Source organism: Urocampus carinirostris, chromosome 10 (assembly GCF_059441175.1).
Source record: "Urocampus carinirostris isolate Australia breed hairy pipefish chromosome 10, RoL_Ucar_1.0, whole genome shotgun sequence".
Classification (NCBI taxonomy): domain Eukaryota; kingdom Metazoa; phylum Chordata; class Actinopteri; order Syngnathiformes; family Syngnathidae; genus Urocampus; species Urocampus carinirostris.
Window position 1 is genome coordinate 26767443 of NC_142358.1, and position 109177 is coordinate 26876619.

Sequence of the window (109177 nt, forward strand, 5' to 3'; positions counted from 1 at the left end):
GTTTGCTGCACTGAAAGTAAAGGGGCTGAATAATTTTGAACACCCACTTTTTTGTTTTTATATTTGTTAAGAAAGTTTGAAATATCTAATAAAGTGTGTTCCACTTCATGATTGTGTCCCACTTATAGTTGATGCTTCACAAGGAATTACAGTTTTATATATTTATGTTTGAGGTCTGAAATGTGGCAAAAGGTCACAAAGAAAAAGGGGGCCAAATAGCTTTGCAAGCCACTGTAAGTCAGGGTTCGCCAAACTATTGTCCACCAACAGATTTAATCAGAATATTTGAATGAAACATTGGAGAACTGTAGGGCATCTAAGCCCATCAAAGCAGCCACTACTCTATATTTATACGTTTTTTTGCCGCAGACCCAAAGGACAGATCAAGTCAAGTCACAATTATTTGTGACGCCCTTAATCACAAAATGTCTCAAAGGACTGCACAGGATACAATCACACCATCCCCTGATCTTAAACCAACATGAGGGAAAGGAAAGACTCAAAACCTCAGCACGAGGACAAAAAAAACTCATTTTTACCCCCTAGACCCTTCCCCTTTTTCTTTTCAAAGACTTTCTTCTTTTCTTTCTCTATTGTATTATCAGACTACGTACGCATTTGTTTCGTCAGGACCACATCCCCCTTTTTAATTTTCCTTTCACCCTTTTGGTTGTACTTTTTTTCGGTTGCAACCACAGATTAAATGAACTCAAATTCTATTTTCTGGATTAACAACCCGTGTTTCAGAACGGACTTCAAGAACGGACCGAACATTAGCATTTCCTCTCCGTTCACAGAAGAAAGAAGAAAGAAATCCTGGCTTTGGGATGGGTGGAATGTCTGCTAATTGGGCAACTGCTTCGAACAAGTCTCTCTAAAGCCAAATCTATTGAAATTAAAGAATAACTCCTTACAGATCAGTGGAATGTTTAATAAAAGCTTTTCTAGTGAAAACACAATTTGGCCCAACCTCAACCAGACCCTAGCTGCTGCGGACCCCAAATAAACTGAGTTTGCGAACCCCAGTGTGAACTCCTTCCCAGTGTCAGAAGTTGTGAATGACCACATGCTTCCTGAGCTGGCCGCAGATGACCTCGTCGACGTAGAGGAGTCTGGCCTTGACCTCGATGTTCTCTTGCAGCTCCAGCTGGCATCGAACAAGCGACCTTTGCTGCTCTTCCGACTGTTCCACCGTCTCGTGCAGCCTTGACCGAGGGAATAAGCATTAAAGTGGGCTTCTATCGTATTTGCATCAGCACGGTTAAAGACCTACGTGGTGATCTGATTGCTTAGCTGGCCGACTTCCGCAAGGAGCTGCGACTGGGCCCGATCGTGACATTTCTCTTTCAGGGGCCTCTGCTGACGCGTATCCAGCCTGGCCTGAGCCAAACTCAAAAAGTGCTGGTTCTCCGTGACGGCCACGAGGAGTTCCTCTCGGTTCTTCTTCTGGCTTGCTATCTCTGCTAAAACCTAGCATGGAACAGCATGCTGGGATGAGCATGGAACATCAAACAAATTGAGCACTTTTGAGTTTAAAACGTGGCACGTGCCTTGCCTGTCATCATGGCCCGTGAGCCGTAGTTTAACCCCCATTTTTGACATAGGTAATAGAGTCCAAAATTCTAGAGGTCCTATTTACTTTATACACAAAACAGTAATAATGTTCTGCATTCTGAATGGCTAGACAGTCACCCCGCCACTTTTGTGCCTGTGTCTGCCTGTGCATCAATAACGTTGTGGTCTAAGTTGTAGATTTTCGTAAAACAGCATGACCATGATCCTTCTTCATTCCCAGTTTCTCTATAAGTCATTGTGTCATCAAAACACTGACTGAAAAAAGGCAGAGAAAAATGCTTTCTATTGCCGATAAAGTTGGACCTCTCAACATTCTAAAAAAAGGTAAAAGCCTTTTACGGCACTTTTTTATTTTTCTAATAACGTCTATATGTTGGGGACAAAATATTATATGAAGTACAAAAAAGTGGAATATAGCAGCAACATAGCAGATTATTTTAAAAATCATAATTGGACAATACAGAAGTTATTTGTACAAAACATTTTTAAAGTACAGTACTTGTATTTGTTAAATAAATGTTTGAGCCTGCAAAAGGGTTTCTTTTGTTTTAAAATATAATAGAGGAATACAGATTTTCACGTCACGTGTCCTTTGTGGAACGCAACCCCTGTGAGAAATAAAAGATTACAGTACATTTATTAAGTGTTCTTTCTCATTTAACTTCACATTTTGGGGATTTTATTTTTCAAAATTGCAAATTTTTCACATTATTTTATGAATACTACAAAATACAAGTATGAATATTTAGAGTATGTAACATATTACTGTACTGAGTGCCTACAGATTCAGAGTGAGGCACAGAACTCTCTTGCCTCAAGGCAGAGGCTGATAGTGAAACAAATGTTTGTGATCTGGTGCACACCTCAGCCTAAGACAAAATATTTAGTGACAGTATTAGCAAGATTACGGTAAATTAAGCCATTCAGTAGTTGTTTTTTATCATTGCAGGGACGTTTTTTTTTCATAATAGAGAATTACCCATCTATTTTTGCTCATATACTTTATCTATAAGTGAAGCTAAGACAATGAAACTATTCTTTCTTTGCTACAGTTTTGTCATGAACCGGAACAGGATCAGGACCCAAATGTGTGAGATTTCTCACACAAGCCTTTTATTTTACGGGAAATGGGGAGTCATGCACGTTGGGAAGCAGTCTGGCGTGAAATGACAGGAAGCCAGAGGCCGACGAGATCTATACCAATGGCCAGAGCAGATATCGGGCAGATGGGGCTGATACCAGACAGAACGGGACAGACAGGATTGACATAAAAACAGGATATCGAAATTGAACAGGACAAACTAAACGGGAACGAAAACTGGAGATAATAATAAACAGGACAAAAATAGGGAACAATACAGGACAGGAACAACACAGGACAGGAAACGCAGGCAGGAAACCGGACAGAGTCAAAACTGCCAGTCAAACTGCCAGTCAAATAATGAATAAAATGAAGGTTAATTTATACGTATGTCGGACACGAACCTTAGGGCCCGGTCACACAGCCGTTTGCGTCTGTATCGCGGGTAAAATTTTGCGATTTTTTTTTTTGCCCGTGGTTGCCTGCGATGGAAAATGCGCAAAATTGGCCAACCCGCTGTTTATCGCTGGTATGCCCGCAAAACAGACGCCGGCGACTTTTCCGCTTCCTCATCGCGTCATTTCCGCGTGTGGACCACGGGTATAAAAGCTGCCGAACCGGTGGTAATGCACACCGTATATAAATCACTTTTGAGCAGGTAACATGTTTATTTCGCCCTTTTTTATTCAAATCGCTCGTATTGAAACTATTATGCACTCTACCATAAAGCTTATTTCAGCATAATAAGCTTTATGGTAGAGTGCATAACAGTTCTCAAAAGTGATTTATATACGGTGTGCATTACCGTTCGATTACGTTCACAACAAAAACAAAGACGGAATGGTTTAAGTTGTATTACATTCCCAACAAATGCAAGACGAAGTGGATTTGGTTATATGTTCGCCATTACATTCCCTAAAAGTGAGATAAAACGAGGTAGAAGTGGTTGTAGTAGCGAGGGGATGCAAATCTCGGCAGGGATGCATTTCTCGGCATAACACCGGGCTGTAGAAATCATAACCGCTCAAGACACAGTCCCGTGAAGATCAAGATTTCAAGCTATGGCACCGAAGAAGCCAATACGTTATTATTGTAATAGTTTTTCATTTTTATTTTATTATCTTGTTATGAAATAAAAAGAAATGTCAAGAAATAAAAATGGATTAAGACGAGGTCACTACGGTGACGGGGATCCATGTCCACCCCTTGACGTCTCGAGCACAACTGACGTGTGCTCGGCAAATCGCGCTGTATATACGCGGAGAAAGGCGTTTGACCGTCACACGCGTAACACGCTAATTTCACGTAATAACACCGCGATACAGGCGCAGAACATGCTATGACCGTGCTCCACCCACGATTACCCGATGAAATTTCGCGTCCTACTCACGTGTAACCACGCCCTGGCCGCGGCCATAGCACGTCGTTCCGCGTCATTTCCGCGTCATTGCCTCGTGTGTACCACGTGTGCCGCCCGCGGTTAACACGTGGTCTAAAGTTTTGAGCAGCGCAAAACTTTTTCGCGCGGCCATCCGCGTGTGAATTTCCGACCGCGAGTAAAGCACTGCTGTATCTCGTCTATATGGCGATCTCAAAGCGTCCAACAGCGTCTGCTTCACAGGCAGAAATCACAGGCAGAAATTTCTGGCCGTGATTCAGCCTCGATACAGACGCAAACGGCTGTGTGACCGGGGGCCCTTACCGAATGTCACTGCATCATGGGTAACGTCCAGTAGTACTTCTGTCTTATTATCAACTTGACATCGTTTTACATTCTTGCGATAAAAATAAACACAATTCAATCTTACCTTACTGAGTTGGTCCTCCATCTGGGATTTGATCGCTTTGAGCTGTTTGACACTGAAGTCAAAGGCTGCCGATGTGGTCTGGAACTGCTTTTGCAAATCGGAGGTGGTCTGCGCAAGCAGAGACTCCACCAGGGCCCTCAGGGACATTGAGTTCCTCTTCTGCTGCTCCGCTTTTGCAATGATGAAGTCGGAGTGGTTCACCCACTGCACAGGTGTCACGTGCAAACTAAGGGAAAATGACATGTAGACAGTCTAATATGTCTCAAAGACGAAACTTAGCCAACAGTAGGGAATTTTAGTAAAAAACTCCCTCTGCTGGCTAAGTCTATTATGGATAAAACAAGGTTAGAAGAAAGTTGAAGTAGAACTCTAGTATAAGACCAAAAAAACGTGAATAAAATACGTGATTTTCATCGAGACAATTTTGTGTTTTTGAGTGTAGAGCAAATAAGGCCAGCACAAAATTGACTCCCAAGTAACTCAGAACTTTGGAGTGGATGCAACGACTGTGTCCCCGTTTGGACAGTTCCTGAACGTACCAATTCACCATGTACCATAATGAAATCTGACAACATGAAGTTAACATTAAAACATCCAAGGCTACGTATTGATAAAATAATGTTCTCAATACTAATACTATATCAGAGATCTAAGACCACGCCCATAGAGGCATGATCTGGTCAAGCGTCCCTGGTCCCTATAAAAAGAGGAACTGATCGATAGTTGGTTCTCTTTTTTCTACTGCTGCCTATGACGGTCTTGAATTTAGCACGTGGGCCATAGGTTGTGACCAACTGGAGCATGAGAGCAAATCTCTCCGCAACAACAATTAAGACGACAGTTTCAACTTTAACACCCTCTTTGCTGCTTCTTGGGAATGAGTGTTTTTTTCTGAACACGAGGATCTCCTCAAATCGACGAGCATTATAGCGGGAAATTTTCTCTTTGTGCTAGTAACTTCCAGACTTTCAGCGGTCGAAAACTCTCATAATCTCTACAGTTACCATTAAATGATGCTGCCAGATGAGGACCTGTAAGGTGTCCATTTCTCAAATTAGTGACTTTCATGCATTTTTTCCTTAGTTGTGCAGGATAGCCTTAGATTTTGTTTTCTACTCTGTTTGTGCTGTTCTGTGAAGGGAGTAGTATACACCGTTGTAGGAGATCCGTGTTATTTTCTTGGCAATTTCTCACCTGGAATAGCCTTCATTTCTTAGAAGAATAGACAGTGGAGTTTCACATAAAATGTCTCTATCTAGCAATTCTGAATGTTTAACCACACTGTAAAATGTGATGCTCCAGATGCTCTACCTCAAAGGGTGGTCAGTTATATAGCTTCTCCAACCAGCTAAACTGTTTTAAGTTAGGAGTTGAAAGAGAGTAGACGTGGTCGAGGACAAAAGAGGTCGAAAGCCGGGACGGAAGCTTTTCAGTCTCAGATTTGGATCAGGATCAAAAATGGGCCAAAGCCGGGGAACAGACAGGAGCAAAAAAACAGGTTGGAGTCAGGGTCGAAAAAAAGGCTTGCCTAGTGTAAACTGAGGTTCGCAGATGGACTGACCAAAGGTGACAGACAGGAGTGGTTTTAAATAGGGACAGGGAGCCAATCAGAGTCCGAGGCAGGACCACGTTTTCCCCTTTTTAGTTTTCCTTAACAACCCGGCACCAAAAGAGAAGGCACAGGTGATTCGCATCAGTAATCAGGACAGTATATATGTCATGCATGTTTTGTTACACCTTCCACGTGTGAATATTTGTTATTCGACAGTACTGTTTATCACTCCTGAACCGATGCTAACTTGTTTGACTTTCTGTGTTAGCATAACTAACTAGAAACTTTGACCAGTGTTTTTTTTTATGATTGCTATCAAAAACTTGAAAGCTTTAACTCTGAAGTTTACTGTTCTTTGGTGTTACAGCTTAGAGATGATATCTTTCCATCGGTCTTCATACTGGGCTTCCCGACTGAATCAATACGTGTAATGCTTTAACTGTTAAAGCACTCCACGTATTGATTCATACACAATCCATTATTATTTAAAGAACCTAGAAGGGGAAATGACCAAGAATGTATCCATTCACCTGTCTGGAAGGGGATCCTCACACACAGTTTGCTGCGTGTTGCTGAGTGAATGGGGCGTCATTGAGGCACAGGAGGAATCAACGTTCTGCGCCGCAAATTTTTCCTTGAGATCTTGCCCGATTTGGAATTTTACTGACTGGTTCAATCTGAAAGAGAGATGAGTTGATGCCAGAAATGGACACTTATGCATTCTTTTGGTCTCAAACTTACCGCACTTGCTCTGCCATTTGCTTCACCACACGCTGCATGAGGGCCATGATACCCTTAGCCAGGTCAGCCTCCTTCTGCAACTCCGTGCTCACTTCGTTGTGGACCTGCTTCGGTGGTTTATTTCTGCACCCCACACAACAAGAGCGGATTGTAGTTAACACACCGATACCATATTTTTATTTTTATAAAAAAACTAGGGCGCGTAGAATTAAAACTACAGTAAGGGTTAGGGTTGCGCTAAAAATAAATAGCTACCGTGACATTGAGGAGACATTGATGAGTTCAAATGTATCACTGATCACAAATGCAAAAATTGGATGCAAGGGGAATCAAACCCAGATCGCAGCGGGGAAAGTGCAGGCACTGTGGGGTCTAAAAAAGACCACTGACGTGTGGGAGAGCTATAAGTTGGCTAACGGTAGAAAATGCACCAGGCAAGAGACTTGTTTTTTAACCTGCTGCAGCCGGGGAGATAAGCAGAGAGAGGACAAGCTACTCGCTCGTCCACGCTCTCTAACTCACTCTCGGTCATCCCTGTCTGCCTCTGTGTTTTATTGAGATCACAAGACATAGAAAAGTACTGGTATATTGAGACAAAAGACCACCTCCCTGGAAAAGTACCAACACCTTTAAACAAAGACAGGAAGACTAAGAGACGCCAAAAGGAGCATCAAACTGATTAGAAATACACACCTTGAGCAAATACGTTTCAGCCTACTTTACACGTACAAAAAGGATTTTGGTTTTATGTTAGTCCCAGTTAAATAAACTGTAATGGAAAATAATTATTGTTGTTGTTTTTTTGTTTCTTTTAAATATTCAATTGATAAATGCTCAAAGAGATTAAATCTAAGAGAAGTAAAATAAATATTGAGGTGGGGGAAAAAAAAAACCCACAATAGTCGTTTTACAATCAAATCTTGCATGCCTGAATCAAACTTGAATTGTGAGCCTCCAAAAAGAACCCCAGCCCCCCCGCCAAGGCACACTTATGATGCCATCAATTTGAATAGCATGGCCTCGTTTTTTTTCTACCATGTGGCCCGTAAAGTAAAATGAGATAGATTCCCCCGCTCTACAAAAATTGTTTCCCAGCTTTTGTCAAACTTTCTGTATTTATCTTCTGTATTTTACCTCACCTCTCTTCTATACAGCGAAGAGTGACGCTGATCGGCTCCTTGCATGACTCATTGGCTTTGCTCACTCTGTTCTGCAGGGCGACCAGCTTTTCAGTCTCTAAAATGTTCTCCTCTAACTTCATCTCCAGCTCCTTCTTCATAAACTGAATGTCTCGCACTCGATGATCTGCGGGGCACCAAAGGTTTGTGAAGAAATCAGCGAGGTCTCGCCAGGATTATGCCTCACGGCTTACCGAGCCTTTCGCTGTCATCGTCCTCCAAACGCTTGCAGGACTTGGTGCAGTCCTGGATGAGTCTCGTGCATTCTCCCCGGAAGAGTTTGGAATGGTTGCGTATGACGTCGATGTTCTCCAGGGTGGATCCACCCACCAGATATGTGTTTTTTCCCCTCGTAGACATCTTTCGCCAACTACTTCGGCAAAAAAAACAAACAAAAAAACGCTTTGTGTAAAATACAAATAACATCAATCCATTTTCTGAAACACTTATCTCCACTACGTTCAAAGCCCATCCCAGCCATCTTCAGTGAGTGGGCAGGAGATACCCTGGACTGGATGCCAGCCAATCACAGGATCATTTAGAGTCACCGATTAACGTGCCATGCATGTTTTTGGAATGTGAGAGGAAACTGGAGCGCACAAAAGAAACCCACCCAGGCACGGGGAAACCGTGCAAACTACACACAGTAGAGGTAGGGTTCGTGGTTGGTTGTTTGGTTGGTTGGCTGGTTGGTTCCCTTAACCACTAGTGTCGTAGGAGCACCATTTCCTGTGCTGTGTCCTGGGAAAGTACAGCCTGGTGTCGCCCATCCCTCTCCAGGCCAACATATGTTTCCACCTGGTCTCAAACCTGGGACATTTCGCATGTTAGGCGAATTTACTAACTACTGATTGAGCCCAAAAGAAATCCAGCCTGACCCTACCCAGTACCCGACACCTACCGAGCCTGACCAATTGACTTGGTTTGCAGGACCGAGCCCAAAGCAAACCTAAATTTTCGTATTTTATTTGTGAGGACTCGGGAGGAGCAGGGTGTTTTTGTCCGACTGTCGCGCAGCTAAGAGATACGGGCTCCGCGAGAGAGGGGACAAAATCTATCGCGCGGATACTCTACTGTGCAAAACTTAAATCACAACATGAGTTCATCCTTAAAACAAAGAAGCAGGAACAAAGAACAATGACGGGTGGATAATTTCAAAACCTAATGATTGGCATTTTAGGCCCGACCAGACCTTTAAGCTATTATTATTGTGCTTAAGATCTTACCTCTACCGCACAAGGAGGCTGACAGCTGAAATCGAACCTGGGACCTCAGAACACGAGGTAGACATTCTAACAAGTATTTCATGATGACGTCAAAATTATTTTTTTTATTCCACTTTATATTAAAGCTTTGAGAGAGAATGCTTTTTAATTTTCTTAGACTATATTCTAGAAAAATATATATATTTTTTTGATCGACAGACAGAATTCTTATTTTATTAAGTGCAATTATTAATTTAACCAAAGAACCATTTAGAAAAATTCGTATAGCATTACATCAGGGGGTCTGCAACCTGCGGCTCTAGAGCCACATGCGGCTATTTAGCACTCCTATAGTGACTCCTTTGTCAGAACTAGATGGGATTATGTGTTTTTTTTCTCTTTAATTTGTAGTTTTATGTAAGAGGACAATTACAACCTAAAATTCATCTTTGGTTTGCTATGGCTCTTTCAACATTTTGGGTTGCCAGCCCCTGCACTTTACCATACAGTAGACAAATAATACACACTGTCCCTTTAAAATTATTTTGTTACAACAATATACTTTACTCAATTCCCTTTACATGGATGAACTGTATGAACTGCACAAAACAACAACTAATTATAAACAAACTAACAGAACAAAGCTCTAATTAAACATGCATTGTGTAGTATTTGACCATTAAATGACAGTGTATCGTCTAATGTGAACAAAAAAACAGTGCCAAATGAGCATGGCGTAGCAGCAAGATGGCAGACAAACATGGCAGTGACTATGAAAAAGAAATACACATTTCTCGATGTGGTACATTTATAAAAATGTAACATTGGTATGATAATTCATATATGTTTGCCTAGTATTCAAATAGATGTTTTTTTTCTTCCTAAATGAAGAGTTTTTTCTACCCTTAGGAGCCACTTCATACTACACACTGTCCCTTTAATGAACACATTGCATTCAACTGAGTCATCAGAGCAACGCCACAAGATGTATAGCAACGCCTCAGCAACAGATTACTTAACAGTGTTAAAAGAACGGGTAACCTTGAACGTATCAAAATAATATTATAAGCTGGCTTGGGTAGGGTTACTTTAACTGGGTGACTTTCAATTACTTTTGGATTACTCCAATACCAAATATGTTAATAAAAGACAAAAGAAACTAAATATGAATAAAATGATGACTCACAACACGTGGTAAGCTTTCTCTCCTGGCTTTGATCTCTTTGATCTCCGGAAAAACTAACAGAAATTGCGACAGAAACAAAATGAAAATAAATCCAAACAGCTTGCCAACATCATTTTTGCCGTTCCATGTACTCCGTTACTCCCCAAGCCTACAAAAAATTTAGTAATTTTGTTCATATTTAGTTTATTTTGTCTTTTATTAGCATATTTGGTATTGGAGTAATCCAAAAGTAATTGAAAGTAATCCAGTTAAAGTAACCCTACCCAACCCTGATTATAAGGAGATACTTTTAAGTTAATACCTGAAAATATGAATACTAGTTAAAAAAATGCTTACATGCAATATCTAGATTGTATTGTATGAGATATTTATTGTACTTACACACATTTACATGAAAACAACCGTAAGGGAAATACAGGCAATTGTTGAGAAGTCATTAATAGAGAAAAGGAGCTCAGTTTTTTTTACTGTTTACTGCTTAATTTTTTTGCATTGGTAGCATGAATTGTTTACAAATAGCATTTTTTTTATTAATATCTCAATGGCATTTCTACTTAATCCTTTGAGAGTTGGCTTTTTCTATTCTTATCGAGGGTGCTGAACGCAACTTCGGCGATCTATTGATTGGAATTAAACATTGTTTAATTGAAACGTGAGTTAACACAAAATATTACAGATTATTTCTTAAGTTTTTCATACCTTTTTTGTTCTTGACCGTAGGAAAAACAACTTGTGTGGTTCTAGGCGACACCTCGGAAATCAACGTGTGGTTACTATAGCAACGGCTAACAAATGTCCACGTGTGATGTGACATTAATACTAATGTCATGTATGAAACCCAACATATTGTTTTGCTTTCATTCCGAAAAGAAAAAAAACGTAGAATTACTGCATAAATACTAGTACAGTAATACTCCAATAGCAAAATACTGCTACAGAAATATGACACCAGAAATACGACAAAAATACAATTTATAAAAATACTCAAGAAGTAATACAAAAATACTACAATCAATATACTACAAAAATACTACAGAACCACAACTTAGGAAATACTTCAAAAATACTTCTAATAAATACTACCAAAAACACTAGTTAAACTGTAATACAAAAATTCGACTACAGAACTATTACGACAGAAATACTGTAAACATACTCTGTAAGAACACAAAAATATTAGATATACTAAAAAAAATGTACTATGGAAATATTTCTACAGAAATACTACAAAAACACCTCTAGTCATACTGTAATACAAAAATACTACTGCAATAAAAACTACAGTAAGACAAAAATATTACATACACTTTAAAAAAATCTACTACAGAAATATTACAGATATTACTAAAACTACAGAAATCCTATAAAATACTACTGTGGAAATACTATTAAATACTACTGCAAAAATAGAACTACAGTAATACTACAAAAATACAGCAGATACGCTACAAAAAATACTACAAACATGCTTCTACAAATAAACATGACTTGACTTCTTTGGAAATACTTCTAAAGAAATACTACAAAAATACCACTACAGTTAAACGGCAATACAATTACCACAGAAATATTATGACAGAAATACTGGAAAAATATTAAGACGGAAATATTATGACAGAATTACTGGAAAAATACTAAAACAGAAATATTATGACAGAAATACTGGAAAAATAGAACACAGTAATACTTCAAAAATAGTAGATATACTACAAAACTTCTACAATGGAAATAATACAAATACTACAATAATACTATAGTTATACTACAAAAATTGTACTATGAAAATACTACAGAAATACTACAAACATACTACTCTGGAAATGCTACAATACTACCGCAATAACGCAACAAAAATAAAACTACTTCCCGTGCAATGCTGAGGTCCTGCTCATCTCTGAAGAACGAGATGTCACTCACACCAAAAAAAAAAAAAAAAAAAAAAAAAACGGCGCCCAGATGATGAAGGTGCAGAATCTGAGTCAGATCAGGAAGCTTTGTCCTGCTACTGGTAACCACATAAACCAGTACTTTCTATTTCATATGGGGGGAGCAAACCCCTGCCCAAAACAAAAACAATGGCTTTGTTACTGGCTCCACCAGGCTGAACTTTCCCAAGACACACCACAAGAAGTGGAACGCCGACAACCCGGTCGGTTAAGGGATGAACCGTAATCTATGATAAGAATCATTATAATACCAATATCAACAAACAAGACTCAAAACGTGGTGAGATTGTGTTTATTTTAATAATTGCACTTTCAAAGCGAAACATGTTTGGTCACACAGTTACAGCACATTACTTCGTTGCTAATAATGAAATATTAGCAACGCGGTTACAGTATATAAAAAAAAATAATATTCTGCATGAGGAACAGCATCATGTAAACTATTTCAAATTGTTCATATGTACTTTTAAGACAAGGGGGCAGTGACATGCAGTCAGGGGAGGCAGCTGAGAATGTGCCTCACCTATCATTATGGAAATGTTGAAAAAATATATATATTAAATGGTTACATTTACTCTGTCATGATTACCGATCCGGGACACCTGAGTCTGCTCCGTTGGCGCCAACAGCCGCGGACGCTGATTGGCTGCTTCCTCTTTTTTAAACCCCCGCCTTCCTGACTACACTCGTCGGATCGTTTGTGAACCTACGCTACACGCTAGGCAAACTTTTGTGACTCCTGGCTCTATCCTGCCCTGTTCTCCGTCTGATTCCCGTTGCCGACCTTGTTCTGAACCCGTTTACGTTTTTGCTCCTCCGGCCTGGCCATCGACTTGTTTTTTCCTCGCTCTCGACTTTGCGCTCGACATAAAAGTGCTACTTCCGCGTTCCCAGCGATCTGCTACCCGTGACCGACGATCCAAGTCTTATCCTCCTTCTAAATAAAACTGAGTAATACGAACGCAATTGGGTCCCGTCTCCGTTCCTGGTTCGTGACATTATTCAGTGTTACCATTTTTGTTCGTTTTTATTTAAGTACACATTTTTCGGATTATTATTTTCAGGGTTGCTGAATTTTTATTGCGACAATCTTAGCATACCTGCCAACCTCAGCCACTCGCTCCCCTTAATTAATGATTGCAATTCCCCTTTTTAAACCGTAATAAACCTTAGTAAAACAATGCGGTACCCATTTACTCACACCAAAACATGAGTAAGTAGAATACCAAAATCGTATGAGCAATCAATGATGACGTTGTCTGCTACCGGTGACTGAGACGATCAGGATTAGAGCAAAATGAGATCGATCCCTTACAAAAATTGTTATGAACAATTTAAAATAGTCAAAAAATGTATAAAATATGGGGAAAACGTATAAGTCTACAGATATGCATTTAAAACATATTACTGTACTGAGCATCTGCAGAGTGAGGCCCGCAATTCTTTTGCCTCAAGGGAGAGGGCGATAGTGAGAACGAGGCAATCGAATTATTCATAGTATTAGCAAGTCAAACCATCTAGTATTTTTTTTTCTCATTGTGTGTAAATTGTTCATAAAGGATAATTGTTTTTGAAGCTTTTTCAAAAAGAGCGGCACGTAGACTCCATTTATAAGCAGGGTTGGGTAGGGTTACTTTAACTTGATTACTTTCAATTAATTTTGGATTACTCCAATACCAAATATGCAAATAAATGACAAAAGAAACTGAATATGAATAAAATTACTAAATTTTGTTTCTGTCGCATTTTATGTTAGTTTTGCCGGAGAACTAAGCCAGGAGAGAAAGCTTACCGTGTGTTGTGAGTCATAATTTTATCCATATTTAGTTTCTTTTGTCTTTTATTAGCATATTTGGTATTGGAGTAATCCAAAAGTAATCAAGTTGGAGTAACCCTACCCAACCCTGTTTCTAAGATACATATGACAAGAAACTGTTAAGGTATTGCTTTCTTGCTGTGCCGATCAAAAGATAAAATGTACGTTAATTCATAAATCGGACTGTGCCTCAGCAGACAAGAACATCACTGCACGTCACTGCAAGGTGGGGTACTACTTTGCTAAACTAGCGTAATAACACATAAGCACACCTCGAAAGGCACTTGCTGATATAAAAACCGACTAACAGTACACTTAGCAAAAATCGTGCAGTATATTATATTCTCTACATATTCTGATAACATTTTATTGAGTTGTGCAATTGGACTTTAATGCAAAAAAATAAAAAAATAAAATAAAAGCTTTAGCTCCCCTTGTTGCAAAATGCTGCGAAATAATCCAACAGGAACGTGTGAAGTCAAATGGCATAAAAACACTTCCGGCACACTCTTAGCCATCTAGTTCAACATGAACCCGTTTCAAATACAGACGCTCCCCTACTTATGACCATTCGACTTACGAAAAACGGTAGATACGAAAAAAAAACATTTCAGGATGTCAAAAATATCCATACATTGCTATAACTTTAGTATTTAGGATTGTGTGCACCTTTTTATGAGTACAGACAGTCCTGTAGTGCTTCTGTCTACCCCCAAAAAGAAATCAGGCTTCCTTTTCCTAGTTCGTGTGTAAACATACAGTACTATACTGTATCTCCAGCGCACTAAGAACTTTGGCAATTTTATTGTTTATTATCTCGTGCATCTATTCAATATGGTTGGTGTAAAGTGTAAAGAAGAGGCAAGCCATTTCATTTGAAATAAAAGTGGAATAAGAAAGCTTGATGCGGTTGAGAAAATGGTCGGAACGCTTTTTTGGGCCACTTTTTACCACCGAGGAGGACCTTTTGAAGCGCATCTTCCAAAAGTAAGTTAACTTAAATTTATCAATCTTTATAGAGCATATTGAGCATATGAAATGCTTATTTTTTTACGACAAACCATTACAGGTTACGCATACAAGCCTTAAACATACTTATAAAAACCTTCAACATACAAAATACAGCACTAAATCAACTTACAAACAAATTCAACTTACGAACGCAAGTAGGGCAGCGTCTGTATTCTAACGAGGTGAAAATGGTCGAAAAGTGTATAGATACGCTTTGACATTGCCTGCGCGTTCTATTGACAATTCAGTGAACGATTTATAAAACACTGCGTGGACAAAAGGAGTGTAATGCAAAAAAAAAATAGAAATTCACTGTGCAGGTGAAAATAATCAGCCATTTTAGATAAAAACTCCAGCATTCAAATAAAACTCAGTAGTACTAGTAGACCAGTGGTCGGCAACCTTCTTCTGTACAACGGTCTGGTTAAATGTATGACTATATTTTTGGGGGCCGGCCCAACAATAATCAATAGTAATAATGACAATTATAATAATAAGCCCAAATCCACTCGGGAATCACTAGACCACTAGGGATTTGGATGACATAGGAAAAGGCATTTTGACTTACAGTATTATCATACTATTTTTACTCAACAGGGTTCCTACAGCTTAAGGCAAGTTCAATTCAAGACTTTTTAAGACTTTTTGAATGGCCTTTTGAAATCAAATTTAGGACCGAGTCGACAAAAAAACCCACAATTGAAACCCACAAAGCAAAAAAACACAAATATTTCTTGCAAACAATACATCTTGCCTCGTACACATTACCTGGCAGCCATTTTTCATTGAATGTACCCTTTCCAGGCATGGTCCAAAGTAAACGAGTCAGTCCGAAATTGCTATGTGCATTGTGGGTAAAACATGCGTCTGCTTTGAAAAACCCGACTGAAACGACATCACCGTTTTGATAGTTTGCAGCAAAGGTTAATTAAAAAAGAGAATCTTACTAAATATTTTTAGTTCAAACATATTTCAATCTTATTAATGTGTTCGCAATTTTTAAAACTTTCGAAAATCAGATTTAAGACATTTTAACTCTAATTAAGGCCTTATTTTTGGAAAAATGATTTGCCTTTTAAGACTTTTCAAGGGTCGCTGGGAACCCTGCTCACAGTACCACATCGCACCATTTTAGACTAGCTTAGTACCCACCTGTTTTCACAATGGAAGCCCTTGAGGAGCCTCATTTTTGACAAAAGTTACTCAAAGAATTTTGAAACAAACGATGATTAACTTAACATCTGTTGCACTTTTCCCATCCTTAACCAACCCATCGTGGCATTGCACAATCATGAGTTAATCATATCATCTCTCAATCGCTGATGCTAGTTGTAGCCCTGTCAAGTGGATCAGTGGAGTGACAAAACAGTAGAAATAAGCGTTCAAACTGCTCGGTCCATATAAAAACAGGTTAAAAGTTAAGATTGGTTCCGGGTAACCAGACCACTTGATCATTACTCAGTCAGGAATGTTTTCCGTCGCTACAATGAGATTCAAAGTGTTGATCTTCTCATGCAGTAAGCCCTCCTCGATGACCACCTTAGACTCGCGGATCTGCAAGAAAGATACCTGTCACATCTTAAAGGGACAGAGTGTCATATTTGCCCGCTAGATGTCGCTGTATCGCGTTATGCGACTAAAAAAGACGCTACAAAGCACAAGGAGCGTAACAAATTAACGTTTTTCTTCTCGTTTCTTAAAGAAGACAAAGCAAGGTTAAAAAGGATAGAAAAAAAAGAGAAAATGGAATGTAAGGGGGAAAAGGGAAGAAATTAAATATGAGAAAAGGAAAAAAACAACAAAAGAATAAAGAAAAAAAAGGGTGGGAACAGGAATCCAAAAAGAAGAAAAGGGAAAAGTGTCACGGTTGCCATGGCACCCAATTGGCCCCGCCCGTGTGGCGCTAGCTGCGTCTCATTGACGGATTATTAAGCTCAGTGCTCTTACTCTTCCTTTATCAGCCCGTCAACGAACTTCTGCCCCGCAAGACATGGATTTCGACTCGGTCCTGTTCCTGCTGGTATTTCCTGTCCAGTATTGTTCCCGTTTATTTTTGGCCTGTTTAATTTCCGTTTCTAGTTTTTTTTCAGTCTTTTTTTGTCCTGTTTGTTATTTTCTCCAATTTTCATTCCCGTCTGGTTTCTCCTGTTTATTTTCGATATTGTGATTCATTATTTATCCTGTCTGTCCCATCCTGTCCGGTATCGACCCCATCTGTCCGATATCAACTCAGGCAATCGGACTCGATCTCGTCGGTCTCTGGCTTCCTGTCTTTCCACGCCAGACCGGCTGCCTAATGTGCATGACTCCCCATTTCCCATAAAATAAAAGGCTTGTGTGAGAATGGCACACGATTGGGTCCTAATCCTGTTCTGGATTCTGACAAAAAGACAAAAAAGGAAAAAAACAAAAGAAAAAGAAAAAGGCGAAAAGAGAAAAACGAAAGAAAAAATAAGGAACATTTTTTTAAAAACTATGAAAAAAGGGAAGAAAACAACGGGGAAAAGAAATGAGGAAAAAGAGGAGAAAAAAAGCATGAAAAACATTCCAAAAATTAAAAAAAAATTAAAAATTGTGGTTTTTGGGGTACCTATAAAAACAAGATGGCGAACAAAGATGTCAGCTCCTTTTAATGAAGTAGTCTCAAACTAGTGGCCCAGGGGCCAATTGCAGCCTGCGAGTTGACAGATTGAGGCTCCTGCTTTAATGTGAAAGTTTGAAGGAGCTGTGTATCATTATGTGGTAAAATAAATAATTGATGAAAAATAAATACATCCATCCATCCATTATCTGCACCGCTTATCCTCAGTAGGGTCGCGGGGGTGCTGGAGCCCATCATGAAAAATATTTATTGAAAAAAAAAACAAAAAAAAAAACCATGATATTAGCATCCATGTTTTAATAATACTTGTATGTCAAGACATTAGCATTTATTTTACACAAGATGAGCTGATTGTCTGCTATCTTACTGCCAAGAGTTCCTTAAAAACGTTTTTCTTGTTCTTCTTTCTTTTTCTAATTTGTTCTTTTCCTCTTTTATTTCCCTTTTTTTTGTTTCCTTCATTTTTCCCCTTTCTCTTCTTTTTCTATTTTTTTCACTCTTTTTCCCTTTAATTTTTTATTTTTTCCTTCTGTCTCATTGAAAGGCCGGGAAAGAAAATAGGTGGAAAATAGTGCTTTTTGGTCACTGAGTTTCCATAGTTTGAATTCATCCATGGGCTCTGTAGCACTCTTTTAGGTTGCACTATCGAATACAGCAACATTTAGTGGTCAGATATTAACACTGTCCTTTTCATGTAAGTGTAAATTATGGATTCATTTATTGATGATTGATTGATTTTAATATTCATCTTTTGTTTTGTTTTTAGATCTTACTTTGTGTCACATGTTTTGTTAAAAGTGCAACAGTGCGACATCATGTCCTAGAGTTTTTTTGGAAACCTGAATCGACTCAACACTCATCTGGACCCTAGTTTCGAAGCCCCCAAGTAAAATGAGTTTGAGACCCCTGCTTTAAGGTGAGCTTCAGGTTATCTCAAGTAAATACAGATTTGTGGACCTTGGATTATTTTTAAAGCAGCATATTTATATACTTTTTTAATTCCATTAAAAGGCGCTAAATAATGCACACTGTCCCTTTAAGGCCAAATAAAAATCACTTGGGACACTGAACCCCTAATGCCCACGATAAGCAGGTAATAGCCATGCATGGCTGACAGCGCTATCGGTGTGTGAGTGAATGGGCAAGCGTGAAGCACATTGTAAGGCTATTAGAGAGGACTTCAGTGACTTGAAAAGCGCTATAGAAATTCAGACTATTTACGTGGCGGGTGGTACGTTCATGCTGTAGAGAAAGTGCGACCCCTAGTGTTCAGAGTGAGAACTGTTTAATTCACATTATGGGATAAAAGGATTTCCCTGACCGTTCAGGACGCAAAGATTCAACGACATGTGCTTGTAAAGTTTAAAAACAGCAATTTGGTTTGAATTAAATGTCAAATATTTTGGAAACAACTGAAATGAATCAGATGCCAGAACTTTTTCTCAACAAAGGCAATTAAATAATTGTATTCATGTCCATAGCTTGGCTTTAAGGGTCTTAAATAAATACACATAATTGATTATTACGTTCACATTGGATGCTGCGGTTCGGTTTTTTGTTTATAACACATTTTTAACACAAATGGCGAGTTTGAGACCACTGCCTCAAAGGGAGGTGACATCTTTGTTTGCCGTCTTGTTTTCACAGGTACCACAAAAACTACAAAGTTTTTTTTTTTTTTAATTTTTGAACGTTTTATATCACACAACGGAGTTCGCAGTGGATCACAAAGTAGGAATTACTCGCTAAAAAGACCCCCCGACACCGCAAATTTTTACTATTTTGCAACAGAAAAGTAATTATACTGGTACAGCTACACGACTCTCAAAGATATTTTGAATATTGTGTTCTTTATTTTCCATCATGTAAATAAAAAACATCAATATAATATATTCTGGATTCACAACAAATCAACTAAAATATCACGAGTGTTTAATGTCTAAATATTCATAAAAATGGTGAAAACCCAAATAAACCATCTCCAATTATCACAACTTTAGGAAAAAGTACAATATTGGGCTGTAAGACACAATCAGCATATAAAGGCTAACAATATTTCAGTTGTTTTGTCCTGAAAACAGAATGTATTTTTTATTGCATTATAGAAAATAAAGAGTTTTATCACAATATTCTCCATTTCGGAGACAGTCCTATACTCTGAAAGACCTCGTCAGACATTATTGACCTTGGTGAATTGTTTATTATTAGAAAAAAAGGAAGACAGCGGGGCAGGAGTTCAGGAGTTGGAAATAGATGAATATGGGAGAGAGTGAGAGAACTTGAAAGAGAAAAAGGAAAGAGTGAGAGAAAAGAGTGAAAGAGAGAGAGAGATCCCTTGATTTTATAAGTTAAGGGGGACCAGAACCACCCGCGTAAAGTGAAAATTGGCAAAATAGAGTCGCACCTTCATGACGTCATTACTGACTTTAAGAGTTTACGACTGTAACAATACACCAACTTAAGATCTACAAACACACGCCACATAATTGCAATTAAATGGATGGTTTTGTCTTCATTATACAAAGGTAAAACAAAATTGGAGGGATTCTCTTTTTAGAGTAAGAAAGCAATTTAGAGAGCGGCTGGCTAGCTGCACGCTAGCATCGGCTGTCCTCGATTTGAGTCGGGTGTCCGTAATGATTAAAATGTAAGAGTCCCAAATGAAGGAGTACACTACGAGTGGTAGTTCCAGATCATTTATTTCATAATTAAGGAATCTAGCGTTGCTGACATGCAGGCTCCGCATGGGTTGCTTGTAAGGGTTGTTAGCTTAGCCGGACCTGCAGCCTCATTGCCGATATCTCTCCCGCCAGGTTCGCTTCAGTCAATTTCCGGATGCGATAAAAATCCAGGCAGCACCCATTGATGATTAGAATCCTTTGCGCTTTTCTGACCTTCCTCCGCGTCTAATTTAACTCATTAATTTATTTTCCATGTAACGAGCGACTAAAGCTACGAGCCGTGGCGTTTGTTTTAGTGGCCAATTGTGGAAGGGCTGTTTGATTGACTGGCAGTTACACCAGCCTATCAAAGTCGTGCACAAACATCTTGCCTCGCCTTTATTGGATGGTGCCATTAAAGCCTGCTTCTGATTTGCCGGCTCTGCTCAACAATTCCTGTTGGCCAAACACTCCATCACTCAAATAAGAAACTAGAACTATGAATCCTTGGGAAAAAAACGCAGTGTTTTGCAGTTACACTATAGCACTACATCAAACCGCGATATCGATTAGATTTCGGGTAATGTTGCAGCCCTAGTCTCTGTATTTTGTTACAGTTATATACTCTTAAGTCGATAATCACTTCATCTCGAAGTCAATTTAACCCTTTGGGGACTCTACTTCGCAGATTTTCACTCTCCGTGGGTGGTTCTTGTCCTGAATTGACCGCGAAAACCGAAAACTTAAATAACTTGCAAAGTACTCACCTTAAATGGTTCACTGATGCCAATAATGCATTGCATAGTATGACAGTAGTAAGCCAGCATGCAGTCTCCTCCTCTAACTGGGATCTCATCTTTACTCATGTACACCTAAAAAACAAATCCCCCCGTTGTGAAACCTCCGTTTACGTTGTAAAACTCTTAAGCTGAGTATTTACTACCTTAATAGCGTCTTCATCGATGGACACTTGGTCATCTTTGACCCATGCATATGTGATGTAATCTGACAGGCTAGCAAATCCGACCTGAATTTCACAAAGATGTGACACTAGCGCCCAATTTTGGGGTGAAAGGAGGACAATGTGTAAAACTGACCGTGTACAATCCAATCCAGTCCCAAGTACTGGAAGGGAACGGCTGCATCGGGCTGTAAAGAAGTGTGGCATCCATGTCAGCGCTCCATTCGCCTTCCGCCTGCAGGTGCACCAGTGGAGTCCTGTACATTTTCTTCAGCTAAGCCAAAAAAGTGGACGGAATGACTGTCATTACAGGCACTAATTTCGGTCATAGTAGCCATGGTGGACAGCATCAGCATGAAAAAGCATTAGGGCTGCAACAATTAATTGACGTTGTTGACAAAATTCGATAATTGAAACCCCACATGAATTTTATTGTTGACTATTGTTGCCAGGCATGTTATTCCACATAGCATAAGACATCTACATGATTATTATCTCTGCTGATCGTCATTTATGCGCAATGGCATCTCAGTCTCGATGAGGGACATCAGAGAAATGACAGCGAAAACAATAAGTACGTGTAGCAAAACTTTTAAAGTTTGGGAGCATTTTGGCTTGCGTACGAATAAAGAGACTACTTGCAAGCAGACCATGCGTATCATGGCATTACCTCGGTGATGCATGAACATATAGGAAAAGCACGTCAGACAGTTAAACAAAACAGAGTCTGACTCACCTCGGTAAGATTCGAGTAAAATACGTTTTGGGGTTTTTTTTGGTATTTTTTATTTGTCGGAAATGGATAGAGGTCAATTTATGTATATATGTCTTTACTGACCGAGCACTGTGCCTAATTAGTTTTAGATCGGCGATTTTATTTCATTTTTGTGCAAAACCCGCATGTTCAATAAAAGATGTATTTTTCACTGTACCTATTTTTCTTGTGTTTATCATCATTTGCCACATAATTAAATCAACTTCATGCTAAACGTAAGAAAAAGAAACAATTATCTGATAAATTAGAATGATCCTGTTCTGAAGGCCATCTATTTTCATCAAATCTCCTAATTTATAAAAATTAGATCCACCCTAAAGGGTGTGGGTGTTAAAGAACACGAACAGAATTGGCAGATATGGATAATGAGGCAATGATGTGAGGTATAATAGTCAAAATGAAGAACTGGCACCCTATGCAATCTCCATAGCAGGTGCCCAATATTGAAGACAGAATGACCTTTTTAGATAGTCACTGTTGGAAATGGACCTGGATTTGTATAAAATACCCACATTTTACAGTATGTCCAGTTTCAATCAGTAAAAATGAACACATTACTACTCCAGAACTAGAGAAACACACCTTCAAAGTGAAGATGCCGGTGACAGGTTTGTGGTCACTGATGCTGTACTCCATGTTGCTGGTGTACAAGTCTTGTCTGATCTCCATCGGGTATTGCTCAGACGATTCTAGCGACTCGTCATCCGGTCCGTCGCCGTCTTGCTTCCCAGGCAGGGGGTCTTTGGGTCTGAGGCGCCACAGAATTCTGTCCGTCCACGCAGGTTTGCGCTTCTTACTGCTGATTGAGGGTAGTAGAGGGAAGAGACCAAGTGAGCTATTTGTCGCTTACAATATCCCTCATCGCTTGTTTCAATCTCAAAAAACTAGTAAGTAAGTAAATAATGTAGATCAGGGGTCGGGAACGCTGGGGTTCTTTCGTAAGTACATCAGCCTCAGAGATAAAATTCCCTTTTGTTGATGCATTTAGCAGCAGGGGTGCTGTAGTGCTTTTCTGCCTTTAAGCTTCGTAAGAAGAAAAGTCATTAGGACTTTTTACATGTTTCTCAGCCAAAGATATGCATCAAAGTACACATACAAGTGTGACGTCTACCATTACCTGGATATATTTTTTTTATATGGTTTGCGCAAGTTATGAAAAATATGAGGGAAGATAAACGATGCCCTTGAGGTCTTTTAAGACGAATGCTTGTAGATTTCACAAATTTGTCACATAGCTGAAGGTAAATACATCCGAATCCTTCTCAATTGCTGTATTTAGTGACATTCTTGTGAAAGAAGTCTGCTTGCACCTTGAAACCATTATTCATGGGAAAAAATAACGGTCAAAATGAACCTCAACGATCTTAAATAACTTGGTAGGGAGAGAAATTTAAGTTGGTATATATGTTGATATAGGACACTGCCTCTGGCATTATTGTTATTTAATGTTTAATGAAATAATCGCCACACAGTGAAATCAAATGGACTGAATAATTGGCTTTTGTCTGGATATTTTAATTTCGTCTTAAAATATGTGGTCTAGCGTTTAATGAAGAAAAAAAAGTATATATTTTGCTTTCATGGCAGGTAAAATGATTCCCGACCCCTGGTGTAACTCATCCACACATCAAATGCAAAGCGGGGTTTAGTAGTTTAGTAGCTCAAATCTGTCTTATCCTTTTTAGTCAAACAAAAAGCTATTTTTCTGTAGTTTGAAAGGCAATAGGTGAAGTACGGGGCAGCACGGCGGCGCAGTGGTTGGCACGTGTGCGGCACAGTTCTGAGGTCATGAGATCGAACCTCCTGTGTGGAGTTTGCATGTTCTCTTCGTGCTTGCGTGGGTTTCCTCCGGGCACTCCGGTTTCCTCCCACATTCCCAAAAAACATGCATTTCAGGTTAATTGGCCAGTCCAAATTGTCCCTAGGTGTGAATGAGCGAGCGAATTGTCTGTCCCTGTGTGCCCTGCGACTGGCTGGCAACCGGTTCAGTGTCCCCCTGCCCACTGCCCAAAGACAGCTGGGATGGACTCCAGCACCCCCGCAACCCTACTGAGGATAAACGGTGCAGATAATGGATGGATGGATGGATAAGTGAAGTACAAACATCTACCATTCACTGGAAAAACACAAAACTGCTCTGCCTGTCACCTGCATACTGTAGATGCCTAAACAAAGATACATTAATCTAGTAGATAAAGAGGTTTGCCTGGATTAAGTAACATTGGGTGATTTCCCATGGAACGCCGTGCAGCACAGCGGTGGGAAATCATTGTCTCGAAATCACGGCTTTGTCCCTTCAAAGTACAGAGATTGCATTTACATGAGCACGACATAATCAAAATGAAAGGTTATTAATCTCTGTACGGATGACAGCCTCATTCAATTGATCTCTGCTCCAAAAGCTGTAAAAAAAACATGCTTCCTTATGCATACAAAGCTGTCAAGTTACGGTGGTCCCACATAGAATTCTTCTCTGCAAAAACTGAAATAGCTCCTTATCACAAAGTGACAGGCTTATTATTTTGAGGGACCCGATATCATATACTTGACATTTTAAGAGTCACGGTTTTGCTTTTATCACAACTGTTCGTCCAACAAAGCAGACAATATGCCGTTAGTGAGTACAGTACTCCAAAACACGCGATAATGTGGACAAATGCAAAAAAATTGCCGAAAAGCATCTCTGCATCAATGGACGTTGTTTGTTGCTAGCTGTCTGTTTATCTCCATAATTCCCGTTTACAAATAAACGGACTAGTAAAATTAGTAAAACAGACTAGTAAACCAACCTGACTTGTGTTTCACATCTTCTACCGCCCGCTTCAGACTATACGAGCTTGTAAATGCTAAAAAGGACTCGCCTTCTTTACCTCCGAATAACTTTGGCCAAGAGTGACCAATTCAAATGATGATTGACACATGGGTTAGGAAATTAAACGGTATACTTCGACGGGGGGAAATCGAGTCGGCGGCTACTTACCGTCGTTGCGAGACCTGTGGCAACTCAATATTTATTCATATATAAGTCGCACCGTGTTATAAGGCGCATGGTCCACTATTGAAAAAAATCGAAGGCTTTGAGGTGCGCCTTAAAGTCCAAAAAATATGTTACATTAAATAGATGCATTATAAAATTTATGTTGGTACCGTGAACAAATACGGTGTGAAGATAAGTGCCTTTTTATTTGTTATCTATGGCACTGATGGTCCAGTGGTAAGGATTCGGCGCTTTCATTGCCGTAACCTAGGTTTGTTTTCTCTTGCATCCAACCGCAAAGTTAGAGATGGGAAAACATGAAACCAAATTTTTATAAAAAATAGGGGTCTGCATTAGAATAAATACGGTAGATACATTTTTCTAATAAAAGACTTTATTAGGGTGTTTTTTTAATGACATTATTTCAAGGTGGATTCTTTCAGTTTGACTGCAGAAAATAAAAAAGCAGATGTTTCTTCGATTCAGGTACGGATCAGAAAAGCAACTTAACAATCATAAATCTGTTTTCCTCAATGAGTTATTGAACAAAACGGCTTGTCATACAAAACAAGAATTATTTGAAGCTTATCCGTTTAGTGGAGAAAATATTTGACGGATTAATGGATTAATAAAACAGTTGTTTATTGCTGCCTTGATTATGTTAGCCTTCGGCTGACCGAATTTTAAATGTCAACATGTATTGTGTAATTCTCACACATGTTTACTTGGTAAATTGTGAGGCAGGGAGTGAAAACAGTAGTTAAGAAATTGATATTTTTAAAGTCATCTTAAATAAGATTGTTTTGTTTTGGGATACGTTTAGGAGTGTTTAAAAGAAGGTTGACATTTTTAAGAAGTCCTGTGAAAATTTGACAGACCCCAGATGGGGTTTGAGGATAAACATTCAGCTTTTGTTAAAAAAAAAATCAAAGATGTATTTCTCAAATTTGAGTCTTAAGTGAGATATTCTTGTTAGTGCTGTCAGAGTTAAAGCTTTAAATCTGGAGATAAAGCTGCTTTAACAGTGGAGTCGACTCAAGAGTTAACTATTCTCTTAAGGCAGATTATGAGCTTTATCTTTTTAAAGGGACAGTGTGTATTATTTAGCGCTTCCAACAGGTAAAAGACGTGATTCGATACAAAATAAATATATTGATTAGAAAAAATAAGTCAAATTGTCAGCCATCTTGCTGCTGCAGGTGCCCGAAAAAACAAACACCTCACAAAAGGCTGGGAGAAAAAAATGAGAAGAAAATGGCGTGGTAGGTCACCTGAGCCTCCGTATTTTGTCATCTTCTTTGTGCTTTGTAGCACTTGTTTTCAGCTGAACCACACAATACAGCGACATCTAATGGTCAAATATTACACAGTGTCCCTTTAAGTGAAATCAGAAATTGAGAAGGGGATTCAATTTCTACATGCGTAAGCTAATTTGCACATGAACGTACTCCAAAGGGTAAAGTTAACACACTTTCAATCATTAAAAGTTAGCCCACATGGCACAGTTAATTTCTTATCTCTATGTTAGTAAGAAGTTAGAATACATTATATATATTAAAGACTGAAATCAAGTTTTGTCACATCATGATGTTAAGTGAGATTTAAATCCCCACCAAAGTACAATTGTGATGTACTTTTGCCTGTGTGGACTTAAATGCATCAAACGCTTACTTAAATGCAAACCATGTCCTGTAGAGCCTGTGAAGGCAACAGAAGGAGCAGATCACATGTGAAAATTAATATCATAAAAGCGCTTTGTTTCACTAAGATGAATGTGTCCCTACCTGCTATCGTACGTGTCTGTGTGGACGTCAAACTTATACGTGGGCTGAAAGTCAAGGGGCCCTTCCTCAAACTCTTGCAGCAACTTCTCCTTTTGCTTCATCATGGTCAGCTGGAAAAAATAAATAAATAAATAAATAAATAAAAAAGACCTCCCAAGCTGAAACCAAAAATAAACCATGACTGTTATTATTCATGTTAGTTAGGTCAAAACGGGACAAATGACTAAGCAGACCTAGTAGACTTGTCCCACCTGGTCTTTGCTCCACAGCAAGCTGTACTTTTCATTGTCGATGCATGTTCGGACAAAATGCAATCCGTGGTCCTGGATTCGGAAGTTGAGATCTCCAAACCAGAAAACTAGCCTTGGAGACACAAGACAAGAGATTAAAAAAGTATAAAGAACCTAGCGTGGCATATTATAGGACTTCAGGGATGTAACAGTGAAAAAGATCGCCTTGTGACTTAGTCACACAAATTGAACTCTTCATTTAAGTATTAAAATAAGTAAAGGGTTGTGTCAAATCTCCTTAGTTCCTGGACACACAAACGCAGGGGTCCATTAAAAAATGATCGAAATACGAAGATAATATATAAAATAGTACCGTAAATAAAGTAATATTAATAAAAACATTTAAAAAAAGTGGGCGCCAACTTTTTCCTCTTTATCTCTTTGTACATCCTCCCTATATTTTCCTTGGACATCCCTAACAAAAAATACTACTACAGCTATACAACAAAATAATACTAGAATGCAAAAATACTACTATAGAAATCCTACCAAAAACTATAACTACAGTAATTACTACAAAACCCGCCTAAGAACAGAGAGTCTGGATCCGGCCCCAGAACAGAAATGAGCTTGACGTCACTGCTCTAGAGCGACTTATAGTCCAGAAAATGAAATACTACAAAATAATACTAGAATACAAAAATACTACAAAAGAAATACTACAAAAATCCAACTACAGTACTATTACAAAAATACAAAAGAAATACTACTATGGCAAGATGACAGAAATACTACAATTATACTACTATTGAAATGTGTTGATAACACTACTACGGGAATACTTCTAGAGAAGTATTACCAAATACCACTACATAAATGCTACAGTACAAAAATACCCCTATTACAATACTACAGTACAAAAATACTACCAGAGAATAATTGAAACAGAAATACTACAAAAATATTACCACAGTAGTACTGGGAAGAGAGTTTGGTTTGAATTGACATTCCTCTAATTATCGCCCTTCTGAGAAGATAGAGTTTGGTTCCGGCCCCAGAACAGAAATGAGCTTGACATCACTGCTCTAGAGCGACTTATAGTCCAGAAAATGAAATACTACAAAATAATACTGAAATGCAAAAAAAAAAATACAATAGAAATACTACAAAATTCCTACTATAGTGATATTACAAATATACAAAAGAAATACTACTATGGCAAGATGACAGAAATACTACAATCATACTACTATGGAAATATGTTGAAAATACTACTATGGGTATACTTCTACAGAAGTATAACCAAATACCACTACATAAATACTATGGTACAAAAATACCACTATTATAATACTACAGTACAAAAACACAACCAGAGAGAAATTGCAACAGAAATACTACAAAAATATTACCACAGTAGTAATACAAAAAATAGATAATGGAAAAACTACAAGAATACTCCTGCAAAAATACTACAAAAACATTCACAGTAAAACTATAATAGAAAAATACTACAACAGATATATTATGACAGATATACTACAAAACACAAGACACAAATAAAACAAAATACAACTACAGTAAAATGGCAAAAATACTAGATTTACTACAAATATCCTACTATAGAAATACTAAAAATAACTACAGAAATACTAGAAAAACACTGATTATTTGTAAATACTAAGAAAAATACGACTGTAGAAATACCAGAGATATAATTAGGAAACTTTATTTTTGTGCTAGTAACTTTCAGCGGTCGAAAACTCGCATAACCTACGCCCCCCCTCCTCCTTTTATTTCTATCATTAATTATCTGTGTTAATAGATTAGGTGTGTTATTTCCATTGGCCTGGTTCATTGATTCCATTTTCATGGGATTTATCATTCATATCAGAACTCAAAGAGCTCAAGTAATAACACGATTTAATTTGTTAACAGAGTAGGAAATTCTAACACCTTTCAGAGAAATAAAACGATTTATGGTGGAGCACAGGCAACACCTAGAGGCAAACTTGGTTACTGATTGCAGTGAAGAATAATTAGTTTAAATCCTAACGAGTTTCAAAATTAAAGCTAGAGAAATCCCTACATAATAATAAACAAATGTTTCTACTTTGCGGCTTTTGGCTACTGCGGGACTTTTTGGGCATGGAAGCCCCGCGAAACACAAGTTTGTATTACAAATTCTGACTTCACAATTTGATAGTGTTGACATTTGGAAAAAAACTCACCTGTGGTCGAGAATCTTCTCGGCCTTTTCACAGTTGAAAGTCTGCGTCTCCGTAATGTACTCAAATTCGACCACCCGCTCTGCAGCATTTTTCATGTGTGCAGCCAAGTGACAGTTGAGGAAACAGATCATGTGACCGTACAGAGACAGACGGATGGACACACCCCCTTTGTTACCCTAAACACAGGAAAAAACAGTTCCATCACAAAAGCAAAAGAAATCCAACAGAATCAAAATATCCCTACATAAATACACAGAGAGAGACTGTGCAGATTAGCGTGTGATCTGTAATCTCTATTTTCAATTTAGAATAATCAAAACTGTGCATTCACACTATTCACATTCCCCTGTTTGTGAATAAACGCGTTGTGTTTGGAAAAGATCTCTCGTCATTCGAGATTGTACGTTACTAATGTAGGCTGAATGATAAAACATGAGACAAAAAAAAAAAAAAGCAAAAATTTTGAATTGACATTCCTCTAATTATCGCCCTTCTGAGAAGATAGAGTCTGGATCCGGCCCCAGAACAGTAATGAGCCTGAGATCACTGCTCTAGAGCGACTTATAGTCCAGAAAATGAAATACTACAAAATAATACTAGAATGCAAAAATTCTGCACTAGAAAAATCCAACTACAATAATATTACAAATATACTAAAGAAATACTACTAAGGAACGACAACAGAAACACTACAAATACATTACTAAAAAATATGTTAAAAATACTACTATGGAAATACTTCTACGGAAATATTACAAAAATACCACTCCAGTAATACTATAGTACAAAAAAAACACTACAATAATACTATACTACTAAAATACTGCTACAGAAATACTGCAACAGAAATAGTACAAAAATATTACGACAGTAATACTACAAAAATATAGTATGGAAATACTACAAATATACTACTGCAGAAATACAACAAAAATATCATTACTATAACACTATAATACCAAAAATACTACTGAAGATATATTACCACAGAAATATTACAAAATACAACTATAGTAATACAGCAAAAATACCCGATTTACTACAAAAATCCTACTATGGAAATACTACAAAAATACTACAGAAATATTAGAAAAACACTACTTGTAAATAAAAAAAATACTACTGTAGAAATACTAGAGGTATTCTAAAAGAATTATAATATGGAAATTCCACAAATCAACCAAAATTTACAACTACAGTAATACTACAAAATCTGCTTGAGAACAGAGGGTCTGGATCCAGCCACAGAACAAAAATAAGCTTGACATCACTGCTATAGAATGACTTTTAGTCCAGAAATCAGAGCGCTCGTCTTGGGATCAAGAGATCGCAGTTCAAATCCCGGCTCCTCCGTGTTACATGTCGAAGTGTCCTTGGGTAAGACACTGAATCCCTAATACCCCCAATAAGCAGGTTAGCGCCTTACATGGCTGCACGGCCGCTATTGGGATGTGAAGCACAATGTAAAGCGCATTGGGAAGTCTTGACTTGAAAAGCGCTATATAAATGCAGATCATTTCATTTCATTTACAAAATAATACTAGAATGCAAAAATGCTACATTAGAAATACTACGAAAATCCAACTACAGTAAAATTAAAAAAATACAAAAGAAATACTACTATGGAAAGACAGCAGAAACACTACAAATACACTACTAAATAAATAAGTTAAAAATACAACTATGGAAATACTTCTACAGAAATACCCCTACATTAATACTATAGTACAAAAATACCACTATATTAATATCATATTACAAAAATATTGCTACAAAAATACTTAAAATTATTACAACAGAAATATTACTACAGTAATACTACAAAAGAATCTACTATAGAAATACTACAAAAATACTACTGCAGAAACAACAAAAATATCACTACAATACCACTATAATACAGAAAATACTACTACAGATATATTACAACAGAAATACTACAAAATTACTACTACAGAAAATTTACCACAGAAATATTACAAAATACAACTACAATAATACAGCAAAAATATTAGATTTACTGCAAAAATCCTACTATGTAAATACTATAAAAATAATACTGAAATACTAGAAAAACACTACAGGTTCCTTGTAAATACTAAAGTAAAATACTACTGAAGAAACACTACAGGTAATCTAAAAAAAATTATAATATGGAAATACCACAAAAAATACCAAAATCTACAACTACAGTAATACTACAAAACCGCCTGAGAACAGAAGGTCTGGATCCGGCCCAGATCAGAAATGAGGTCGACATCACTGCTCTCAAGTGACTTATATTCCAGAAAATTGGGTATATTTTATACGTTTATTCTGTTTTTAATATTGGACACCTGCAAAGGGGATTGCATAGGATGCTATTTTGTTATTTGACTTTTATGAACTTTTTACATAAGTGTCACTCTTGGCCAATCACGTTCCTGTTCTTTGATTAACACGCCCTTTGTGGTGGATCCGTTTTTGTAACTTAGGATCTTTTAAATAATGGAGTTCAGGGGAGGGTTTTTAGAACAGGTTGAAATTGTTCATCTGAGGTTTAGGCTCTGTTTCCTGTTCTCCTTACATGTTTAGAATATATTACTGTCTTCTCTCCTTATTTTGAGTGTCTACTAAACAATAAACCTTTGTGTGTGTTTTTGCTTCTTTATAATAATTCAATAATAATTCAAAAATAGCTATTTTTAGTACCTACGTTTTACAGTATCAATATTTTAGCAAGGGACAAAAGTCATATGTGTGATTTTGTCATGATTTGCCAATTGCCCTCACCTGCGCTCACTCGTTTAGCCCCAGCTGCCACTCGTTCCCCAATTAGTTCTCTTCCTATTTAAACAAGTCATTCTCATTCACTCCTTGTTAGTCCGTCTGCAAACCTAGCGCATGCAAGGCAAGCACTTTTGACTCTGGCTCCCATTTTTATCCCGACCTGTTTACTGTATTGATCCCCGATCTAAGCTCCGATCTCCTGTCCTGGCTCCCCGTATCCTGATTCTGTTTCCTGTATTGATCCAAGCTCCGTTCTCCTGTCCCGGCTACCCGTATCCTGATTCTGTTTCCTGTATCGATCCCTGATCCAAGCTCCGTTCTTCTGTCCAGGCTACCCGTATCCTGATTCTGTTTCCTGTATCAATCCCTTCCCACTCGTCTGGCTACCCGACTTGTTCCGATCTCCGATCACGCTCTGTCTCCCGTCTCGGCTGCCCGACTTGTTCCGATCTCCGACCACGCTTTGTTCGCGAGGGGTTCCCGCTTACTGGCCAGCAAGCCCAGATCGCTGTCTTTTCCCTCTCGCCCGGACTTTCCCAATCCCTTAATAAAGCATTAAACATTACGCATTTGGGTCCCCTGCTTGTACCGGTCGTGACAGATTTTCCTTTAAAGTAAAAGGAAGTACATTTTACCCAATAGCCAAAGATGCCAGTACGTGTGTATGTGGCCTGGATGTCTCGGATAAAAGGGAGATGCTCCAGTTTGCAGAAGATGAGAAGTAACAGACCTTGCATTCTGATTGAGGACACCTAAAAGGCAGTAACATGGAGATGTTGCAGGACAGAATAACTTGAAAATATTAATCATGCATAGTAGTTTGGTTGTTGGGTACCTTCACATAATTTCTTGGTGCTAGGACGGTCATAAGTCCACGGCTCCAAGGGTCATCGAAGATTACTTCCGACATGAATCTCAACGGCCCAGAATACACCTCCTGCAGGCTTTTGTCGACATCCATTTTGATTTATTTTAATCATCCTCACAATTGTGCTTGTTAGATAAACCTACATAATGGGTTTCCATACCCGATGACGTAGAGATCCGCTTCCTTGGAAGAATCTGAATGCAGAAGTGAGACGATGTCATCTGGTGGCTCGGCAGTTGATACATTCCAAGTCACTATGTGAAGCCTGGGAACGATATTAAAAGGAGAAAGGGGGATTAAAGATAGAAGCAGGTAGAATCTTAATGTGATATTAGAATAATTTGCATATTCTGCAACTGTGCACTCAGTCAAAACGACATTGTGGATTATTTAGCGCCTTCTAGTGGGAAAAAAATATTTTTTAAAAATATATATTAAGAGCAATCATAAGAAAAAATACATGAAATATCAAACAAACATGCACTTTTTTCAAAGTGACCGCTAGATATTGATCGTGGGTTAAGGGATCCAACCGACCAACCAACAGATAATGCTAAATTGTGTTGTGCAACTTAAAACGAGTGCTACAATGCACAAGGAAGACTACAAAGTACAGAGAATCATTTTTTTATCCATTCTTTCACAAGGTTTATGGGAATACAGTAATCCTTAGTTTTTTGCCGGGGTTACGTTCCAAATAGAACCCCTGATGGGCAAAATTAAGTAGACATTTTTTTTCCATACGATTCTTACAAGTTTTAGCAAGCTGAGAGAGCTTGCTGAGATGGTTGATGAAAATTTTCTGAGATGCTTTGGACAAATGGAAAAAACAAATGAAGACCGTTTGACTAACAGAGTACGTAGTGCAGAAGTGGTGGGAAACAGAATGACAGAAAGGCCCAAATATGATTGAATGGATGGGATAAAACGTGCTCTGGAAGCGAGTATGGTTAAGGATGCAGGAGCATTTGCAAGGGATACGTGTGAATGGCGAAGGATAGTTGAGAAAGACTGATATCGACACATATGATGTAGAGGGGGTAAACCAGTCTATGCTGTCGGGCCTCTCTGCTGATGGAGGGTTGTATGGCACAGCAACTCACTCTTTGTTGTGCTGTGGGCTTAATGTTCGGTGTCAGGTTGGGAGGAGCGAACGGTAATGAATGTTTGGTAAACGTGAGTGTGTTCTTGTCTCAAGCCAAAAAACATGAAGAGGCATATGGCTTCGGTATATAGATAGATAAACTCTTATTAATCTCTGAAACTAAAAGGACCAACCCTTTTTACAGACTGAACAATTTGTTGAACAAATAAAAGTACTGCAGTGGCTCAGGAGGTAGCGCGCTCGTCTTGGGATCAAGAGATTGCAGTTCGAATCCCTGCTCCTCCGTGTTACATGTCGAAGTGTCCTTGGGTAAGACACTGAATCCCTAATACCCCCAATAAGCAGGTTAGCGCCTTACATGGCTGCACGGCCGCTATTGGGAAATGTGAAGCACATTGTAAAGCGCTTTGGGAAGTCTTAGCGCTATATAAAAAAAATGCAGATCATTTCATACTGCATATACGTTTTTGTCAGCTAAGCACAATACAGTGACATCTAGTGGTCAAACATTACACAGTGTCCTTTTGATCAAGAACACTGGCATAAAATTAAATACAGTTTATACAAAATATGACATGAACTCATGGCAAAAATTGAATGAATACAGAGTGTAGTAATCGCTTGTTGGATCTTTGCCTCCAAGGATTGTGGCCTCGTGACTGACATCACACACTGTAGCGGGGTTTGTGAGTTGTGGCACATAGAAGATCTGGTCCATAGACCACATCCGTGTTGACTGTCATGTGCAGAAAATTAGTGAGTGTGCACCACTAAGTGTGAATTCCAAAGGCCTTCCTTCAGATCAGTATTTCTCTACTGGTGGGTCAAGAACCAAAAATGGGTCGCGGGCCTTTGCCTTGCCAAAAAAGAAATGCTGAGAAATCAAGAACAAATGAGGGTCAATTACACTCCTTAACAGCAGATGGAGATAAAGCCCTGCAAATAGGACTTGACACCTGCAATTTCACACTTCAAAAATGACGGGTAAAGTTTGTTTACACATCTTAAGCATGGTTAAATCCAGATACTGCAATCTGTTAATTGTGGTTAATTAGGACCACAACCCCCGGTGATTCTTCAAAAACCCACCAAGTCCCCTCCCCTCTCCCCATTTTGACATGCCCCAGCTTTCAGCAATACTCAACTGGAGATAATGGATTACGGCGGCAAGGCTGTTGTTCATTTAAGGCGGAAAAAACGGGAAAAAAGAGCCGCCATGCATGAAACATATTTGCCCTTTCAACCTCTGCTCTCATCCTAAGGCTTTTAGGGATAATGGATCACGCCCACACAAGTTCAGTTTAATTTTTGTTGGACAGCAGGCGTTAGCTTTTTCATTACATTTCAAGCATTTTTGTTTTCATTACAGATAAATTGAGTCATTTTGTTTTCTAGTTTGCTGCGACTGGCTAGCAACCAGTTCAGGGTGTCCCCTGCCCACTGCCCGGAGATGGCTGGGATGGGCTCCAGCACCCCCGCGACCCTACTGAGGATAAGCGGTGCAGATAATGGATGGATGGATGGATGTTTTTTGGTTTGTTTTAAAATGTGAATATAGTCTAGTATTTCTGGTTTAACTGCATTTCATGCAATACATTTGAGAAATGGAAGTTTTCTCTTGATTTGGGTCACGGTTTGTTATTATTGTGGGACGTTGGGTCATCAAGTGAGACCAGATGAGAAACACTGCTCTAGATAATGATGTGGTAGTTAGTTATAAGTGTTTTAGTCTGCAAAGTGAAAAAGTGCTACAAGGTAGATTTGCCATCAAAACGACAGTGCGGCATTCATGACATTGTAAGTGCAGGATTAGATCACCAGCTTGATGTCGGCTGGAAAATTGCCACATGCAAGAACAAGCAGTGAAAGCAACCATTGTATTACAAACCCAATTGCCACAAATGCAAACGTGAAGGAACGGAAAAGACCAAATTACACACCAGTCAACCCTGAGTAACTAAAATGTACAAAAGTCAAGCAAAAAAATAAATGGATTGATATCCAAAAATCTTCATTGGGGTGGTTTAAACGAAAATATATGTCCATCCTTTAAAAGTGGTGTATGTCACTTCAAAACGATTCTACTAGCCTACGCCATCTTCTGCCTGAAATCATCATTGCTCCTGTTGCGCGTGCAAGTATGTGAAATTCTTGGATGCGCTCAAACAAGCTTTTCCGTTTTCATCTTTTTGGGGTTTGGGTTGGCATTCGGACTGTATTTGAAAGAGTCCTTTTCTTACTTTCACCAATTTCATCCTACAATTAAAGAAAACCACAACAATGTGCGTGATGTCAATCTTTTTAAGGTCACCTCACACTATGCACCCCATATTTACAGTAGTTTTACTACCATATGGCACTCCTTGTTAAAAGGCGCAGTCTCCACATCTGATTCGATTTCTGTGTTTAACACATACACAGGGCGCACCACAAAATAGGGCGTGGGTGCCCTCTGCTGTGGCCACCTGACAACTTCACAGACAGAGATACAAGTGTGCGAATTTAAAAATACAGCAAGATTAAAACTGAGTTTGGTTGTGGTTCATTTAAGTATTCTTTACAAAGTAAAACAGACAGATCAAACAAAATAAAAAAAATAAAAATAAATAAAGAGCACCATAGCGATACGCACGACGGGGTCTGAAAAGTCTTCTTTCATTATTGCTCGATGATCCACTGTTCGAGTCTTTCCTTCACCTCGGGCCACCTCGCATTACCTCCGTGGAAGCTCAGCTGTGTTTTCGTTATTTGTCGAGTTGGTTTTTCAGCTTCCTCCACTTGCGAGCCTTTGATTCATTAACGGTCAATTCTCTTGCGCCGGCTCGGTTTCCATGGTCTTCCGCATAGTGTAGAAATCAACACACCATGGCAGAGGAAAACATGGAAAATGTTCAATGGGGGGAAAGTGAGGTTTTGAATTTAATTCAAATTTAGGGGGAAAACTCCGGTAGCACAATAGCTATCAAATTGCTGGATACACTACGGCGTTAGAATCAATGAATACTTCCGCAAACTATGCATTGCTGGTGACGTCGCGAGTCTTCTTCCGCGCAGTCAGGATATCAAACAAGAGACGCTTTAGAGTCACGGGGAGATGCATAGAAGTCGCATTTAGTTGGAAATGTGAACGATATAACAAAAACATAGGTATTCGCCCAAAAATCTGAACTGAGCATTCAGCTCTGAAGTGAGAACCTAGCCTCATGAACCCGCCCACACGACACCCTTTAGCGGTGACGCCCACATTTTACCCTCTAGCACAGGGGTGTCAAACAGGCGGCCCACGAGCCGGATCAGGCACGTCGCTAAGGGATTGAATGCGGCCCGCGAGACAACTCTGAGCGAAGCGCAAGAGAAAAACGAGCTTCAGGTTGAAATATGTCCACTTGATGTTGCCAAAGGCAGGTGCCTCTCACAAACGCTGTACTTGTATTTCTTTATCCCTCTCTTTCTTTCTCTCTCTCTCTCTCATCCTCCTTTTTCTCTCACTCTGTCTGTCTCTTTTACTCTCTCTGTCTCTCTTTTTCTCTTTCTTTGTTCCTCTTTGTCTCTTTCTCTGTGTCTTTTTACCTTATTTTGCTCTCTCTTCCTTTTTTCCTTTTTTCTATTTTCTCACTTTCTCTCTCTCTCTTGCTTTCCCCTTATCTCTTTCTCTTACAGTGTTTTTCATATGATAAAAACTGCTTATAATTTATTTTTTATCATGTTAATTATTTCTGTTTGTTCAGATTAGTTTATATTATTTTTTCACTGTCGTACACCTTCAAAAAAGTTTGCCCAGTCTGTTATTTAGACTAGTATCGTGCACACTTGTTCCCTAGTTTGCGATGTCGCACTGTTGTTTGTTATTTTGAAAAGTATGCACTGTCTAACCTCATGTTTACACATCATTACAAACAATAGGGCGAAATATTAACCCGAATATTTTTTATGTGCAAAGTTGCCTTACTGTTTATAGATTTTTCAGTACTAATTTGCAATTATTACCAACATGCAGAATTTTGTTCGGACAGTCTTTCTCCATTGCATAAAAAAACATTTTAAAAAAAATGCAAAAAGAACTGTGAGGGGGAGAACTGATGTCGATTACTCACAACAAAACAGTTAAAGCAGAGAGTCTGAGACATGTTGAGAAACTCATGTAACGACTCCCGCAAGACTGAACACGTTAAAGGTGGGGTGCATAGTTTGATGTGTCCTCAAAAGGTTGAGAGTATAACACTTTCCCTATTAAGAATGTGGTAATAATGCCCTATCTGCTTTTATCTTACTTTTATCATCGGTTTTCCAGCCACAAAGCATATCAGGCTGGACGAAAGGAGGCGGGCGGGGTTGGTTCGGGTAGTGGGGAGTGGTTGTTTTTATTCATTCAAGGATGAAAATGGTGAAAGTAAGAAAAGGACTGTTTCAAATACAGTCCAAATTTCAACCCAAATCCCCAGTTGAAAAAAAATTAGTTTATTTGAGTGTGTCTAAGAGACAAGTACATGCACGACAGACAGGCAGCTTGACAGTGGCTGCAATGAGGATTTCAGACAGAAGATGGCGTCAGTAAGTGGAATATTTTTGAAGTTACTGACGCCATCTTTAAGTAACAGCGCATGCCTAAAGAAACAGATGTTACATCATCAAGTTGTCTCTTAAAGGCACAGCAATTTTAAAAGTGGTAATCATTCACAGTGGGCAAAACATTATATGATAAATGAAAATGAAATTCTATATTTCTATCTATCAATCTACCTTGGTCATATCCCTCGAGAGGGGTGACCGACAGCAAGACAAACACATAATAATAATAATAATAATTTCCTTTGTATTGTCATTCTTTGTAACAATGTACACAGAACGAAATGTCGATACACCTGACCCGTTGTAGCGAGCCGATGCAGCCGCAGCCAACAGAGGGCGCCGCCATTTTACCAATGTTATAAGTCTTAGGTATGACTCGGCCGAGGCGCGAACCAGCGACCTCCCATACAACAACAAAGAAAATAAAAAAGGGAAAAAAAAGGAAAAACACACACAAACATTTTTGGACCATGGCCAACCCAAATGCCCAAACACCCAAACAAGTTGGGCACCTCGGAACCCAAGTTGGTCATGCTTTCGTCCCTCCAGATGAAACGGGACACCAAATCAAATTCAATACTTAATATTATGGCATTGGAAATATTTTGAAAAAAAAAATCATATGAAATAGGGATGCAGCAAAAATTGATAAAATTGCTTAAAATTGATTGTTAAATGCGGTGGCACCTAATTACCTGATCGATTCATCCTGTTGCGCAGTTTAAGCCACTGAGCACGTTAATCAAAATACAGTGGTACCTCGGTCCTCAACCATAATGCGTTCCTGGTTGTTGGTTGAGGACCGATTTGGTTGAGTATCGAAAAAAGAATTCCCATAGGAAACAATGGGAAGTATTTTAATCCGTACCAACCATAAAAAAAATACCTAAACTATTAAGAATTCGTGTATCTAAACAACATTAAAGACCATAAATGTGTATATAATATATAATAAACATAAAAAAGAAGAAATATAAACCATTTTGTATCGGTTACATGCCTTTGAACAGTGGTGTGATGGCATACAGGAATGGGTGTAGGTAACCTACTGCTTAGCCTTCCTCTCCTCTTTTAATAAGAAACATATCCATTGTCAGATGCTTCTTCCTCTTTTGCACTAGTTTTCTAATGTGCGACATGACATTGCTTGTCAATCCCATTGCCACATCAGCTTTCTTTATCGCTTCCTTATGTTTTGTAAAAGTCGAAATTGTTGCCTTTGCAATGCCATAGTGCAAGGGGAGATCGGACATTCAAAAACCATTTTCACACTTAGCGATTATTTCCTTTTTCAGTCCAATAGTTTGCCTCACTGCTTTTCTCTTATCATTCCCTTTATCGCCATTGTTCTTGGGACCCATGTTCAAAAGCGACGCAAAAGCACAAACCAGGAAAAAATAACTTAAAATGACGTACCCCTTCACTCATTGACGGTCCGGAAAGAAGTGGAGCTAAAAGCTAGGCTAACTAGTTCGGCTCCACTCATTACGCGCCACAGCTCATTCGGTTTGACTATTTTCGGCTATTTTGACTCGGCTATTTTGGGTTCGCCACCGAATTTCGCGTCGAGCATTGAAATATTTTGTACGCATTTTTTGGTCGAACACCGATTTGGTTGAGGACCGGGGTACCACTTAAAGCGCGTTGGATCTCGTGAAGTTGTAAAGTTGTAGTACGACTTTGGTCGGGCAGAGTACGCCAGAAGACCTTTTCTATAAAATATCTTGATTTTTTCTTTTTTTAAAATTATTATTGAACATTGCATCCTTACAAACCAAATGGTTGGAAACCCAATTCCAACCCTTAATGCCGAGCGCCAAGCAGGAAGGCAATGAGTACCAATGTTGTAAGTCTTAGGTATGACTCGGCTTGAACCAGCGACCTCCCAGTCTCGGAGCAGGCGCCCTACCATCTAGGCTACCGAGCTGGTGTCTCAACACAAGGGACATCTTTTTAAACATATGGTAGATTATTTACACATTGGGAATGTTAATCAAAGGTTTAACAAAAAATTAAATATAATGATCTGCATTTATATAGCGCTTTTCAAGTCAATGACTTCCCAAAGCGCTTTACAATGTGCTCCACATTTCCCAATAGCAGCCTTGGAGCCATGTAAGGCGCTAACCTGCTTATTGGAGGTATTAGGGGTTCGTGTCTTACCCAAGGACACTTCGAGCCGGGATTCGAACTGGGATCCCTTGATCCCAAGAAGAGCGCTCTACCTCCTGAGCCATTGCCGCCCCAAAAAACAGAAATTTGTATACAACAGTTTTAAAATTTGCATAAAAATGTTATTTAATGGACTTTCTTCCTTTTTGGTTTGTGTGATGAGGCTTAATGTAATATGATGTTTGAATGAGGTGGGAGGAATATAGTATCTTACATATTTTATGGATGTATCGCAAACATTTGTATGTATTTTTGTTTATTGTTAAATTATTTGTCAAACATTGTTTTATATTACAGAATATTCTGTTGTGTTGCACTCTTTATTTCCTATCCCTCAAAAAACGTATGTGAATCTCGGAGGAAATCCAATTCATCGATTATCAAAATAATTGTAAATTGCAGCCCTAATATTAAATACGCCAAACGTCTAAAAATGAACAGCAATTAAATCAGTATATTCTTTTGTAGAGTCAAATAAACAAGAAAAGGCATTCCAGAAGTTAGGGAAATAGCTCATGAGTCAACAGCGACATTGTAAGCCAATGATTCTTAATCTCACTGTTGAAACCGGGCAGTATTAAAACTGTTTATGGATTGAATTAACATTTAAAGTTCAAGTCCGTCAGTAAGCTTTTTCATCAAATCCGCATTTCGCCAGACAAAGTTGGGTTACCTAATCCTGGAATAGATTTGAAGGCGCGTGGGAACATTTTGTTTTATTAATAAGATGTGTTTTATTAGGAATAACACACAACAAAGCAGTATTGTAAAAAACACGGTCTACCGTACTGCAAAATGGACAAAAAGAAAATGTGACTGTTGAAAAGTTTTTAAACTAAAAGGACTAGATGTCATTAAGTGTAGTGCAAGGGTCTCCAAGGAGGTGCTCGTAGGCCTCAGGTAGTCTCCGAGACCACCGAAATTCGGGCCAGGCTCGCGCTTAAAATATCAATCATTAAGTTCGTCCGGTCGGACTTTTCTCTTGTGTTTTTATTTCTCTCTTTGTGGAGGATCGACAAAACATGCACTTACTTTTACTAAAGTAATCATGTAGATAAAGGAAATGCTTACCAGACTGTCAGTTGAACTAAAAATTACTAAATCCTCCATGGTGTTGAGGGTAAAAGACGCGCGGCTTCCTCTTTCCACCTCCCTCACGGCAGACGTCATTTCTGCTTCTTGCCAATAGCTTACAAGATTTACAAACGTTTTTTCTGCATTTCGGCTAAATCTTTCACTATTTGCAGCTTGTAATCTGCAGGATAGGATTTTATTTTCAGTGCCATTTTGTTTAGTTTCACTTTCTTTTGCTGCACTTTGGCTGCAAACCGTTCAGGTGCTTAACTTGCAGTGCACACTTGATTCAAGCGACTCGCCCCCAGGTAAACCCCAAGCTGAGTAGTTCAGCCAAAACGCAAAGTTTGGTGCTGAAGTACACACAACCGGAGTAAATATTAGTGTTTACTTTGGCGGCAAATAAAAGCCGCGGGTTTATTTCGGGCTCCTTTATCAAATCAAATTAATCCGTCGGGTTTTGGAAGGTTCGGGTTTATATACCTGCAACTCGGGTCGGGTCGGGCTGAATTTTTTAGGCCCCATCTTACTTCTACTTTGAATGAATGAATGAAAACTTTATTCGAACATCAAAATAAAAAACAGAACAAAAACAATAACTCAACAACAAAATAACGTTGCATATGCTTATATCACCTACCCCTTTATCTTACCCACCAAATATACAAATGATATAACAACAAATGTAATATTAATAATAACAGTTTTGATATAAGAATAGCAACAATCACACAAAGTTAACAAGACGCACTATTCCCAATCTCCCGCACCACTCATACCCCACCCTCCTCATGTCTGTATTCCGCCAGTAATGTTCCTTTTTATCTAAACCTGAACAAGTGAATAGTTGGACACCGTTTGATCTCGTCTTGCAATCCGTTCCAAAGCTTGACTCCACACACAGACGCACACATACTTTTCCTAGTGGTTCTCACATTTGCCTGCAGAAGGCTATCGGCGGCGTGTCTCCCTTAGCACACCTAAAGCAGGTTTCAGCAGCGCGGTTTTATGCTCTCCAGTTTTCACCATTCAAAATAGCGACTATCACATAGTTATATAGCGATTACGAGTATAGTATTTGCTAATGTGCTAAAAAAGGCGAATGAGTGCTGATTTGCAAAAAAATTGAGCATTCCGATGTAGAAAAAAAAAACCAAACTAGCCCAAACATGGCGGATTAAATAAACGAGCCTGAAATAATTCTGAAGATTTGATTTGCCGCCAAAATAAACACGAAGCTTTGATTTGCCGTGCATACTTCAGCGCCGAACTGTGGTATTCGGCTGAACTACGCAGCTTGGGGTTGACTTGGGGCCGAGTCCCTCAAATCAAGTCTGCGATTGCAAGTGCACTGCCTCAATGAACAGTTTGGCGCCGAAGTGCGAATCTTGCCGACATGCAGCGAACGGAATTGAAACTGAACAAAATGGCACTGAAAAGAAAATCAAATGCCGCAGATTACAAGCTACACATAGTGAAAGGTTTGCCCAAAAAGCAGAAAGTAAGTTTGTAAAGCTTGTTAGTTGTTGGCAAGGAGCGGAAATGCCGTCTGACATGAGGGAGGTGGAAAGAGGAAGCGGCGCATCTTCTACCCCAACACAGAGGATGAAAATTTCTTCTGATTTAGTCATTTGGAGATAAACTGATAGTTTGATAAGAATTTTCTATATCTGAATAATAGCTTGAGTAAAAGTAAATGTATGCTTTGCAGATACTCCACGAACAGGAAGGGAACGGCAAGAGAGAAGCATAATATTTCACATTTTAAGCCCAAGCCCAAGATCTTACCTCTAAGCCAAAGTAACACACCACTTTTGACCGCGAGTAACAATAACGCTGTTACGTAACGGCGTTAAAGATAACAGCCAGGGTTGGGTAGCGTTACTTTAACTTAATTACTTTCAATTACTTTTGGATTACTCCAATACCAAATATGCTAATAAAAGACAAAATAAACTAAATATGAATAAAATGACTAAATTTTGTGCAGGCTTGGGGAGTAACGGAATATATGGAAGGGCAAAAACAATGTTGACAAGCTGTTTGGGTTTATTTTCATTTTGTTTCTGTCGCATTTTATGTTAGTTTTGCCGGAGATCAAAGCCAGGAGAGAAAACTTACCACTTGTTGTGAGTCATAATTGTATTCATATTTAGTTTCTTTTGTCTTTTATTAGCATATTTGGTATCGGAGTAATCCAAAAGTAATTGAAAGTAATCAAGTTAAAGTAACCCTACCCAACCCTGATAACAGCGTTATTCCAAACACTGATTATTACATACCTGTCAACGTGTACGGTTTTGCCGTACAAAGTATGTGTACTATGCATTTTAAGACATGTACGACGTACAAGAAAATCTATACGAAAAAACGCAAATTTGTTAATTATGGGTACCATCCAGTAAACACCGACTATCACGAAACGCCAAATCAATCAAGTCAAACGAGTTCGCCGCGGTAGCCTCTATCTCGGTATCGTTTTTTTTCGTTGCAAACGAAGCGAGCGGTCTAATGCTACTGTGCACATGCGTCTGCTGCGTGGGGATTTCCCATCATGCATCATTCCAGAAAAAAAATGGTGTAAGATTATTTTGTATTTTGTAAGGGACAATACGACAGTTTGTACGGGCATGGAGCCGTGGAGGTTGACAGGTATGCTACTATACAGTAATTCAGTTACTAACTCGGTTACTTTTTCGAAGAAGTAGTGAGTAACTATAACTCATTACTTTTTTTTTTGCAGTAACGTTCCCAAAAGCGGTTAATTAAATCAAGGCAGGAACTAAAATGCATTGTACCTGAAATGATCTCCCGCGTTGTCTCCTCTTTGCAGCCCCCCATTCGGCTCCATTTTCAACAAGTTATGTTTTGAAGCTCAGTAGCACACCGACTGTAAACCACATAAGCAGCAAGCACAATTGTAAAGTACAGTAATTATAAAATATGTCAAACAATAACCAAATAGACAATTGAGGAACACTTCTCCTATAAACTCATGTTACAATCACGTAAACAGAAAGTAAAGCGGGCTGGATATTGAAAAGAATACAGTAGCAGCGAAAAGGGATGAAAATGTCTCCCTTTATTTCAGTCTACGTCCCACAACAGTGTAAGTATTCTTGAGCAAGTGATTATATGTGTTTTAAACATTTAATAATGCAATAAAAAACGCGTGGAAAATGCTTCTAAATACCTGATTCGGTTAGTAGTGTGGTGTTTTCGGAGTGAGCCATCGACCTTGCATTTACTGTACAGTATTTGCATCTAGTGTGGATGGGACCGCCCCTCAATACGGAAGTAGGGATGCAGCCTTCAAAATAAAACATTAGTGTCCCTTCTTTATTTTTTATTTTTTGCTTTATTCATCCCTGTCAACCTGTACGTTTTGCCGTACAAAGTACATATATTGTGTATTTTAAGACGTGTACGACGTACAAGAAAATCTGTACGGAAAAACGCAAATGTGTCTATTATGGGTACCATCCGGTATACACAAACTATCACGAAACGGCAATTTAATCAAGTCAAACGAGTTCGCCGCGGTAGCCTCCATCTTGGTATCGAAGCGAGCGTTTTGATGCTACTGTGCGCACGCGTCTGCCGCCTGGGGATTTCCCATCATGCATCATTCAACATTTGGATTTCATGTGGTAGTTGTGTAGTGAAAGGAAGTCCGTCTCTTTTTCGAGAACCGGCTTTTTCGGCTCAACTCATTAAAGAGAGCCGGCTCTCAAACGGCTCACTTGCTTTGATGCATTATATTACAATCATTATGTTGTATAAATAAGATAAGCAAAAAAGGAAGTATAAAAGGAGAAAATGAAAAAAGACGGGTTTGTGGTTATCCCTTTCATCAGTATATTACCAACATTAATTTATGCAGAAAACAAATTAATAATTTCAATAAGAAAATGTATTATTCCACTAAGTTATATTTGCATGTATTTTTTCCTTCTTCAGTGAACATCCAAGATACTTAATTTTTGAACTTTTGTTTATAATAAACCTCATTCATGTCGAGCAACTCAGTATCTCACAACAAAATGTTAATTAGCAATATATGTGATATAACGAAACATATGTACAACATAACATGTTACACTACATAAATAAACACGTTTAGAAAAAAAAAGACATGGTGTAAGATTTATTTTGTATTTTGTAAGGGGAAATATGAAAGTTTGTAAGAGAATGGAGCCCTGTAGCTTGACAGGTATAAATTATTGAACTTTCGCATACAGTCTTCATGACCTTACAAACATCTTACCACAGTGTTACATAAACAGCAAATTCAAACTGCACAAAAAAATCATAATACCAATGAAGAAAAAGTTTGAGCACATCACCCCGATTTTAGCTAACCTGCATTGGCTCCCTGTTAGCTTAAGATGTGATTTTGAGGTTCTGTTGGTAGTATACAAAATCATGCAGGGACTTGCTCCCTCATATCTTTCAGATTTAATTCCACCCGTTGTTCTGGTCCGGAGCCTTTGCTCTAGAAATGCTGGTCTACTAGAGCCAAGAGCCAAGAAGAGATCTGCAGGTTCGAGAGCCTTCTCCATTTGGGCCTTGGTGCTGTGGAATGCTCTGCCCCCTGAGATTCTATCTGCAACCTCAGTAAATCTAGGTTTAAAACACACTTCTATTCTATAGCGAATGAATGACCTACAGTATGCACCTTATATTACACAAATAAATAGTTAAAAATCATGCATTGTGATTTCTGGATTTTTCTTTTTAGTTTATCTCTCTCAGAGTGGACATGCTCCTATGAGGAAAATTTCAGACCCCTCCATGATTTCTAAGTGGGAGAAATAGCAAAATAGCAGGGTGTTCACTTATCTTCTTCACTATAAAAATGTGTTTGTTTGAGAAATCTGACATTTAGTAGTTATCTCAAATTGGTTGTGAAACACTCACAATTAAAGAAAAATGACATATTAGGATCCTGTTTTAAACACTTAATTTGGTATTTAGTTTTTTAGTATTGCTGTACTTGCATCTTTTAATATTGTATTAATTTTGTGGTATTGTTATAGTATTACTGTAGTTTTATTTTTGTAGTATTTTTGTGGTAGACACACAAAAAGCCTTTAGTATTTTACTTGTATTTTTCATGGTATATTTATGTAGTATAGCAGTAGTATTTTGTAGTATTGCTGTAGATGACATTTTGTATTATTGCAACGTAATATTAATGTAGTAGTATTTTGTTAATATTTCTGTCGTAATATTTCTGTAGTAGTATTTTTGTATTATGGCATTATTATGGCACAGACAATTTCTCATCTTGAAATTGATTTAAAAAAAAAAAAATTCTGACTATATTAATAAATATTGTAATTGTTTACGGCACTGTTTTTCATCCAGTGGGTCAGAACCAAGAAGTGGGTCAAGGATCCATTTTTAGTGGGTCGCAGGCCTTTGCCTTGGCAAAAAAAAATGCTAAGGGAAAAAAACACACACCTTAACAGTAAATAGAATTAATGCCCTGCACAATCTCTTCTCCCTCTTCAGTGAAACAGCGCTTTTGAGGGGGACCACATCTCACTCTATTGTGATTTTGTTAGTCGTATTCCCTTTTTTTGCCAATAATAATGGGTCCCAAGAAAGTTAGTGATAAGGGGGAGGAAAATTGAAAACAGTGACAAGAATATGATTGTGAAATACAAAAATGGTGTTCAAGTGTCTCCCATTGAAGAGGTGCTGGAAGGCACAGTAAATGGGTTTAAAAAAAATGTATTTATTTTACCTCAATATTCAGCTTTATCAACTATATAGTTCAATACTTTTCAATTTTCAGGTACAAACTTTATCAATATTCTACATTTATTTTTGAAGGCTATTTTGAAATAATATTAAAGGGTTTTAGAGGCTTTTTTTGCGGTGTAGGGTGTATTCAAACATTTATGGTACTTAAAGCCATTTTGGTTTTGCTAGTCAGTTTGTTTAAAAAAGAGTGATATTATATTATCTCTTCTTTAAATGCACAATCCTTTGATTTTATTTTCTTGTTTAGGTCGCAGCCTGTTATAAAAAGGGAAGTAAGACCAGTTGAGAACCACTAATTTTGGGTAACTGAACTACTGATTTGTCTCGAAACGCGGGAAACGGCGCCATCAAGTGGCCAGGTGATACACGGCAATAAATTCACTGATAAAAGTGTGAAAAACAATTAAGTCTTTTTCTTTTGTCAGGTAACAGTTTTAAGTATTTTTTAAGTATATTGTTCTTATTATTATCTGCATAAAATTTCAATATTATTGCTACAGTAGCATAAATACCCATCCCTTAACATGAAAATAGCACAAGTAACATAAATACATCTTAACAGACATGTTTTATAACTTTAGATTTTATCGAATATTTTTTTAATCTTTGTTTTTTTTCTCCACCCCCTTGGAGTTGCACACAATAAACAGTCAAGCTGGAAAGAAATGATGAAAATATAGCAAAACAAGAAATGTTATAGCATGCTATTTACCCAACCTTTTTACATCTTTTGCATTCCGTCTAGAAAAAAAAAAATATTTGCTAGCTATCAAGCACAACTTTACTTTACATTACAATATTATTATCGTTGATATAATCATTTTTTTGCATTTGGATTCTATTTAAACCAAGTTCGATATTTACTTTTTCCATAATTTTCTGAAAATATTCCTGTTCCCCAAAAAATATCTTATATAGCTGATGTTATATTTTACTAGTTATTTTTTGTTGTGTTCGGTACAGCCTTTTGAGACTTTTTGTGATAAAGGGAAATACAAATAAATATGACTTGACTTTTATTAATATAAAATATTTTTTATGTAGGCAAATTAATATAGCATTTAGTTGTTCTTTTTAAAGCAAATGTAAACAATGTCAAGTAAGGATCCTAAGTAGTCAAATTGCAAATCTGGTCCGCAAAAAATCTCGACGGACGTATAAAAAGAGTATATGCTGAAGAATAATTCAGTGCGTGGCAAAGACTGTATTACAATACTGTAGCAAGGTGAAGTGGCACTGCAAATAAGTATAACATTCCACACTGCTTACCGACTTAAAGTTCAAATCAACTAAAATTTTAATGGATTAAAAAAAAAACAATATTGTAAATGGACAACTGATGGTTTAAAAAGTAGGTACGATTATCAGAGAAAGCGTTTTTTCCCGCAAGAAGGGCAAAAAAAAAGATTTAAATTTACTGATAAAAGTCAGATAATATCATGTATTTAATTGTTTGCATATATTCACTAACCAATGTCTATGCTTGTAAAGCCATTTTCAGGTCGTTTTGTGGTTTATGACAGTCCAAACATTGCCACGTTTTTTTTAAGTGTACATGGGATCAAAAGATTTCATGACTCACAATGATGAAAATCATCTAAATTATTGAAAAACAAAACAAAAAAACTCTTAATTATCATGTTTGTAATTTTGGGGGAGAACTATTGGTTTCGCAAAAGTAAATGACAACAAGAGGCGAATAACAACCCAAATAAGTGTACAATTAATGTACACTGGTAGACACTGACCAGATAATTTAAAAATATAAACATGGGATCGTAAAGAGATACCAAATCCTTTGAATATTGTTATCATACGAGCACCTGCAACAATAACATTATAATTGAATAAAACTATTTTAAGACTATTTTCGAGATTGTTTTTGACACAACGGCAGTCAGCGCAGCTATCCATTCTGCAGTATGAGATGAAAATATGGAACTCAATTTCCGGGACAGAGTGAAACCCATCAACTCTTCATGCAGTTCCTAAAAGGATTGCCTTTAAAGTCCGAATAATAATATGCCATTTAAAAAAAAAAAAAAAGGAGAAATCCAGGAAAGAAATGTTCTTTGCGATAGTAACTCATTCAGTCCCATGAAGTATATATTTTCAGAAGCACTGTCTCGGAGTGCCTAAATTTAAAAATGTGTTTCTCGTTTTGAAACCATAATAAAGGGTTTGGCTCAGTAAGTATCAAGCCTGTGGGAATGATTTTAGTATATTGAATACCATTAGATAGCGGTAACGGCCTTAATCAGATCTGTGTCCACACATTGAGAAAGCCCCCACTTCCTTTTTCTGGCGAATGAGTGTGTTTAGACGGCTCAGCGCAGCGGTTAAGCATACTAAAGCAGTGTGGTGAGCTTCGCAAAGCATTGACAAATGGGCAATGGAGCTTCAGGAGCTTTTTTTTCTTTAAAAAAAAAAGATGACCAAGTTCCATCGTTTGGTCAAAGAGGGGTGATGTTTCGCGAGTGCTTGAGGGGATGCGATCGCCATGGTGACCAAAATAAAAAATCGGGCACTTAAAAGTTCTTGCATAGTTCCTGCATAGGTTCAATGTTTTTGTTCACAAGCAAAGGTTCCTTTGTGTTTATGGAAAGCATTTTATAGATTAGGGTCCTTACACGTTTTTAATGGCTAAATTATTTAAGGACTTTCAAAGCCAAATTTTTCAATTTCTCCAATACACTGTCCAATTAAAATCAAAATCAAAAAAAGGATTGTATCGTTAATAATAATTATTGATTCATTAGCATGATCATTATTATTTATCCAATTAACACCAATGATGCATACCGGCCAACACTACCGTTTTTTGCCCCTTAAATTGCCTGCCACTACAAAAAAAAATTAAAGAAAGCACAGGGCGTCATTTTTAAGCAGATGCAGGTTTTTTTTCCAAGTGGTCTTTCGCGTCTAGCTGCAGAGAAACATGGCAACAATTTCAAGCATTTACCAGCACTTCACCCAATATTCAAGCAGTTTTCAAACCTTTAAAACACAACGTTAAGATTCAAGCGTTTTCAAGGATTTCAAGCACCCGTACAAACTCTGTTAGGTATCGAAGTTATAAGAAATGCAAAAAAAAAAAAAAAAAAAAAAAAATTGTGAATGGTTTGCTTGAAATGCATCCTTTCCCCAAAAAACATTTTTCTCTCAGAAGTTTTTTGGGAAACGAGTATTTTTAAGAAACCTAGCAATGTTAAACTCACGTTTACTACACACTATATTTTAATATGTCTTATGCCTATAGAGCTACAGAACTACATTTTCTGAATGCCTTTAAAAAGGAGTCAAAAATGGTAGAAATTGTCCGGAACCCGCTTTTCCCCATATGAGAGAAACGTCCAGTATCGAATGAGTTAAAAGACAAAATAAAGTCAGGCAACTTGATCCTTTATACACAAAGCAACAATAAAAGGGCATCATTTGCAATTGGGACGTGACAATTCACTGATGAAGAAGCCCCAAAAAAATGAGGCATCGTGTCAATCACAACTCTTCGATTTCCTTAAATACAAAACAGTCATAAGTAAACCCAATTGCTTCAGAACATATTAAGATGATCTTAAGGAACCCTAGTATTCTTGGATGAGTCTTGGTCCCGTGTGTAGAGGGGTACGAGTGGCTTGAGACCACCAACTGAAAAACAGATTCAAATAATTAAAAAAAAACTTTTTTTAAAACATGGAATGTTTTTTTTATTTTGGACTAAGAAGAAAACCAAAATGTTTACCGATTCATTCTTCGATGATCATGCCTTTGACTTGACCTGATATCCTCATCTGTGGATTGAAAAAGAGTCCAGTATATCAACCATCTCAAGCAAAGTCAAGTCGCTTTTATTTGTATATCCCTTAATCACAAAATGTCTTAAAGGACTGCACAAGGTACAATTACGTCATCCCCTGATCTTAAACCGACATGCCAGCAAGGAAAAACTCAAACACCAGGGAAGGGTCTCACAAGGGGTAATATCCCTTCCAGGATGACCAGGGTGCAAAAGATTTTGCATTGGGTAGCAGTACACAAAACATGGTGAACATCAATAAAAGAAAACATAGGTAATATCGTCACTTAAACTGGTGCAAAATTCAAATCCAGGATCAATTTTTTACCGAGTGGAGCCATGCAGATTGAATAGAATAAAGTAAATTGACTTTATTGTTGTACTTGAGCAGTGGTTCTCAACCAGTCTGACTTGACAACCTGCAATCTCAACCTGATTACAGGACGCGACTCAAATCAAGAAAATGGTTTCACTTTTCAAATGTATTGTAAGAAAAGTAGCTTAAAGTCTATATTGCAGGATATTTTCGTGTTTAAAAAAAAAAGAGCAAAATAATACAATGACAAACAAGTAATATTATTTCTCTGCAATTCTCAATTAGCTGCATCCATCAATTATCTGCATCGCATATCCTCAGTAGAGTCGCGGGGGGTGCTGGAGCCCATCCCAGCTATCTATGTGCAGTGGTCAGGGGACATCCTGAACTGGTTGCCAACCAGTCGCAGGGCACACCGATACACTTCACTCGCTCGCTCATTCACACCTAGGGACAACTTGGACCGGCCAATCAACCTGACATGCATGTTTTTTGACTGTGGATTGTAGAAACCCACGCAGGCACGGGGAGAACATGCAAACTCCACACAGGGAGGCTGCGGTCGCTGGACTTGAACCCTGAACCTCTGCACCGTGGGGCTGCGGGCTAACCACCCAGCCCGCTGTGCCGCCAATAAGCTGCTTTTTTAATGAAATCCAAAACACTAGTAGCTTCGACATGAAAAAGTACAACTACTGAGATATACATTTTAAAATAATTCAAGTTTAAGCAAAGAAACCCGACTCATTGGAATCAACAGTGCACTATGAAAAGAAAAAAAATATCCTTATAGCAGTTTTTACCCGCAGAATCAAACAAGAAGTGCGGTTAAAAATGATTCCCATAATTAGCTTTTTCTTCTGATTTGTTTGTCAATTAACAAAACACTGAAAAATATTACGCAGCACTGAATCCACATCAGGAGTAACACTAAGCAGTTTGGGGGAATTCCTGAGAGAAAACGGACATTTTTTTTGCTGTTTTTTCTGCGGTTTTGATCGCATCATGCTGCAGAAAACACACTGCGTTTTTGGTTCCCGTTTGTCTTCAGTATAAAAAAATCGATATCCCAAAAATTAACCGACATAGCTGCGTTTGGCCATCATCGACATGGGCAAAAAAATGTTTACCGACCTCTTTGGTGGTGTGAAATGGCAGGAAATTTGCAGGGCATTGCCGCCATTTACCAGCTCAGTAGCCTAGATGGTAAGGCGCCCGCTTTGAGACTGGGAGGTTCGGGTTCGCGCCCCGGCCGAGTCATTCCTAAGACTTAAAAAGTGGTCGGCGGCGCCCTTTGTTGGCTGCGGCTGCATCGGCTCGCTACAACGGGTCAGGTGCAATCGACATTTCGTTCTGTGTACATTGTTACACAGAATGACAATACAAGGAAATTATTATTATTATTATTATTATTTACTGTTAAAAAGTGGATTTGACTGTTATTTTTGGTCTTTTCTTAGCGTTACAGACGCTCCCCTCCTTACGACCATCCGACTTACGGAAAACGGTAGATACGAACATTTTTTTTCGGGATGTCGAAAAATATCCGGACATTACTGTAAGTTAGATTTTGTATTGTGTGCACCTTTTTCCGAGTACAGGACAATACTGTAGTGCTTCTTTCCGCCGCTACCGGCGTGTGGCGTCGCTGTGAGAGCTCACCCAGCATCCACCCCGAAGAAGAAATCCGCTTCCTCTTCCTAGTTCGTGTGTAAACATTCTATACTGTGTCTCCAGCGCGCTAAGAACTTTGACATTTTTATTGTTTAATATCTAAAGCATCCATTCAATACGGTTGGTGTAAAGAAGAGGACAGCCATTTCATTTGAAATTAAAGTTGAATAAGAAAGCTTGATGCTTACTTTTGAATCTCATCTTCTACACTTAACTTCATAGAGCATATTATTTTATGAAATATTGATTTTTTTTAGTACAAAACTATACCGGTTACTTATACAAACCTTAAGCATACTTATATAAACATTAAACATACAAAATATAGCACTGAAGCAACTTACGAACAAATTCAACTTACAAACGATGGTCCGGAACCTATCCAAGTTTTATCGTCTGTATTTTACCAAGGCAAAGACCCGCGACCCACCAGTTGAGAAACACTGTACTAGAGTACATTTTTTGAGTAAATAAAGCAATACTTTGTACTTTGCGGTGACTTTGTTCGATTTGCCCCAATGCAACTTATTGGAAAAGAGTAGAACTGTGGAACTGAGAAGCGGTAATAATAAGCAATAATCACCCTTGTCTCGTCTCTACACCAATCAGAAGTTAATATTAGTTAACTACACCCTTCCTGTAACTACAGGAGGTACTGCTGTATTGGTTCTGCGACCCTCTTTATATCAACATCACAAACCTAAAAAAAGATCAAAGTTGAAAAATTGTATAAAATGTAAATCAAATCACAATACAGTAGTTTGATTTTTTTTTCTAACCTATATTTATTTTAATTCAAACTAAATAGGAGTTTTTCCACCAAATTCTATCAAACGAGTTTTGTTGTGTTGTCCAAAAAAGGACCTCTTTTAAATGTATAGGGTATAAGACTCAGCTCAGCCAACACAGCTGTTAGTTTTGTGATTGGAAGATCGGGGATGCAAAAGTGAAATTTAAAGTAAAATATTTGCGTATAACACCCACTTGTGTATAACGCGCACCCCTATTTGTCGATGAAAAATCGGGATGAAATTGTGTTCAACTTTTTCTCAGCTCAAACTAAGCATTGCAATTGACAAACGTAGAAGAATATGAGCGGCCATGATTAAAAATAATTTATTGACAATGTAAACTATGAATCCAACATACAATTTCCAAAGTGTTTATCTAGTCCTTCCAAGTCGAAATCCTTATCAGATACAACAAAGAGTTGTTTTCCTCGTCGTACTCTTTTAAGTTCATTTAAATATTTCACGATGACTTTCTGTTTCTACCATTCTAACATTGGTCTTTGGTTCCGCGAGTAAAAATTGTGTGATAGTGAGATCAAATCTGATGCATGTTACACACAGTACGAACTACACCGATTTTATTTTTAAACTCCCGATACACTTTTTGAAATCTCACAATACCCGCCAGGCCGCAACTCAAAAAAAAACGTCTCCATGGATCTATACAATTAACGCAAGTTCCCTTTCTTGACTTCAAATCGATTAATTCCTTCTAGAGGTAAGAGATTTTCATACCTAAAATTGAAACCCATTTGTTTGCAGGATAGTCTAAATCAGTTCAAGTTCAGAATTTCAGAGAATTAGGAGAGACCCTGGTTGGTAGACAGTCTTCGGCGGCCCAGGGGGAATGGTCAACCGGAGGAAAAGTTTAAATTTATCGATCGGGTGCATTTTCGAGAAAAATAAAGAAGCTAGATCTAAGACATTTTCTTTTATTAAATGTTCTAAGTGGCAAATTTATTATCATTAATGTGGGACCCATGACAAAATTCATTTCTAGTACAATGTCCCAAAAAGTGTGATAAGATAAAAGTGACTGCCTTTTTGTATGTGATTTACACCACTTTTACTCTGTAGGTTATAATAAGGTGCTCTCACTGCTGCAACCCTGGTTTAATTCCTGTTGCATTTCAAACAGCAAAGTTTGAGCTGAGAGTTCATAACATTTTCTGCGCGTAATACACAAGAGTGCGTTATATCTAAAAAATATCACATTTATTAATGATAAAAGTTTATGAAACTCTGGTGGCACCAAATAAACCCTGGAGGCCCACGGGAATCTACCTATGGTATGGAAATCACTGCAAGTTGAAGGCTTTTTATGTTAATTATTTGCATTTATATCATTGTTTGTAAAGTTTCCATATGGATATTTCTGTTTTTTGATGAATATTCGACAGGTATGATTCAGTCACCTCATCTAGCTCTTTCTTTGTGTCCTCCTCCATTTTTCGGATGTCATCCATGGAGAGATCAATCCATTTGTCAATCAAGCAGAATAGATGTCTGTGGAAGTGGGTGAAAATGCGCCTCTCCATCTGCACAAATCATCGAGTGAATGAAAGGGGGACACGGAGAATACACAAACCAATATGGGTAGTTTGTGAATCCAAACCCTAGATGGTAGTAGAAGCTCCAAACCTTTTGAATGAGGCCCTCCATTTTTGTCTGAAGGCCAAACCACTTGAACTTCACCGAAACGAGTTTATAGGCACACATATGTGGACACTTGGGGTTGCTTTGAAGTTCTTTCTGTAAAAATGAATGCAGAAGGTGGTCTTACAATAATTACACAGATATGCTATCAATATTTTAATGGACCAAGCATACCTGCCATTCAGATCCCAGGGGGCCTCTTCCTGTTTTTTCAGATTTGAATATGGCTGGATCCTGGTCTGGTTTGTAATCCTTAGCAAGGGGGTATTAAAAGAAGGAGTTAAGGTCTTACTGTAAAAATGTCCTTAATTCAGAAATAATTGTTAATAAACTGAAATACTGCAATACTTTTTGTGTTTTTAAGTTCCTTATTATGGCAAAAACTCAAATATCCCATCTTGAAGTATTGAAATATCATGAAAAAGTATATGAGTAGGCTATAAGTCATAATTATCATTATTACATAATAAAATGCATATGATGTTTCAGTTTATTTGTAAATATATACACAATGCGTGTATGTATGAATATTTGTTTTTAATATCACATGACAGACAATAAAGAACTTTATCACAATATTGTCATTTTCTGGGACAGCCTTGCATATGCAAGGTCTTCTTTCTAATTGGATGGAAATGAAATACGGGATGTTTAAATTTACCTTGTCACTTATGGCTTTTCTGTCAGCAATGTCAATGTGAACGACTTCAGCTTGGTCCCATTCACTTTGTTCTAGTCCATGGACCTACAACAGGGGATTTCAAAATAAAACCCCTTTGTTTTTCATGGAAAAGCAGAAAAAAAAAAATTCAAAATTGGCAGGCTTTTCATCATGGCACGGAAGTAATGGCCCCTGTGGCCCTTTTTCCTAATTATAGCAAGAAGTAACATGTTTTGTGTTTAAAGTTATAAGCCATCTGTATTGGTGTGTAGAAGAACGATTGCGTGGGTCACATCTGCTTTTAATTACAAGATTTATTACACATTAATAACCTTAATGTTTTGGGGCAATGGCTTAAACCTCAGGGGCCATGTGGTGGAAAAAAAAACCTCTCAGGGTGAGTGAGTTACAAAGAAAAAGAAACAAAGAAAGACAAACTGAAAAAAAGAGTGGAGAGAGAAAAAGGGACATGGGAAGAGAAAGAAGATAAATAAGATGGGGCGGCAGTAGCTCAGGAGGAGAGCGATCGTTTTCGGATTAAGGGATCCTAGTTCGAATCCCGGCTTGTCCGTGTTACATGCCGAAGTGTCCTTGGGTAAGACACTGAACCCCCAATACCCCCAAAAAGCAGGTTAGTGCCTTACATGGCTGCACAGATCATAGCCGCTATTGGGAAATGTGAAGCACAATGTAAAGCGCTTTGGGAAGTCATTGACTTGAAAAGCGCTATATAAATGCAGATCATTTCATTTCAAGATAAAGAAAGACCGAGACAGAGAGAAAGACTCAGAGAAAGAAAATAGTCATAAAAAAGACACAGAAAAAGAGAGTAGAGGGGAGTGAACAATAGTGAAAGACAGAGAGACAAAGAAAGACACACAAAGAGAGAGAGACACAGAGACAGAGAGAGAGATACAGAGAGAGACACAGAAAGAGAGAGACACACAGAGAAAGAGACACACAGAGAGAGAGGAGAGAAAAGAGAGAGCGAGAGAAAGAATGAGAAAAACGGAGAAACATACAGCTACAGTTGCTTTGGGAGTGGCGCCTGGCTTTTGTGACATCAAGTGGACCTATACATAACTACAGCTCAGATTTTTCTTGCGCTATTCTTGGCGTTGTCTCAGGCCGGATTAAAACCCTATCCGGGCCTAATCCGGCCCGCTGGCCGATTGTATGACACCCTTGCCTCAAACCATTAAAAAAAAGGAATACGATTTTAAGTGCCCTTGCATTATCTAACTTACAAGACAAACATTTTAACATCGAAACGAGCAGTCACTTGAACGCAGAACAAAAGTTATCAGGCAAAAAAAAAAAAAACTACAACCGACACGACCCCCCCAAAAAAAGACCAAAAAATAAACACATTACATTGTCCGTTTCTCCCATGTCCGGCTTGTGCCACGTTTCAACCTTAATTTCAAAGTTTTCTTTCATGTAGACATTCTGGAAACAAACAACATCATAAGGTAAGTACACACAAATGCAATCTGTGTAAAACACAGTTAAACTTAACCCATTCAATGCCATAACATATATATGTTTTCAGAAGCATTGTCTGTAAGTGCCAAAACGTAAAAATGTTGTTTTTTTATTTTAAAAAAATATTATAAAGATTTTGGCGCTGGTCATCAGTAAGTATCAAGCCTGGGAATGATTTGCAAGTGTTGCTGTGGTTTGAGCTATACTGGTCATGATGTCTGGTTCTGACTCCCTCTTCTGATATGAAGGCTTCAAGATATTTAAATTTGGTGACAAGTTCTACCCCTCTGTGGTTAATGGTGACGTTTATAGTGATACTTTAAGGACTGTTGGTCATTACTTTTGGTTTTTTTCTGTGCTGATTTCCATCCCATACTGGCTTGATCTCTTTAGTTCCTGTTTGTCTCCTGCCAATCCGGCAATATCGTCAGCAAAACGGAGGTTAGTGATGTTTTGTCCCCCAATACTTGCGTACAAATGCGAAAAAAAAGCATCAAAGTGAAAGTGTGCATCCTTTCACAAAATGTTCTTGTTTTCTTGGAAACAATGATCAACTATTTTCTGAACTTTGTTAAAATCTAGAAACATACATTTTTCTTATGAAAGATGAGGGTTCAGACTTTCTTTTGACATTTACAATGCCTATACAGCTACCAAATTTTCTCTAGGCCTTCAAAAAGGAGTCAAAATTGCAAAAAAATCGCTGGCAACAACCCTTCCAATTTGAGAGAAACGTCTGGCATTGAATGATTTAAGAACATATATTTTGCCGTTAACGGAAAAACTTTTCCTTACCTTAAGAACTTTATCAGTGTTGTCCACGAGTGATGGAGACAGTGAAGAGATTTTCAATGAATACTTATTGCTTTAATAACTCAGACACATATCATTTGTAGTTGTTGTAATTCAATGGTACGCACTTGTTTTGCAGTAGGGATAGGCATTCCAAGCCTTTTCATGAATCTCGAGAGATCCTTTTGGAGCAAGCAAACGCACGAAGCGTGGAACTTTACTGTCGACAAAAAAAAAAAAAAAGGGTCCTTCCCATTCACATGCAGGAAAAGCAGTATAAAAAACTTGCACTTTGACATATGGTTTAAACACTGGTATATAATAAAGTAAAATCTAAGACAGGGGTGGCCAAACCTTTTAATTTGCAGGCTGCTATCGTTAAAAAAATGTTGACAGAAAGAAATGAAAATGTTTGACTTTTTGTATATGCTGAAACAGAATCTTCAATCTGATACCTTGGTAAATACATGAAGAAAAGATGATGAAAGCCTATACAATTTTTCTCATTAGCAATTACATGCACAAGGTATATTTCATTGTATGTTTTTTTTATGGAGACCATTTCATCGAATTTGTGTTGAAACACTCAAGATGTTTTTACAGACGCCCTACTTACAAACGAGTTAGGTTCCGGACGATCGTTCGTAAGTTGCTTCACTTGCTATATTTTGTATGTTTAAGGTTTAAATAAGTATGTTTAAAGCTTGATTAGGTAACTTGTATTGTACCAAAAAATAAACATTTGATCAAATAATATGCTCTATAAAGTTAAGTTTAACTTACTTTTAGAAGACGAGATTCAAAAGTAAGGTGACTTGCACCTTTTTGCTCAGGATTCAAGACTATGAAATATAGCACTGCTTTATAGTGCTGAGCAACATCTATACCAATGCTGATTAAAATGTTCTTTCCAGTTATCAAAACTTAGGAGATCATTTTGTGAATAGCAGACATAGCAACTGAGTTTACAAATTGAAATATTGATTATATATATATATATATATATATATATATATATATATATATATATATACAATATCTGTCTTTTATTTTTGTTTGCTCCTGGTGGAAAAACAAATCTTTAGGAAGTGAATTGGAAAAGTCACCTATTCAGATGGTAGATCTTGTGGGTAAACTGTCCCTTCTCTCCATCTTCCTCATAGGGCTCATTAGCCACAACTTCAACACCCTCTCCTCCACCGGTCTCATCTTTACTAGCTTCGGCAACAGTGTACAGCTGGCCCACTTGATACTGCAAAAAAGAGAATTTCATTGATTGTTTCCTATGTTGAAATAGTGAAGCTGCCTTTGTGACCAAAATTCCCTCCATCTGTGTGAATTGGACACAAAAGTCACAAACACCATGAAATACCATCAACAGCGTTTGCTAACGTAAATGAAAAAGAAATATTCACAAAAACAGCAACTAATGCGTGACATATTGCCAGTTTAGCAATTAAAGTTGTACATTTTTCAGGGTTTGTACACTGTTTAAGGACAAGCACTTAGTAGGACTTTCAAAGACAATTTTCCAATTTCTCCAGTACAATTAAAAGAAAAAATCTGGTGTGTTTTTTTGCAGCGCCACAAGAAGGTATGCGATTTACATATGTATTTTTTTTTATCTTGCGTGTGCATTTAACAAGACATATCATTTTTAGATCTTGAGTAAATCGCAAATCTCCCCTCATATAGGTGTTGGGTAAAAATGCCAGTAATATGTGGCTAACATTTTCAGTTGCAGGAAGTTTTCCCATTACTATTTACCAATGCAAAAACCAGCAAAGAGGAGCACGAACTATAGAAGCTGGTGTCTAAAAACGTGATTAGAGTTAGAATAGGTTGTTGCTTTCATTGAAAAAATAAACATCCAGAAAAGGTGGCAACCTTTGCCTTACACATGTCCCTAATATTTTGAAGGGGAGGCACAGACAAACCTCATTGGATATATATATACATTTTTTCCCCTTATTATTATTATTATTATTATTATTAACTATTTTTATTTTATTTATTTTTGAGTAAAATGGGAAAAACAAATTCTGCTGTAAACATTTTTAGTGTTTACATTCATTTAAAGTTACAGTCTCTTTAGTTTTAAGTGTACAATAGGTGTTCACGGATCACCAAAAGGGGACAGTCTTGCAGTAGATGTACCAGTGTTCAGCGGTAAATAGCGCGATAAATTAACCATTTTACCACAATGAGAAGCAGAATGTTCAAAGCAGGACATTTAAACTCCAAAACAAACAACACTTTTTCAATTGTTAGAAGTTGAGGTTTCATTCAGCACGACCTGCTCAAATCCGAGAGAAGTTCTTACAAATCAAATCCTGGTTGAACTATTTCCTTTGGTACAAAATGACCAAGCTCCTTATTGGCACATTGATAAACCTAACTAAGGGTATCTGGATCCAACATTTATATCTGATTAGTCCCAGAATCCCCTTTATCATCATTGTGTTGCTACAACAAAATTAAAGTTGGAAGTTGGAAAGTTGGAAGTTGGAAAAGTATAAAATATTTAAAAAATGATAACACATATGTAAATATAAATACTATACCCAAACTAGGACATTGAAACCGGTGTATTGCACTTGAAATTGTGTATCAAAACTGTTGTTTAGTGCGTTGATAGCTTTAAGGAAGAAGCTATCCCTCAGTCTGTTCGTTCAGGCCTTGTGAGATCTGAACCGTCGGCCCGATGGTTAAGTTTGGTAAAAGCGGTTGGTTACTGGGATGAAACAAGTCTTTCAGGATGTGTTTATCTCTACTGAAGTAGCAAGAGCTGGCCATCTATCAATATTGTATCTTAATCAAATATCTTCTTAATTCCAGTCAAGTTTAATCATCTAAGTGTCTTGATTGAGCATGGAGAGACTGTGATCACAACAACTGTTTTTTTCTGAAGTAATTAGCTTTTAGCATTCTCCATGGATAAGCCAAAGTTTAAAAGAGCAGGGACCAAATTAAGGTGCTCATATGAACCTATATTAACAAACAAAACAATTTAATCTAAAAGTTTGTAGTGCTTATTCCGATTAACCCAAAAGTTGAAAATAACAAAAACAACAAAAGCAAACAACAGCATAAATACATATTGCTTATACGTGATCAGATCGGATCCGAATCGGACACTACTAGGCGCTGCAATATCGGTATTGTATCGAATGCAGAAACAGTTGTACCCTAAACCAAACAGAACATATTAATGCATCAAGTTTCCAAATGAAAGGACATAGTCTGCACATTCTGAGTTTATTTCCTAACACACCCATAATTGGAGCAAGAGGAAATGGGTTCAAGTAAGGGCTTCAAAGTTTTTGGTTCCATTTTGTTAATGAATTTCCACGATAAAATTGTAGCAACAACAAAAAACACTTATCCTCATCTATTCCGGAATACCATCAAAACGTGATTCCCTTTTTAGATGACACATATCTAACCAGAATACTCTTTGCGTGAGTGAAGAGATGTAGTAAGGTTGACTTGGAACATGGGAATGTCGCTAACCATGTATAACCAGAATGTTTGCTTCTGTGCCTATAGGATATGATCCGAGGCTCTGTGAAATTTCAGGGCAACCACATTACAATTAACTGGAATCAGCAAACAGGTTGACCTTGTTATTGTTGGTCTGAACATGGTTGGCTAACGTGCTTCGTGTGTCCATTTCGTCATTTAAACAGTTTTTGGGACCTATGAAACTAAAGGTGTGGAAAACCTTCATCTGAAGCCTTCCAAAAAAAAAAAAAGTGATTTTATCGTCCAAAAATTAAGATGGACACCCCTAGTCGCCAATTGGATCACAATTGCTTGCCCAATTTCGTTGTCACAATATGTTAACCCATTTTGTAACAATGACAATAAAGGTATATTCTATTCTATTCTATTCTATTCTGAGTTGGTTTCTGTAAAAACAAATATGATTTTCCTTCAAATCATTTTTGGAAAAGTCTTACCTCCTCCACTGAAATGGGTAAGACGATTCGGCTAGGAGAGAAACACAAAAATAAGACATTAAAACTATGCAATACAAAAGGATCATTTGCTTAACACTTGTATCACTCTTTAACTCCCACAGGCCAGATTTTTCTTTATGAGAAGCCACCTGAATTTGTTAAACTAAAACTAACTGCTTAATAGAAAAACTGACCTCAGAGCAGACTAGAAATCTGACCTATAACACAGAGGAAACTGCAGAGAGCAGCAAGAAAAAGAATGAACATTTGATGACTTGTTAGAATCCCAAAGTTGCATGGACAGAACTTTGCTGATGGCCTCAAATCCATCAGAAGTACAGAGCTATTTTATCATCTATATTATAAAAATATATTTTTGAAATAAATTACATGTGTACATTTCATAACTTGACACCGTCTTTATTCAGAATGTTTTTTGTCAGATTTATTTCGTATTTCAGTCTGATGTACTGCCATGTCTATCGAATTATTACTATCATGTGAGCAGGATCTGCAAAATCAGTTAAGGTCATTCAAGCCTGAAAAGAAAGCCCTCAATGTTTTTATCTTCCGGTTTGTTGACGAGCACGATATGGGTTTAAATGGCCAAAATATTGATTAGAATTTCCAAACATTACAAATTCTAACCAATCTGTAGAGAGTAGTTCATACAATGGTCTCCTGATTGGGTGATGGTAGTATACTAGTACAGTAACAACATAATAATGATTACACATTTTAAAATAAGTTCAAAACAAATGACTAATGTTCACCACTCAACCGCCGTGAGAGTAAAAGGGTGGGAAGTATTTTCATTTGATGCATTAATATTTTTTTGAGCTTCATGACATAATGTCCAAATCGCCCAAAGACCTCCAATATTCAAAAAGAGGGGGTAGATGTTTTCAACTTTAAATGCAGATATCTATGGGCTGGCTTGGAGACATTTGACGAAGGAGTTGTACTTTTTTGTTTTAAATTATTGTACAGGTGATTTAAATATTAAGTGGACAGTGTGTAATATTTATAACTCCTATTTGTACAAAACATTTATTTTGATACTTGGCAAAAATACATAAACTAAAGTTTATTTTTCATTAAAAATTTTAAAAAATTATAGGTCAAGGAATTTGTGTTTATTTTACACAGTCGAATCTGCACTTGGGTCCCCGCCATGTTTGTCCGACATCCAGCCGCCACGCTGTACTCTGTGGCACTGGCCCTTGCTCGCACCAGACAGCACAGTGCCATCTAGTGGTCAAATATTACAAACTGGGGCTTTCAAAAAACTTCGTTTTATTTCAAATTTAGGAAAACGTGAAAATTCGTCAGTCAGTATTGTCAAACATATTTTACTTTAGGCAGCTAGGGTCTGGGTGGTGTTGGGCCAAATTGGGTTTTCCACAAGTCAAGCAAAGCTCTGATAAAACATCCCACTATTCTTAATTGTCTTTAAAAATGGTCTACACTAAATAAGATCCAAAAATAAAAAACATTACCAATTACTGTTTAAAAGAATTAATCTGCTAGTAATAACAAAATCGATAATTTGCGTGGGTTGCACTTCCATTAAATGGTCATATTAATGTATGGAGTTTGCATGTTCTCCCCGTGCTTGCGTGAGTTTCCTCCCACATTCCAAAAAACATGCATGTCAGGGTAATTGGCCATGTCCGAATTGTCCCTAGGTGTGAATGAGCGATTGAGTTGTCTGTCCCTGTGTGCCCTGCAACCAGTTGAGGGTGTCCCCTGCCCACTGCCCGAGGATAGCTAGGAGGGGCTCAACCTCAACCCAACCTTTTACAAGTTTTTGGGGGTGGTATCCTTAGTCTTAAATTGGCAGGCACTCATTTGTTCTTCATGTTATGTAAATAAATACAAATTTCGTGAGCGACGGGTTTTTAACAAAAAAAAATGCATGTTTATATGATAGTCCATGAATTTTTGCTTATTTTTCAAATCAATATATGTTTTTAATGAATTATGTTTTTATACTACTAGGAGGTGTTTAATAATACACAATGTCCCTTTAAAATACATGGTAAGATCGATGAAAAATCAGGTTTTATTGTTCCCCTACCAGGTTAGAAACAAATAGTCATTTCCTACAAATGCCCAAACTCCCTGCTCAAATTGACAACCTTATCCCCCTTTGTACCCAAAACTAGTAAGAACAGTCATAAACTATCCAACAAAGTGATGAATATTTCCTAATCTTCCGTTCATAGCCTGAAAAGACACTCTCAGCATATTGTTGCCCAATGTTTGCCCGGGTCGAGTAACATTCTCATTCTGTCCCACTCCTGACCACCAGGCTTGGCAGGTTTTCTGACAAAACCCTGAAATTCGTTGCTTCACTTTACTACCAAACCAGATCCCAGCTTGCGTATGCATCAAGAATTTATTTTGCTGATTTGTACGAAACAAGTTTCGCAAAAACCAAAAGAGGAAGATTAACGGACAAATCAAAACAAAGCACAATAGCTTTAAGTTTTAACCCATGTTCTCACGCTCCTTGAGACAATATTTCATTAAGTGAAACCTGTTTCTGCCTGACCAGTATTGTCAACCTTAAGGATGTCTTCGAACCGTTTAGCAAGTTGTTAATACATGCCGAAACTATAATACCGAGAAAAGCTTTTGAATGAGTATGGGTGAGTACCGATAGTATCGGTATCAATACCAGTGTTTAAGGTAAACATGTCAAACTCAATTTGGGTCAGGGGTGGGATCCAGACTTGAGGTTATTTAGCATTGATTTTTATTATTATGCTCTATTATTCAGCCTATATTTCAAATTCTAATCACGGATGATCAGGGATATTTTTAAGGGCAACACGTTATTTCACAGATAATGGGCCAAAAATTAATGTTCGGCATCAAATGTTAACGTTAATACTGTGTTATAACCTTGTCCAACCCTACCTCTCTGACCTCCTTCACATTGCCACGCCATCCCATACCCTCAGATCATCTTCCTCCCTCCATCTCACTATACCACCTGCCTGCCTCAGCTCCATGGGGAACAGAGCTTTCAGCTGCTCTTCCCCTCAGCTCTGGAACTCATTGTCGGCCGACCTTCGAAGTTCTGCGACACTGTCCACCTTCAAATCTCGACTCAAAACTCACCTCTTCATACTTGCCTATTCTTGACCATATGCCTCACACACCACCCCTTTTGACTATCATGTGTTTTATTGGCTATTCATTACTCGCTTGTTTTACTCTTCGTTTATTGTTGTGTCGTACTTATATGTACATCGACCTTCGGTGTCCTAAAAGGCGATTTGAAATACAATGTATTATCATTATTGTTATTTTAGTGCAGCTTTACATCTGAACCAACTCACCACAAACATCACAAACAAAGTGGGAGCTATGAATTAGCTTGCCTCAATGGTCATAATGCTTTGAAATCATCAAAAAGAAATACAAAATAAGGGTTTTACCATTGAAAGGGAAGAAATCTCTTCTAAACTACTAGGCTGGGCCTAGTGAAGCTGAGAAAATACTGCACAATATTGTCTTTAACATGAAACCACACTGGACGTCAGTGCGTTGACACCTTTATTGCCCTCTAGGGTCATTTGGTTTGTTTCTCATCTCATTAGCTGCACCTCTTCTTCTCAGTAAGGTCGTGGGGGTGCTGGAGCCCATCCCAGCAATCATCAGGCAGTGGACACCCTGAATTGGTTGCCAGCCAATCGCAGGGCACACAAGGACAGACAACTCGCTCGCTCATTCACACCTAGGGACAATTTGGACCGGCCATTCCACCTGAAATGCATGTCTTTGGAATGTGGGAAGAAACCGGAGTGCCCGGAGGAAACCCACGCAAGCACGGGGAGAACATACAAACTCCGCACAGGAAGTCCGGTAGCTGGATTTGAAACCACACAGGAGGTTCCCAGAACCTTAGAACTGTGCCGCACACGCGCTAACCACTGCGCCGCCGTGCTGCCCTCATTTGGTTTGTATTTATGTAAAAAAACTTTTGATAGAAATGAGCTAGAGACTTGCTTTCTTTATTGACAAACTCTGAAGTTTTTGGCAAGTCGGAATTGTATGTTTGACATTCATGTGCTAAGGTATCATTACTCGTGATGGTAGACAGTATCTGCTTCCTTCTAGTGGCCATTTATCAATTAGGAACAGAAATTAAAGGAAATGTAAATTGTCATTATATTTAATTAAATAAGAAGGAAAATATGATAGGACTTCTTTACACTTTTAAAATCAAAGCCTTTTTTATTTTGACAAAGGGAAGTTTAAGTATAATACATAGCTTTGTGGTATCAAATACTCTTCATGAGTTGAGTTGTGGCATCAGTTTAAAAAAAAAATCCTTTATTTTAGTGATGAATCAATTTTTTTTTCATGAAAGATGGCGTTCCCAGATGTTATTAAATGCCTTTTCTCCCCAATGCACTTTGTACTGCAGTCAGGTGACACTGAAGTACTGCAAGGTAAGTCAACCAATACCACGTTTATAGCATGGCGTGGCTACTGTAATATGTGCTACTGATCTAAGTAGGGAAAGGCGAGTACCGATTCCAAGTATCGTATCGATAATTTTTTTAATGGGGTTTCAGTACTTGCAGAGGTTGCAGATACCAGTATTGGCTACCTCTGCAAGGTGTAGCATGCACTGGTCCACTTGGACGCAACCGGTAGGGGGCGATGACGCTTCCTTGCACAATGCCATACAAACTAATGCCAGCTGCATTTAATCACGAGGAAAGAAGAAATTTGATGGCAAAGCGAAGCCACCAGAGAGAAGTTTCAGCATCATTTTTAAGCAGACGTGTTGAGGAACATGGCAACAATTTCAAGTATTTACAAGACCTTCATCCCAAATTCAAGAACTTTCATGCCTTGAAAACATTAAAATCCAAGCAATATCAAGGATTTGCAGCACCCTTAAAAACTCTGGAACAGATGGCTGTTTTCACAATGCTAGCATTAATAGTTAAAGGTACATGGTACTAAAATTATTTTGCATTAACTGTTATGCTAACAGCTAAAGGCAAGCTAGCCAAAAAAGTGGTAGCATGACATGATACAGTGACATCTAGTGGTCAAACAATATATACTGTCCCATTTAACAGTATTTTAAATTAGTAATCACACCATAGTTCATGTATTTTTGCTTAATTAAAGCAGCATTGGGTTCTTTAATGAATGAATGCATGAAGTTTGGTTTTACTATAAGGAAGCACTAAATCAGTGTTTCTCAACTGGTGGGCCGGGAAACAAAAGTTATGCTAAGAAGAAAGAAAACGGAGGGTCAATTATACTCATTAACAGTAAATAGCGATGGCTCAATCTCTTCGACCTGTTCTGTCAATCGGCGTGTTTGAGAGGGACCACATCTAACTTTATTGTGATTTTGGGGGTATTATTTCTTTTTTTTGCCCCAAGAAAATTTGTGATAACTGGGAGGGAAAGAGGAAACCAGTGACAGGAGCAATCGAGTCAAAGAAGCAAACGACTGCGAAGTACAATTGTCTGCCACTAAAGCGCTGCTGGGAGGTACAGTACCTGGTTTAATATTTTATCTCTAGCTTTTTAATAGTAAATTAATCTTTATTAACTAACTAAATAAATAAGTATCAATGTTTCGGTAAACACATTATTAATATTTTGAATTTTAGTATGTGGCTTTTTAAAAAAAATTAGGGGTGTCACTTATATGAAATGTGGGGCAGCACGGCGGCGCAGTGGTTAGCGCATGTGCGGCACAGTTCATGTCTTGGGAACCTCCTGCGTTCAAATCCAGCTCCAGACTTCCTGTGCGGAGTTTGTATGTTCTCCCCGTGCTTGGGTGGGTGTCCTCCGGGCACTCCGGTTTCCTCCCACATTCCAAAAACATGCATTTCAGGTGAATTGGGCGGTCCAAGTTGTCCCTAGGTGTGAATGAGCGAGTGTCTGTCACCGTGTGCCCTGCGATTGGCTGGCAACCAGTTCAGGGTGTCCCCTGCCCCTTGCCCGATGATTGCTGGGATGGGCTCCAGCACCCCCGCGATCCTACTGAGGATAAGCAGTGTGGCTAATGAGATGAGACTTATATGAAATGTAGGCAAGTGTACTTGAAGTCGTTCTGGTTTTACTGTTCATTTATAAAAATGGTGAATATATTCCACTTTCTGTTGCTTAACTGCTCAATCCTTTAATTGGATACATTTGAGAATTGAAATTTTGTTCCTTATTTGCAGGCTTCATAGAGCTTAAAGCAAGAGTTTTTAAATGAATTTTAAGACGAAAAAAACACAATCAAAAGGAACAAAACCCCACATGATTTAGCGGCAATTTTAGTCAGATATTCATTTTATTTTTGTAATCATATTCTGGTCCAGTTGAATAATCTTTCAAAACAAGGCCAATGTTTTTGACTAGGAAAAAATTGATGTTTACTGTAATTCACAAATCCTCAGTCAAAAGTGGCAGATTACTTTTATACTGAATCTTTTTAATTCAATCAAATATCAATCTAAATAGCGTATTGACATTTGAAGACTTTCAAAAATTGGATTTAAGATATTTTAATGCCAATAAAGGCCTTAATTTAAGACAAATGAATTCAATACCTTTTAAGACTTTTCAAGGATCTGTAGGAACCCTGTTTTTGGGTCGCAGGTTGACATTAGGGTGGACTGATGAGTCCTGGAGTCAGACCAGTTGACAAATACACACTGTCCCTTTAAGGTTTAGTTAGATGCGAATTCAGCGTTACTCTTATAAGTGAATTTATTTTCCCAACTTTCAAAAGAAAAAAAACGGTTATTAGGAGAATTCGAAGACAAAAAGAAGGTAAAGTTAAATAGCTCGTTTAAACTTATATGTGAAAATGCCTCAACTCGACATTTAGCTTGAACTCCATTCATGTATACCGCCACACACACGCTGACAATTCCGCTCACTTGAAAGATTAAATTGTTTTTACTCACAATTCTCGAATCAACATGTTGAAGCTGTGCCGGTGTCCGAACCAGAAGTCGTGACTCTCAAAAGTGGGAACAAGAGTTTGAGGCGGGTTCTTGACTTTTGTCGCTGCCTTTGCTGACGTTTGCCTTCTTCCTTGCAGGTTAACTAATGGGAGGGGCCGACCCCCGCCCAGTTTCAGGTGTTGCGTTCACGTGTCATCGGGGAGTGTTCACAAACGATACTGGGCGATACTGGGTATTTTGGTATCGATCCGCTCTCAGGAAATACAGGGTGGTAAATATCAATAACGATTCGATACCGATACTTTCTTTACGGTTTTGCCCAGTTTTGAGTACTTCATTTGTTGTTTAGTTTTGAAGTATTATTGTAGTATTTCTTTTAGTATTTCTGAAGTCTGATTTTTATTGAAGTTCTTTAGTTTTTGTCGAGTATTACTGTAGTTTTACTTTTACACGACAGCGTTTTTGTAGTATTTCTGAAGTAGTTTGTATGTAGTATTTCCATAGTAGTATTTTTCACTTTTGTTGTATTTCGAAAGTAGATTTTTGTTGTTGTATATCTGTAGTATATTAATTGTATTTTTGTATTATTACAGTTGTTTTATGATTATAGTATTTTTGTAGTATGACTAATTTTTTTTTTAGTAATTTTGTACTATCTCTGTCGTATTTTGTAGTATTTCCACATACAAATGTTTGTTGTATTTCTGTAGTATTTTTGTAGTACAGTGTTATTGAAGTTTACTTTTGAAGTATTTCTGTGATATTTCCAGGGGATAATTTTTGTAGCATCGCTATAGGTGTAATTTGCAGTATTTCTGTTGTAAACATCTAGTATTTTTGTAGTAATATTTTTTTAGTAGTTTTTTAATATTACAGTATTATGTATTTGTATTCGTTTAGTATTTTAGTAGAAGTATAATTGATGTATATCCAAAGCAGTATTTTAGTCGTATGTATGTAGAATTTTTGTAGTATTTCCATTGTAGTATTTTTGTCATATTTCTTTTGTATTTTTGTAATTGTAGTTGTCTTTTTGTAGTATTTTTGGAGTAAATAATTCTGTAGTAGTATTTTTTAATATGTTATTACTGTAGTAATATTTTTTTGTTGGAATTCTATACAATTTTTTTTATTTTCATAAGCAAAGCAAAATAATATATGAGGTCCCTGTTATTAAGCACTATATTTGATATTTAGTTTTGTAGTTATTGTGGAGTATTTTTGTTGTATTTCTGTAGAAGTATTTTTGAGTGGGCACACAAAGTAACAGTGGGGACAATGTTGGCACCCATAATGTTGGCCACATAATATTCATATTCAATGACAGAGGCTGCGTGTCAGGACCAGAACGGAGACAGGACCCACTTGCGTTGTGTTTCTCACAAGTTTTTATTGGAAGAAAAAGAAAAGGCTGCGCCCACGATCCGGTGTTCACTGGACGCGGGAAGCAAGTTGCTCTGGTACTCGGATTGTGCTCCGAACGCCGAAGTGGATCTTCCGTGGCGAGCGATGGCAAGAACGGAAAAAGCGGAGAGCATAAACGTGGTCGGGGTCGGAAGCGAGTCGTAAGCCAGAAAAGGAGAGAAGACGTAGTCGGTGACAAAAAGAGGTCGGAAGCCAGGACGGGAGAGCAGACGTGGTCAGGATCAAAAACGGGTCGAAGCCGAGGACAGTCGGGGAGCAAAAAACGGGACAGGCGTGAGTCAGGGTCAAAAAAGGCTTGCCTAGTGTTCACTGAGGTTCGCAGACGGACTGACAAAAGGGGACAGACAGGACTGGGTTTAAATACTGATCGGGAGCCAATCAGAACCCGCGGCAGTTGGCGCCAAAAGAGCGGGCACAGCTGAGTCACATCAGTAATCATTACACCGCGGGCCAGGGAACATTTGATCACGGGCCGTAACTGGCCCCCGGGCCGGACTTTGGACATGGCAAACATGCAATAAGTAAGGCACAATAAAAATAACACAAAGCAGCAGGAACAAAAAGCAGCAAGTTAAAAAAAAGAAAAGTATGCATTTAAATATATAAGATGTTTATAATAAATAATGTGCAAAGTATAACCAGAATCGAATTAGAGCACTTTTACCTTGCTTTGGAGTGGGGGGGAGTATAGATTAAAAAAGCTGTCCTTGAGCCTGCTGGTTCTGGCTCTGAGACTCTGTGGTCTTTTCCCTCACAGCAGCAGAAATACAAATAAATGAAGTAAGTATGTACTGGTATCAGTTTGTGGTATCGGAATCAATGACTTCTCAAGATTTGAGTATCAGCATTGTTCTGGAAACAACATGGGGGAGTGTATTGAAACTTGTGAGATGTTTAAAATATTTGCAAAATACTTGCCTCTTAAAATATTTCACTTTTTGTTTGGACTCTTGCTCGTGAGTGTATTTTCACATGAAGTACTCCAGCGCCTGTTAAATATTCACACGACACAATGACTGATTCTGGTTGTGTCGGCCTAGCACACGCGATCCAACTGGAATTAGGAACGGTTGTCAGGTCCAACCTGTTCTTCACAACTTCTTCTATGCTGCCTGAGTAACTTCGGCGCAGTACCAGTTTTGCTAGTCAGGTCTAACAAGTTCATGGACAAACACTTCTTATGTGAAAATTTTACTCAAATCCTTCTCATTAGGTACTTCAACTGTGTTAAAATGCACATTTATTTAGTGTAAATCAGTGGCCCCTAGCTTTTCTGTACCACAGACTGGTTTACCAATAAAAACAATAATAATATGCCCTTAATCAGCTGTGTAATTACTGGACCACCAGGGATGTAGTACTAGAGACAAATAGTAGAAAGGAATTAACGCAAAAAAGCATGACGAGTAACCAAATTAAATAATGATTGACACATTTGTTATCCAATTAAATCACAAAAGAACGATACACAGACATACCCTGTGTATTCAAATTAGAACCCAAAATAGAAGTGCTCAACGCCACTCTTGATTCATTTTCACGCACCATTATGTGCTAGTGTGCAAAATCACTGATTGGCTTCTGGAAAGAGAAGTCAAACATTCATAACTCTTTCACAATGTCTAAAAAAATCGCTAAAGTAAACTAAACGTATGCAAATGTTTTAGTGTTGTAAACTGATGGTCTCCAAATGGCCACTTTTGGAAAAGCCTAAACCTATCCTTACAAAAATATGTAAAATACAAGGTTTAGTTTATTTAGTCTGTGATGAAAAAGAAAATAGGCGAGAATAAAAACCTTCTTTTTCTGTTTGTTCAATGTTTGGGACAAAACGTTGTGAGTGTTCCCTTTGAAAAGAGGTGTGGTGTAATAATAGTCTGTAGTTTGCAATAATCTGTGGTCTGCGCAGCCCTTGGAGACTCCTTGTGATTAAAGGCGTCACAAATAAACATGACTTGACTTGACTTACAACTCTTCGGTGTATCTGATGACGAATTGGACTTTGAAGGACATTTAGTAAACGCCCAACATGTCTGGTGGTTAGGATTAAGCGCTCTCATCACCGCGATCCGGGTTTGATTCCCGTCACATCCAATATTGAGTAAATGTGGTCAGCGGTATTATTATTATTCATTGATTAATACAGCAATCCTTCGTTTTTCACGGGGGTCGCGTTCCAAAAACTTAATTTGATAGTCAAGACCTGCAAAGAAGAAACTTTATTTATTCAATAAACATTCAGGAACAAACCCAATTTACAGGGTCACCTATTTGTTTAACCAATCATAGTACTGCAGTTAATAAAAGTTTTTTTAACAAATACTGTGTCACGATTCTGTCACTTGCCCGCTAGTTGCCCTCACCTGCGCTCACTCTTCCAGCCTCAGCTGCCACTCGTTTCCTAATTATCCCTCTTCCTATTTAAGCACTTCATTTTCGGTCACTCTTTGTCAGTCCGTCAGCAAACCTTCGCAAATGCAAGGCATGCACTTTTTGACTCTGGCTTCTGTTTTGTTACCGACCTGTTCCTGAATCCTGCCTGATTCCATCCCGTTTCCTGTATCGATCCCCTGTTCCTGGCTTCCCGATCACCTCTGGTTACCTGACTTGCTTTCGATCCCCGGCCACACTTCGTCCCTCTGTCCCAGCTACCCGACTTGCTTCCGATCCACGACCACGCTTTGTTCTTCTTTCCCGGATACCTGACTTGCCGCCTGTCGTTGGCAACGAGGGCTTCCTGGTCCTCCTGCCAGCTAGCACCAGATCGCTGTCTTTTCCTCTTGCCCTGACTTCCCCGATCCTTAATAAAGCATTGTGTGAAACGTTACCGTTTGGGTCCACTGCGTGTTCCGGTCATGACATACTGTCAAATTGTAATTTCAAAAATAATAGCGGTTTTATTGCACAATTGTATTGAGTTTTTAGCGCATCTGCGGCACAGTTCTGAGGTCATGGGATCAAATCCAGCTACCAGCCTTCCTGTGCGGAGTTTGCATGTTCTCCCCATGCTCACGTGGGTTTCCTCCGGGCACTCCGGTTTCCTCCACATTCCAAAAACATGCATGTAAGGTTAATTGGCCGATCCAAATTGTCCCCTAAGTGTGAATGAACGAGTGAGTTGTCTGTCTCTGCCCCAGAGATGGCTGGGATGGGCTCCAGCGACCCTGCTGAGGATAAGCCGTGCAGATAATGGATGGATGGATAGATACATTGATTACGAACATGGTCCACTTTACCTCACACTTTGTCATCATGTGGACGTTATGGAAAACGGCATTTACCTTGAGTTTTGCCCTTGCCCGTATGTTGGTTTAAGATCAGGCGGTGGTGTAATTGTAATCCTGTGCAGTCCTTTGAGACATTTTTGTGATTAAGGGCTATCCAAATAAATGTGACTTGACTTGACTTCAGATAGGCAATCCAAAAAAGCAATATAGGACTAATTCTCCCCCACCCTCAAATGTATCTGGAGCCTAAAAAAAGTATAAGCCCTAAATATCCCTTATAAGAAAGGAAAGAAACACGGTATACACCTATATTAATAGAAAAACGTTACGAATGTGTCATGTTTTGTCCTACAAAAAACAATTTTCGATTATCAAACATTTTTGAAAAAGCACCACTAGGGAGCACCAAAGAGCAGCATGTGACTCCAGAGCAAGTTTAGCGGGTTGACAAGTCCAACTTCATTTTCTCATTTTATACTTCCTTTTTTTCTTAACTTCTTTATACAACATCGTAATTCGTAATACAATGCTCCAAAGCAAATGAGCCGTTTAAGAGCCAGCTCTTTAATGAGTTGAGCCAAAAAAAGCCGGTTCTCTAAAAAGAGACGGACTTCCTTTCACTACATAACTACCACATGAAATCCGAGGCTGCAGACGCATGCGCACAGTGGCATCAAACCGCTCGCTTCGTTTGCAACGAAAAAAAAAAAAAAACATACCGAGATGGCGTCGAACTCCTTTGACTTGATTTGCCGTTTCGTGATAGTCGGTGTATACCGGATTTGCGTTTTTCCGTACAGATTTTCTTGTACGTCGTACACGTCTTAAAATTCATAATAAACGTACTTTGCAAAAACGTATAGGTTCACAGGTATGGGTTCGTCAAGCTATTCTACTGTTTTTTGTATGTGTATAACTCAGACCGCAACCTCACTGACGCACAGGAAGACAAGTAAAAAAAAAAGGGCGGGGCAACTTTTTAGCCAATAAGAATGCAGAAGACAAAGCATGATCAAAATCTTCGAAGCAGCGAAACCACGATAAGTAAACCGCGATACAGCAAGGGGTTACTGTATACCTTAGAAACTCGCATACAACTCGCACCCGGACTTTGAGTTATTTTGTGAGTAAATAAAAGTGCATTATGTACCGTACAAACAAAACTGGCCGGTAGTGATTACAGATTCAAAAAAACACACTTTACAAAAAGTACACTTTATTGTTTTTAGTCATTTTCTTTACAACATGATTTAAAAGTACACTGAATAGATTGTGATGTACCAAAGGCAAAAATATGCAAAGTAAAAAACAAAACAAAAAATGTAAAACTACAAGGACATTTAAATGACAATCATTCATAAAAATGCTAATGTGAGGAAAGAAAAAAGAAAAAAAAGGCATCAGCTTAGATATCGATAATCACAAAAAGACATGAAGCCCCTGCGGGCAATATACTTATAGTATCTAGTATATGGCACCTTGATTGACAACAGACAATGAATTCTTGAGAATGAGATTGATGGCTAAAACAAGATAAGTGATGAAATCCAAAAATTTGAAGGAAAACGCAGACTTAAATAGTCTAATGGGTAAATTCACTGATGATCTTTTCACCTCTTTGACAAACAGTGTTGGGAGTAAAGTGTTACAAAATAATGCATTCCTGGAATGTGATTACTGTAACAAGTACTGCAAGGTGTTATTAATAGCATTTTCAAACATGGTGGATTACTCCGCAGTTCATAATTTGCCACGTTTCCTGTTCTTTAACGGTTTACTTTGGCTTACGAAGCAACAATTAACCCCTCCATCCGCTAACAACAATGCTGGGTATTACATTCCAGAAGGGTTCGCGTGTTTGTATAGAACTACAAAGTACAACTGAATACAGTTACAGTGGTGAAGTCTCAAGCATATATAATGAGGGGGCGTAATTTTTCCCTGCTGATATTCTCCCTACCATTTCTACTCACATCTAAGACAAATTAACAACTATAATATAAAATACCCAAATCAGGGGCTGCATTTATGTGTGCATATTGGGTTGTGTGTCACCACTAGCCAATAGTAGGCAGTGCGTCGGGAGGGGGCGTGGCTTATACAGAATAACAAATTGAATGTGAGCACAAAATTTAAGGTAAAAGAGTATTCAATTTTGCGACACAGGATTTCTAGAGAAAAAAACCCATCTTGGACATTACCCAGAAATGGAGAAGGAAATCTTCAAGCGATATGAAGCCCAGAGACAAAATGGATATGGAGTGCACAAGTAGAGAAATATGAAGGGTTCTTTTAATTATTTTATGATGTGACTATTTTTAATTAGGTTTAGGAGGTTGGCTTCTATGTGAGTATACAAGGTAATTTGTAACTAGAGAGTTACGCGCACAACACTGTTGACAAAAAAGGTGTGCAACCATTGAACGTGTATGTCATTTGAAACACATTATCGTATAGAAACGAAAACAACGGCTATATCAATGATTTTAAGTTGAAGGTGCTTAAAATGACAAATTTGTCAGGGTTGCCATTCACATAAATATAGCACCCGAGCATGCTGCGCGAAAAGCCAGCAGGGAAATTCGTAGACATAAAAATCTAGCCGCTGGGATCTAAGCATGCCATTGTGAAAATAGGAATCCCTCCGTGAGCTGAGAGACAAGACTCAAAGTTTGTGCCCAGCACATAAAGCCCAACAAAATAATCATGCTATGAAATATATTCTTCTAGAAGTTCTTATATAAAAATCAGTTTTTCTGTTCCCATATTTTGATTTGACATTCTTTGGCGACATGCACCACCAGCCAGCAGCCGAGCATCGTTTTTGCCACATTACGGGGGCAAACCTAGTCGCGTTTTCCTAAAGTGCGTCGTGCGCCATTCGACGAGCTATCAGGGCAGAGGCTGGCTTCTCAGCTCGGACGGATGGACGGACGGATGCAAGGAATTGCAAAAAAAAAAGGAGGAGGATTGTGACATAGGCACTCTTACAAAGTACATCTGTGAATTTCATGCCAGGCAATATGTTTCTCGTAATCAATTTTTCAAAGAATGTATTTTCCGCACCATTTGGATTATAAGGCACATCCCCAATAAATAGTCTAAAATGATATTTATTTCATATATAAGGCGCACAGGATTAAAGCTACTGTAAGAACTAAGGTTGGAAATTGAACCTGGATTGCAGTGTGAAGTTCACCAATTACTGTCTAGTATGAATACATAAAACACACAAAAAAAGCATTATCTCGTCGTCACACTATTTTTAGTCAGGTAATAAATTGTTAAAGTTATCATTGGGCTGCGAGAATATTCTGACTTTAAACCGGTCCCTGGAACAACCGACTTACAAAGTCTGTATGCATTGCACGGGATTACAAACTGAATGACGAGAGAGGTATTGTGGGAAATATTTCAGTCGTTTCGAAAAGAAGGGTCTTTCCTCAAAGATATAATTGAACGCATTGCGGCATGTATTCAAAATGTTTGTCACTTGCAATGCTTAGTTCGAGCTGAGAAAAACATTTCTACTATGCTTAGTGTGATAATGAGATAAGACTTAATGCCCATTATCGTCTGAAACAATAAAACCCTAGTGATGTAGTGGATAGGATGCCGAACTCTCCATGCTGAGATCCAGCTGTTCAATTCCCATTGCATTCAATCATGTGCGACTGTGATCAACCGTGTCGCTAGAAATCTGGTAGTTCGGAACAAAGGCCAAATCCTTCTACAGATTTATGATTGCATAAATATAATAAGCACTGATTTATAACTGCATATATATGGTATTGGTGTACAATTTTGTCCGCACATAAGGTGCACACTACAATTTCTGGCTGATTTGGGGTTTTTGGGTGGCCATTTTAGTCTGGAAAATACGGTACTTTAAAATGGTTACCTGGCATCTCACAGAGGTTGCTTATTGCTACTGCGAAGCCATACAAATAATGTTGCTTAGCTCCCACTTTAACACGCGCATCTTTTCATCATCTGATTATTCTTGAACGCAACTTGTTTCTAAAACATAATCAACAATGATATAACAAAACTTGCATACATGTTTAAGAAAAAGAGAAAATGTATGTAACATCTGCTATAATGCGATGCAGAGGCAGCAAGCAGTTTGAAAGATTCTCATCAGCAGATAATGTCAGCGTGATTTGCTACCAGTTCTGCTGTTTGTGGATTTTTTTCTAATGCCCACAATCGTTGACGTGCAAAACAAGCAATACGTTAGTCACAAAATCACGTGACGTGTGTATTGAGTGTGAAAATGGACGTCTTTTACGTTTTTCTGAGCATATCAGTCCCCTCCACTTGGTTGGTTGGCACAGACTTCCTGTGAAAATGTTATACTCAAGTTCCGGTTCCTGTTTATACAAGCCCAGAAATTAATTTGGCGAAGTTGACCTGGACAACAACGGTGACCAGATGATGAAGGTGCTGTATCTCAGTCAGATCAGGAGGCTTCCTTGGTAACCATAGGAACCAGTATCCGTATATGTGGAGGAGCAAACATATAGCCTTTGCAGATGGCAAAACCCACCATGATAAAAAAAGCCAAAATTGAATTTCATGGAAGCTTGACATGGTTTTTCATTACTAACACTACAACTTTTATGCATAATGGTTTTAGCCAAGACGAGTAGGTTGGAAGCCAGAGATAAAATCCGGCCCAACCTGACTCCGTCCCGCCGGTATCAAAGCCCGATGAGCACGAACCCCGACCAATTAACTTGATTTGCAGGACCGAGCCCGACCAAAGCTGAAATTTCATATTTTGTTGGTGAGGACTTGGGAGGAGGAGAGGTGATTTAACAATTTATAACCTGTCTTTTGTAACGACATCTAAGTAACACAAAATTGTATAAACCAAGGGTCTCCAAACTTTTGTAACCGTTTAGCGAAAGGGCACCCTGTTTCATATGCATTTCTAAAATAGCAACGTATCATGTTATTACTAGGTTAATTATTGGAAGTAGGGTTGATTATCAATCACTTAAAAAAATAATTTTACTAGAAAATCTCAATAACCCGGCACTGGTGAACTATTTTCAGAACACGCACCTCAGCTATCCTTATTATGGACAGCTGACCTTATGGGGCCTGCGGGCACCATGTTGAAGACCCCTGGTATAAACATATATATACGTTTTTATCATTCTGTGCCGCCCATCACTTTTACGGGTTGAAAACTGGGATTTAAGAGAGAAAGGCAGAGAGACGAATAAGAACAAAGACGGGTGGATAACAAATAAAAGGAAGAAAAGAGAGAAGCCCGACACCAACGTAAAGACTGACGTCTTAGGCCGTACTTAGACCGAAATTCAGGTTGGTTTTGGTCGAGCTCGGATTCGGGCTTAAGATCTTATATCTGGTAGGAACTTTGTACTGGAACTTAGTATAAACGATTCTTTTCTGGAAGTCCTGCCCCTTGCTGAATCAATCCTCTGGGCTGTTGGACTTCTATTCTTGTTCAACGGAACAACAGGCCGAGCAAAAGCAATGCAAAGTATGATTGGATTTAAAAAAGAAAAGATGTCTCAGTCTGTTTCCTATCTCTCACCAGCAGGAAACGTGAATTGAGGTGCATTCGCTTGTGTTTGAGTGTGTCCAGTTCCTCACAGTGTTCGACGTCAATGATGGTGAAACCGTGCGGTTGTGCGGAAAACACAGTTAGCCAGTGATGACTGTGCACGTGAACACGTGCAGGTTCGAATCCGGAGAGGCACCAAAGCACGGATTTTCGACAAGGGGCGAGTAACCTCTGCCGCTGCTGTCAAGTCCATTTTCTTTTTTGTTTCGAGTTCGTCTCGAGCTTGCGGGAGTCGTCCTCCTCGCGATTCTTTCTCCGGGTCTAGACGAAAGCCTCGATCTTGTTGCCGTTTTCCAACTTGACGAAGATTTTGGGGTCGTCGTCGTGTTCGTCTCGGAGACGCTGGAGGTGTCGGCTGTGGTACAGCAGGTAGATGGGTAGGCAAAATCCCAGCATGCTTAGCACCAAGAGGCCCACGTTCACCTGAAAATGCATTTTGAATTGAGTCGTCACGTAAGAGGCGATTGTCAACTGAGAGATCATCACATTCAGGAATACTCTTAGACAATAGTAGGCAAACTATGGAGTGCTGGCTTTTTCATCCGGCAAACAAAAATGTTCATAATGATAATATTCATAAAATGGTAAAAGAAAATAAAGTACAGTAATCCCTCACTGTATCACGGTTTACTTTTTCCTGTTTCGATACTTTGCGGATTTTCATTATGTATTGTCTTCTGCATTCTGATTGGCTAAACGGAAACCCCGCCCCTTTTTCTGCCTGTGTCAACAACGTTGCGTTCTATGTTGTACATGAGCGTAAAACAGCTTGACTTACGTTCAAATGTCAGTGTGAAAGTTTATCTTAAAGCCATCATGTCAACAAAACGCTCTGGACAGACAAAACCACCAAAAGGCAGAGGAAGATGCTCTCTATTGCCCACTTAGCTGGACTTTTCCACATGCTAAAGCATTTTAGCGCCACATTTTTGTCTTCCAAATAACATCGTCTGAAGTAATGCAAAAAAAGTAATGCAAGATTATTTTTTACATTAGAAATTGACAGTACAGAAGTAATCTGTGAAATAAAAAAGGTTTATAAAGTATAGTACGTTTATCTGTTAAGTAAATGCTTCAGCCTGTAAGTGATTTGTTCTTTGGTTTCAATGTATAATAGAGTATATAAATGAATAAATACATGTTTTTACTTTTTGACTATCACTAGTTATTTTGGAACGCACCTCCTCTCGAAAAAACAAGGGATTACTGTATACATTACAAACAAAAAGGTGCCACTCTTGTCCCCAGTGTCCTCAACATTCAAACAAACTGGTTATATTTTTATTTACATGGTAGTTTTACCGTTATATTTATCAACATGAATAAATGATCAAATTTAATGAGAAGAAAAAAGCTTCTGAGTTATCCGTATTCAATTTTGAGTTAACAATGCATATGGTCAAATTTAGTGCTTAAAGGAGTACAGCTTTCATTCTGAGTGTTTCAAAATCAGTATAATGGTTTATTTGCAGATCAGAACAATAAATATCATGACATGCACTTGTAAATGTCTGCATTTGTTTATAAATACATATCGTTGCTACTATTCTAAAAACATTTATCTCCATGTTTTGGTCTTCTTTTTATTTTTGCCCCAAAATAAAAAAATCTATTTAAAATTGCTGCAAAACGGATAGATTTGTTTTAAATCCCAAAAATAGAATAAATAATTTGTTTCCTCTTGGCTCTTTTCGCATTTTTTTACCCCATTGTAGTCCACCATTCAAAAAGTTTCACACCCCTGGTTAAGGACTTACTTACCCATAAAGGGTCTCCTTCGAGGGGCCCCACCATGGCCATAAATAAGGGCTGCTGAAGGAGGGCGAACAGAGCGCTGATAAGAGACTGCATGCCAGTAAGGCTCCCAAATTGAGAGGATGGATACCTAAAGAAATCAAACACATACAGTATATACAGTTCAGCTTCCTGTTTGTGTTTAAATACAGTGGCACTGAAATAGGCTCTGCCTGGAATCAAGACTTCATCCTATACTTAAACTTTTTTTTGAAGTGTACCCACTGTGGGGTTGTTGGTTTTTTTTTAGCCAACCCTCAAACCAGCATAAAGGTTAGGGGTATTCAAAGAAATCATGATAATTTAAGAGAAAATAGATTTTATCTTTGGAGTATACTTTGTAAGTTGGCTTTCAAATAAGTATGAATAAAATATTTTACACATATATTAATATGACCATTACACTGACCCCCCATCCACTACCACCCAAAAAGATCTTGTCCCACTAGCAGATCATTGTTGTGTGTAAATGTGTTATTGAATTCCACCAGAAGAAAAACTTATAGTAAAGAAGATTGCCGTGTATGGCAAATACCTCTGCCAATTTACAGTATTTCTTTTATCAGAGTTAAAAAAAATAAAAATAACTAAGGTCAAAATATTTAAAGTGTTATGACACGCTAACGTTAAAAAGTTTCGGGTCACTTAGAAATTTCCATTCTATGACGATAACAAAGTTTGATGGATTAAAAAAAAATCTTCAAAATAAAGTCATTAATTTATAAAATTCTCAATGTCTTAACTAGACTTACTATTTATTTTGCAACTCATTAGTAGTAAAAAAGTGAGCCTTTTCATGGAAAACACACTATTGTCTGACTCCAAGCTTTTGAAAAGTAGTTTACGTTAATATAAATAAGTATCAAAATGTGCAAAATGAAACATATTTACTTGGAAAAAAAGAACATGGTAAAATACATGATTTTTTTAAATGAGATTGGAAGAGTGAAGTCATTGTGAATATCTGTTTAAAATTATATTTAATATTTAATAATTGATTCAATATATATTTCATTTTATAAGCAGTACAGTAGGTATATTCCTCTAAAATAATTGTTATAATTAACATTATTGGATGTTTTTATTAGCTGGTATCAGTATTGATGACTTCTAAAGAGCTGAACACATCAGTCGGAATTTAAAAATCCAGTTACTATCCGTGCAGAATGCTCAGAAATCAATAATGATAACTAATACTATAAATTGATTTTAATATAAACTTAGCATTCACAACAAGAGGAAAACAATACACATGTTCGTATTATAGACATAACTTGCTTAAATGACTACATTGAATGGTTATTTATTGTAAAAGAGACTTGTACATGGTCATCAACAATTGTGCAATTGAGAGTCCATATTAATTTTGGACAAAACTGAATTCAATTTGCCAGCTAATCGAACAGTTCTTTTGAGTCCAGACAGACAAGCGTGTCTTTATTTTATTTGCATGCCAATTTTCAATAACTGATTAAACATTTCCAATGACAAATTAATTATATAAATTAATTATCCATACACATATTGTGCGGCTTACTTTCAACACGTGATTAAAAAACACATTCACACTTTGAAAGTGTGTCAATAACATGAAAAGAATGAAAATAGCACACTGAACCATGTCAGTGTGACACTTACACAGCAGCATAGAGTCCTCCAACTGCAGAGTGGATGAAGCCCCTGACGATTGTATGCAGGATGAAGGACAAAATCTGTCAAAAAGGAAAAAAAAACATCTTAACTCACAGTTGAGTTGTTGACACAGTGTGCCTACAGGAACAGGCTCCCATTTCGTGGAAATGGGGATATCATAAAATCTCAAAAACAATGTTCAATTTTTATTTATGCCGCTAGATGTCGACAAATCACTGTAAAACCCTCGCTCTATCTCTCAGTCTTAACTCTGCATACAAGAACATTATGTACCCTATGGACAAAAGGATTGTAACAACAGGGGAGGGAAAAGAACATTTGAAGATCTTTGTTCCCCTTTTTTTTTTAGAAAACCATATGGTTTCCAGAGAACCTACCTGAAGTGGGAGGCTGGGCATGATGCAAGTGACTCCAAAGCACACCAGGAGTAAATTGGTGAAGATGAAGGCTCGGGTGGAGTTGACTATCTTCTGAATCTTTTTGTCTGGCCGACGAGGCTGACCAGGCTCCCTGAAGGCCAACAATGATATATGTGAATCAGCTTATGTCATATTGTTTTGTTACAGAATAAGCCAGCACGATCCAGCATGTTTTGATTATATCTAACCTGGCATTTCCCTTATCATTTTCGTCTTCACAGTCTTTCAGTCTCCAGTCCATGACGTAGCCGATCACAGGGGAGGTAGCCAGACAAAGTAGCTGCAGCACGCCGAAGATTGACGTATATGTGCTTACTGAAAGACGGAGGACAGTGATATTAAAGTTAAAAAAAGACATCTGTGCTGTCAAAGTACACTGCGAAAAATAATAAAACAACATATAATCAAATCAGATTGGGCGGAAAGGTTGCTAACTTAAATCAAGGACGTAGATTTGGGTTTGGCATTGGTGGAGACCAAATCATAACCAAACATAAGTCTCTCGTGAAATAGGGGCCAATCACATGGGTCCTATTCTTCAGCAGGGAATGTGTATCAAACCTTTCTGTGCTGCAAGTTGAACGAGACACTGATTGATTGTGATGTTGTTGTTTTTTTAAATTATCAAAAAATATTGGTGGGGACAAAAGAATGACTGCTCATTATTGGTGGGGACACGTCACCTCCATCCATGCCAAATCTATGCCCTAAATTTTACAGTGAGAAAATAAGAAAAATACAGTATACACTTAAAATTACCAAGCTTTTCTCATCAAACGCAGTATGGATCGTTTATCGTTTTAAATATTCTTTAAATGTGGGCAGCATATAATTCTTAAAATAGGGAAAATTATCTAACATCTTGAAGATAACCTAATTTGCCCATTTTAAGAAAGATTTTCTTCGTTTGAAGAAAAAACATATTTTTAAAAATAAGATAAAATGTCTCTTTTATGTTTAAAAATGTGAAAAATATGCATAGATGTTTGAATTTCTAAAATGCAGGTGATTTTAGGTGCAAACATTTTCATTAAGTAAGAGAAATAGAACAATTCTATCAAAAGGATAGGATTTTATTTCCCATTTAAACACTGAATATTTTGATACAGCAGTTTGCCTGAAAAGTACTTTACAAACAATGTTTGATTTCAAAAATGAAAAAATAATTCTGCAAATACAGGAAGAATGTATTTTTTACGGTGTAAATTCACACCCTATTAGCAAAATCCCTGGCTCTTTCTAATTTTTATTTTAAGATGCAATATTACATTTTGTTTCATGAAAAAACAAGACCTAAAAAGCAGGATTTTCTTCAGGTGATGGTGGATACTTTCAGATATGTTTTTACCAATGTTAGAAAAAACAGCTAAAATTAGCAAAATGAGCTATGTCTGCTAGATATGAATATTTGTGGTACTTTAGGTGTTTTTTTTTCTTTCTCAAAGTAAAAAAATAAGCTGAAATACCTAAAAATAGGAACAATACACTTGAAATAAAATGATCTAATAAAGGGTTAAAAAAATTGCAGATCAGTGTAAATTCTTTCAAATTCAGTTGATGTCACCATTTTTTTAGGTTATGACCACATTTTTTTAATCAGATGCAATTTCACAACATCCAGGCGACTTATAAGGGGGGGACTGAAAAGCGCCAGTGTTTGACTTTTTGTAATGCTTGGCTGTAAATGTCTTACCCACGTGCATCCTTTCCACTGCAACAGCAACAGGAAGGGCAGCAGGACAGGATGAGAGGAAAGAGCAAAAGATGGACACGAAAGGAAACAAGGACGGGTGTTAACCACAAGCAAAAGATTAGCTGAGGGAGAGAGAAGATTGTTAGGGTGCTACAGACTTTGTTAAGGAGTTAAAAAACAACAATGCGGAAAGTCAGTGGTTAGGCATTAAAAAGACGACCATGCTGTGTGAAAAGCACAAAAACACACCAGTGCTGAGGTCTCCTTCGGTTAGGGACTCCAGGATGGTGTTCATAGCCCCCATGTAGAAAATGAGGCGGAGTTGAGTGACGCACATGGTGATGAGGCTCAGAAGGAAGATGGGGCTCAAAACACTCCTCATAAAAGTCTGGGCTGCAACGGAAATGACAGAAGAGGCACAAGATCACATATCTGTCAGCGACTTTAATAAATGCTGAGCAGAGGGGAGGTTTATGAGCAACAGTTTGCGTGAAAAATGGACACCTGCGTCACACCATATTTGTGTATGTTTAAACCAAAGTTTAATACACAGGTAAATCACCTGATAGGAATATTTCAATTTCTTGCACTTTTTAATTGTAACCTAATGAGTTTATTCTGTTTTAATATAGCACAAGTTCAAAGGAGATTTCATAGGATGCCAGTTTCTTATTTTGACAATCATTGCCCTCCATTGTTCGTTGAGCTGACTTAAATCGTTGTCGCTATTGGCTAATCATGTTACTGTTTATTGATTACCACACTCCATAGGGCTAATCTGTGTTTGAAAACTTCAAGATTTAACGAAAAGGCTTGTCTCCCAGTCCTAGTTGCAAAGTTTAAAATCCATGTCTTCTCTCCTTATTTTGAGAATCTACTGAAGTTTAAACTTATGCATTCATCCATTATCCGCACCGCTTATCCTCAGTACGGTCGCGGGCGTGCTGGAGCCCATCTCAGCTATCTCCGGGCAGTGGGCAGGGGACACCCTTAACTGGTTGCTAGCCAGTCGCAGTGTACACAGAGACAGACAAACTCACTCGCTTATTCACACCGAGGGACAATTTGGACCAGCTTATTAACCTTACATGCACGTTTTTGGAATGTGGGAGTGCCAGGAGAAACGGGGAGAACATTAAAACTCCACACAGGAGGTTCGATATCATGACCTCAGAACAGTGTCGCACACGTGCTAACCACTGCGCTGCTGTGCTGCCCGTTTAAACTTAATATGCATCAAAAATCAAAAATAAGCCAAACAAATTATATAATATATATATATTAATAAATAAAATCATAATAATACTAATAATAACAACCAACACATTGTAAAATGTATCATCTTACTTAAGATGTATTTCAGCACAATAAGAAAGAAAATATTTAATAAGATCAAAACTGTATGCAAGTAAAGCAGGAACATTTATTTAGCAAGATGATTATTGTTTATTCAAATTACTTTAATTTTATTACAGCCTTATTTATAACCTATTATACCATAGGTAGCATATAGGTCTTAAATGAGGGGTAATTAAGGAAGGGTCCAAGAACAATTTTTGTTCAAAAAGACCGTTGTTTTTTTTTATGACATGATTTTAAGTGACATGAAATTAGGATTGACTGCTGTCCACCCAGCTTCTAATTTAAAACAAACTGAAATAATGTTACAAAAATATAGTTATTAAATGTATTTTTTTTTCCCCACACATTGTTAAACCTGTAAGCCACAATCTAGCAAGACACATGAACATATACACAAACTTGCTGTGTGGCTTAATTAAAAAATGTGTTCAAAATGAATTCCACGGTCGATTTGGTACCAAAGGAACAAGAAGAAAAAAGAAATAAATCCAACCAAGCCCTACACACAACCCACTGGGAGTCCCTGACCCCCAATTAAGAGGCAGAGTCAAAGGGCTTGGGAGTGAGCTGTTTGGATGGCAGTACCCAGGACGTACCGAGAAAACCTATGAATGTTTTCTGTTCATATCAGCCAAACGTAAAAAGATATTTTTGAGAAATATATGGTCATGAAGGCTAAAGGAGGACATTTTAAGATCCCTTCTATTCAATGGAGTTACTATAAATCATGAACTATAAACACTTATTAAGAGCGATTTTGAAGTGGGCAACTCAATGAACTGACGTCTGTTTTGCTCCCACAGAACAATCACCATGGCAACATCAGAATTTTTAGTTGAGTATACACACAATGCATTATTCAGAATTATGTCAGGACTTTTGTATGCTTTTGAGTGTCTGTCAAATAATGTATGCACATGACCATGAATTATTGTGTAGAATATGTTACTGGGATTTCTGAAGCCTTTTGTCCATTTTATCTGGCACAGATTGCCCTTTCATGCTTTGGCATGTTTTCTGTCTTGTGTTCTTTGCTCTAAAATTGATTTTGAAGATCCTGGCAAAGAGCCCATTACAACCAGTTCGACTGCTTGACTGCTCACTCACAAAGGAACAGTTTAGTCCGTTAGTACTTTTAAGATTTTTAATTTTTAAATAAAAACAGTAATAGGTCATTCTCAGGTGCTGACTTCCAACACACTTACCGGGCAGTGTTCATAAACTGGAAATTTGCGGCAAACAACGAAAAGGGTGTGATAATGGGAAATCAAAAGGTGCACTCCAAAGCCATATGTTCTTACCCAATTTTTAAAATGTCCGCTCTGGCCCCCAGTAGCAGCAATAGTCAACGGAGGATTGTGGATGGTATGAAGAGAGCATTTGGTATGCTTTTTTTTTATTATTTGTTATTTTGTTCACACTTTCTTCCCCCCCCCCCCCCTTTTTTTTTTTTTTACATGCTCAAAAATTTATGGTGGGCCGGATTAGATCACCCACCGGTGGGCCATATGATTGATATGCCTGGATTAAAAGTATCTTGAAAGTTAAAAATGAGCAAAATGTTCTGGGGTAAGAATGCGTTTTTTTGCAGTATAAGAATGGCCCAGATTTCCTTGTTGTCAACTTGATTGAGAAACGGATTCTATAAATAACTTTTTTGAAAGTAGGTCATACTTTGACTGTGATGTGTGACTTAGCTGGCTGGGACGTAATTTGATTTCCAAATGAATAGTACAATTTGAGACTGACCTTCTTCTTTAGATTTGCAGGAGACCTGAAGGTCAACGGTGGACAGGCACATCTTGCTAGCATCCTGTGAACCCAGCTCATTGGATGGAGGCGGCTGCTGCTGTTTAATGGAGTTGCTGACGCTTAGACGGCGGCCCACCGTGGTCACCTGCCGGTAAAACTGTTTCCCCGTGATCTTGTGGTCAAATCCCAGCCAGCTGAATTTGATCTTCACTCTGTGGGAGGAAGTTGTGTCAACAGGAGAATGTGAAAGAGGCGCTGAGGTTAAATGTATAGAAGTGTGCGCAGGCAAAATTCCAATATGATGTCAAAAAGAAATGTAATAGGGTTCCAACAGACTGTTATCTAACCAGACATTAAACAGCACCATTTATCTAATATAATGTTCTCTGGACTGTTAGAGTGTGTGCGCCATGTTTCTTACGTAAAGTCCATGTCCTCTGGGCCAGGGAAGGGTTCCAGAGGCCAGTTGAGGAAGCAGTTAAGGAAAACCAGGCAGGCACATCCAGCCCAAACCAGCAAGATAGAGATGAAGGTAGCTCCAAGGTCATAGATCACCTAAGAGTAGGCGGAAGGACAATGGAGCATTAATGATAATGAAGACTCCTTGAAAGAAGGGCGACACTAATGAGATAGAAAATGGAATGTACTGATATATTATTTTGATTAATAGCAACGAAGGCAGTAATGGAACACAGTTTTCGTGTCATTATCCGTCTGACAGTACAAAGGAATTAACATTTTTTTATGTTTGTATGCTGCAGCAAATAATAAATCCGAGTAAATTCATATTAGTAATACAAGTAAAATAATATTTCTAATGATTTAAGATTAATTTAAGTACCTAGTAATGAGTAACACGTTTTGGTCATGAATCTTATTATTTTAAACAAAATAATTCATCAATTTAAAAAAATCTTAAAATAAAAAGGAAAACAAGAATATTAAAAATACTGGTTTCAGGAAATATTCCGTGTCAAATGAGAAAATTTTGTAAAAAAAATCTTATCAATTATATCATAAAATCATAATCAAAAGTTGTAACTCATTTGGTATTTTATGATACGTATTATAAGAAAAATATTTACATATTAATTTTAAGAATAATATTCCGAAAAATAAGAAAAATTATCATCAAAACTTGTTACACATTAGGTGTTCTATGTTTTTAAATAAATAAAAGAGTACAATAATAAAGTAAAATATAGGAAAAAAACTAACAACGAGTAATTAATTAGTTTTTTTAATACAGGAATATCAAGATGTATTTTATTATTTTTTTGCATTTGCATTATTGGACAAGGAATGGAGAAAAAACAAGGAATGGAGATATGTTGTTTCACATGACGGCAACAATATGTTTAACAAGAAAAATAGTAACTAAAACTAGCAAAAAGAAAAACAAAATATGGTTAGATTATTTCACTAAATATTTTCTTTATTGACCTTATTGCAGAGTGTAGTGCGTGTAGTACCTTAATGCCAGGGAAAGTAACGGCAGAGGAGGCGTACGATCCAATCATCAGGGCGATGAAGGTTGACCTGAGATCTCCGAACATATTTGGAAGCTGAAAAAAGCAAAAAACATCATTTGTAACTTCAGAGAGATCCATGCAGGCATAGATGTTATGAATATTCGGGGTAAGGTCCAATCAAAACAATGCAAAATTGGAGTAAAGCACCTCTGGACAAAGTGGATCAAAGTTAATAACTACCATTAGAGCATAATTTCAAATTACCAGAGGAGGCAATTTGCCTTTTGAAGTCAAGCTCAATGGCTTGAAACTGACTTTTTGTGACCTTGTGTGTTATTTCCCTTGAAAACTACACAAACTGGCAAACATTTCCTCCTGCCTAATGACTAGCGGAGGGTACATCCCTATTAGGTACCCACTGTTTTAAAAACAATCTGCCAGTGTTTTTTTTTCCTCCACATTTGAACCAAAACAAAAACACTCCTTGGCCTTTGTGGTGCACATACTGTTCTTATTCAAAATATGCTCCACAGTAAACAGACCTTCTCAAGAAGTCATTAATTAATGTTTCAAAAGCTTAGGACACAAATTCCTGCTACTACAAAGAAGTAGAGGGGACAGGCGTGTACAAGTTAGGTCTTTGTTGGATGATCCACACAATTGTAGTCTCAAAAACATCACAATTAGGCTATATAATCAACATCTGTAATGTATTGTCATCACAGAGGCTAAGGTGAACACATCTCATCACCCAATTGATAATATCAACCACTCATGACTTTACGCTAGTTCAAATTAAATTTGGGGTAAACCTACTCACGCCGGGATAAAATACACAACATTTGGCCTGCTTAGTGGAGACCTCACCAAAACAGAGTTGTATAGTACGTTTCCAGCTCACATTAGTATACTTGAGAAGGTCAGCAGAATTTAGCCAGGCCGGCACAATACTTATAAGCAAAACAAGTCCAAATCAGAGCACTAAGGAGCTCTTGCCAAATTCCTACCTAGTCTGCTGCTGTGCAGGAAATATTTAAAATCTATTTATTTTAAATATTATTATTGAAAGTGTATTCATTTTCACAATTGATTAAGTAATAGTAAATGTATTTATTTATTGGATATCCATACTTATAATTTTATTAATCTCAGTGTAATTACTTATTTATTAAATTAATTGATAAATTGTTGGCGCTTTTAATTCAATATTTATTGAATAAACATGAATCTAATTCATGATATTTTTTTATTTAATGGTGTATTGGTACTTGTCAAATTATACGTTTTCCTTGTATTTTATACGTTTCTGTGTTTATTTTCAAATTGTGTAGGCCGTATAACGATTTTTGTACGGGAAAAAAAATCCTAAACCGATCTCGTCTTGCCCATCTCGGCTCTAAAATGTGTCCTCTCAATCCTTGGTAGAAAACAACAACATCATCGTAGATTGCTAGTATCGTCGTGGTACACTAGCTAAACTCGTTTACACAAATTATCTTTGTTTTTTCCACATAGTTTGTCTTGCTGTGAGTAAATAGGTGTCACATTGTGTTTGTGAGGTTCATTATATCTTAATAAAGAGAATTTCAATTTTCAATAAGGGAAGCAATTGACTGAGGTTGGCAGTATTTGGCACTTTTGGACCTCTATACACAACTTATTATTTCAAATATATGTAATTAAACATAATAACGTTACATGACTAACCATAGCGATGGCTCAAGACTTTGACAAGTTTCATCCATTTTTCAGTCAGGTGACACACAAGACTAAAACTTTTGAAAATGTTTCAACAACATGTAGTCACCAACAACAACTTGTACCATTATTTCAAGGAAGTCGACTTGGTAATGGGAGCTATTCCTCGGAGGCACAAAGTGGTCGAAAACAACCGAGTCACATGAGTGGAGCCATGCTTAACAAAAAAAAACAAAAAATAGGGTGAGGGTGCGGGATGTTGTTGTAGCATGTCTAGCCCGCCTGCCTACCTCCCCTTGATGTGTCACTGTTTGCCACATCATCTCCTTTAGAAGTAGGGGGAAAATGGTGCCAAGGGGGAGTCGTTGCAAGGGTAGCATTAAATTCGGTGCATTATAGTCAGTAATTTATTTTTAAAGGGTTCTTTGAGAAAATGATTTTAGTTGAGCCTTGGGTGCCCGTTTGTACCATCAAAATCATGTTATGTGGGCTGTTTTTACATGAATATTTGTCAGTGCTGTGGTTGTTTTTTGTCCTTTTTTCAATAAATTATATTTTACCTCAACTACAACTAGGAGACAGATTTGCAACAACTACAGCTGATTCCAAGAAAAACAAGTTATCAAAGTATCAGTTCCAAGAGTTGAGGAATATTTAAAATACTGAGAAGGAGGGCAGAGAGCATGATAACTGGGTCGCTAATCATGTTCAGAAGGTCAGCTAGCAACAGTTTCTCATATACTACATAAGAATTATACTTAAAATAAGCAACATTGTAGTATCCAACACATGGTGCATTATCTTACAATTACAACTATATTTGTTGTGTTTTTTCTTTAAGAAAAAAATTCCATCCAGATTAGAAAATCATGAAAAATAAGAAAAGTGATTGACCAGATGCTAGGTAAAATAGTTTTGCTCATTCTAAGGTTATAGTTTTTGAATGGACGGAGGGAATGTGTCCCAACCAATATTGAGACATCATTGTTTTGTCCTCCACCAATATTATGTGATCACGTTGAAAAAGCACCCTTCTCCCGCCAATGCAAAGATCAAACCTAAACCCTTGATTCGAAGTATAACTGTTTTTTTACTAGAAAAAGTTATGTTAGTTAAATATTTTGAAACTCAAAAGTGTTCACTTTAAAGGATTTTTTGAATTTTCTACTCGCTGATGTAATCTTATAGCTGAAGTCATCAATGCAGCCTGTCAAGGTGCTTGTGTAGCTTGTGCAAGTACATGCATTTCTTGGACGCCCTCAAATGAACTTTTTTTTCTTCATTTTTCTGGAGTTTGTGTTGTTGTTTGGACTGTGTTTAAAACATTCCTGGTCTTACTTTGACTATTTTCATTCTACACTGATAGAAAACCGCGAGGACGAGCATGGAGCCATCCTCAGACACCCCCTCTCCCTTTCCTTCTTCCTAATGTGTACTGAGTCCCTAACAGCTCTGGTAGAAATAAAATACAAGAAAAAAGGCGCGGTGGGTAAAAGGATATAAAGGCTCTTTGAACAAAAGTTGGGCATTGTTAGCACACAATTGATACAGAAAACATTATACTTTCAACTTTTAAAGGAAACCTCAAAAAATGCACCCCAGTTCCTCACCTTTATGTAATGAAACATGAACATGCGAAAAAGCACCATTCTTTTCCCCTGAGCTCTTTCCCCCCAAAATATTTGTGCAGGCCATTGTAAATTGAAACATCAAAAAAGCAGCATACAGAGAAACACCTGGACAGCAGATCAAGCATCCCTACTGCCTCGTGTTCACGTTTCACTTGATTACACCCATGAATCTCATTTGCTGGACAAATAAAGAGCAGAATGCGCATTTCGCATATGAAAGGAGACGACACAGAAGAACAGCCATGCCGAGTGCTGACCCACCTGCAGTCGTCTTAGCACCTTGACTGAATAGCTCTTTTGTTAGCTCTGTGCTCAGTGTATCCAAGCGTAGAGTGGAAGTGTACACAATGATCTGTTTGGACAACCATGTAAGAGTCCCAAAAAGTCACATGCAGATGGCATCACGCTCGATTGGCTAAGTTTGGTTAGCGTCAGGTGCAGATGGATGTAGGCTGTCGTAAAGCGTTCATCCCGCCACGCAGGTATTTAGATTGAAAAATCCCAATCCAGACACCAGCGGTATTTCTCTTTTTGATTGCAGTCATTGTACCATATTTTCGGACTATAAGGCGCACCTAAATGCTCATTGCAAATACTCTATTGTTGTTGCTACTTTGGACAATAACGATGCCTAAGTATAAAACATATTGTGATTACTTGAATGAAGACTTTTGTTTATGGTAAAGTTTTGTACAAAATTACATAATGTTGTTGGAATTGTTGTTAAGAGATACTGCATACAGTTACTGTTCTGCCATTGACATACATAAAGAGTTGTCTTCGAGTGCCCTTTTGTGGTTAACGTGTTATTTTTTTTGTTGCTTAAATTCGTTTTAGTGGTAAAATCAGATGTCATAATATTTATGTTCTATGAAAGAAAAAAATACAATTTAGTTTTTTGCCACTCAAGCTCTTACTGTAGTTTTAATTCAATACGCCTTATAGTCCAGTGCACCTTATATAAGAAAAAATATACAGTAGTATAGTCCGGTGCACCTTGTAGTGTGGGAAATGATGTAAATATGGGGGCTTTACAGAACAACAAAATTATTTTAGATGGGAATGAATAATGTCAAATACTGGTATGGTAGTGCACTGCAATGAATAGTCTTACACCATCAGCAGAACAGTGTTAACTCTTAATTTTAAATTCTATTTTTATTATTTCTTTCAGGAAAATAAATAAACATTGTTCTCTAGCAGGTAATTGATTGTTTTGCTCATTTTATGTATTTTTTCTATTCGTGTTAAATCAAATTCTGACAGCTATCTGCAAACTGTTCTATAAGATAATTTGGCTCATTTTAAGGATGATGAAGCTTAATAAATATTATACTTAAATCAAGAAAACTTTTCTGCCAACGTGGTAAAATTTTGTTGTTGTTGTTGCAGTGTGAGCCTAATTAAAATGAGTAAGAGGTCATTCTGTATTGCAAAAACATGACCACAGTGACAAAGAATGTTATTCATTATAAGTGCAACTTTTCACATTTAAAAATATTCTACTTGTTTCTATAGTGGTATTAGAAAATGTATACTTAAATAAATGGAAATGGTCACTATCATGTGAAAAACACATCCTTTTTTTTTACATTTTTTGCCAATATGGAATGTTTGCATTGGTTTTGCACATTTTTTTATTATCTTGGTGGAATACGATACATTCCACCACTTTTGTTCATGAGTGGTTGATATTTTGTGTGTATTGTGCCTATATAAAAAGCTAGTAACAAAAAAATAATAATAGTTAAGTTACCTAGGATAATATTTCTTATTTCATTCGAGAAACAGGATACGATATCTTAAAATAAGAAAAAAAAAAAAAAGATTGAGCAAGATTTTTCCGTCAATAAGGTTTTTTGTGTGTCAGATTTGGAGTTTCATCATCTACAGATCGCATAATGTCTTTTTTTTTTTTTTTGCAACTCTGGATAAAAGCGTGTACTGATCTTTGAAAAAAATAATGAAGTAAGTTTGTGACAAAGTTGACCAGGAAGTGAGCAAAATGCAGCAGTCGTAAATGGAGCAGGCAGCCTGAAAACAGGAAACTAGGAGAGGGGAACCTAAAGGGAAATGAAAAAGGGAAGACACTTTGCTGCTGCAAGTAGAAATTCTGCAGCTTGTCAGCGCGCATTCGAGAACCAGCTTTGACCAGTCCTGGTCTGACGCACAGCATATGTCTCAGTTCCAGCCGCCATAAATGCAGCCAGCTCAGTTGGAAGGTCAGCAAACAACAGCTGACATGCCGCAGACTGGCTATCGCCCCGGCATCACGTTTCACTCCAACATCTCTACCACTGCGTGATTGAGGCTGATCCCAGACGCGTGTGAGACTGTTTTTTTTTCTGTCCAAGGGGAAGCTGTGCGCCTAGGGCTAGAAAACACTTTGTAGCACCTCAAGCTTGCAATCACCCACAACCAAGGTGGCAAGGATGACAAGGGTGCCAAAGTCGCATTCAACCGCAAAGTCACATCCACACGAGGGCTAATATCAGCCACCGCGACTGTCTCGCCAGCTCCCATCTCGAATTGCTTCCCTACATTTTAGCCGACAGTCTTTTCATCTTATCTACACATTTCCATTCATCAGGGAATAAGCAGAGAGAAAGAGAAGGATGGATAAAAAATAGGAAGAAATATGTGGACAGATATGGATATAAAGAGTTGAATGGAAAAAGATGAAAAGTCAAAGAGAAAGAGACATGGAGGTGAGGGACAGTGAGAAGAAAGGGTGAGGAAAGATAGACTTTTTAAAAAGTATACACAGATGGAAGGACAGATGTACAGAGAGACAGGCGAAAACACAGACAAATAGTGGGATAAACAGATCGACAGAAATAAACAGATGTTGATAGAGTGGAGAGGGTGAGAGAGCAATGACTAAGATAGAAAAAGTGAGGCTGGTAGAGAGAGCAATGAATAGAGATAGAGATGGAGATGCTGAAAGAGCTAGCGTGTGGAAAGACAAAGTTGATGCAGAGATAGAGAAATAGAGTGAAATAGGGATGGGGATGGAGGGATAGAGGAGGTTAATGGAGGGTTAGAGATTGACAGATGGACAGATAGAGATGGTGAAAGAGCTAGGATGGGGAAAGACAAAGTTGATGCAGAGATAGAGAATAAGCGTGAAATAGAGAAGGGGATAGAGGAGGTTAATGGAGGGTTAGAGATTGATAGATGGACAGATAGACAGGGATTTAGAGCTATGAGATACAGTACATGGAGCGAAACAACAATGGGTATACAGGATAAGACAGAGATACCATTCTTTTATAAGGCTGGCAGGCCTCAGGCGTATGTTGTACTCTTTAGTCCATCACCAACAATACCCCCAACAAACATCCTCTCTAACCCTAACCCATAAAATACAAATATAGATTTTGTTAAGCCATCGCACCGAAACACAAATGGGACTCAGCCTGTGTAGTTCATCATCTAATTCCTCATTGGCTCCATCTCCTTTTCCTATTGAGCAATACTTTTAAATGCCATTATTGTGGTCCCAGTTCACACCGTCTACATCCCAGACTCATAAAATCCACTTGGCCCCCAGAGACATGAGATGTTTCAAAACAGCGCATGAAGGGAGTTTCATATAGAAAGCACAGATACAACACACGTTTAAAAGTTGCTCATGAAGTTTTGAGATGCAGGTGAGTGACCTATTCCCCCAGCCTGTAAACAGAGAATAACTGAGAAAACATGAGGTCATCAAAAAAACAAAGACATGTTTGGCTTAAAAGGCTCTCCCTTACTAAGAAAACTGATTTGCAACATCAAGCTGGTTTGACTCCACCCAGTTTTCCCTACTTGTTTTTTCCTGTAGACAACAAATACTCTGAACACGGAACAATAAAATCAACTGACAGGGAACTATAACCTACTGTGTTGAAATATCGGGATGTTGTTAATACACACACACGCACGCACGCATATGCATATGCACAAGGGGCACGTTTGACAGTTGAAGCAGGTCCGGCCTTGCAAAACGGACCCGCTGTAACTGGAGAAGTACGAAAACAACCCCAGACCTCAGCGCGGGACAAGTGAGGAGGGTACAAGCTTGCACGGCAACTTGAACAGGACACGACTGAGTGCGTTGGGGTGGAGCCTTACACATACGAGCGTCAAAATACATGTCCACTTCCTTTGCTGTGGATTCCTGTTTATCTCCTCAAAGAGGTTATTGAGGTCCCATCTCATGTATAATAACAAGAAGCTGGACACACTCAGTCAAGTATCCTGGATAAGATGCACTCTGTGCAGAAACTTTAAAAAAACATCGCAATGATTCATCAACATGATGAATGTGTTCTTTTGCAGATGAAATGATCACAAACGCACATCTTTTTTTTGGCCAGTAGACAGCACAGCACGGTACTAGTGAATAATAGATTACGTGCTCATGCTCAAGCTCTCACGTGGCCCCTCCCGTGATGCAGCACTTTTATGGCACTGATGGGTTCACTCTGGCCGCCTGGGCCCGCTTTTCTGATTTACTTCCATCCCTTCACAGTCTTCCGCAACTCTACCAACACTCAGTGAACCAACAGAAAACCCATAGAATGTATAGGTATTTGCTAGTTTGAGAGAAAGTGCGCCAAAAAAATCAAGAGGGAACATTCTACTAAGGTTTGTGTTAAGATAGAAAATGTGTAATTTTCTACCCAACTGTTGTAAAAAAGGTGTACTTTCATTCAGATATGTAGCTGTGTTCTTACTGTCAAAGAGGTGAAAGTCATACACATCCCTCCGAAACCATTCATGGCCAACGCAAAGAAAATGAGGATGGACAAGTCTAGAAAGACACAAAAGGAAACATTAGTGGAGCAAGCAGTTGGAGTGTCCAAATAACAGGTACACAAATTGATATATGAATTACAAGTGTTGAGACAGTGTCTTTGGCAATAATTTTGCTAAATTTATGGAACAAAAAACTTCTTTAAAAGTTTTTTCCCCGTTAAAATAGAAAATATATTTTAGAACTTGATTAGAGAAAATCCTCAACATGATCTGCTATAACAGACAATTGTGAAAAGTTTTTTACAGATATATGGGTGTTATATTAACATTTTTTCTACAATAATGATAACAATTATAATAATAAGCTCATATTTTTTTTAGAGAAAAAATGTAAACGACAAAATCTATCTACCAAACTAGATATTTTTGTCTCGTTTTCCTATAAGGTTAACTTTTTATTCCTAGCTAAAACATACATAAAAATAAATACGAAACAAAGAGTTGTTTTTTCTCATTAACAATACACAAAAATGAGCAAAATGTATCACCAACCTTTACCAGATTATTTTTCTATTTCTAATATATTACAGATTTTATTCATTTACAAAAAGAAAAGATTAAAATTGCAAAAAAATAATTGAAATTTAATTGAAAAGATAAAAAAACCCAAAAATAAGAATTACTAAAATGAAGCTCAAAATTAAATCTCTCTTTACAAAAACGAACAAAAATAGTTACTTAAATCCTTTCTTTAAAAAAAAATAAAAATAAATAGTAATTAAAATATTATATGTGAAGAAACCTTTTTGTGATTAAAAAAATATATATTTTTTTCTACAATAAAAATAATAATTTAAGATTTGAGGTATATATAAAAAAAAAATCTAATTATCTGCCATTAGAAACTTTTGACAATTTTAGGTAAGAGCGTGTGTGTTGTTATACATACTGTTAGGATCACTGGCTCCATAGGCGATAAGAAGGCAGGAGAAGGCAAAGCAGGCACTGTACATACAAAAGGTAAATACTATAAATACATATATAAGAACCCATGCCGAGCAAACGAGGCGGCGTGGAGCCTCACCTGCCCAGAAGTCGCAGCTTCCGCGGCCCGTATTTGTCCATGACGATGCCCATTGGCAGGGTGATGGCCGACAGCAGAAAGGAGCCCACCGTGAAAGCCAAGTTCAGCATCTCGTCCTGGTCTTTGCAGATTTGCCAGCCTTTCATCTCCAGGTATTCCTCGGCGTCGGGTTCCTTCATGTCCGATGTGTTGAAAAGACTGAAGTTGGAGCTGCTGTTGTCTGTATGGAGAGAAAACAATCAACCTGTGTCGTTCCAATTATCTAGATGCATTTCTGAATATTGTGATGATGTTTTTTTTGAAAAATGTGAAAATATAAACCACATCCTTTTCCTGTTTTTATTATCATGTGACTGCTTGTTTATACAGTATGTTGGTTAATATTAGAACCAGTCTGATGAGGTCGCCCACCCCCCACCCCCTCTACTTTTGCAAGCTGGGCTGCTGATCAAAAATGCCAAGTGATCCAACGGTCATGTAAACACACGACCGGGATAACAACACAACCGAGTCAACAAGCTCCCAGAAAGGGTAAACCTCTTAACGCCCTCCCGTTTTCCCAGTAGCGGAACGAACACTAAACACGTGCTCTCTATTTTTACTCATCTGCCATACTGGACTGCATCAACAGACGGGGCGGGCGTGCCGACCGACGAGGGGTGACGTTGGGAAAAACAACCCGTTCAACTCGATCTACTGCGGCTCAAAATGTCATCAAAACAGTAGCACTCAGCGCTTTGCACTTTAGGAGGGACAGAGTGAGAAAAGGCCCCGTCATTTACTTCCTCCGCATACTGAGGGGATGTTGTCAAGTGCAGCTTACAGCAGAATATTTGCATTTTTTTTCAAAAGTCAAACAAGAGCAACTAGATAAACACAAATATTTTAATTTTTAAGAATAAAATGTGTTTAAAATCTATTTTTTCTATAAAAAATTAACAATAACTGATTAATAATTATTTTGTTCATCCAGCCAGCCATTCATTTTCTCAACCGCTTATCCCCATCTGGGTTGAGGTTGATTATGATACACGTATTATTTTTCCAATACTTGTTACAATTACTCCAAACAATTTTGCTCATTTGAGTCATTACTTTGTTTTTTTGATTCTATTAAAAATGTACATTTTATAGAAATATATATATATATATATTTTTGTTCTGTTTAATGTTTTTTTTCATATGGTTTTACATCCTCAACAACCAAACAGTGTTTGCCTTACATGGCAGCTGCCTACTCCAGCGACTGCATTGAGTCAATTGAGTCAGTTGCAAACAAAATTAGTGGACTGTGAGTGTGGGTGGTCAGTGTTGACTTGACATCCCTTTAAGGAGTTTCCGAGCAATAAAAAGGAAATTCCAACTCACATGTTTCACACCCAGTTTCATCCTTTTAATGTGCATATGAAAGCCTTCAACTCAAAATGTTACAACTTTCCGTGGCACATTAAATTTCACTACATTTTAGGGTCTTGATTGTAAATTAAGTTTCTGTTTTGATATGCTGTCTAGGTTAAAATGATAACAATCTTTTGGGCAATCAGCTTTGGAATTTTCATTTTCCAACGTGGTCTACTACAATGAACCTGTATTTCAATGTATTAAAAATATACACTGCTTGAGTGGCTGTGTATGTGAGTAGTTTTCAAATAAAGGGTTTAACTGTTGCACATTCTTGTGCAAATGTGATGGAATTGGTGACCCTGAGCTAACACATTTACGATTGCAACATGATGTCATCTCTTTTGGTTTCGGGTGTCAACCTTTTTCTAAATTCAAAGGACGGTCAGATAGTTTTATCCAAACGAATGTCTATAGTCACTTAAAGATAAACTGTGTGCTCTTTCTTGACCTGATTGTTTCGTAAGCTTAAGACAGCTGATTAAAGCCTCCTACGAAGATTAAAGGAGTCATCTGAAGGTCCAATTACAATAGAATGAATCAGCAAAGTTGATTACTGATTTACATTTAATCAGTTGAAATACATAGGCGAATCACAACTGGGCAGGATTTTTCCATTAATATAACAAGGTGCCATCTTCCAACGCCGACCATTTGCACAAATGAACCCTCTGCTGTAGCTTTCATCTCTTCCTCCTTTAAAATGGCCACCGGAATGAATGGCCTCTTTCAATGCAACTTCTGTCATTAACTGCCAGCAAAGAAAGCAAGCCCAAAATGTCAGCCGACTATGAATCATCTCTGTTGCCTGTAGCTGGCTCACTTTATCTGACCCACATTTCAACATGGTATATTGAACAGTAAACAGGTTTTATTAATTTTATATTTAAGTGTGACCCCGGCGGGCCAAGAAAATAAAGTTGCCAAAAAGCTAGCCTGAGAAAACTAAATAGGATGGAATTTTGGCCCTCGTCATCAAAGTCGTTTTTACCTGACTTAGTCATTTAAAAGATTACGCTTCCTTTAAAAATGACGCAGTATAACGTGTGTTTGGTCACGAGTTTTGTACACTCACACTGAGGAAAAATAGCAATCGAGGCGTGGTCACGCTTTCTATTCACCACCACTAGATAAAACAACAATTCTCTCCACTGTGTTGTATAAAAGGCCAAACAGGATTTAGATGCTTTTGTGTCAAGTCTAAACTGGACAAAGGTCATAACTTATTTAAACAGTTTAATACGGGGTTCACTTGTGCTAAATTGAAGGATTAGGAATGTCTCAGCAGATTGTTGCAATGAGAACAGTAGCAAGCATTCGAAAAGAGGAAAATACTATCAGTTCGATTACAGTTTTGACTAGAGACACTTGATACCAACATCAGATACCAGCATATTTTAGGGTACGAACAGTGGTAGCCGATGAGAGTATCAACAGCCTTCTAGTGCCGATTTAAAATTGTGGAACCTGAAATCTGAAATTCCATTAATTAAAAGCAATACTTTGGAAAAACATTAAGATTTAAAATTATTCTAATGAAAATATTGGACATTTGGTCAATATAAGACCACTTAATATTTGTGTGTGGTACTAGACTAAAAATGTGGTATCGAAAATCCATAGTTTGGAACTCCTGTAATTTCAATTCATTTAGCGTTGCCTACATTCCCTTTTTTGACTATTGTTACTCACTGATGTTCCTTATTTTTACCATTGTTACTCACGATGTTTGTTATTTTGACTATTGTTACTCACTGATGTTCGTTATTTCGACTATTTTGCAATGTTTACATCATTGTCACTGTATAAGCAAAAATGAACATGTGTCGTTGTTATTTTTGTTTTATCCATGCAGTGGCTCAGGCTGTTTTGTAGGTGTATAAAGGTAGTGTTGTTTGTCAGTTATCCTACCCAGCAGGAAGGTGGGTTTTGACCGCTAAGCTAACGCAGAAGCTGGCTTTTTATTGATGTTTTTTTGCACAGTTCTCTCCTGTTCTTCTAGCATCATCAAATTAATTATTGTCGTCTCTGCTTATTTTGAGCGTCTACAAAACTAAAAACGTATTAGGTACACTCAGATCATACAGCACTTTTACTTTTGAATGAAGTGTGCCAAGAATGAAATTAATTGGATTTTACATTCATTTGAGATTCAAACCAATGCTCTAGTATTGTGATTTGTACTGAGCTTTGGAGCATTTTCTCATTTTAGGATGACCCTTTTGGTTCATGAGGATCCAGTAATCCTACTACTAAACTAGCACTCACCTGGTGCTCTGCACAAGTAGGAATAGAAGCCCTCGGACTTGAGCATAATAAGCAAGGACCCCCAGCCCAAGAGCACAGCAGAGAAAAGCAGGTTTTCGATGACCGCTGTCACTGCCATCCACCAGCGACGGCTGAACGCCGTTGCCAAGGTCGGAGCCATCCCAACAAGAGACCGGGGATGCTTCAATGGAGAACAAGGGAGGCTAGAATGACCAGAGAGGGAAAACATTTTTTCAAATAAAAGACAGCAAAGGTAACAAAATTGCAACATTGTGTTGGGAAACCAGGTCATTTCCAAAGTACAATCTTCATTGTTCGTAGGTGGTGTCCTTTGTTATTCTATAGTCCATCTATTTTTCCTATTTGATCTTGAATAGGGTCTCCGTTTTGTTTGCAATGTCTTCCTCTAAATCACAAGTATTTCATTCACAGTGCACACACACTGCTTCACGGTGGGGATCTCTTGTTTATACCATAGTCTTGTTATTACGTGCATTGCTTGCTTTCAGAAGAACCTTTACCAAGTACTCATCCTTTTTCTGCAATATTTCTCTTGTTAGATTCCCCAAATAGGTCACCTTGAAGTTTTGGGTATTCCAATTTTCTATAAAACATACCATAATCTTTCTCAATAGTCCTTTATTGTTTGATAAAAGCCAAAATGTATGCAAGCGGTTAATGTCTACATCTTTTACAAAAAACTGTTGCTTCTTTTTCTTACCCTCATGTAGGTTTTGGATCAAATGGTGTAGTAATACCCTGTAGTTTGCAATAGTCTGTGCATCCCTTTGAGACTCTTTGTGATTAAGTCCTATCAAAATAAACATGACTTGACTATAACGATGGATGAGGTGCTTGTAACCGTACTTAATAGAACGTTGTCGACTAAAAAACATCCAAAACAGCCTGCTCTGAAAGGCAGTGACTCATTATGCTGCCTTTGTTCCCTCTTGCTGATGTTCAGATGGGAGAGGGAGACCCTAGAAAACAGCTGAGCCTTGTGGGCGTGTAAGCGAAGCCCCGCCCCTTCAGACATCTGATTGGAGCCTTGTAAAAAATACTCTCAGACTATTGGCTGCCGATGACATAGGAAACTCAGCAGCTGCACGTGAGGATGCCGCATTCAACTAGTCCGGAGTACGATTTTTCTGATTAAATACAAACCTTCTAGAAATATTTTGACGCAGATGATTAAAGACAAAATCAGTTATGTATTTAAAAAAGATGGAATGTCCTAGCTTTAAAAGGTTAAAAAGAATGTCGGAATTTCAGTTTGCAACAATATAAAGGTGAATCTGATAAAAAAAAAATTGGGGCACTTTTAACCAACTACGACTATCCAAAGATATACATTTGGAATACACACGGTGAATGTACAAATTGCTAATTCAAATTATCTCCACAGCGCTTCGTTTTTACTTAGACTCAACCATTGAAGAAAAAAAAACGATAGCACTTGAACGCAACTCCAGCTCTATCTGGTTTGAACCAGCACCCCGCGAGATTGTTTGGGGGCTCGACATTTTTATATTGGCTTTATTTAAACGCAATGCATTTAGTGAAAATATTGATAAATATGATTAATATGACAACACAATAAAAATCTAAACATTTAAAAAATATATTTCTGTTTTTTTGGTTGTCTTAAATTCTTATAATACAAATGATACCCAATATGAACTGGCCAATTCACAACACGTTAGCACATGTACAATAGAAGAATCGAATAAATAATTCTATTTTCATCAGCGCCTACTTTAAAGTGTTCAACTGTTGGTAAAACCTTACCCGAGCAAAATTGTATGAACCTTAACGCGACAGCGTTGATTTTGTGGCAATTCAACACATCATCATTGCGACAATAAAGGGTAAAGTCAGAAGGAGAAAACTGGTCTGAACTGGCCTGCCCATCGCCCCCTCCTCACACTATTTGCGTCTCGCTCATGGAAAGTAAAGAAGCACAGCAAGCTTCCGCTTACAAAACAAGTTAAGTTTATTATTTTCATAAAAACGGCGTCTACGTCGTATGACGACCTGTTTGTTCATTTATATACAAGAGCTAAGTAGACACAAGCCCTGCATGACAACACTATGTGTCATTTTTAATTTTTTTCACGACGCGGTAATGCTTTTATTTCGGTATATTAACCGGAACTGTATGATGTGATCTTGAGAGTTTTGACTTATTATAGTACACTACCTAGTAGCGCTCAGCTGTTTGGAACAACAACTATTCAACATAAGTAAAAAAATGTTGCCAATAAAGCTAGGAAAATATTTTTTTGACTCAGTAAAAACAAACCTTGGGAAAATATAATGACGATATAAAGAGGGTAGGGGTGATCGGGCAAGTCTAAACATTTGGGTGATATGACATTATCTTTATGTCCTTGTTCTTTGTCACATTACGAGACTATGTGTCCCTTTTAACCAGCCGCTATATTTGCATGTATTAACCGACTGCAACTGCAGGAAAATAAAGTTGAAATTCGGTTCAGGTTTTCATCCTTTAATCAGATGCGGTGAGTGTGAGTCAGAGCATCCTCAGTTGCTGCAACCTACCTGAGTGTTCGGCTTCAGGGACAAAAGCAGACCGCCGTTTTCAGTCCAGTCCGCCTTTTCGCGTCCTGTAGTCTGTCGATGTGATATTGGTCGCTTTGGACGTGCGTTTTGGTTCTTTTAGCGAGTTTCTCCATTCCCTTGTCATTGACGACATTATATAGCGGCTGCAGCAGCGATGCACAAACAACATCGGCCTCTCATTGGCGGAAGGCTGTGCTAGAGGGAAATTTCGGCCAATCAAAGCGGACCAGAACTCCACGTGCTTGGTTCCTCAGATGAAGTGTTCCTAGATTAGGACCTTCGAGTAAACAGCACTTGATAGTTGATAAGACAAGGTTTTCATTATTTAGATTCACAAAATGGGATGCAAAATGTATGGCTTTGAGGGGGAAAACATCCATCATATTTGCTTTCTTCACCAGATTTCGTTTTCCAGACAAAAAGTGTAAATGAAAAAAGTCATTAATTACAGTTACTTCATTCAAAGTTTATTGTGTTACCCCCCCGCTCCCCCAGATTACTGACACCCTAAAGTAGAGTGTTACTCTGAAAAAAACTATTGAGCTAAAAGTGCTTAAAATACCCAGACCGAAAAATAAACAGAGGAAAACGTGTACACCCACCTGAAGGTCATCATATTTCTTGGCTTGCGCAATCTTGAGAACTTGCAAACACTTTGCTGAGACACTCCATATCCATTTTGTCTTCAAACAACTCAAATATTTATTTGTCTATTTGTAAGTAACATCCCTTTTCTCTACAGGTGTATCAAAGTTGAAATTTGATTGTTTTGAGTTTTTTTTGAATTCTCACAAAATCTGTGTTTTAGTTGTATTACTGTTCTGGTACCACATTCATTAGTTAAACCATGGGAGTGTGGGACTGTCTTTTTTGTTTGGCAGTTTATGGGCTTCTGCGCTTGCTGTAACTTCAGCTCAATCACCTCGTGCTGAAGATGATTGCAGTCGTGCACAGACGCCCTGACTTTAGTATTGTTTCGTTTAGGGAATGCAGGCAATAAACCGAGTGACTGTGAACCCTTGTGTCGCGCATGATTGAGTGTCATTACACAGGCATCACATAATTTTAGAAAAGGCCAAAATTCAGCACTGTTTTACTGTAAATTCTTTGCTCATGTTTCGCCCAATGATTTTGTTGTTCCTGTAAAAGCCACACCCCCTCCTCTCACATTGGCTACTATTTGGTATATTCTATTCTATTCTATTCTATTGTATTTGCTACTGGTGACATACAACCAAATATGCGTATATAAACTGCCCCCCAGATTTCAGTATTTTATTTCATAGTTGTAATTACGTAATTACAACGGAGATGTGAGTACATATAGTAGGGAGAATAACAGTAGGGAGAAACTACGCATCATCATACTCCGTGCTCGAAATGGCGCCTTCTTAGATGTATTCAGTTCTATTTTGGAAGTAGATATAAACAGGCCTACCTTGCATAATTGTTGTCATTAGCGATGTGTTCGTACCGGATTTAAGGTTGTATGTGACATCATGAATGAAGGAGGAACGGTCAAAAAATAAATGCATAGTAATTCATGATCTATATTTCATTAAAAAAGTGGAGTAATACACCCTTTATCGAGAGAATTGCCAACAATGATAATCATAATATAAATCGGACAATTTTATAGTCACCAAAACTACAGCTTTATGCGTTAGACTACCGCTTTTCTCCCTATCAAAACGTCCAATGATTTTTAAAAAAATATAGCGCTTTTTCGTATGTGAACAAAAACATTTGACTTAAGACTAGTATTTAGGTGTAAGGATGCTTTATTTCAAAGGGAGATTAGGACTTTGTGCACAAATAATCATCTCTGATTGCATTAGATCAGGGGTCACAAACTCATTTTATTTGGGGGCCGCCAGAGCTCCTGGGTAAGATTGGGCAAATCGGGTCTTAAAATGAAAAAGTTCTGATGAAAACAAATATATATCTTTTTTTTAAAAAAAGCATCCCCACAAAACAAGATTCAAACAAAAAACAATAAAGAAATCTTATTTTTTTTAAAATCAATCAGTAATAAATTAATTAATTATCTGATAGGGCTCCACTAAAAGGACAATGTGTATTATTCAGTGACCCCTAGCGGTGAAGCTATAATAATTTAAACATAATGTTTAAGTAATTTGCAAAAACGTTTGAATTATTATTTAAATGTGCATATTCTTAATACTCGTAAGAAATTTATATTTTACATAACATGTGCCTCACCTAGAGGGAGCTAATTGTTGCTATGAGTACCCAAAAAACAAAAACCTGGCGCAATGCCTGGCAAAAATTTTAAAAGAAAACTAGTGCTTTGTGGTCAATTTGAGTATCCATAGTTTGTAGCACTCATTTTCAGTTGCACAACAGAATAAAGCAACATCTAGAGATCAAATAATACACCCTATCCTTTTAAATTTCATATTAAGGCGGAGGTCTCAAACTATCAATCTGAGGGCCACTGTTGCCCCGGGGCTTTAAGTTTGGAACCCCTTCATTAGTTGGTAAAACTTTCTTACTTACCTATATTCTGGAGACAAAATGTATTCTGCACGTAAATATGGAGTATTAACATGGACTGCTATTTAATGTCAATTTTGTCCATCCATCCATTATCTACGCCTCTTATCTTCACCATCATGTAATTTTGAATGTATATCAATCAGCATTTGTAAATGACTAACAACAGGGTTTTAAATCAAATAATAGTGCAGCACAGCCACGTTATTTTCTCCTGAGCTTTGATTATGGAAATAAAATAGTGAGAAAAGTTGCATTACGGTGTATTGAAAATATTTCAAAATGGTCTGGAGGTGAACTTGTGTTTATCACAGTAGGAATATGTGATGCACGGGCGATTGCACGTGCATGGATGATATAAATGGACTCACGTTTGACTCGAAATGTCACACCGAAGTTGAACTTCTTAGAAGGATGTGAATGTGGACTCCGGATGTCGAGACAAACTCTCGCAGGGCGACACCTAGCGGTCATTAGAATCCATTGCTGGAAACACTCAATATTCCACACAGGTGGGCTGAAGTTACATTAGGGCGAGGGGTCACCACAAGAAATCCGCCGTCGTGGTTTGCATGTAAGTTTTACCGTCCAGTTTTATGAGCGTAGTCTAAATATCAAAAGCTGCATGATGCCTCTGAGTCTGTAATTTCACATGTTGTAAATTGTGGCTGTAATAAAATAACAAGACACTGTTAGAAATGGAGTGTGAGAGCGAGAATTCTTGTGGTATCTACCCGGGAACTTCATATCTATTTTATAAAAAGGTGGCACAGTTCTGTAATGATTTGCATATAATTTGTCGAGCACTCGAGCTAACGGAGGAATTTGAAAGCTCGCTTACAGGTCATTAAAAACCAGTGACGGGCAGCGCGGGCCTGCAAGGCCTTCTTCTCTGGCCTAAAAACATCGGAGTCATTTGCTGTTCAATTGTTTTCATGTTAATCAATGAATTGTGTGCTTAGCCTAGACAGAAATAATGGTAAACATAGAAGACTGTAATTCCAAATTGTCAGTGTGTCACGTTAGAAAATCTTACCAGTCGGAGGCGAGCCGAAGACAGGTCTTGTCATCCGACTTTTGGTGGAAAATGAATGCCTCAGGAAAGTTGTGGCAGTGTTATGACGGTGC

General features: G+C 37.9%; 4 protein-coding genes across 10 annotated transcripts; all 4 read right to left on the reverse strand.

The window, feature by feature from the left end:
• Positions 1-910: 910 nt before the first annotated feature.
• tekt1 (tektin 1) lies at positions 911-11097 on the reverse strand. The gene is made up of 8 exons (XM_088345541.1): positions 11026-11097; positions 8130-8305; positions 7897-8062; positions 6758-6880; positions 6547-6693; positions 4465-4690; positions 1274-1470; positions 911-1205 (listed from the first exon to the last, which is right to left on the reverse strand). Exons 2-8 carry the CDS (start codon positions 8293-8295, stop codon positions 1046-1048), a joined length of 1185 nt encoding a protein of 394 aa, XP_088201667.1. The 5' UTR covers positions 8296-8305; positions 11026-11097; the 3' UTR covers positions 911-1045.
• Positions 11098-13356: 2259 nt separating this feature from the next.
• Positions 13357-45154, reverse strand: inpp5ka (inositol polyphosphate-5-phosphatase Ka). 4 transcript variants are annotated; one of them, XM_088346084.1, is made up of 14 exons: positions 45070-45154; positions 44675-44766; positions 33117-33221; positions 32924-33032; positions 32724-32840; positions 29320-29495; positions 27110-27221; positions 26859-26968; positions 26746-26772; positions 22680-22893; positions 21459-21596; positions 21305-21388; positions 21129-21233; positions 13357-16653 (listed from the first exon to the last, which is right to left on the reverse strand). In XM_088346084.1, the coding sequence occupies exons 2-14, from the start codon at positions 44725-44727 to the stop codon at positions 16558-16560; spliced, it is 1446 nt and encodes a 481-aa protein (XP_088202210.1). In that variant the 5' UTR covers positions 44728-44766; positions 45070-45154; the 3' UTR covers positions 13357-16557. The 4 variants fall into 4 exon arrangements, with proteins under 4 accessions (XP_088202210.1, XP_088202209.1, XP_088202212.1 ...); XM_088346083.1 differs by having other exon boundaries at positions 22680-22896; XM_088346086.1 differs by lacking the exon at positions 26746-26772.
• A 6094-nt stretch (positions 45155-51248) lies between these two features.
• Positions 51249-69886, reverse strand: LOC148358548 (phosphatidylinositol transfer protein beta isoform-like). The gene is made up of 12 exons (XM_088345174.1): positions 69729-69886; positions 62782-62812; positions 59926-60071; positions 58948-59039; positions 58823-58830; positions 57917-57991; positions 56543-56626; positions 56056-56133; positions 55867-55977; positions 55641-55763; positions 51391-51439; positions 51249-51296 (listed from the first exon to the last, which is right to left on the reverse strand). The coding sequence occupies exons 1-11, from the start codon at positions 69743-69745 to the stop codon at positions 51395-51397; spliced, it is 810 nt and encodes a 269-aa protein (XP_088201300.1). The 5' UTR covers positions 69746-69886; the 3' UTR covers positions 51249-51296; positions 51391-51394.
• A 5693-nt stretch (positions 69887-75579) lies between these two features.
• Positions 75580-105694, reverse strand: LOC148358549 (large neutral amino acids transporter small subunit 4-like). Of its 4 annotated transcripts, none has more exons than XM_088345287.1 (15): positions 105512-105694; positions 102950-103152; positions 99281-99500; positions 99146-99201; positions 98175-98251; positions 90125-90217; positions 89074-89207; positions 88650-88864; positions 85788-85931; positions 85539-85556; positions 84034-84160; positions 83804-83936; positions 83412-83485; positions 81741-81864; positions 75580-80402 (listed from the first exon to the last, which is right to left on the reverse strand). In XM_088345287.1, the coding sequence occupies exons 2-15, from the start codon at positions 103107-103109 to the stop codon at positions 80241-80243; spliced, it is 1737 nt and encodes a 578-aa protein (XP_088201413.1). In that variant the 5' UTR covers positions 103110-103152; positions 105512-105694; the 3' UTR covers positions 75580-80240. The 4 variants fall into 4 exon arrangements, with proteins under 4 accessions (XP_088201413.1, XP_088201414.1, XP_088201415.1 ...); XM_088345288.1 differs by lacking the exon at positions 105512-105694 and adding an exon at positions 104738-104873; XM_088345289.1 differs by lacking the exon at positions 105512-105694 and adding an exon at positions 103671-103769.
• Between the last annotated feature and the right edge of the window lie 3483 nt (positions 105695-109177).

Excerpts from the sequence above, each read along its gene's own strand:
- tekt1 (XM_088345541.1), bottom strand. The coding sequence starts at position 8,295 with ATGTCTACGAGGGGAAAAAACACATATCTGGTGGGTGGATCCACCCTG. Across the intron at positions 6,694-6,757 it reads CAAATGGCAGAGCAAGTGCG|ATTGAACCAGTCAGTAAAAT; the intron begins GTAAGTTTGAGA and ends TCTCTCTTTCAG. Across the intron at positions 4,691-6,546 it reads GAGGATCCCCTTCCAGACAG|TTTGCACGTGACACCTGTGC; the intron begins GTGAATGGATAC and ends ATTTTCCCTTAG.
- inpp5ka (XM_088346083.1), bottom strand. The coding sequence starts at position 44,727 with ATGGAGCCGAATGGGGGGCTGCAAAGAGGAGACAACGCGGGAGATCAT. Across the intron at positions 27,222-29,319 it reads GAGAAGATTCTCGACCACAG|GCTAGTTTTCTGGTTTGGAG; the intron begins GTGAGTTTTTTT and ends TGTGTCTCCAAG. Across the intron at positions 22,897-26,745 it reads AGGACATGGTTTGCATTTAA|CAGTAAGAAGCGCAAACCTG; the intron begins GTAAGCGTTTGA and ends ACCCTCAATCAG.
- LOC148358548 (XM_088345174.1), bottom strand. Across the intron at positions 60,072-62,781 it reads TACCCATTTCAGTGGAGGAG|TATCAAGTGGGCCAGCTGTA; the intron begins GTAAGACTTTTC and ends TCTTTTTTGCAG. Across the intron at positions 59,040-59,925 it reads AAGATCTACCATCTGAATAG|TAAAGTTCCACGCTTCGTGC; the intron begins GTGACTTTTCCA and ends TTTTGTCGACAG.
- LOC148358549 (XM_088345287.1), bottom strand. The coding sequence starts at position 103,109 with ATGGCTCCGACCTTGGCAACGGCGTTCAGCCGTCGCTGGTGGATGGCA. Across the intron at positions 85,932-88,649 it reads CTGCAAATCTAAAGAAGAAG|CCCAGACTTTTATGAGGAGT; the intron begins GTCAGTCTCAAA and ends TTTCCGTTGCAG. Across the intron at positions 83,486-83,803 it reads TGCCCAGCCTCCCACTTCAG|ATTTTGTCCTTCATCCTGCA; the intron begins GTAGGTTCTCTG and ends CCTTTTTGACAG.